The following is a 144179-nucleotide window of genomic DNA, read 5'->3' as shown; positions in this document are numbered from 1 at the left end:
AGTGTGCAGCAGGCCTTTGGCGGCAAGCCCTCCTCTGGGATCTGGAGGAGTGAGCAAGCTGCGCACGAGGTTGAGACACGGTTTCCTGTGTGTATTTCCTGTGTGTTTAATGTGCAGCTCAGGGCCAGGGCCTGTTTCCTGTGTGTGATGGGTGCCAGGCCCAGGAGCCCTGACACAAAGACAACACAAACCCCAAGAGCCCACCAATGTCAGTAACAGGCCAAGCAGACGGTACACACATCAGGACAGTTTCACAGACTTCTATATACAGACTCACAAGGCTTCAATGTTTACTCTCAGGAGGAAGACTTCTCTCTGTCTGTCTCTGTCTGTCATGCAATCTAAAGAATAATGCTGGTGTTATTCTTGTCAACAAATCCGATGAAAAGAAAAAATCCCTCAATACCTTCTGACTTCCTAATCTCCAAGCCCATTTGTTTCTAATGGAGGCATAAAATATAATAATAAATATTCACTCTTCCTTTAGTTCTGTATTTGATGTCCACTAATTCCTGATTGAAATATTTGACTCTTTAGCTGCTATATACTTACAATATTTACCGTCTTGTTGTTTAATGTATTTACCTGCCATTTTTGTGATTGACAAGTTTTTAGGGCTTATTTGCTGGAAAAGGTTGCACTGATGTGGCCAAAATCAATGCTGATAAGAGAGGTGACAGAGAACTTAAACAGTCGAGTTGAAACTGTAGAGTTGGGTTATAATTAACAAGCAACCCCTTTCAAATACAAGTAGTCATATGTGATCCATTGTTAATATGGCAATATTGATTATAGCTAATTAAAAGTTGTTGCGACAAATCTTGTGCTCGAGTTTGTTTGAGGTGTGTGTTTGGACATGTGCTTGTGTGTGTGTGTGAGGGTCAGGCCAGGAGCTCGGACAAAGTGACAAATCCTCACTCATGAAAACAAAAAGCATGTTTGCCCAGTAAACAGAGCTTAACACACACAGCCAACACAAACAAAGACCCTGAGCAGATGGAGGACAGGCAGAGGGTAAAAGAGAGGAAAAGAAAATAGAGAGAGAAAAATAGAGAGAGAGAAAGGTGGGATTGACTGAACATGACTGAAGCTGTTAATTCACCTCAGACAAGCACAGACACAACAACTGAAACTGTGACGCACTAAATGACTCTGCCTGGAATTCTCAACTATGTGTGTAAATGCATGGTGAGGACAATCTGCGCATGTATGGCCGGGATTGTGACATGTCATTGCTGTGACTGTATAATTACTGGCCTTGCTTACACATTTATTGATTGCTCAACAACAAAACTTCAGGGCAAATACATAAAGCTCACCACAGACGTGTGTGAATACTACTGACAGGATATAGAAATACATGTGGGTTGGGTGTTCAACCAAAATCCAGACTTATATTAGTCAGTAACACAAACACAGATACTGTAGGCCTCCAGTGCCTCCAGAGGGGAAGCCTCTGGAAAGAAAGAGGTTGCCAGTCCTCTGTCATCACATGGCAGTGCATCAGCATAGACTCTCTGTACTGCAAAAACAAAAGTAAGAAGCAGTACTTCAAATATGAAGGAAGAGTCAAGGAGGATAAAGTAATCAGTGAATGAACAACAGGGCTGGATACGAGCTCTGGAAATCATCAGGTGATCATCCTGTTTTCTATGGTGTCATTGCAAACTCATTTTTTTTTTTAAAAATCATTATATTGTACAGTAAATGATTATATTGTGAGATGAAAAACCTCAGCCATGGATAGTGTTACATTTTAAGATGCCTGAAATCAGTGATTTTCCAACCACTGATATTTGAGGAAAAAAACAAAAAGCAAAAAATGATAAACTACAGTAACAACAAGCATACTGCCTCCAACCAGCCTCAGCTAGTTGCAACATTTTGATACCACATGCTGCGATTGAGTGTCTAAATACCTGGCAAGCAATCAATAAATGGTTGAAACATCCAGATGCTGACAGTCACAAGTGGTTGAAGCACAAATAAAAACTTTCCAAACAACAAGCCAAACTTTCTGAAAAAAGAACAGCCATAAAAAACACTAAACAAAGATGTGTTTAATAAAGTTTGAAGTCCAATTTAAAATCAGTTCTTATGGATACATTTGGCACATGAGTGTTTATGTCAATAAATGCTTGAACTCAACTGTGTGTTTGCATCTAAAAACGGTGAGAAAATGTTCCTTCTAAAATGACTATTAGTGACATGCAACGTTTTAACCAATGTAAGGCCCATGAAAGATGTAAATATACTTAATTAATGATGTGAGAAGTTATAGAAATCAGCTCAAAAATAGTTCAGTGTGCATCACTTGTAACAAGATACTGCCATAAATTCACATCCATAAATCGTCAACCTGAGCATCCATCAGAGCATAGATATAATATATTTATTTATATAAAGATATACATCTCATCACAGACCTCTCCCCCAAGCTGTTTAAGTCCCCTCTTTTTCCACTCAATGTACATTTGTATATTCTAGAGAACTGATTCTCTAGAGGGAGGAAGCGTCCATTCACTGAAATGTCTATTGCACCAGTGTGTGTGTGTGTGTGTGTGTGTGTGTGTGTGTACTGCGCACTCGTATGTGTGGGTCCAACAGGACTGAAAGGATTGCAGGGGGTCTATGTGATTATGTACAAAAAGACCAGGCTGGAGTCTATTCAAAAGACCCTTGAAGACAGAAAAGACCTCTCGCCCATTACGAGGAATCCCCAAAGCCCTTTTTTTGTTTCTTCCTCATGCATCGTTGTGTGCTATTTACTACAGAACCCATTTAGCAGAGAACTGAAAGAAACACAACTCGATGGGTGTGTGCATTTGTCTGTGCAAGAAAAACTGGATATGTATTCATCTGCTCTCACGACGCTTTCTGACTGATAAAAGCGCAGCAGTGGCTTAGTTACCAGCTGTGTGAACTCAGTGTGTCTGAGTACTGTAAACATGCAGCATAATGATGCATCAGTAATTCATTAACACTCAGACTGAATTTCCCAAAAACATTAGTGGATGGGTAGTGACAGGGGTTCACTAATCCACGCCTTGCCCTTTATTGCTCCACTTTCTGTAGTGTCATGAATTGACAGGTCTGAACATGAAGGTGGCAGTTTGTGGCAGAAACCAGAAGAGTGCAAAAGGAACGACATTAGAAAGCTATGGGTGTATGTTTCAGTAAAGGGAAACTGCTCTACCACATATATTTCCTGAAGTATATAACTGAAATTATTATTATAACTGCATAATTTTAATTTTTAAATTTTAATTTTCCGCTGTGAGTTCTGTGTCATGATTTGGTGGCCTAATGCTGTCAACACAACAAATTCATCATCACCTGACAAGACAGTTGAGTTTTTCTTTTGGTTTTAAAAGGTCATGAGACTTTCCTCATTGTAGAACAAAAACGTGTCATACTACATTTAAGTATTTAAATCCTCACTGAGTAAACTGAACTCTGACATTTACTGCATGACTTTTCAACTGGTTGTTTAGCATGTCCCCATTGTTGTTTTTTCATGTTATGTACAGTATGAGACCTTTCTTAATTAGCAGATCCAAATTGTTCATATGAACACAAGGCTATTTGAACAAAATAATAAGTCTATCTCACTGGATGGAGTGATGATCTCTACTGCCCTCTAGGGGCAGTGCAAGTTTATGACACATTCTTTAAATGAGAACATGTTGCAGTTTTAGCCCCTCCAAGCAGAAGTCAACATTTTCTTCACAGTTTCATATCAAGATCTCTGCGTCGTTCACTCACACGCACTATCTATATAGAATAAGACTTTGAGGTTTTGATTCTCCTCTAACTGTCCAGTTAGATTAGACAATTACCTGTGGTCCATTTCAGTTATGATGGCACAATTAACGATGGTGATATTTTTATTATGTCACCATTGCTGTGAAATGTAAAAAAAAATGTAAAAAAGAAAGAAAGAAAAAAGAAAGAAAGAAAGAAAGAAAGAAAGAAAGAAAAAGGAAAAGTAAGACAAAGAGAAAAGAAATACGATAGGCCCCTAAAGAGAATTTCCTGACATACTATGACTAGAAAATGAATAAGCTGCCTTTGCCCTGTGGCTCCCTCTGCTGGTGGTGTGGTATATTTCACAACAGGCACCCACACAAACAGTCACAAATGTTAAATATTATTTAACTAGGAGCATTTAAAGCAATAGACATCATAGATAACAGCTGCTACTGGGTTTTTACTTGATTTTTTTTATTTAAATTGATCAAATTGATATATTGAATAAAATTGAAAGTCTATATCCATTTTTTAAACTTTGGTATTATGTATCTTGTTGTAACACTGTGTCATTTCCAACTTTGAAAATAGCCTGTCTGTGTGAACTGATGATGGTAATAATGATGATATAAAAATAATATAGATCCGTTATATATTTGTATTTATTTGCTCTGTTGCATCACTGTCTACAGATAAAGGGCAGTATAGGATCAACAGAGCAAACAAAACACAAACAAGAGGCTGACAGATCATGTTGGATACTGCAAATGTAACCTGCACTTTTAAAGGCCATGCAACTTCTAATTTTACTCAAACTCACTGCCTCGTTGATCAAACACTTCCTAAATACTCTGAAATACTCTGCCATGTAACATTTAGTGCTATCAATAACAAAGAAAAAACTAATGCAGCCCACCATCAGACTAAATGGACACAGAAGAGGTCAATTTATGGTAACCAACACTACATGCATTCTTGAAATAATCCAAATGTGTACCTCTGTCCTGAAACACTAGAGGACCTCAGAGAGTTGTTTTGTTTACCTATTGACTCAAGCCCAGTTACATTAAATGAGATGTGGTTGTAAAATGTCACACTGCAAGGATTTTTTTGGTCATCTCTTTGAAAATTAAAGAATGGATTAGCCAGACACTCACTCCACACAACCCTTGAGATAAACCTCAACATTTCCTGCCTGTGACTATCAACATCCTTTTCCATTTCATAGGACAAACTCTTTTCAGTCCACATTCACCATATTGATTTCCAAAATTCATTCATATATCTAATGCATTTATAGTTAAGTTTGATAGTCTTCTCAACATGATGACAATGTACACTGCAAGAGATTTTGATTACTTTTACATTTGATTACATGCATAAGTTCTGTAATGAAACTGCCTTACAGTGCAATTAAAAATAAATGGGTCCCTCAGACTGATTATATACCATATATTATATTTTTAAAGACATTTAGCTTCTATTAGGTTGTGTGACAGTGGTGTGGAGAGCTCTAATACTGTAACTTAAAGTTGATTAAACTGTGGGGCAAGACAGTAAACTGTAAATGAACAGTTCATCTTTAAACTAAAAGACACAAAACTCTACAAGAAAGGCTGATATGTATCTACAAAAACTCACATACATAACCCTTTTAAGGAAAGTAACGTATTTGTGAGTCAGCTCTCACTTTAAAGCCTCTATGCCCTGTTGTTATACAGTATTATTAAAAAACGCTAAAACACCAGTAAGAGCAGGACTACAACTGAAATGTGTAATTCCTAAAGAATATAATAAAATCATTCATTTTTTCTCTGTGTGATATATAACATTTGCAAGTAATAAGGCAAATGTTTTTATTAAAAAGTACACTAGGGGCTCTGAGACACAGAGTAAAGTGGTGCCAGACCTTCTGTGTTATTCTTTTTCTTTTATTAAGAATGCAAAGAAGACTCTCACATTTGTTTCATCCTGAGGTTTTGTTTAAAAACAGATGTCGGATCTTCCGACCAAAAATAACAATGCCCACCAGTGCTGTTACTGAGGAAGTGGATATCCGATCCTAACTGGTGAGTCATCAAAGACAGTGCCATTGTCTACATTAATTTATTCAGACATATTACCACTCTGTTATTAGAAACATGGTATTAACATCAGCTGGAGCATTCTGTCTACCTCTCATGGTGTCTCCACTGCTGGTCTGCAGGAATCACAGAAACAACAGTCTGCTAAGGGAAGCTCTGCCAGGTCTTATCGAATTTTCAAGCTGATGCCGATATTCCATTTTAAATATTGATATAGATGACATGCCAATTTGATTGTGCATCCCTAGTTAGCACAGTCATCTGTTGTCTGGAAGGTGCTGTCTTGCCCACATTGGTCTCCGAAGTGTAATGGTTTAGTTATTAGTGCATCATCAGAAGCCTGTGTGCCCAGAGCTGTGAGGGAGCTAGCAGGCTAAAGTGTGGTGAAGTCCTGAAGGAGGAGGTAGTGCAAAGACCACGGATGACTACATATGTTGGCCCTTGTCCAACACATTGATCCTTTGGCTGACTGGTTAGAACAGTTGTCTGTTGTCTGGAAGAATGTAGTTAAGGCAACTTGGGTCTCAAACCCTGGTCTCCAAGATCACCATGGACAACTGCGCTAACAAGTCAGCAAAAAATCAGTTAGTTGGCCAAGGGTTAGCACGTTGAATCAGCTTGGAGTATCATGTTCACAGAACTGAGGGGAATTTTCGTGCAATGTCAAAAATGAACTTGATCCACATATGATATCATTCATCATCAAGTTCCCATAGGTTGTTGATATTTTTGGGAGAAAAAAGATATTACAGTACATGAAAACAAGTTCTGTGAATCAGCACTCAATTCCTCCCCCCCAAAGACTGGATGTGTGTTTCATTTGACAATTTCAAATATAAAATGTGATTCAAATTCAGTTGCTAGTGACACATTTTTCTTCCCACATGCTAGTTTGTCTGACAGCATGCCTTCTGAAGTTTGTTTCCCTACAACAACTGCATGTAATAGAGTTACAAAGATCCAGGAAGCACAATCAAAGTTTTCAAAATTTGGAACAAATTATGTTTCGAAACACAGAAGTGTTTTTGATTATCAATTCACATTTCTGGTTTAAAATAAGCAACCTTATGCAATGTCTGCATGTTATTTTTAACTAGTACACACATGGTCTTCATTTTGGTCTGTTGGAGGTTATGATGTTTCGGACAGCAGTGTGACTTATGTGTATAACATGCCAAAATTCAATTGGCATTTTATTGTTAAAAACTGTATACATCTATAATTGTTCTCTAGATGGCATGTCAAGACTGTATACCGGTGTGCATGTGACCATGATGTTTGACATGGAGGAACCATTTAATAACATGATTTGATTTGAAGCACTGAATACATGGGCCCTATGCCAGTAGTGTAACCTTTTAAGCAGATCCAGGTATGAAGTCCTTCCCTTTCCCTCTCCAAAAGAAGATGCATAAGTTGTCATAATAATATACTCTAGGTAATCTAGTTTTATTTAAAATTAGAAGCATGGATATATTTTGAAGTATACTGTTATCTTTTCTTTCTTCCTCTTTCTCTAAATGTTTGAAAATATTTATTTTAGGGTTTTCTAATCAACTTAAAGCAGAACATTTACACAAAGTTTCTTAACCTCAGTTATATTGTGAACAGTTTGCTCCTAGATAAAATGCCCAGTGAACTGATTAACTAAGTTGCATCAATTAAAACTCTTTTGAATAGAGTTCAAAAAATATGTTGGCCCCCAGTATCAGAAAGTTGACTTGTCATTTAATATAAGATGTGACTTTCTCTTACAGCTGTACTTTTTGATAGCGAGTTGACGTTTTAGCTGGCATGTGCATTTAAGTGTAATGCTGAATTCAGACCAAATGTATTATAACACTACATGTTTTTCAATCACAATTCTTCCTCTTTAAAGAGAGGTAAAGAGATAAAGAGAGAGAATCCCCCCACCCCCTTTCTCTCTCTGTGTCTTTGATTATCAAATTAAAATTTAAAAGGACTTCATTGGCATGACAGTAGTTTTTGTATTATCAAAGCACTGAAGGACAAAATATATACACATATACCAATATTTCCAATTAAATTCATTTAAACCAGAATTTGATATAAATAGAGAGAGGGGAAGAGAGTGAGAGAGAAAACATAGAAATAAAGTGAGGGGAATAGAGGAGGGCTTCACTACGCACATGCAGTTTGAGCCCAGAATAATGCAGGCCTTTAACTTAACTACTAACAGGATATTTTGTCAGTTGGTAAGGCCATTAAAACACTCATGTGATTTGCTTTTATTTCTTCCTTGTTGTGAGTAGTTGGGATGTCTTGGTATTACGGCTGTCAATCGATTAATGGCATGATTGTTATGAGTTAACTCGCAATTAATCGCAAATTAAATGCACATTTATAAAAATAATTCTAAATGTACTGTAAAAGGCATATTTTTCAGGTTTTTAATATACTTATTAACATGGTAGTGGATATATATGCTTTCTTTATGCAAATGTTTGTTTATTATTATTGAAACAATACAGAACAATGAATTACTGCATGCTCCAAAAATCTGCTGTCAGTTATGATATCAGTTAGGAACTGTAGACTGAACTAGTTACATTCTCACAGCCGAACAGTAGAGCAGTTAGGGCCGGTCAAAATGTCATCGGGTGGGAAACCCTCCTGATGACATGTTTCTATGGGGGGAATCCCGGACCCCACGTCTGTGTCTGTGTTTGTTATTTTCTTAAATTCTATATTTTGGCACCACTGGGTAATTTGACTGTCTAGTCAGAGTATGTTTTATTTCAACAGGTAAGATTAGTACATCCAGGAAGGTTTTTATTTTGTTAATTTCAGTTGTTTTTTCACCTGTATCAGTGGGGATCTGTTGCATTAGGTTCATGATTTGGCGTCACCTGCAGCCTTTCTCTTTGATAGATATGTTAAACTACTTTTCCCCACGGACAGGATTTTTTAAAGATTTGGCAGGTATTGTTCTAGCCTTAGTGCTATGACTTTAGCTATGAGTTTAGTATCTGAGTTCAAGAGTGATATGGCTCGGTAGGAGTCACATTTAAATGGCGGTCTACCAGGTTTCAGGATGTTCGTAATAAGGGCTCTGGAAAGAGAAGGTGGCAAGGAGTTGGTTCTGAATGCCTCTTCAAACATATTTAAAAGAGGAGGCAGCAGCTTATCTTTAGAGGTTTTGTAAAAAGAATGACTGTTTTAGTTTTGTTGGCATATTGAGACCGAATATCTTCTCCTACTGCTTTATTAAACGAACACGGGGAAAAAGAAACTAATGTCACTACAGAAGATAAGTGGATAGTCCCACTGCTGATAAATGGGACTCTAGTCACTATGAGATTGGACACTGGTGCTAAAGCAAATCTCATGAGCATGTCTGATATAAAGGAAATGAAAGATAAGCCACAAATAAAGAGGAAAGCTTCTGGACTGAAAGACTACAATGGTCAGCCAATTGATTGCTTAGGCACATGCAAGCTGAGTGTCACAGTGAAAGGAAGAGTGCATCACCTATCCTTCTGTGTTGTTAATGAAGAACGTGAATCACTTCTGGGTGATAGATCCTGCGAAGAACTGGGTCTTGTGAAAAGAGTGTATCGCATCATCATAAACTCTCCAGGGGGTTGAGCGCCCGCCCCATGTGTTGCGGCTATAGTCCTCGTTGCAGGTGATCCCGGTTCAAATCCCGAGCCGAGCGGTCTTATCCTGCGTGTCATTCCCCCTCTCTCTGCCTCCTGTTTCCTGTCTATCTCCACTGTCCTGTACATTAAAGGCAAAAAAAGCCCAAAAAATATACTTAAACATAAACTCTCTAAATGACTCTGTTGACACAATAGTCCAGATGTTTTCAAGGGTTTTGGTGTTCTGCCCTTCACATATAAAATACAGCTCAAAGAAGGTGCTCAGCCAGTTGTGCATGCTGCACGCAGAGTTCCAATCCATCTTTCACAGTAGAGACTGATCATCAACCACTGGTCGCAATCATCAAAAAGAATCTAAATGAGATGTCTCCACGGATTCAACGGTTGATGATGAAGTTGCAAAGGTATGATTTTAAACTGATATACACTCCAGGTAAGCACTTAGTCCTTGCTGATGCCCTATCTAGAGCACCTACAGGCAATTCTGTGAGTACATCAGATGAAGAAATACAGTGCCATGTGGACATGGTGTCTGCTGCACTGCCTGTATCAGATACGAAGTCAAAACAAATTGCTGAGGCTACAGCAAAGGACATGGAGCTGCAATGTGTCATTCAGAACATGGATGAGGGATGGCCAGTAGGTTCATGTTCACGGTACCATGTCAGATGTAAGCTTAGCATAGTGGATGGAATGTTGCTGAAAAAGGGCAGGATTGTCATTTCACAAGCTTTGAGAATGACATGTTACTCAGGATTCATGAAGGCCATTTCGGTATTGAAAAGTTCAACAGGAGGGCGAGAGTCAGTTTTCTGGCCTGGGATTAATAAAGACATTGAGACACTAAAAAGCAAATGTGACACATGCCAGAAACACAGAAACAAGCAGAGCAAAGAGCCCATTGTGGTAGCTGATGTGCCAGCAGCACCATGGCATAAATTAGGACTGGACTTGTTGACTGGACTCAGACGTAAAGACTATTTAGTGGTAATTGACTACTACTCAAACTTCCCTGAGATGGCCTCATTAGCAAACACATCATCAAACTGTGTCATAACACATGTTAAATCCATTATCATGACTCCCACCGTGTTCTGAGCTCTTCAGGGAGTGACTCATCCCAGCCAACTTTGTCTTGACACATCTGTTGTAAAATCTGTTTTCCTTGGAGGATGAATGGTGCAACAGACCCTAACGGGTCGTAGATGGAGGCTACAGTGGATAACACTTCTTTTCTGGTTAGTGGGTGTTCCTTCACAGTAACTCTGAATTGAAAGTCATCAGAAAACACACACCACTGAACCCCAAGTGCTCGTTCCATCAGCGGCTCACCCAAAGCCATATCCAGGTCTTCCACATTTTCTGCACACTCCTCCTTTGGTATTGATGTCAATACGTTGTTGCTGTTGGATATGAACTTGTGTAGTCTCAACTTGCCTGCACTCTGGCTTCCTTGATAAGCTGGATTGCCTCAGCATCAGATGTTACACCAACAAGTCCATCATTAACATAAAAATTCCCTTGTACAAATTTCACAGTGTCTTGGCTAACTTGGTCTTGGCCCTCAACTGCTATATGTTTATATAAGACCATTTGTTCATTGCATTGCACTCTGACACCATGTCTTGTTTTGTACAATATGTACTTAAGTTAAGATAACACAACGACGTGTGGCTGCTTAACCTTTATTAACTTCTTTGCAGGTGAACATGCATCTCAGTATAACCCAAGCAAAATGGATGCATACAGCTGTCACATGGACCAATCACAATCGTGTGTACTTCAGAGACCCGTACGACAACATATTCTCTAAGAATATTACATAGTTCAAGACTCTGCCTGCAGTGCCTACGTTTGGGTCCACCTGCTCTGCAAACCGTGACAGAAGACTCCGACTAATTATGGACCCAGCTGACAAAAATCCATTCTGGGGAACCCGTCTGGCTCTGGGAGGACCTCGGAACTTTATTAGGGGGACCAGAGCCAGGCCCCAGCTGCCTCACTGCCAGGTCAAGCCTCAGTCAGAGTCTCAGTCCCAGACGCCTCCCTACTGGGTCAAGCCCCAACCAGAGCCTCAGCTTCAGACGCCTCGCTGCCTGGTCGGGCAACCAGTGCCACAGGCCCAGCCACCTCTTTTCCCGACAGACGTGCAACCATCTCCAGTTCCTATTGGTGTGCGGCAACCCCCAAAATATTTGTTCACTTAACTTTGAATAAAATGTTAGAACAACAATTTTGAAGTTGGGCTTTTTAGAGTGTACAACTCAGTCTTTTTAAGACTGAGCTCTTGATGATTCCAGACAGTCCTTCTGTTCATCACAACATTAGAATCCAGGTCAGCTTTCCCTAATGAAGTCATCTCTCACCTTAACTACTCTAAGACCCTTCTGGCAGGGCTATTGTCATGCACAGTAAAATCTCTACAAATGGCCCAAATGCAGCACTTTAACCCACCAAAAACAGTTAATGTGACTCCACTTTTCATTACTCCTCATTGGCTCGCTGTTGCTGCTTGCTTCATGTTCAAGTCACTAATGGTTGCCTATAGGTGGGTATCATGCTAGTGATATCCACCACCTACCTGAATGTTGGTAAACAGAATACCTTTCTGTCTTCAAAAATGACTTGAAGACCTACCTCTCCTGAGAGTACTTACTCACCTAACGTGCCCTTTCTCTATATATTTGTACCCCTCTCCAGTTCTCAAAAAAAACAAAAACAACTTCAGGCACCTGAATGCCTTTTCGCACTTCCACAGAGTGTTGCAGTTCTTACTTGCGAAGGTTTCTCCTTGAAATGCCATTGCCAAATGAATGCGTAATGCATATACAGCTATGAGTAGGGAATCAGGTGACTTTTGAGTAGCACATTATTGTTGTTTTATAAACTATACTTTATATCCAACCTAAATAAAGTGTGGCTGGACTGACATGAAACTTCCTGTGCACATTCATGTTCAAAGTATAAGAAATCAATCAGTTTTGGTCACTGCATAATTTTTCCTTCAGCTCCACCATCAAGCCAAGATTTGCTGTCTACATTCTACACTCCCTAAAACGGGGAATGATTGTATATACCTCATAACCTTCCCTCCTGCAGTGAAATTTTTAATTTGCATGGTTTACCATTTCCATAACAACAGAGCTGTAATTATATTTTATTTGTCAAGCATATTTTATGTTCTATTTCAGGTTCCTTTTGTCCCTCCTTTCTCCTATCGTAATCACCAGCCTCTGTAATGGAGGTATGAAAGCAGGTCATTGTGCTATTTGTCACCTGGACAGGTGGTATTTGCAGAGAAAGCTGCAGGCGTTTGAGGATCAAAATGAGAGAGCCGGCTGCTTATCCACCCTTCTCCTCTCCAATTCTGAGAGCATGCGGTGAAAGCCCATGAATTCCAGCCTTATGTTGAGGTAAACCTTCACGTCGCTGTGGCAGAATTAGGATCAAATTGTCTGTATGTATAACACTAAGCAAACACTAACTTTGAGCTGTGGCTCTTTCTCAGACAACATACACTTAAGTGGATTTGTCTCATGTCACTGGTCTGCACTCACATATATCGAAAACGAGATGATGCATCTCAAGGGGTTTATCCAAATAAATAAATTTCAATATTTACACAGTCACAGAAAACAGACAAAATCCACTCAGACAATAGTATGTTTAGAAAGGTAAAAGGGGAAATGACTCCACACAGGAAAAAAACACTACTTCTACTTTCAGTCAAATGTACATGCCAAACATGTGTAGCAACTTGTGATGAAAAAAAAGAGAATATGGAGATCAGTGTCAGTTACAAAAGAAAGTAAAAAGGGTGCATTCCTGTCCATATGGAAAACAGAACTCAACATGGAAAAGTAGAAATATATAGAATCACTGAACACTTTATTATGAACACCCATGTATTCTAATGCAATCCAACACAACAGCTCTGCCATAAATTCTACTTTTAAGAAGCTTCTACATTTTCAGTTCTGTTGACATTGTCAGTCACTTTATGTTTATTATTGAGGTTGTGCATTCAATTCAAAAGTGTATGTATAGATATATTCTAATTCTATTTATACATATGTTGGAGGGGGGTTAAAGAAAGGAAGGCAGTTCATTTAGTTCATTTGGAGAATGAAAGAAGGTTAAAAAAAGATAACATTTGCCAAACAGCAAAGACATTCTACAGATAATCTTCGTGACAGGGGATTATAATGAGGCTAACAAAGAATCCCAACTGAGTCAAAAACCATGTCTGACCTTTTAGGAAATATCAGCCCGTTCCCTCAAAACATGTTCACAGCTGTTGATTGACAGCAGCTTGCAAGTAGAAGTTGATTTTCTATAGCAAGCTACAGTGCACCTACTTCACTCATGGTTTGTTAGGTCTTACTGCCTTCCTCTTCAGACTGATTTGTTTTTGTTTTTGTTTTTTTAAACGAAACTGAGAGGTGATAGTGCTGGCAGACAAAAATGTTTACTACTGGCCACATAACAAGGTGGAGATATTATTATCTTTATTATCTATCTTTTTACTGACTTCACTGGTTTTCTCCTGGTTGCATAGGTATGGAATGTTGTTGTGAAACTGTGATATGATTCTCTATTATTTTTCTTTTGCTTGATGCCCACCTGGCATAAAGCAAAAGAAAAATAATAGAGAACAATAATAGAGAATATATTCATATTACCAAATCATTGTAGTAGTAATAGTTCAAACACAGTTTTTATCCTACAGCCATTACTGCACTCAATACTGCTAATTAATACTATTTACAACTGACTGCAATAGGGCTATGCAATGACAGGATGTAACCGTATGTGGGTAAACTTATTTATTTATTTTTATTATTCATTTATTTATTTATTTTATTTATGAATGATGCAATGGCTGGTACAATTTCATTGTACAATGACAATAAAGGATCTATCTATCTATCTATCTATCTATCTATCTATCTATCTATCTAACTATCTAACTATCTATCTAACTATCTAACTATCTAACTAACTAACTAACTAACTAACTAACTAACTAACTAACTAACTAACTATCTATCTAACTATCTATCTATCTAATAAACGCATCCCAGTGAGACAATCATTATAAGCACAGTCCACTGTCAGTGACTACTGCTCTATGTTACAAGCAAAAGGTTCCCATCAGGCCTGTGAATTCAAGCAAAATGCCCACTAGTCACAGATGTGTCCTCCTTTAGACTATTATTACTATTATTGCAGCCATGTTTATGATTATGATAGGTTGTCCCATAACACTACAAACTGACTGATTTTAAGTTGAAAATTTTGTTCAAAATACAGATTGAAGCAGTTTAACCCACAAGTCATTTTGTCTCTATTGTCTAACCAACACAGGCTTTAGCAGTGTCAGGAGAACATACATTCTAGTGCTGGAATGTGTTTTTATTAGTGCAGCATGGTTATGGTTTCAGATCCAAACCTCCACAAAACATCTGCGTTGCACAGATTTCTTCATGCCTCTGTCTGCCTGCCTGCCTGTTTACACCAGCCTCTGCCTCGCTCTCTCTAAAAATACAAATGAGACCAACCTTTTAATTAATTGGCAAAGAGGTGATGGACGCACAGAAATACACCATCCCTCTGAACAGTAAGTGTATTTTCATGGCATATGTCACCACTGACTTTTGGCACAATTTCAGCACCACAATACATAAAGCAATATGAACACTCACTCACATGGAGTACATGAAGAAATAGCGGTGTGTGTAAGAGTTTACATAGTATTCCCATAGTTTCACTTAGGAGAGTCATGTACCAACATGAATGTATTCATGATCAAGTTAAATGCTGCCGTAATTTAATCTCTGACGCCAGAGGGGCCTAAAAACAGCCTAGTAAGATAATAGGAGCCACAATGATAATAAGAATGATAAAAGAACGGTCAGAATTGCTAAAATACTTATGCCAATATTGTGAGCAGAGCAGGATTGTGCATGTATTGTCTATACTGGCAATACATAACACACCAATCAGAGGTAACAAGTGGAGGCTGCTCTGTAGAGAGTGGTGGGAATTTAATTTGTGTTGATGTAAATTATAGAGTTTGAGGCTCCGAGAGGCTGGTGAGGTGGCAGCTTTTGGCTAGAGGATAATAGAATTGAAGAGTGTCTGCTGTGTCTGTTCTAGTATTTTTTCAACAATGAATGTTACATTTTTACATATACCATACATTTCCATAATCAGAAAACACTTGTTTGATTTGACTCACAGACTTCTCATGATTAAACCTAATCTAAAATTAACATACTGTAAAACAATGCACAAACTAGGGGCTGAATAACAATACATTTTGCATTGAAAAGCTCAAATATTCAAATAGTGCAGTACATGTATATTTAATTGCTTAACTGCTTGGTCGTTTTCGCATGATATGTTATTTATGTGCTGAGTTTAATGCTTTTCTGTGATGTGTTATTTAATGTTCTGTACAGTATGCTTTCTGGAGAGTGAAATCCAGAGCGGCTTGGAGACGAGGATGTTATGATACTTGCAGTAAATTCTGATATTATTCTGTGATGGTACTGATTTTTATGGTTTCTATCAGAATGTAAGCAGAGAATATGTGAAAAAATATATGTTTTATAAACAAAATCTTCTTTACAGCCCTCCTCCACTCAAAAATGTGTTTCACATATTGTAACTTCACTTGGATGTTTTAGTGTCATTGTGCAACATTATATATGTGCAGAGTTTAATGTCAGATGGCTGTTTCAGCATTCATCTGTTAAAGGGGGAAAGTTTCTTGGGACACACCTTAAATCTGAGTTTAAGGCGTGTACCTGCAAGCATTATTTGTGACCACACAACTGGTTAAAAAAAATTTGGCTTTAATACGCAATTTAGACAAGTGAAATGTGGAAACTTGAAACCTCCACTGCACATGCACTTGGAATAGACTTTCTCAGTGAACTTAGAAAGAGAATATGTCATTTTAAGGATTTTAATTAGGGTAATTCAACTTTTTTGAGAAATACCCATATTGGACACAAATTATTATTCAAAGCAGATTATGTTTTAGCAGATAGCAAGGCCACAACTGTCCATTTGGTAAGTACTTTTCTTGTTTTAAAATATGTAAAATATCCTCTTTAGTCCCACTGTCAAAGTGGGTCCTGTCAAGTTTTAGATTCAAGATGTTTTTTTATTAAAGTTTCATGTTATCTGTTTTATATTAATTTAATTTGTATTCAAATAAATTACCATACAGCTAACCTGGTTAGTATTCCAACAGATAAACTGTGCAAAGTGCACAGAAATTGATAGGGGCTGGTAAGATCCCAGCAACTAATTTATGCCCTGTGCAATTTTTCCTGATATGTGAGCAAATCAGTGGTAAGGAAAGTCAGATGTTTCCACTGTTATACTGTAGATTATCCCACTTCATTGATTCCACATGTGGAGGTCACTTTTAACACTTCACAGTTTAAAATAAAGTCATTACATAAATAGTACAGGTGTAGCTGTAATTTTGGGGGGTGGGCTTTGTAAAGCGCTAAAAATAGTGTGGTACTATTTTTATTGTCTTTTTCTAATTTCCTGTTTCAAATTGATGCAGGATGTGTTAAGCCGAGTGGTCTGACAGCATAGTCAAAGGCATTTTTCTTGAATGTACCGGACCCTGAATGTGCTGCCTCACCTGAAAAAGTAACGGGATTATATATGCTACATGTTTCCACTCCGCATGGTTACATTGAGTGCTTGCAGGCAGTGGCAGGGAGGGACAAGAGGCAAGGAGGGAAAAAAAGAGCAGAAAGGGAGAGTTTAGGACTCCCCTTCAGGCATCCGAACAAGTCTGGACTGTTCCGCGGCTGCTTGTTGAGCCTACACTACTCTCAAGGCACCCTCGGGAATCAGAAATAGCAATTACAGTTTTGACCTGCAGGGATGCAGCGACAGGACTTCAGTTATTGAACTACAGTGGATGACCGTGAAGTTGCCTCGTGCTTGTTTGTCGCTGTGAGGCAGGACATCAGTGACTGTGAATACCGCTGTGTGGTCAGACACTGAACGGGGAGCGAGGGCAGGATATGCCACAGGTGGAAAGGTGGGGAGCAGACGTGCACGGAGCAGAGAGGTAAGGTGAGGCAGAGGCGGACAGGTGAGGTTCTGAGCTGGACTCTGTGGTAGCATTGGTGTCTGATGTGCATTGCTTTAATGAAGATGCATGTATGGGAATGCAAGTGAACTGGAGTTCTGCAGAATGTGCATTAAAGGCACCTTGATCAGGACATAACGGGATGTTAAATGCAATATCACATTTTTGCTCTGCATGCACATGCTAGTAAGCGATGAACAATATATACTGATATATGTATATATATATATATATCAGCTAGAGCGCTTGTCTCAACTGTAGTCAGCGGCACACCACTCTCAGCCTATGCTTTCCCTCAAGCAGAAGACTTGACTTTGAACAAGACCGAGCAGAACATTCATCGACTCATTTCCACCCTTCCTGGAATTAAATTGTAATAAAATTACCAGCTTTGCAGCAGCTCAGGTGTTCTCAGTCTAACACATAATTCCTGTTGACAATGTGGCATTTTAACGAAAGAACTGAGATCTAGGCAGAGTCTGTAATTATACTAAATTTGCTCTTGCAAACACTATGCCTTCATTAGTCCTCATTTAAGTAGCAAAGGGCAAGGGGGGGGGGGGGGGGGGGTGTACGACCATGTTGACCTCAGCTGAACTCATTTAGTGATGGGGCATTATTACCCCTGCTATACACCCCTGATGTTAGGAAGGAAGGAAGGAATCTCACTCCTCCACTTCCTCCTCTGATTTTTTTTTTTTTTTTTTTGCCTTGATTGGTTTCAGTTGTCTGTTCCACTTCTGAGGGCATCCAAGTCTTTGCTGTGGTTTGGCTCACGCAACTGTTGAAATCCCCTTCGGACATACTGTATCGGGATCTTTTAACAATGTCTCAAAAACCTTTACCAGGACTGATTATTACACTCTTCCTCCCTCCCTTTGTCATCTTTTCATTCATTGCATTGTTCCAGGCATGCTTGGTTAAGTTTTTGGCGTGCCACCCTGGCAGGGGATGGATCTGGACTGCTCCCAAGTGTGTCATCTGTGGAGTACTGTTCCTAGTTACTGAGTGTTTGATGTGTTGTTGTCTGTATGTTAGAGAATATATTCTATTGTCCTCCCTTCAACTCAAACTACTTTTTAAGGGGCGACACAAATATTTGCTTAATTTGAACTGATTTTTAATAAGTTTATCAATAGTGGGCATTTTTGGTGGAAAAAGGAAGAGACTTATTATTTTGAGCGGATGTGAGTGCATTTATATTGTTACTGGTACTGAAATGTTTCCTTATCTGTGTTTGTGTTGGATTAAACTGTGAGCCACTATGTCTCTACTCATTCATGGTTTTGAATGAGGGGGATAACCCATTTATATGTGCAGTTATTTCACTGATTTAGTACATCTGGCTCTTGTTAATAATAATACTAAGCTTGTGCAATACTATAATAGGGAAGATAAGATCAGAGCTTTTTTTTGAAACTTTTCCAACAAGAGGTCACGGTAGATTTTTAAAAGCTGCTGTTTTTAGATTGTTTTTGTTTTTCTAGTTTGGATTAAGAAATGGACTGATAATTCATTATAGGTGAATATGTGAGCTGTCTTATGTAGACTAGAGGTCAAAGGTAACAGGATCACTCTCACTGGTTTTTGACTTGTAGACTAGGCTCTTCTTCTCTTGCTGCCACCTGCTTTTCAAGGACCAGAATCCTGGTGTGTGAGCATTTTGGTGGGAAGCTTGGGTAATTTACTGTGACACCTCGCACTCCTTGGTCCCCACTCTTTGCCTTCATCCCTATGTCCACATGTGTCACTTTCTGTCCCTGATGATAATGGTAAAGAAGCCTGGGTCTTACACAATTCTGCACTCTGTCACATTGCAGTGGCCTGTGGTCCGTGTCCCCCCTGGAAGAATGGCATTTCTGCCAAACCACAACTCTGTGATCCTGCCTTGTGTGCTTTCAGAAATTACAGCACAGCACCTCTCTCCAGAAGCTCTGGGATGAGTCCTGATTTCTTTTTCCTCCAGTCACTGAAAAGTCCCTTTTTTTCCTCTGTCAACACAGGTTGCTGTTTTCCTGTGTGGCTCCTTTTTAGGATGGTTGTAAACAGTGCAGTACTGCTGTGTCATTGACCTTTAAACCCACATGTTTCATTTAATTCCCAGGTGGTCTGTGAAGGGTGTGGCCATACCCATAAGCTAGTTACTTCATCCTTTTAAAATTCCAGGTGTTGAGGCTATAGGAATGTGCTAAATTAAGACTTGCTGAATATCTTTACATTTGCTGCAATAAAAAAGTTTATACCAGTCAGAACAGAGTTACTTCCACAACTGGTGTGTGATTTAGACAGGGATTTATTGCTATAATTATTAGAATACATTTACACCAGGAAGACTGTAAGAACAAACAGTATAGGATATGACCTCAAAATATAGTACAGTATAAGTGGATGTGGCAGGAAGAGGAAGAAGGGGGGAGAAAGCTGGGTTTTTTTTAGTGGCTGTTAAATCATTAATGCCTTTCAATTATAATCTGTTAAATTAGCAAAAATGTAACTATGTACAGTACTCTGAAATAGACTGTGGGGTGTATGCTATAGTCTGAACACCTGGCTAACATGATGAAACCAGACTCAGTTTCATTAGATCCCATACGGGAAAATGATAATGTGATGTGGTTTGTCAGGATTTAATTGTAGATGATTTCATTTTATAGGTGTTTAAAATAAATACTTGAAAAGAGAAAAGGACTTTAGATCAGGACCATATGTATTACTGTATGCGTCTGTTGCGTGTGTGAGATCAAAACACAGCAACTGTTTGGTTTGTGGGCTCTTCATTTTACCAAGGCAACAAACATTTATGGGTAATTATGAGCTTTTGGTTTGAGGCAGTGTCTGAAGTTTTAATTTTTTAACAAATTAAAAAAGGATGAGACCAAGGAACTTTTTTTGATGATACAAGTTTTTTAAATATTTTCTAAAACATTAAAATGTACTCTACGGAAGTACTCAAACATTGTTATAAAAAGATCTGGGTCCTCCTGAATCTTTATATATTTGTTAAAGGAATAGATTGATATTATGGAATATACATGTATTAGCTGTGTTGCAGAGAGTTTGACAATATTGATACCACTCTCATGTCTGTATAGATACAGCCAGGAAGTGGCTACCTTAGCTTACAATAAAGACTGAAGACAACCTGGCTCTGTCCAAAATCCACCTCCCAGCACCTCACTATTTAACATGATTAAAGAGTGGTATCAACCTTCTCATCCAACTCTCAACAAGAAAGCTTAATAGCATAGTTCACATATTGTCTGCATTTTCCTTGAAAGGACATCAGATACTGTTTATGTTCAGTATGGTCATGGGGAGGCTGTAATAGCCATAGTGGCTGTAATAGCTTTGGTATACAAAGTACAACAATGGTAAAGACATTTAGTGTTGTTTTCTGTCTGATGTGAATGCTATCAAGCCTGTCAGCATGTATGGACTTCCACTGTCTTTCATGTGGGCAGGTTCTGACATTTGCGCTCCTACAGTCAGTCTGGTTTGGGTCAATGTTCCAACAAATGCCAAGCAATGAAAGCAGCCAAATTCCAGATGGGGTTGATGTTCTTTGCATTCCTACAGGTTTAGAAAACCACTATCTGCTGTCCTGCTGCTTTCTTTCATATATTTCGTTTCATCAACGTTAAGGGGTTTCTCATAGTTTTGCTCGTCCCAGTGTTTATTGTAGTCACCATAGCTCTACAGAGTAGATCACAGGTTGTGTTGTTTAGCTTAACATCTGTCAGCTATTTGCAGTAGCCTGCTCCGTCATGCATCACCTCTGTAAGATGAACGTGAATAGAGGTTGTCATGACAATACACAGTAATACATATTCCTAACCAGATTAAAGCTGTCACTGAAATTAGATGACAGTCATAGTTCGTAACTTGTGAGCTGAGGTTAATGACATTGTGTAAGTCCTGCAGTCTTCCTGTCTCAAACAACAGCAAAGTTCTGCTTCAAAATGATACACATTGTCCATAAAGGTCTGCCATGTGCATTCCAGACATGAGCAAAGACAGACAGACAGAGAGGAAACTGATGGTGATGGTTTAATGATGATCCTCATCACTCCTGAATATTACAGTAGGTCACCTTAAATAGTTTTTGTTCAAAATCAAAGCAAGAACTGTGACAATTTCAGACAGTAATGAGAACAAATTCTGTCATTTTGATGTAGATACTGACATTTTAGTGTTTTTAAATGGTAAATTAAAAAATATGTATGAGCCCTGTATGCTTAAAATATATCAGTAAAAAATATTTTAATACAGGGGTTAGTCATTTATCTTCAGCCAACATTCATACAACTGCTGATATTTTAAACTTTTAGCATCTTGAAATGAGTTTTGTTGCAAGTCACAGAGAGCCTCTCTAGCTGACTTGCAGTTATGCAACGGAGAATGGCTTCCATCTGTGAGTCTTCCACTCATGGAACGATGGCCTGAAGAGGGTTAGGGTTAGTTCAATGGAAGGCTGCTGATCATCTTTTTAATTTTCACAATTTTAAAAACACAATAGTTTTGTGTTGACAGACATTTCCTCTGTAATTCATCTTAATTAGTCAAATGAATGTTCTGATGGGACAAAAAAACAAACAAATATTTAATGAGTTGTTACAAATTTAGGATTCTTTTTTAATTCAATTCAGATGATGCATGGCACACAATAGAGCACAGAACAATTGAGCCCTAACACAATTAAGACACATGGCACATAAAATAATAGAGGAAAGTACGTTTGAGAACATCACATTACAAAAACTGTAGAAAGCAACAAAATTAATGTGGTAAATAAGTATATAGCAGTGTGCAGGAAAACGTAAACTAATAAAAATAAATAATAAATAAATGTAATTCAATGAAATGTATGAATTTAATGTGTTTAATGTGCGATATACATTACCAAATCTTGCTAAGATGTATAGTATGGGGTCAGGAGAAGAAAGGAATCCACTCCAATTGCAGAAAAGGGGACCAGGTGTCTTATAGCTTTGATGTTCCTCTGTGTTTACTGTAGTTCACATCTTAAACCATTTACTGGTAGATGTTATCATGCACGTTTCTCTCTCCAGTTGAGTAATCTAATCTAAGCTGTGGTGTAAAATGAAGCAAGGAGAGGTCACGGAGAAGGAAGATGGGGACCGCTGAGGATGCCAAACATCTTGAATTGGCGTGTTGTTGACCAAAGATATTTCATTTACTATCACAGAAGAAGAAAAATAGTAAATATGCACATTTTAGAAGACAGAACAGCTATAATATTTGATGTTTTTGTTTGAAAAAAAAAACATTATTAGAAGCAGCAATAACTTGAATTGGTGAAAGCTGAGATAATAGTTGGTGCATTTTCAAATTGAAATGCTGTGGCCTGTAAAAGTAGTCAGCAGCTACTATACCAGATTTCTGTGGCAGTAGATCTATCATTTAGTAGACTACTCTATTATGAGAATGTGCGTGCAGATGTTTAGGTAGTATTTAAGACACTTACATCGTGAACTCCATATTTGGTCATTGTTAAGCTTAAAGATGACTTTCAGTGATACTACAATCACTACTGATACTCAGCCCTGAAACTCTAAAATGTGCAAATTAAACATGGACTTTAAAGCAGACTTACCAGATAGCAGGACAGTGGTATTATAAAGGAGGTTCCAGTCTGTATACAATTAAACATGTTCAAAGGGATGAGGCTGGCAGGCAGGATATCAAAGATGCAAGGTAGGTAAAAACAGGTAGAGACAGGAACAATGGCCGCAACATTAAGGTGATCTGATGAACAGCAGCGTTGAACTAGCTTCAACATTTGCTGGGGAATAAATAACAAACGGGATGCAGCTGAACAGGAATGTGATGAGATCAGATGACCAAAAGAAACCAGAATTGAAATCAGGGCATGCACTGACAACAGTAGCACTGGGATGTCAGTATTTCGTATAACAGAAGATTGATCCAATACTGAAACTAACATAACCTGGGGATACAAGGAGGGGAGTAGTAAGGAGCAACAGTAACAATGCCTCTCAAAGCCTGCAAGCACATATATTGTACAAGTTAATATTTTAACATATACATTGTGTTTTTAGGACCCATGTTTTCTATTTATTCATTTGTTTTGTACAAAATAAAAAAGATCCTGTCCTGTGTGTTCTCAGGTTGTAAAGATGTGGAGCTGGGTTTTCATTGTGACAGTCCTGCTGTCCTCCATGCGACAGGCTGAAGCTCAGGGTAAAATGCCAGTTTTTTTAATAAACTATCCTCCTATTCATGTTTTTGTGTGTCTCTACCTGTATATTTATCTTTTATGTGTTCACATATATATATATATTCTCCATCACTTTTCAGGCAGGTGTAATAATGTGCAAGCAGCAGATATTGTTTTCTTGGTTGATGGGTCTTCCAGTATTGGCAGAGCCAACTTCCTGCAGGTGAAGGGCTTTATGGCTGGAATTGTCAAGCCATTTGCCAACTCTGTTGGCGAGTCAGGGATACGGTTTGGGGCCATACAATACAGTGACACTTCCAGGTGAATGACATTCATTCAACGTTTTCCTGTGCATGCAATGACAGAGCAGAATAATGTATTAATGCACGTTTTGCTCCCTCCAGGGTTGAATTCACCTTTTCTACGTACCTGAATGGCACTGAGTTGGTCAACGCTGTACAGAATCTGAACTATAAGGGTGGAAATACACGCACTGGTGCTGGACTCAAGTTTGTTGCTGATAACTTCTTCAACCCTACGTCCAGTAGGAATGTCCCAAAGGTCGAAGGAACAGCCATTCATTAACATGTGATAATTGCAGTATACTACCTATGATTTTTCTAAATTTTTCTATGGGTCATCTCTCTTAACTCTCAGATCACCATCCTGATCACAGATGGGAAGTCACAGGACAGTGTGCAGGAACCAGCACAGAAGCTGCGCAGTCAGGGAGTGCATGTTTTTGCAGTTGGTGGGTATTCTTCTCTTACTCTGAGCATTTTGACACTCTTTTAGACCTGCTTATGAACCAATTTTGATTTTCTGTTAGGTATAAAGAGTGCAGACAGAAATGAATTGGCTCAGATCTCCTCCCAGCCCAGCAGTGATTTTACTTCCTTTGTCGGGGACTTCAAATTGCTGAACACCCTTCTTCCTCTTGTGAGCCCACGAGTGTGTTCTAAAGCAGGAGGAGTCTATGCCAGCGATGGTACGTGTGCTAACATACATACCACAACATAACATTGGTATACTACTACAGTTACATATACATTACCAGTCAAATGTGTAGACACACCTTTTCATTCATTTCAATGAGAAAGTGTGTCCAAACATTTGACTAGTACATATAGTATGTTATCTCAGAATGTAAACCTGCCTATTGTTTTATCCATGTCTCATCCTGGTTACCTCTCCTCTCCTCTTAGAAGCATTTTCTGGTCCGTCCAACATTCAGTTCACAGCCCAGACGTCTGACTCACTCAGATTCCGCTGGAGTTCTGCAGGGGGGCCTGTGAGTGGCTATGTAGTCCAGTACGTGCCACTCTCAGGCTTGGGTCAACCTATCACAGCAGAACTGCAACAGGTGAGCCAAAGTGTTGAAGGATACTGTTTTGATTCTTGGAGAAGGGCCGCTGCGTATTAATATGACTTAGACTGAAGTAGCTAATTGCAGTTTTTGGAGCCAATGTCAATACTGCTTTGTGAAAGAATCTTGTCTAATTGGTTGATCTTTTCATGTATATGTTGTAGAGACTAAAGTTTGGCAATGAACTGAACAAATTCCCTGCAGGGTACTTACAAAAACATGTTTTACAAAGATGAAATTAATTTGCCTCTCTCTGCAGGAAACTGTCTCTGCCAGTCAGAAGACCTTTACTGCTCGAGAGTTAAGGTCAGGAACCGACTATCTGGTGACTATCATTGCTCAATACCCCAACAGTGTGGGAGAATCTGCCTCTGCCAAGCAACGAACCAGTAAGTAAAAAGTGAAGAACTCAAATGCCAGCAGAGGGACATTTGCCAGATCCCAACAAAACCCTTCACACATAAAACAGAACCATAAATGTCTTTTTCTCTCCTCATATAGGGTCCTTGCCAGGGGTCTCCAGTCTACGTCTGGTGCAGGCAGGCTTTTTCTCTCTCTCTGTTGGCTGGGAGCAGGCATCATCTCCTGTCCAGGGATACAGACTTACCTATGGACCACGAGGTCAGACACACACCTGTTTCTTTCACTCTTTCTTATATCTTAATGGATTCCCGAATCACTCTTTATCTGTCTTTCTCTCTCTCATCTAACTTGTTCATTTATGTTTTTATTACATTCTTAGGACATTAGCAACATCTCTCCTTAAGAACTCAGAAAACCACAAAACTGTTTTCATCTGTTAAGTTTGTCTAGGCAGAATGGAGGATGACAGTGAAAATGGGAGAAAAAATGCTACAGTTTTCAATAACAGTTAACCTGCTGGTGGCAAGTTGGAAACATGCCGAGAATGTTAAGCAGTCAAGACTGAGTAAGGGGCACACAAGCTTCTCTAACACTTTACCTGCCTCAGGCATTGGCTGTCAGTAAGGATTTTTTATTGCCCGATCATTATCTAAAATATCAAATACATTTTCTTATCACTGTGCTTTAAAATTAAACAGGCAGAGAAAACCTTTACTTGGTTTTTACTATAGATTGTGAGTATTTTTGTCCTTACTCTTTAAAGACAGGGTGTGGCATAGATTATAACAGTGTCAGGATGTCTGGATGCTTATGCCATGATTCAGGATAGAAAAGTGGCCCCTGAGGGCTGATATAAAAACAACGAACAGACAGGAGTGCCAGTCTCACATGGAGCTCCTCTTCTAACTAGTTAGGCTGGCATGTGCAGCAGAGTATTAAAATCAGGTCAGTGTGTATTCTGTAATGAGATTTGTGTTGTTTGTACCTGTTCCTGTGTCTGCTGGTTCTAGCAAGCATGCACCTTTGACACTGATAACTCAAACAAACAAGACAGATACTGACAGTAACAGACACCAAAGCACATACAGGACATACACATGCATGCAACTAGAGCTGCAACTAATCATTATCGTCATGATCGATGATTCATCTGCTGATTATTTTCTCAATTAGTGGTTTCATCCATTAAATGCCACAAAATTGTGAAAGAAGCAACCTGAAATGTCTTGTTTTGTCCCAACCCTACAGTCCACAAACCAAAGATATTCAGCATGCTATCATAGAGGACTGAATAAACCAGGAACATTCACATTAAAGAATCTTGAATCAGAGTATTTTAGCATTAAAAAAACATTTTTTTCTGTCAATGGACTTATCAATTCATTGACTCATTGTTGCAGCTCTACATGCAAAACAAACACAGATGCAAAGCATCTTTCCATGCCAGTATCATGCGAAAGTGTGTAATACTGTACACCTCCCTGTCTTACATAAAGCTCAGGACATATTGAACTCATTGCAGTTGCAGAGTACTTTATAAAGCTATGAACAATGTTATGAACAGTTGGCCGGCTGTCATACTTGGAGATTATGCTCTGAGGTGAGGGTGAGGTAAACCTAATGTATTAAGGACAGATGCCATTTTTAACAGCTTGTTGTCAGCTAATTTGACAACATACAGGTGGTGTACAGTATGATTTTTAATTGCTTTTAGCTCACTAACTAATCTTCTGCATGTTTATTTGCTCTGTCTGTTTTTTGACTGGAAGAGTAGGTCAGCCAGCAGCTCAACTGTTGGAGCAGTCTCTGTCTGCAGACTCCACATCTGTCACCCTGGAGTCACTGCAGCCGGACACAGAGTATGTCATCAGCCTCTACCCCCTGTTCCCCCGAAACTCTGCGTCACCGTCCACCCTCAATGCCCGCACATGTGAGCTCAACTTTTGGTCCTCTGTTAAAACCTTTGTGCTGTTTTCTGATGATAATGGAAGCTTGTAATTTCAGTCATAATCAGTAATACAGCTGTACATTTTGTAATAAATGTACAAGTGATAGATGCAATATTTGTACTTGACAGAGCACATAGTATATAGTGATACTGTCTCCTTCTGGAGGGAATGACTTTCAGTGGTATTATTCACAATGTCTGCGTGTCATGTTTTTGCATGTGTCAGTGCGCCTTGAGGCAGTGCAGCAGTTATCAGTGGAGACAGCGTCAGAGGGCAGCGTCCATGTGCGGTGGAGAGCAGTCACTGGCACGCGGGCCTACCGTCTTGTCTGGGGACCATTCACTGGTCAGACCACACATCAAATACATCAACATCCTTCCCTCTGCGATTTCCTGCAAATTTGTTTACACATGTTTGTCTTTCTGTCTACAAAGGCCGAAATGTTGAGACTGTTGAGGTTGCTGGTGACAGTCAGTTTCACACTTTGTCCGGACTTCAGCCAGACACTGAGTACATCCTCACTATCATCCCGCTGTATGAGGGCAACACAGAGGGCCCTGTAGCAACGGCAAGATTCAAGATAGGTAGGTCTAATTCCAGTAATTTACCGCAACATCAAAAGTGAATCTCTGCTGTTTGCAATTCTTTTTATTGTTGTGTACTTTTATGTTTCTAAAGTTATTTATAGTAATGTAGTGTATTGTATCCTGTACAGCATTTATAAGACTGCCATTTGAAAAGATGTTTGTGTCCAGTGAATAGACAGGAAACAGAAAACAGAGATGGAAAAGCTGGCCAACAGTTTTGCCTGCTGTTTGTCCCTTTTCTGCAAAACCTACACATGTTACTCTTTAGCTCTGTTTAAGGAACATTTCTAAGACACCTACACACTCATTATACACACACACCATCTGTCTCTCGTGAGTAATACCAATATGGCTTCACTTCAGTCAGACCAGTGTTATTTGAATGAAGCCTGAGTCACTGCAAGGCCACTGTACTGAGCAGAAAGCTTGCAGACATGGAGAACTGAAAGGTCATCTTTTCCAGAGTTCTATTATCAAAGCAGTGAGATGTATACAATTTTCTACATACACTACACCACACTAATTTAAACTTAGCTGAGCTTGTTTGTCTGATGTTTGTTCCTGTGTAAACCAGTAGATCTACAGCTCTTTGTTGTGTCTGTGGTTTGTGATGAGATGTCTGTTTATGCTTATTAGGGAAAAAAATGAACTTTTTTTTCCCTTTAGTAAAGACCACATGAATGATTCATTAATATATTCATCAGCACTATCAACGTGAACAAAACATGATCTGGGGTTATATTTTAATTACCTATTACATTTTGCAATATGAATTCCCTAACAATATATAAAATACTGCATTAAAGATAGAAAGTTAAGTCAAATAAGTAAAGAAACTTAGTTCAAAATGTGTTTGTATCATTTGTGGCATTTAATCAGGGCTCAAAGTTAGCACCAGCCACCAGCCAAATACTGGTAAAATATGCAAGTGGCTGATAGAGTTGCTTCACTCACCAGCTAAAAAATCAATGTTAATCTATGAAATGGTTGTTAAAATTTGAACATTCATTAGCCATTTGGCCAGCAATGTACATGAAGTAAAATACTGACTTTTTACAGTTTGACTCTCACTGGCCTTAAAATGGCATTAGTGGGTGCTTATTACTGTCATGGGCTTGAAGAGTTTGTTTTTTGACCTGTGTGCTCCTCCTTCATTTACAAAAAAAGAGAGAAAATGCTCGCCTGCTCGTCTGTGTGATGATGTTGCACGCTTTTCTTTGAACCATGTCCACTACACCTGAGGCCAGAGGTGTGGTATTGTGTTTGAAATGAAATATGCAGTCTCCATGAGTTGTCAGTGCTAGAATAGCACCTCCTTAACATAATAGTCTATGTATAATTTTGCAACACATTTCTCTAAAGATAAGAAAACCTACCTCACTGTTCTGACATGAATGTACCGTGCTTGGTTATTGTACAACTGATTTTTTGGGTTGGAAGGGTTTCAAAATAGCATCCATATCCATATCCATATCCTTATAACTTACATGGTTTACCTCTCTTTTGTTTTGCACAAACTAAAGTTATTTTAAGCCTCTGTAAACACTATTTATTGTTAACAGTGGATCACATGACTACAATATAATGTATAATGTGTAATGTAAAAGGAGGCACTTAGTAGTGGCAAACCCACCACACTCCTGTATTTCAGTGTTTTTTTTAAAACTAATGTTGGTTTTACAGCCCACAACCTTACTATTTGATTTACTGTCACTGCTCCTGTCAGTGAAAAAGCTGTGATAAACCCACTGTACACCATTTGTGATGTTCACCACACATCATACCTATATCATCTGTGCTGCAGAGAATATGTATGCTATGATATAAGACACTGTCTGCTGCACTGAGTACAATGATGTTCTCACGAGTCCTGTAATTGTTTGCCTTCAGCATAAGATATAATGATGTACAACTATGTTAGTGTGTCAGGGTGTGACATGTTTGCAGAATTTGTGGCTACAACCCTGCAGCTAGGATGTGTTTGTTCAGAATGCGTTTCTACGAATTTCATGACACCAATAATGCAGTTCTATATGTAATATTTTTCACTGATGGTTTGATCAGAGCTTTACTATATTACATGTTACATAGTTACGTACATGTTATATAACACATGCTTTCCTCAGAGCGTCAGGAGCAGCAGGTCCTCAGAGCAACTATCACCGGACCCACCTCTATCCGCCTCACCTGGAGAATCATTCAGTCCTCTCGGGGGTACCGGCTAGAGTGGAAGGCGGGTGAAGGTCAGATTCAGATACACACACACGCTCAAAAACTCTTGTACTTACAGCACTTTTAAGTAGGGCTGGGCAACCTGGATGTTGTTATTATGAGTATTATGATCATAGTGATTTTGATGTCTAGTGATATCTGCAGCAAATGAAAACCAAAAAAGTAATTGAACTCTATGGTAATGAAATTGTTCTGGATCCTCTGGTTGCATTACATGTGCCCTGGTGACTGATGACTAACCATTATTTCTTCACTATCTTATTTGACTGAAATATAGCCTATTGTTATGTATACCGGCTCCACTTTCAAGTTACAGATAGCGGGACATACATACATCCACCACACTACCACCTACCACTCATTGCTGCTCTATCTGCAGGAGGCCGTGCCCAGACTGTGTCGATACCTAGAAGCACCAGCAGCTATGAGCTAACAGGCCTTCAGCCCAACACAGAATATGTCATCACCCTGTACACCCTGTTTGAAGGTCGTGAAGAGGCCACACCTGTGTCCACCACATCCAGAGGTCAGTGACTCAGCCAGGGGGCACTCTAAACTCTAAGTTCAATTTGGATTGATTTATGGGTCATAAATGTGCTGAATTGCAGATCCGAATGATTTTTTGTACTATAGATTTTTCATGATTGTCCTAACTCTCTGGTGTTACAGAGGAACAGCCAGTCGGGAGGGTGTCCAACCTGAGAGTGGTGGAGTCTCTGGGCAGCACTGTGAGACTCGGCTGGACTGGTGTTACTGGGGCTACACAATACCGGATCATTATCCTAAACACTGAGGGTAAATTGACTGATTTTATTGATATTATGTTTCATTTAGATTTGTTTGTGCCCAATTATGAATGAAAACATGCATGTGAATACAGTGTCACTGTGTGCTTCATATTATGCCAGCGGGGACAGAAAAAATTCAGCTTATTCCTGGGAACCAGACAACCCTTGACCTCAGAGACCTGACAGTGGGGGTGTCTTATGGTGTGAGTGTCACAGCACTGGTGGGAGAAAATCAAGGAGAACCAGTGACAGTCTACATCAAACCAGGTGAGCTGAACAGAGATATTATGGGTGTGACGAGCAGATCCCTGCAATCATTTCAGGATTGCAGGGAGGATTAACAATGTAACTGGCAGGTAACTAATAATGTTTGGCCTAATGCATTATTTGTCACTGTTGTCAAATTAAATCGCAATAAAAACAATAAGAAATCATACCGCAGCCAGCCTAACTTATGCAATAGTGATGTGAATCTTCACTGTCCTCACGATTCGATTACAATTGACCTGTTAATGATTCTATCAATGCATCTCAATATATCACATCCTCATTTTTCTATATTACTGCATCAACTCTTTTTATTTAGAAAGTGCTTTAAAAAAATCAGAATGTCAACTTTCAACATACATGTTAAACATAAATGTCTTCACATTAAAATACGTTGTAAAACAAAATAAATAAATAGTATAGACCTAGTAAGTGTGGGAATCTCACCTGCTTGTATGAGAATAATTGAAGGTGGAGTACACTGCTTTGTTTGTTATTAACATCATGTCTCCAGCAGTGAATAGTAGTGATGAGAATTCTGTCTCTTTTGAGTGAGCCAGATCATTTGTATTGGCTCAGTTCAGCAAGAAGAGCTGGCTCTTCCAGCTCCCAAGTGGCTCTTCTTTAACTACTACTGCTGGCTTTTATAATTCAGCCAAATGTAACATTGTTTAACCTACGATTGGTATGCGTACACTATATCACTGAAGTTATTTCAGTGTATAAAAATAATGTAAAACACCAGACACTATTACAAATACATTCAACAATTTATTTATATGAAATGTTGTAAATTACATTTGAAAAAGTATCCAAAACGATAATAAAGTGTGTTGTAAATTAGATTTGAGTAAATATATTAAACAAATACCATTGCAGTTTGAGTCTATTGGCTCAGATCCGCCGTGTAGCCCACTTTAAATTTTGCATGTGTACCTTTATCCTGAAATTTTAAGCAAGGTGAACTGTTACAATTTATAAAAAAAACAACATACAGCTCTCGGACTGGAGTTGGCTCCTATCGCGACCAACACATTACTACCAGAGAGCAGCCTCTCCCCTGTATCGTTAGCTCCGGGAAAGACATTGTTGTACAACAAGCTCAGGATCCAGGCATTCAGGGAGGGGTGTTGCAGACCAGAAACACAGAGAGAAACAGCTCTCTTCCATAAGAGGACAGGGTAAAGTCAGTGTAACTCCTCTCCTCCTGTTAGCAGTATTCAGGTTCCATGGGCTTTTAGGAGAGACAAGCTTTAATATGTCACTGGAGCAATTAGCTGCAGGCTCTACAGCTCTGGGAGGTGTGTGAGTAAGGCCCCCAATAGACTCAGACTGCAAGGCCCCCCCTTACTCACACTCCCCTGTCCTCCTTTATGCCCTGTACTTTTAAGTAAATCACACTCTGCAAGCCATCTTTAAGGTGGTATGACTCCCTCCTCCTCTACCTCTTCTTTCCATCCCTTTTCTGTCTGCAGTTTCCTCTTTCGTCTGCTGAAGCAGGACAATAATCATAGTTTCACCTTTTTTTCTCTGGGTTTCCAAATGAGAGAGTCTGAATTTATGATGAACAGAACTCAATGGTCAACCTGATGAACTTTAACTTCCTGGGAGTAAAAGTGTCAATCTAGTTCAGGTGTTAAGATTGATTCTTCAAAAAGTTTGATTGATTCCGTATTAATTGTAAAATTGATCAAAGTTGCTCTCATTGGTTCCTCTGCCCACTATGCGTGTGTTTGTGTATTGGTGTGTGGTGTGTATATGTGTGTGCATGCATGTGTGTGTTTGTGTGTGTATGTTCATACTGCAACAGCCTATTTTCTGTGCTGCCTGCTGATCATTGAGACGACCCAGCAGAAGGCCAGCATCAACACCTTGTGTATCAAATGCTGTTCAACATGCACTGTGTATTGATTAGTGCTACATATATCTTTGAAAGTCCATAATATTGCATGGAATTCTTGATGTGCAGCAATTTACTCACCTCAGTAGTTACTCTCGAGGGGAAATGCGCAAGCTTGCTTAAAGAGAAATTGCAGTTGTCATAAGAGGCCTTGTATGTCCTTAATTTCAGAGCAAGGTGCTGGCAGAGTTAGTAACCTCAGAGTTACAAACGCAAACAGCCGGAGAATTCGCATTGCCTGGACAGGTGTTACTGGGGCAACAGGGTACAGGATTACCTGGAGACAAGGCAACAGTAAGTGTTACGTGCTGAAAGGAATTTGTGATGAAACTATTCTATCATACTCTATTTGACATCACATGATGAAACCTGTTGAACAAGCTGACTTTGAAGCTTCATATCTTCTTTGGCACATTTTATATTCCTTCTTGCTCGGCGTTGCAGATGCGGAACAGTCTCGTCCTGTGGGTGCGGATATCTTGGCCTATACCATAGATGGCCTACAACCAGATCAGGTGCTGGTGATTGGTGTTGCAGCAGTGGTTGATCAACGTGTTGGAGAAGTGGTCACAATTTCTTCCCGGACTAATCCCCACACTGGATCAGTGTCTGGCCTTCGCATCATTGATGTCACATCTCGGGCGATACGCATTTCATGGTCACCGGCCTCCAGAGCGACTGGTTACAAGATCACTTGGCGCCGTGATGATGGTATACAACGATGAGTAAATTCTCATACAAGATAAATCAGTAGATGACCAGCATAATGAATAGTACAGTAAGAGTTTAGATTTGTGTGTTAATCTGGCTGTCAGCCTCTTGTTGGAGGATTTCCATCTTTCTTTCTTGTTGCTTGGTGCAGGAGTTGAAACAACTCGGAACGTGGCTGCTGATGCCTCCACCTTTACCATTGATGGACTACAAGCAGATTCTGCCTACAGTGTTTCAGTTTCTGCGTTGATTGGCTCTCGAGAAGGAAGTCCTGCTACCCTGACTATCAGAACAGGTTTTTCAAATTGAATTTGTCAAATGCATGTTTTTGCTCTTGTCTTGAGTGTGTTCAGGAAAAGCTTGCACATTGTACAAAATACAATAATTGGGAGTATATACATAAACAATGCTTGAAACATGTTCTCTGTCCGGACCGGCAGAATCAGATCAGTCTGTGGTCGGGACTGTGACATCTCTGCAAGTCCAGGAAACCCGGGGAGAGGTTGTCCGAGTCACTTGGGTCGGTGTTCAGGGAGCAACGGCCTATCGTGTGTCTTGGAGGAAAACAGATGGTAGGTCTGTTGTTGGTCTGTCTTTGTTTAGTGATAAAATCTCATAAAGTTTTATAGATCTCACAGCTCACTTGTAAAGTTCACAAAGTTTCCATGAATGCCATGTCTGAGTCTGATCTAAATGAGAAATAAATGATGTTTGTGATGGATATTCAATGGCTCACTGCTTTGGCTGTATCCTGCTGTAGGTGGTGAGGAGAGGAGTCAGCTGGTGGGGGGAGATGTGACAGCAGTGGATTTAGACCGTCTGGACCCTGGAGCTCAGTATGAGGTGCAGGTCAAGGCTTTAGTTCAGAACCGAGAGGGAACTCCTGTGTCTGTCAGAGTCACCACACGTGAGTCTTGTCTTTCTTGTCTTTTTTCAACAGTATTCCAGTGTTCCCACAAGCTTTAAGAATTATTTAAAGTTTGTGGGTTGGAAAAGTTTTCAAAATGAATGATCAGATAGCTGGTTCACCAGTTTTTGAAATATAGGAAACAGATGCTGCATACATTATATAGTAAAATATTACATACTTTCTATTGTAATGTCTTGACTGATATTTCTTAAACTTTAAACATGCCAGTATTAAGTCATTGAGAGAAACAAAAAATACATTAGATACATTAAATGAAGGGTTAAGTTGAATATGTCTATATTGACATCATTATTATAATTATTTGATCCATACAGCTGGTGCTACACTAGGTACCACAACCTTACAAGTGGCAGAGATTACCCAGAGTTCTGTGCGGCTGGGCTGGGCTCCACTACGAGGTGCCACGGGTTATGTTTTACGCTGGAGAGAAGAGAGAGGTAAAACATTATTAAACATCATTATTTTTATTGCAGACTTTAATATGCTATCTTTACAGTCTTGTGATTTTAACTCTACATTTCTCAGACACTGGCCGAGGCCTGTCTGTCACACTCCCTGCCTCATCCACCTCTTACCAGGTGACTGGGCTTCGTTTGGGCCGTCGATACAGCTTTACTATACAGCCCACCTATGCAAGTGGACTAGGAACAGAAAACTCTGTTAATGAACGCACTGGTAACACACCAACATTTGCCTTGTCATATACTCAACATAGTTTTAAACATTTGTTTATACTTCATTCACTCATATACTTCTCTGTCCACAGTGTGTGTGGGCGGGCGTCTGGACGTGGTGTTCCTGGTGCCGGCATCTACGGATCGGATTAACCTCGCAAGTCCTTTGCGTGCACTTCTAACAAGTGCAGCTGGGTCGCTCAACACTATTGGAGCCCGCGACTCACAGGTATGAATAAGTCTCAAAACTAAGCACAGAGAGATAGAAGATAGGTACAGTTCACATAATCTACTGGCACGGTCTACTGTGAATTGCTTACATTTGATGTTGTTTCTGTTTGTTTCAGATGGGAGTTGTTGTGTATGGTTACAGACCCAAAATATGGTTCCTGCTTAATCGTCATAGCAGGTCTGACACACTGCTTCAAGAGATCCTGTCTACACCCTTTGATGAAAGCCCGGGCAATAACATTGGTTTGTTTTTCTTTCTCCCTCTTTTCTGATAAATATCCTTATTGGTGTTGTCCCTCACTGAACTTAGTTGTGATATTATCTGTCTCCCTCTGCAGGCCAGGCGGTGACTCTCACCCAACAGTATGTTCTTACCCCCTCAGCTGGACGAAGACCGAGGGTCCCTGGTGTTGTTGTCATCATTGCTGACAAAAAATCTGCAGACAATCTCACTCTTGCTGCCAGCAATCTCAGAGCTGCAGGTGTGCTAGAGCAGAGTAGCAAACAGTCATACTCTAATCATCTTTAGAATGAAACTTTGGATTTAGCCTCACTGAAAGTAACTTCCTGTCCCTATATGCATGGTTGGCTATATGATAGAAGACTTTGTTAAGTTTCAAGTTATCATTCACTAAACTGGTTCAGATGTCCAGAAAATGAAAAATAAACGAATTATTGATTAGTGTGTAAAATTATCTTTGAAAATACTTCACATAGATTGTCTTAAAGCTGTAGTGCAGGAATTTAATTTCCCCTTTCTGGCAGTGAGAGTAATTACAAAAACACTGTCGATGTGTGCTTACATCATAGGCTCCACCCTAGCCTTCTCCGTCAATTCTGTTACAGCTGTAAAATTGTGGACTGATTGTTTCAGTCATCACACAAACCCTGCAAAATGATTCATTTTACTTTCAGAATTTGATCCTGGCCAGGGCAGGAATGTCAAACCAAACAGCAGATATTTGGAGGTTATAGGCTTGAGCGAACTTGTTTGGCAAGGGCTTGAATGTAACGGACATTCATCACAGATCTTGCATCTAAAAATTCAAAAAGGAAAAAGGGATATATTTTTAGATGATTTTCTTTTTTCAAATACACAGAAACCTCAGATATACAATACATGTGTATATATATTTTGTGTGTGTGTGCATGTGTTTGTGTGTGTGTGTGTGTGTGTGTGTGTGTGTGTGTGTGTGTGTGTGTAACAAAATTCCTAAATCTTTGTCTGTTCAGTGAGACAGATCTGCTGGTGTTTTTGTTAGGTGTGAGAGTGTTAGCAGTGGGTGTAGACCAGGCGGACACTGAGGAGCTGCGTAGAGTGTTGACGGATGGCAACACCCAGAACATCTTGTATACACGTGATGTAGCACAGTTGAACACACTACATACCGGTCTGGCAGACCTTCTCTGTGGTATTGCCAGAACACCAGAGGTGAGAATAAATCGGGGAAAAAAGCATTTATTTTGTTCATAACCTGGATTTTTACATTAGAGTCAACTCCCACTATTGTAATATTGCTATACCTAATACACACTTCTCAGCATTATTTCTTCACCACACAAAATGTAAAAGTTGAATACAGATTCTGATTTGTGGTATTTTGTGGCTTTTTTAATTAAGAAAAAAATGTGAGTTTAATAAAGTAGCACACAAGTACAAAAGGCTTACTCATCTCACCCTAATGTTTCTGTGTTTTTGTCTGTTTAGACACCTACAGGTCCAGACCAGTGTAACGTTCAGTGCCCTCGGGTGAGTCATTCAGTAACTGCACTTCCATACTGTATTATAGCCTCTGTCAGACTCATCTAGCTCTGATGAACATAGTGTCAGCTTAATCTCTCAATCTTTCATGCATGCTCCTTCTTATCATTTATAAATAAGTTTATTTTTTCTCAATTTTTTAGGGTGAAAAAGGAAGTAGTGGAGAGAAGGTACAGTATAGAAAATAGCTCCCTTTTTAACCACTGTTCTTGTAATGTGTATTTTCACCTGTTCATGTGTCTTTTTTTATTGGACTCCTCAGGGTGATAGTGGCAGAGATGGTGCAGCGGGACGCAAAGGAGAGCCTGTGAGTCCTCAGCATTGACTCTGATGAGTCTATGTGGTGTTAAATATTATGTATTGTACATGCTAATAGTGTATCCTTGTGATTTAGGGGCGTGATGGTTTGCCCGGGAGGGATGGCCCCAGAGGACCTGAAGGGCGCGCAGGTCCACCAGGCCCAGCTGGACCTTTTGACCCCTCAGGGAGGGTCAAAGGTGAAAAAGGGGAGCGAGTGAGTACAGCTAAGACATACCAATATTACACAAACTTGACCAATAAGGACTGAAGTAACAAGTTTGTTGTCTTTCTAGGGTTTTCCTGGTATTGATGGGAGTCCGGGGTTGCCAGGACGACCAGGTTCTCCCGGTAATGTAGGAGTCCCGGTAAGTAGAGCCAAAACCAAAAATGAATTCATGTTGTTTTATTAAAATGACCAATTGTGTTGTTTTTGTATCCTACAGGGTTCACAGGGGCTACCTGGTATCAGAGGAGACCCAGTGAGTAAATCTCTATTACCCTGACCTACAGAGCTGTTGAGGTGGATATCTAAATATCAAGTGCAGTGCTTCCTAAGTCTTTTTCTATTGCTCTAGGGTGAAACAGGTGTATCAGGGTCATCAGGGTCAAAGGGCGATAAAGGCGAAAGGGTGAGCTGTGTGATCATTTCTAACCTTTTCAGAAGTGTGTGCGTGTTAATTTGTGTGGAAGAGACTGAGAGCAAATATAATATATGTGTGTCTGTTCATGGTACTTTCTGCTGATGTTTTAGGGTGAGCCAGGTTCAGCCATATCTGGAGGGGGCCTTCCAGGGAGGAAAGGAGAGTCAGGCATCCCAGGAATACCGGTAAGAGGCTAACTGAAAAACACACTGAAATCCTAAATTTCTTTCGAATGGTCCCATTTAGCCGAAATCCCACAGTGAGCTTTACTCACACAACCTCCCACACACTCATCTCTAGAAAAACGTTCAACTGCAGCACAGAGTTTAGGATGTGTTGGAAAATTTAATTTCTTTATACTAACCAGTCTTTGTATTGTCTGTCAAGGGTACCCCCGGTCGGCCAGGCAGTGACGGGACTAAAGGAGTTTCTGGAGCTCCAGGATTGCCAGGTCAGGATGGTCGCCCAGGAATACCAGGAACACCAGGACTCTCTATCAAGGTTAGCCTCCTTCCCTGCTTATATCTATTTCACTTAATTTAGAAAGTAATGTTTTAGATTTTTGTATACTGGTGTCATCTCTTAGAGGAAGTGTAAAAAATATTTTTTGAGAACAATAAAAAAATTGTAAAAAATCCCAAATAGAAGAAAATCGGAAAAGTGGAGAATTATAACCTACAGGCAAAATACAAGCTGTTCAGTTAGATAAAGCCAGTGTTGGATCTATTGCATCCTTTTAGTATCTTACAGTGTAGAGACATATGGCGCTAATGGGTTGGTTAGTATAGATTGAAATTCAATCCCTGTTGGGTGGTGGAAACATCAGCTTTAACTACTCATGCTGTTTTGTTGAGCTGCTTGGAGACATTACAATGTTTGTACAAGAAACCATTTTACAGTATGGCATACATATAAAAGACTGTTGATTCTTTTAGACTAAACCCATAAATAAAAAATAATGCTGTCATCTTTAATTTGTTACGCTTTTAAATTGAATAGGCATTAGCTACACTATGTTCAGATTGTTGTAAAAACATACTTTAAAAATGTATGCTCTGTTGATGCATTCATTCATTTAGATTTCTACATACTGCAAAATAAATGTGTCTGAAACGTATTTATCTGGGGGCATTTTAAAGACCGTAATAAATTCTTAATGGAGTATTTTGACATAAACCATACTGCTCCAAGATGCAGCTGTTATATTAGGACTTTCCACATGGTGGCAGCATAGAGCCATTAACTTCTTTAATGGAAGCTTAAGCATTTACTGCACATGCTCACAAATCTGATATTTCAGTTTGAAAGATACTGGTGGTGCATATTTAGTACATATCTGTGAGGACAGTTCTCAGGAAACTCACATGAATCATACACTTTATACATTTTCAAAATACATGATTACATATCATGTCACTTTATCCTGTATTTTTGTGTGGCAGTCACTATTTTTGTGTAGCAGTCAGTCCTAATGTTGAGATACAATATGGAGCAGCAGAGAGGTCAAGTGTTTGTGTATGAATCATGTGTGCATACACATGAAGCACATTTATCTCTCTAGTAAGGTTATCATAGAGAAACTTTATATTTCTTTTATCCTAACAACAATGTTTTGCGTCTTCTCTCTCTCTCTTTTTCTGCAGGGAGACAAGGGCAGTACAGGAGAGAGGGTGAGTCACACCATCACCAGCTTGTCCTCTCACTGCAGAGATATCCTGAGGAATATGCCAGTAAAATGGTTCTGAGCTCTTATCTCTCTTTGCTGACAGGGACCTCCAGGAGTAGGCAGTGGGGTGGCTGTGAAGGGCGAGAGGGGCTCCCCAGTAAGCGCTGTCACTCACTGACAATGTGCTGACATGTTTAGTTTGCAGATGAACTCTGTGTGCATGCAAGGGTGTATTTTGCATTCACTAATTGCATTTTTATTATCAGGGCATTCCAGGACCTCCCGGGGATCAGGGTCTTAGAGGGCTAGCAGGACCACAGGGCTCCAAAGGAGACAAGGTAGCCGCAGATTGATTCAGTGTATGAGTGGATGAACATGTGGGGTGTTTATCTCAGAGACATGGCTTGTGGTTGTTTTTCAGGGTGACAGTGGTAATGGGCCACCCGGACCTGCAGGCAGGCAAGGAGAACCTGGGGACAGGGTAGGTCAGACACACAGTGGTTTTATGTTGACGGCTGAAGTCGTGATGATGTATCTATTTTTTGCAGAATATTGACACAACAAATACTAGAAAGCACCAACAGCAGTTCTGACGAGATTGTGCACTCCTCTAAATCTCCTCTAAATATGTTTAAACTACATTTGGATCCACATTTGTAGATCTTTGGAATGTTTTTGTTGCTATTGTACCACCTTTTGACAAAATGCCCTCAAATGCCCTCAAATTCAAGTGATTAAAAAAAGTCAAGTAATTGTTTAATGAAATTTTTAGTAAGAGTGGTTTGCAAAAAATTAACAATGGCAGATATATATTAGTCCAAAGAAAAATAAGATTGCTGCTATATCTCACAGTTCAGCAATGTTGAATGTGAAGTTCTACTTACACCAAAGCTTATGTTTATATGTGGCTCATGGCCTGATGCTGCACTACATTTAATCACAATCTCTACTTGGTGGAGGTATTATATGTACGTTATAAGAGTCATGGTGATGTTTTTCAGGGTCCTCGTGGGTCTCCGGGAGAAATTGGCAGCAAGGTAAGATAAAGGTGAGAAAAATGACTTTTGTTGTAAGGCTTGAACAGATGAATGACCTCTCTCACTGATCCTGATAGGGTGACCGAGGACAGCCAGGTGAGCCTGGATCACAGGGAGACAGGGTGAGTCACAAGAAGTGAATCAGTCAAGTTTGGACAACTTATTAACACTTCCTACTCCAAATCACTGTGCCATGTTTACAGAAAGATCTTTCTGTAAGATGCAGGTAGTGATGGGAAGATTCCAGTTACAAAAGGGGGTTAACAGTACAAAATTAGTATCTTTCATTGAACATGCAATTGAAATGTACAATTTATGATAAAGGGGACTAAATGTCTCCTACAAGACAATCAATGAATCATGTGTCTCTTCGTAGGGGGAGAGAGGACTGACTGGTGAAACTGGAGAGAGAGTGAGTACAGCAGTGTTGCTTTAGTTTATAATTTACATGGCCTACTGTTCATATATTTAGTTTCAGAGGAGTTTTGTACTTTTTATCTGAATGATGTTGTCTTGTAAGGGGGACGCAGGGAAACCAGGCCTCGCAGGAACACCAGGGTTGAGAGTAAGTGACAGACTATCCTGTAGTTTTGGCTAAAGACATCAGTGCACCCTTTTTGTTTCATGTTTGCTGCTTCATCTGACTGCTATACATGCACAAGGAGTCTCATGAATGACTCTTTCCATTTGTCATCAGGGTTTACCAGGGCTCAGCGGAGTTGAAGGAGAAAAGGTGAGACTGATTCAATTAAGTGTAATCGTATGGGAAGCGGCAAGTCAATAGAAACGTGATTCCATCGCAAAACGTTTCATAATCTGATGTGATGAATTTCCAAGCAAAGATGAAAGAGTAAGTGAACCTGTCTGTTCCCAGGGAAACAAAGGTGAACGAGGGGAGCCCGCCAGAAGTGTGAGTTATCAGATAAGAAAGAATCATGAGAAATAATTCATCTGTTCTTTCATTTTGAATATGCCTTTAATGTCCAATGTAACAGTCTTTTTCTGTGGTGGCAAGTCTTAACTGTATTATTCAAATCATCAGGTTCCAGGTTCGGCAGGACAGAAAGGGGAGCGGGTAAGCTATTGTGTTCTCCTCTGATACAACCCCTCAGTTAAACAGAGCTCACTGTACACTGACACACCCATCCTTCACTTCTGATAGGTTTCCTTTCTCTTCTCTCACAGGGGGAACGGGGCCTGTCTGGTCTTGAGGGGCAGAGGGGAGAAAAGGGAGAGCAAGGACAGAGAGGCGAGAAAGTGAGCAACCGTGCAATGATAATTCTGCAGGAAATATTGATTTGTTTGCATGTGTATTTATGTATGATTGTGAGAATGTACACATAGAAACTGGCCAAATCACATCTAATGTTCTGTCATTCTGAAAGGGGTCTTCAGGGTCAGGAGGGTCAGGCGTGCTTGGACCAAAAGGAGATCCAGGAGAGCGAGTGAGTTCAGACTGAAGTCATCATAACACTGTACTTTATCAGAAGAGTAAATGGTGCTATCACAATATTTATAACTGCTGTTATGTATTCCTGATAATAGCATTCATTACTCATGAACATCCCCCTGCACAAAGTGTAATGCATAATCCAAACCCACTCAAAACCATAAAAATACATAAAACATGTGCTCTTCCCTCAGGGACTTGCTGGTATCAATGGAAAGCCGGGTGCCAAGGTGAGAAACCTGCTTTGTTTTCTCAAGCCTTCCTGTTTATTCATTTTTGTTCGATGGCTGAAGTGGTCTTGAAACTGTTCTTTAGGGCGACCCAGGTGAGCCAGGGGACAGAGGGGAGAATGGACGACCAGGAATCCCAGGAAAGCCCGGTCTTCCAGGAAAAGAGGTCAGAGCAGTTGTGTGTCTGATCCAGCTAAAACTCCCAACTTGTGACTGTGAAAAGTAACATGATTCACTCTTCAACCCAGCACCCTCTCTCATGTTTTCAGTACTTTTAGGAGCTTGTTGTCAAAATTCTCTACTTACGGTTGTAAGCAGGGCTGGGTGATTATTACATTTATCAAAACAGAAAATAAATAGAATAGAATTCATCTTCTGTTAATTGATTATCGATCAGTCACCACATTTCAAGCAAATATTCTCTGGGTGCAGCTTTTCCATTGTGAGGACTTTGCTGCTTTTCTTGGTTTTAGATCACTGTGGAATGAATATCTGGTTTTGGACTGTCTGTCAGACAAAAATTGTTATTGATAATTTTGGGACATTTTATAGATCAAATGATGAATCCAGAAAATAAACTGCATGTTTATTGTTATGTGAAGTCCTAATGATCTGATCATGTTATCATTCTGCACAATTCTGTTGTCCAAATGAATGATTTGTGATGTACAGTATACTCCTCATTAATATCCTGAGAATGATCTCAACTATATTGCCCGGCAGTTGTAGTAAACTACATTATAGCATCTACTGTCGTACCTGTCCTTACTCAGTGAATTTGTGATGGGAATAAGTTCTCTTTATACTATTGTAAACACAAAGTTTCTGTTGCTGCATGTTGCTCTCCGTGCTGTAATCAAAGATCAGAAAGCCTGTTTTTTGTTCCTTCCAACATGCATCTCTTTCCAAAGATGCCATTTAAGAGGTAAAAAAAGCAAATATGCTCTCTACAAATGTGTGTCAATTTTCTTCCATTTTCCTGTTGTATATATTCTCTGTTGTGACCTTCTACTCAGATGTTGATGAGATTTTGATAAAAATCTGACTTATTTATTTTTATGTTTTACAGGGAGGGACAGGAGAGAAGGGTGACGAAGGCACTCCTGTGAGTTTGATCTCTTTTTTATATTTTCTCTGTCTTTTTTTGAAATACTCATTTCACTTCTTGCTATAATAATTGTTATGGTATTTGTATTGATAAGATCAACATTCGTTGTTTTAAGTGAAATTTCTCAACGACTATTATATGGATTGCTGTTAAATTTGAAGATGAATTGGAATCACTTTGATGAAGTCCAAATTTTAATATATCCTGGTCTTTGGTTTATGACCAAATACTCACCAAACAAATTACATTCAAATTATCCTCAGCTGTAGTTTGTGTTACGTGCTAATTAGTAAATGTTGGCATGCTAAAAGACTAAACTAGGATTTGTTACCATTAAGTTCAAAGCAGTTAGTGATTACGCATGGCCTCAGAGGTGCTAGCATGACAATCGACTCTTAGTCTTGTTTGTAATAACTTTGTTTTTTATTAGGGGGAGTCTGGACTTCCAGGGAAGCCAGGAGAAAGAGGACTGAGGGTAGGACAAATGCTGTTGACACACTTTTATTGTCAAGCATACAGAAACTTTAAAACTACAAAGTTGTGGATCAGTGTAAAGATGAGTAAGGGAACATTTTTATTGATTCCCTTCAGGGACTTGCCGGTCAGCCAGGACGACCAGGAGAGAAAGGAGACATGGGAGATCCAGGAGAGCATGGACGAAATGTGAGACACACGTTTATATATTGTCATACAGACAGCTTTTCATTATGCTCTTGTACTATTCCACCAAGGCCTTGAGAGAATAAACAGTGAGGAAGATGAGCTGATCAGCATCATTATCTATCTTGTATTTGATCATAGGGCAGCCCTGGACCTGCGGGAGCAAGAGGAGATAAAGGAGAACAGGTTTTTTTTCTACTTTATTTTTTACAAAGTGATTACCAAACTTGATATACCGTTTTGGATTCACTCACATTACTGTATTCTTCAAGGGACCTCAAGGGCCTGCAGGACCACCAGGAAAAATTGTGAGTATTTTAATTAACTAGCTCCAGCATATTTTTGCCATTTACTAAACTGAAGCAGAACTGCATATAATCTTGTGTGTTTGTTCTCCTCAACAGTCTGACATCTCAGCCCAGATGAAAGGAGAGAGAGGAGAGAAGGTATGTATTGTACCAGTAAACAGCTATTTATGGTGACACAATGGAACAATTAATAGATAAAAAATATCTTGAAAACATGCAGTACCAGTCAAAAGTTTTGACACTACTTCCTATTCCCATGAATGAGAAAGTGTGTCCAAACTTTTGACTGGTACTGTATGTAGCAAAAGGAAAACACAGCGCCACAACTAAAACAACTTACAGTAGTGTCACTGACTTTGTGATTCCCAGGGAGATGCGGGCGACCCAGGAGAGCATGGCGGCAAAGGTCAGAAAGGTGAAGCAGGGACTCCCGGAACCGCAGGCATACGAGTGAGTTTGTCTCATTTTTGCAATTTATAAATATTTCCATGAGCATCTGATAGGTCATTGTGTACTATAGCATCAGTATGTACACTGACCCCTTTCCCTGTTGATTTGATGTGTATGAATGATGATCCTTTGTGGCTTGTTGTTCTTTCCCTGTTCTTTATAAAGGGTCCAGAGGGACAACGGGGGCCTGCAGGCACACGAGTGAGTTTGTTGTTCTTTCACTGCTTCTCTGTAAATATCTGAATCATCTTCTTGTTGCCTCTGACATGTGTTCTCATCACTTTCATTTCTAATATCTCCAGGGTGACACAGGAGAAAGAGGAGTGCCTGGAGAGAAGGTCTGAAATCAATCAGTGTTCCCCACAATCCCACCTACTGACCCATGTAATTTTATCAGTATATAAAAAGTAAAGAACAAAGGATTTTCAGCTTTCTGGTGAGTGGCAGGTCTCGCTGTCCTTCATTCCACCGGATTCTGTTTCCCATGCAGTAGATTCCCAGTGGGATGAAGTGCAGAGGGGCTGGCAGAAAGCTTCATGGCCAAAAGTTGAATTGTGCCATTTAAACTGTTTTCTTACTGTTTCAGGCTTTAATGAAAATATAATCTTTTAACCCTTTACCTCTGTGTGGTCAGGGAGAAAGGGGAGCATCCGGGCTAGATGGACGTCCTGGTCTGGATGGTAAACTAGGTGCTTCTGGACCACCTGGTCAGAGGGTACTTAAGTTACTGCTATTTTTCATCAAACCACATAAACATACTTTATATAGAACATCACTGGTTGGTTAATGTATACACAACTGACACACACTCTATTTTTCTTTTTTTTTGCATTATGTAATAGGGTGACCCTGGGAAACAGGGAGATCCTGGGAGAGATGTGAGTATGCGTTTGTAAACGATACAACAGGAACTGATTTGTATTAGTTATAATCATTTGAAAATAAATGCTGATGTTAATATTCACCTTAGCTGTCAGATTTGTATTTATTTACTGATCTGGTTAAATAGGTTATTGTGTTTTCTGATTTGAACCGTATTATTCAAATATTTGGTATTGAATACATATTTATCAAACACATGACTGCCACCTTATTGTGCTAATTGCTGTACACAATTTATGTGTACATGCTACAGAGGGCACTGTGGAGATGTTATTTTCTAGTGTTCATTCCTGTGGCTGGTTACATAAGTTAACCAAAGTGAAAGACATCTCCAGACCAGTTAGGAGACTATCATGTTATAATGGCCATAATATTGATTCTGAAAGTCCAAAACCTATACTTACATTTTAAACTCTCAAGTTTTAAATGAGCCTTTCCACAATGTAGCGCAAATCTGACAAAAATAAAATAAGTCTAGACTAGATTATTCACTTCAGTGTGTTCTGCTTTGTTTTAGGGTTTACCAGGACTTAGAGGGGGGCAGGGACCCCCAGGGCCTGTTGGGCCTCCAGGCACTGCAGGAACACCTGTGAGTACATACACAATTACACAATTATGTAATTATCTCTTTATTGGTTTAAACTATTTATCCATTGATGCATATCTCAGTTTTTACCACATTTACTCAGTTGTGTCTCTTGTTATATTACAGGGGAAAGCAGGTGAAGATGGTAAAATTGGGCCTCCTGGTAAAATGGTAACTCTTTTTGAAGATTTTTCCTAAGTAGTATACTGTAACATTCACTCTCCCTAACATACTGTAATATGAGACTATGCACATTGAACTAATGATTAGACTGGCATATTATGATGTAGATTCTTCTCAGTTCAGTAGTCAAGATTACGAACATTTTTCAGTAGTGCTCTTTTTTTCTATCTGTCATTCTCTAATTGGTAATGGCCTTGGCATACTCTTTCCTGTGAATGGTGCGTGCTGATCAAAATCAGCGCAGACATTTATTTCAGGATCTGATGCATAATGAATGTCTCAAGTGAGGCTCTAAAGCAATGGTACTGGATTATCTGAGTGCTTCTACATCACTGGCATTATGCACTTTATTCCTTTAGAGTCAGTAATGCATTTTGTTTTGATTCACAGGGTGAGGATGGTGTGCCAGGTGAAGATGGGAGAAAGGTTTGTGACTGTTCATATGGTTTATTAAATTGTCTGGCAATAAAAGAATGAGTCAGTGAGTGTTCTGTTATTTTTAATCTGCAAAATAAAAATCTTATCAGTGTTGTCATGCAGCATGAGCTGTTAAAATGTAGCATCTTTGACAAAACTCTTGCTATTTGTGGATACTGTTTTGAAACATTTGTAGTGCATTTAATTCTACACAACATACTGTACCTCAAGGAAAAACATCTTAACAAAATTGACTAAAGCCATTTTAGGTTAATATGATTTCAGAAAACAGTCAATTACTGTAGCTAGGTGCGACTAATCCTTCTTTATTGCAGTAAATTAATAGAATATTATTTTAAGATTGTGCTTATTTTTTCTGTATTTCCTCACACTGCTGTCTTTAATCCACAGGGTGACAAAGGAGAAACTGGAGCAGCTGGAAGAGATGTCAGTTTTGTCAAATCTCCTTTACATCATTATTCTTCTAATGTGTTGTAGTCACTTTGTTTCCACACACTGTCCTCTGTGTCTCAACCTGCCCTTTTTCACCTTCTCCTTCCTTTATTGATCCTCCCTTCCTTGACTTTATTGTATCAGCTTCCCTCCTGTCCTTTCTCCTCCACACTTTCCCCCTCAAGTGAGTATTTATCAACTATAGTTTGCTCCGACATTGACATTACCATCATACGCTCACTCACTGCTGAATCAATAGGCTTCTTAGAGGCAGCTATATATTTCTCTAGCCTCTAATGATTGAGCTTAGCCTTTAAGGGGGAGCCACTTCTGAGAGTAATCCAGAGGGGTGCCAGAGTGCTGTTTTCATGTGCAAATTCATATTAATTATCTCTTGAACATCAGTGGAGGGGTGGCAGCGGCCACCTGCTTTGATTTTATAGTTCAGCCTCTACTATAGCGCAGGAGGAAGTAGCCCTGTGTAGAGAGTCTTAGTTGTGTAATCACATGTTTTTTCAGGGCCGTGACGGGCTGAAAGGAGATCGGGGCCCTGTTGGGCCTGCTGGCCCCTCTGGCCCTTCAGGACTTCGTGGAGCACCTGGCAGCATTGGACCTCCTGGAGAGGTGCGACTGACGTAGAAACACATTTTTTTTTAAATATAATAGGGATGGTAAAGATAAATTGGCATTGCTTATCTATACACTGTCTCTCTCTCAGGTTCTGTACGTAAAAGGAGTTGAAGCGACACCAATCCCAGGTCCACAGGGGCCTCCAGGAACCCCTGTGAGTTTGCGTGACTTTGCAGTATTTTGACATTGTCATTAATTACATTCTTAAAATGCATATTACAGTTTAGTACACACATCACTGCTTCTGCTGCAGTGTGGTGTGCAAGGAATGAGACAGACCTCTAATGGCTACTGTGCATTGATGGAAGACAAAATCATTACATACATAAAACCATTCTTCTGTATGTAATTATATGTTCACATAACTGTGTTTCTTTATGCACACTATTATCAAAAATATTATATTACAGAAACATCAAAAAAGATGCAGAATAAATATTTCTTTGATATTTTTTTGCCATGCATTCAGCTCCTGTGTGGTCATGTTATACCCAGCAGCATCACCTTCCTACATGTAGCAGCAATGATGTGCGTTTCATCTGTCATCCATCTGTCTCTCTATGCAACTGCATCCCTCCCTCATCTGTTGATGTTTTTATCTTTGTCCTTGCTCTGTCTTTCAGGGTATACCTGGGTTCCCGGGAGCTGTGGGTGGCAGAGTAAGTCGTAGTTGTCCTTGGTGATTTGCTTTTAAATCAGTAAGCACTTTACCTCAGTCTGTTGTTTGACTTTGTAACTTTGTTTGTCTCCAGGGGGAGAGAGGTCTACCTGGTCTTAAAGGTGACGCTGTAAGTAAGCTTCTATCTCAGTTATAGTGAAACTGCAACATGATTGAGGTTTCATGTATTTTGTGTTGATATCTTTTTATTGGCAGGGGGACCCAGGAGAGGACGGGGCACCAGGCAAACCTGGAACAGCAGTGGTAAGTCATTATGTCACCTGTCATGCCCCAACTGTGACTTGTCGAATACTTAATTGTCAAAATTCTCCATGTCTGGTGAATTACATCTCTGTATTTCTCTCATTAGGACGTACAGAGGGCTCTGGCCAGTCTTGGTGTCCAGGTGTGTGAACAAAATTATGAATAACATTTTTGCTTCTTGTTCCGTTGTAAGATGATGATGTCAGTTGGTGATGAGCAATTCCTAAAAGATGCAAATGGTCCTGCTATTAGTCATATATTAAATGGTAGGCGCCAACCAGTTTTAATCCTAATTTTTACTCTTGTATAAATAAATAATTTTAACATGATGGTCTTGTTAATGGACAATTTCCTGTGACTTTTGCAAAATGTCATATTGGTCCATTTTGCTCTTGCAAATGTCATCACACCATTTACAGCTTTGTGATATATGCATAACTAATATTCAGCTGTTGTTTCTTGTGTCAAACAGCTCAGTCATTGTGAGAAAAAAAATGTGTTCAGTCCTGTAAAAGTGGATTAACAGAGTTGTCATGGTCAGTGTGGGATTGGCTCTTGGTTTATTGGTGTTGTAAAATTTGCCCCCGCAAGAAGTTTAAAACCATAGCAACAGATGATGAAGACTAATGACTGATGTAGGTCTGTGACTGAAAAGTTGCTTCTTTGATCAAACATAGCGCTGACAGTGTGCTCATTTTATATAGTTTTACAGATGAAAAAGCTATCTCAATCTCTCACTGTAAAAGTATATATTTCAGAAATTATATCTCAATTTCAACATATGCATCAAACGTTACATTCTTTTTAACTCAGCAGGTGAAAGTGACGCAAAGGAAACTGTTACAAGCTGTTTTCCAGAGATGCAATCTAAAAGCATTTCACAGACCAGCGTCTGTGGCTGAAAGTTAATCTTGTGTCAACCATTTCCCTCTTCTGTCCTCCACACAGGTGTCTGATCTGAAGGTGGTTATAGACAAGAAGGATGTACCAGTGGCTCCTGTGCAGAAAGCAGAGAGAGGTGAAAAAGGAGACAGGGGTGAATCCGGACCAAGAGGACCACCTGGTGTAGATGTAAGTGTGACTAAAGACATCTTGGAGGCTTAATGTGAAAAAAACCCCAAAAATAAGAAATTGTTCAGTTGAAGCATTTAATTCTGAAGTCTACCAACATAATTAAAATTTTAAGATATTTGATGATTAGTTCCTGGTTCCTGTTGTGCACTAGGGTGTTCGTGGTGTTCCAGGAGAGAGAGGAACAAAAGGGGAACATGGGGAGCGAGGACCCATGGGGGCGACTGGGCCTATAGGACGAGCCATTGGAGAGCGAGGACCAGAGGGTCCTTCAGGACCAGCTGGAGAGTCTGGCAAGCCAGGTATACCAGGTGTTCCTGGGCGTGCTGGGGAACTCGGGGAGGCTGGAAGACCAGGAGATAAGGTAAAGAGGAAAGAAGGATCTAAACAAAATATTTTCTTACGGACTAAACGTGACCCTATTAACATTGTATGTCTGTGTTTCAGGGCGACAGGGGAGAGAAGGGTGACAAAGGAGAAGCTGTGAGTGCTCAAGTTAGTTTGATGTAGTTGAATTTGGTCCTACATATCATAGCAGTGTTGTAATTAGGTGAGAATTTCTTGTGTTTATCAGGGTAGAATCGGACTAACAGGACCAGCCGGCCCACAAGGTCAAAAGGTGATGGCCTCCTCATTCTTGATGTAGTAAAACATTGAGATTCACCATTGACTAAATACAAACGAAAGACTGGGGTTCAAAGGCATTTGTCTGTCTATTTCCTGTAGGGAGCATCTGCTGAATCAGTACTGGTTGGTACACCTGGTGTCAGAGGCCCTCCTGGACTTACAGGACAGAAGGGAGAGCCCGGTGTTGCAGGACCACAGGGACCTAAAGGAGACCGAGTAAGATTTTCAGATAATACAAATAACACAAAATCATATTATATGTTTCTAAATGCTATTTTGATGTGTTGTACAGGGTTTTGCAGGGTCTCGTGGCGATAAAGGAGACAGGGGGGAGTCTGGAGATAAAGGACGGGATGGCTCACAGGTGAGCTGGTTTTCAGGTGTACTCTAGTTAGAGTAATTACTAACTTGTTAGATAAGAAATGTAGTTTTTTGTCTTCTCATTCTCGATTGTATTGCCTGCTCAGACTCTAAAGATGTGATGAAAAGTCATGACATTTTTGTGGTTTGTCTTTCAGGGAATACCAGGAGAACCAGGTAAACCTGGTCAGGATGGGAAACCGGTAAGTGGATATTGTGAGCTAAGTTATTTTTAAATTTTATTATGAATTTTTCACAACATATTAACAATGTTTTCGGTCAGAGACTATGAATACCTAATTAATATTTCTTTCCACGACCTTGGTGGGGTTTTTTTGTCTTATGAAAGCAACCCTAAAGAGCTAAGCATATATGTTAATATAGTTGTAATATGTTAACCTACTATTTTGTATCCTGTTATTATTGTGCTTTTTTAAAAATGTGAGTGTTAATGTACAAGGTAGACATATTGCACCTGATTTCCCCGTTGAAAATGAAACCAGCAGGATTCCAGGCTCCATCAGTGGACATATGAAGGTTTTATCTTTTCACTTATTGAACCATTCATGGTGATCAATAAAAGCCCAAACACACTGCTGGTCAAATTATGTTAATCAGCCATGGCTGCTTGTGTGGCTGTGAGAGTAAATATAAGGAGAGAAGAGATATTTAAAGAACTTCCTCACAATTTTTGTTTTCCTTCCCTCCATGTCGGAGCAGGGTCTGATAGGACTTGCTGGTCCTCGAGGCCAACCAGTGAGTAACCAGTAACCAAGGGGCCTTTTCTCAGGCTTGATCTGCAAAGTTTAGTGACTTGGTTGGCTGCAAGCACTAAGCTCCAGGCTTCAGATATCTTTTGCAGCTGTGCAGCTAACACCTCACTCCCTAACTTAATCTCTCACCTTGTATGTATCTAATCTCTTTTCACATCCTTTTCTGTGTCGTTTGTTACCCCTCTTCCAACACTGTTCTATTACCCCCCCCCCCCCCCCCCTCCTCCTGCTCCTCCTATCACCTACCTTCCTCTGTCTTTCATCCTTTCCAGGGCTTGCCTGGGTTCCCAGGAGTTCTAGGCAGACCGGTAGGTTTTATGCTGCTGGCTGGCATACTTGAGCTCTGGGAGAGGGAGGGTTGGGGGAGCCTGTCACTGAGCTATCAGGATAGCATTGGGAAAAGGAGGGGGTGGACAAAAGCTGATGAAAAGCCAGTGGGCTTCAACTTACTGTAGACAATAAATAGCTGGATCTGCATTTAACAACAAGAGACTAAAAACAACCTACCATCTTAACCAAATTCTATTGGAAACATCCTTCTGGGAGCTGGGAGTCAGACCTTGATAGATTCCTCATGAAATATTAATCAAGACCACCTGTCTCCAAAGCACCTGTGTCAAACTCAAGAGTTGAATTTTGAAGTTGAATTTTTAAATGTGTAAAACACCACAGATTTGTTGGTGGAGATGAAAATAAGTCAGCTGACATCCCAAGCTGGAGTTCATGCCAGGATCCATTGTACAGTAGTGGGGGGAATACTAAATTGGGTGCACTCCAAAAAGTACTGTGTTGTTGCTTGAGTCTGCTTATCGTGCATGCAGCTGTGCCTGCTGTCTGTTGTGTGCTCATCCCTCTCACAGCACTGTCTTTTAGAGCTTACCATGTGTGTACCACTGTTGACATTGTTCATCCTTTATGTTTGCATTGTCCTACCTGTTAGTCAATCAGATTTTTATGTTTTTCATTATTGAGAACATAAATGTAAATGAAAACGTCCATAATCATTTGAAGTGCTCAATTTGTATAAACATATTTATGGATAAATATGGTTCTTAAAAGAATAGTTTGGCATTTGGGAAACATATTTATTTGCTTTCTTGCAAAAAGTTAGATGAGAAACTGATACAACTCTCATGTGTGTCTGTAAGGCTGCAACCAACAATTATCAGTATCCATAGATAGTTATTTTCTTTAGTGTTTCTTTCTGTTCAGTGTATTAAATGTCAAAAAGTACTGAAATGCATCATTATCATTATTCCCTGGAGCCTAAATGAACATTTTCACATTACTTATTTTGTCTGATGAACAATCAAAAATACAAGATGTTACATTTACTATAATATAAAACTGGGAAAAGTCAGTCCCGTGAATTTATAGCATTTTTGTTTTTAAAATATTGTGTCAGTAATCAAAAATGTTGCCAAATTAATTTCCTTTGACTAATCAAATAATCAGCTCTAGAGTACTACCATGTATAGTGGGTGTCCATAGTGGCCACACTGGAGGTACATCAAGCCATGAAGAGCATCCAAATACATTAGCATAAACGCTGATAACAGGGGCTGGTCAGTAGCTTAGGTAGAAATCACAGTGTGGATGGGACTCCGGCGGGCCTAACCCATCCAAAACCAATCATAGTCAAATGTTTCTGAAACAAAATGTTTACTGATAGGCCATTACAACTGTACTTACCTGACTGCACCACATTTTAATCATACAAGACTTATACATCATGAGAGGTAATGTTACAGGCACCAAGTCGCTTAACCTTAAAAAAGTAGCTAGCTAGTAGAAAGTCAGCTTCTTTTCCTTTGGACTGAGTGAAAGAGGAGGAGCTGCTCGCAACTTGGCATTTGCAAAATGCGCTGCCAAAATGGACACAAAAATCTGACCTATCAACATTATCATATGGTAAACAAGAAGTTAGAACAGAAGCCCTCTTATTGGGTGTGCATGAGTGCCAAGTGGGTGAGCCCAGGCCCACCTAGGCTGATCCCCAGTGTCATGCCTGAGCCTGGCTCTGCCCAAAGGTAACAAATTGGCCTACCAGCACCTATTGAGCTCACTAAAAGTTGAAGTGTAAAAGCAAGTCTCAGACTTTTTGGACTTTTCTTGTGACCACAAGTTTGCAAATCAATTAGCGGAGATGCCAGTAGATCATACAGTACAAATACAAGAGTGATATTGATCTTCTCAATTAACTTATCAAGAAAGCAACTAAGCTTTTCCAAAATGCTGACCCTCTCTTTTAAAAGTGGACTGTGTGCTATGTGTAGTTGTTGAGTATTTTATGATATGCATGTACTGCATTATATGACCTGTAATTTGCTTCTAGGGGAATCCAGGAGAACCCGGCGTAAGAGGGCCAACTGTAAGTATCATGTACCTTATGCCTTCACATTCACTGACTCTTAAGAACAGCAACAGTTAATATGTTGATGTATTTGTTTCAATTAGGGCCCCATGGGTCCCAATGGGCTTCCAGGTCCATCAGGTGTGAAGGTGAGTTTGCTTATTTTTAATATGTGGCTGTTAATGTATGAGCACTGAAATTCATTTTTCGTTCATTACTTGCTGACCAAACTCATGAAAAATTGTTTTTCACAGGGTAATCAAGGAGAGCCTGGTGTTGGCGTCCAGGTAAATACAATGATATGTAACATATTTTTAGACAAAACAACATCTTGATATGTCATTGTCTAGATTGCAGTGTGTGAGTTTGTTTCTCCTCTCTGCAGGGTCCTCCTGGTGCCCAAGGGAGCACAGGTCTACCAGGACCATCAGGTCCTCCAGGAGCTGTTGTAAGTGTTCCCATAAATCACAGCTTCTCCACAGGGGGAGAAATTCATGAAATTCATTCAAGAAGTTGTGCATTATATTGTGTAGCTTCAGACCAATGTATTTATTTCTCCCTGCAGGGTCCACAGGGCCCTCCGGGACTGTCAGGGCAAGTGGTGAGTATGAGGTCCTGATCTAGCTGCTACTGTTGCTGCACTGTGGCATACAGTGAGGAAATATAAAATGGAAGTTTTGTTTTTGTTTGTTTTTAGCCTGAGGCCTTTCATTTGTAAGTGAGAGGTAATTAAATAAAAATGCTAAAAACAGAAGAAAAAGAAAAAGCTGTACCGAGCGCTACTTGATAAATGGCTGCTTCAGCTGTGTTTTGTGTTCATAATTTGAAAAAATAGTTTACATTTCCTTCAGCTGCAAAACAAGCAACTCCCTCAGCATGTCATATTTGCTTTATTGGTTTAAAAAAATCAAGACTGACAACTACAATCAACTTTTCAACCACTGCTTTTTAGTTTTCATTCGTAGCATTCTTTCTTTTCAGCTGTTTGTGTAATAGGATCTTGCTCTTTTATGATAAAGATATTATATTAAGAAACTAAACCCTGATTGTGAAGAGGAGGTTTTATAAGCAAAAACAGGATATCAAATATATATCAACTATAAAATTATTTCTTTAAGATTGGTTTCTTGATCTCTTTTCTCTAAGACACTAAGAAATATTTTCCTGTTTTAGTCATTGTGTAAAATTTGCTGTTCATTATTTTCCCAAGCAAACCAAAAGTGATAACAATAACTGGTAACTGACCAAATGTTGGTGGTCGTTTCTAGAGGTCTAGGTAGATAGATGCCTGGGTTTATCTACAAAACTTACTGCTCTGTGTGCTACTCCTCAGGGTGAATCAGGTAAACCTGGGGTCCCTGGAAGAGATGGGGTGCCTGGCAAAGAAGGAGTACATGGATTACCAGGGAAGCAGGTGTGTGTCTCAGTATGTGCCAGTGTTTGTGTTTGTGCCATGTTGTTGAACGCGTATCTGTGTTGTGCACTATGCTGTTTTTATCAAGTCCTCCTCAGTGTCATCATTTTGTAATTTGCTCCTCAGGGCATTGCTGGACCTCCAGGGCTGCCAGGCTTAAAAGGGGAGCAGGGAGACAGCGGTCCTCCAGGGAAGGTGAGTACATGCTGTATCTACCAGTCAGCCCCTGGCTAAAAGGACGGTCAATGAAATTGGTTTTGTGGTTGCTTTTATTGGATGTGATCTCAGCTACAGAATGATTTTCCGCCTGAAGTAATAAAAAAACATTTCTGTAGTGCTATTATTAGCCTGCTTCCACTGCATCATCTGATGCACAGCACTTGGTGATGGGTGCCCAGGCGGCTGTTCTTTCTCCACCTGGGGCTTGGGCTGCCTGTGCCCCAAATTGTGCTTCAGATACATCCCCTTGCAATTTGTACACTTTTTCAGGTTGGCCAGAAGCACCACTGTTTGTGGTTTACATGCTAGTGTTGTCACTGGCCTGGGTATACCCATGCTCTCATTCCAGCGAGATTCTACTTCACTCAGAAAGTTAGCATGGCCACCAAGACAACATTTTCGCCTGAGATAGGGAACCAATCACAGAACGGGGAGGCGGGCTCAAGACGATGACGACTGTAGAGCAATTCTGTTTACATCCAGCATGGCGGCCACGGAGGTGCAGCAACTGTTTGAAGCAGCAGTAGATTGTGTGCTAAATAAATTGGAAGGCAAGTTCACTTTGAAAATAGAAAAAAAACCTGCGCTACATGATTTTACCTTCATAAAATGGATGTGTTCGCGCTGCTCCCTACAGGCTCTGAATACGTCATTGTGTATCATTGATGTGATTGGCTATAAGTTTGTCCAGTAGCGTACAGAAGCTTTTGATCGACATTCGTTGATCCCGCTCAAATACGAGGAAATGAACGGCTCCTCACCAGACCCTACCTCAATCTCACATGAGATTGACTGGTGTTAGCCAGGCTAAACTGTCACTATAACGTTTGATAGTTTAACTCTCATATCTTTGAGTGGTTCTTGGAGTGAAATTGTCATTGCACTTGGAAATTGTATTTCATATAGCATAAGCAAACACAATCACATACAGTTACACTAAGCTGGAGGTACAGCAGATAACCATTGACATGGTTGCATGTCTGTGTGAATGACATATTTCCCCCCCTGGTTATGTAAACAATGTGGCTGGCTATGTACTTATCTGAATATCTGCAAAAATATGGGGTAAAACAGCTTCCTCTTCTATTGAGGCTTTTGAAAATGAGGCAGTATGTAATGCAAGAATCTTCCTCTGTGATTGTCTCAGTGAGATTTCTCTGTTACTCGACTGTGATTGATTGACATTCAAAGAGCAAATTCTCTGACCCAGTAAAAGGTGTTTTCACATGTGTGAAACTAAAATATTTTATCACTCGATTTTCAGAGGTCTGTTATCTGGTGTAGTTCAGCCCTTGAGTTTTTTTTGTGGAATAATGGAGGGGGAAAGCCCAGTGGAGGCATATAGTACCTCCTTCTCTAAAAATAACGAGCCAACTATTAATGTGAGTCCTTGCATAAATTTAGGGATAATTGCCTTGTGTTTTCTACTTCTACTAGACTGTAAGTCTGAAAGTGGTAGAAGCTGTTCTGGATAATTGTATGCCCTGCAATTTATATATATTTTATAGTGGATAAGATGGAACATCTCTAGTTGGTCAGAACCTCATTATGCACTCTACCCTGCTATGTTAAAAAAGAGAGGACAGATATATTGTGTAATATGGGTTCAAGATATTGTCTGGTGTAGTTTGTAATACCGGCACAGGTTCCCCTGTGTGTAACAGTGCAAAACAATTTGATCTATAAGGTTAGGTCCAAAATATGCTTTGGCAGGGCTCCAGACTGCGACCAAATGGTTGCATTTTCAACCTTTTTTTGAGACATTGTGAGTATTTTTTACAACTACTCACACGTGTGCGACCTGCAAATTTGAAAACGAGTCCGCCAATGTTGTCTCTTCCGTCACATGATGACGTCTGTTTCTGATTACGGTGGCAGCTGATCACAGCTGGATCAGCTGTCAGTCGGCCTTAATGGCTATAGCGGCTTTTGACACTGTTTGTGTCTGCACACGTGCTGATACTAATAATGGTGTGCAGTCATCACTGACCAGCAGTGTTTTTCTCTCTGCAGTCTGTTATATTATATATTATATTCTAGTTGTTTGACAGACACTTGCACATGGACCTGCATTCCTGCTGTTGTAGTCCACTATGTCCTGTGCAGAGATTCCTGCTGGCAGAATGCGTTTGTTATTTATTCATTATTTGTCTGTATTTATTGATATTCTGATTATGAATGGATTATTTAATAACCCAGAATCTGATCATGGTGTTTTTTTTAACATTGAAAATAGTTTATCAGGCTAAATGTTTGGGCAAAAATGTGAATAATTGCATTGCAGGTCGATTTAAGGTGTGCCCCTAAATGTTCTGCCTGTTCTCCTAACATTTTCAGTAAGGGTCTACAGTGCTCATAGTAAAAGTTAGTCTGGAGCCCTGTTTGGTAGACTGTTTACCTGCTTGAGCATTAAGCATCACCTCCACTCAACTGTGCTTCTCAGTGCTGCTCGGCCTTCAAATTGACACCACTTTGCCTTTGACTCCTGAACATTATTTCCTGCCTCCTGTGGTGGAAAGCAATTAAGTACATATCCTCAAAGTACAACTATGAGATATTTCCATTTTTATTGACTTTTACATTGCTGTATTGGTGCTTTTTCTGAAGTACCTGAGTACTTCTTCCACCACTGCCTGCATACAGATGTCTGTATTTGAATGACTGCAGACATCTGTTATGAGAGATTGGCTCGGCTTGACAAAGCTTGAGCCAATTCCGTCAATGAGGATCTCAATTAAGCCTAATCTCAGCTCAGTTAGAGTAACAATGACAGAGAAGGCCGAAACCTTAATCACTTTGTCATTGCAGGGCACATTATGTTTATATTGAATCATGTATATATATATTTACATTATCACAACACTGAGTATGCACTGATATATCCAACTCTTTTTTTTTATCATATAAAGGTATTAAAGTGTCATCAATCCATTCATGTCCAACTTGTTGGCACATTAATGCATTCATCTCCTTTATTATCTCTATTTCTGGTGCAACAGATTTCTCTACAGTATGTGTGAGCCATTGTGCGAGCCATGTTTTTGCAATGCTAAATTTAAGGTTTGCTGCTAGACTTCATAATGTCATGTATTAGCATATAATGGCTGTTTACTCACAACTGTGTTTTCTGAGCCTTTAAATTTTAAGTCAGTGAATTAAGTTTGTCTGTACAGAAAATGAAGATGAACAGAAGTTGGTGAAAAAGGAGATGAACAGATATTTTAGTGATAAAATATTTGGCTGCATGTAGAAAGACTCAAGTTGTTCAGTTTCACATTCAAAGTACATGTTCTTCAATCATGGAAAGATGTCAATCACAACAAGAAAACATTAAACAATTTTCCCTGTTATCAGATTTGCTTTGTTGCTCCAACCCAATTTTTTACTTTTCACTTGTTGTTTGTGAAACTGTCACAACACCATGCTCAATTAAATCTCAACTCGAATGTGAATTCATAACGCACATTAAAAATAACAGTTGTGCAAAGTGCTGTATAATCCAAATAACAGAAGTCATCAACAGACAAAAAGATAACTCAATGCAACTCTTACTGAGTTTAAAGGAATAATAATAATTTAAAAACAGGCAGTGTAGGGGACAGCCTAACAGACTTCTAGAGTTCAAGAGTTTGGGGACAATAATTGCAAAGGTACGATCTCCCTGTGCTTCAACACTGATATAAAGACAACAAAAGGCAATTGGTCAGCATACCTAAGTCACCTTCATGGGACATATGGGTGTAAAGGCTCAGAGAGATAGGTTGGAGCAAACCCATTTAATATTTTGTATGCAAACAATAAAATCTTAAAATCAATCCTAAAACCTACAGGGAGCCAGTGGAGGAAGGCCAGTACAAGGGAAATGTGCTCCCGCCTGCATTTTACTGCTGCAGTATTCTGGACCAATTGTGAGGGAGGACTGGAAAACACCAATGTAAAGGACATTACAGTAGTCAAGTTTATAGAAGATAAAAGCATGCATAACCCTCTCAGAGTCATTAAATGATAAGAATGACTTGACAACTGAGTTTATCTTTTTGTCAGAATTACTGTCCATTATCACACCTAGATTTTTACAGTGGGTTTTAAATATGACCCCAAGGAACACAGGCAGATAAATTTGAGTGTCAGCTGCAAAACACCTGAAGCTTTTCTTTATGGCAAGTTCAACAAAATTTTTCTTTACAACTATTTGCATAAGGTTTTTTATAGTTATTATCTGATTGTAACTTCTATCTTTTCTAATATCTAATTCAGTGTTTTTGGCTTGTATTTGACAAATACTGATACTGGTCACCACCAAAATAGTGAACAGAGTATATTGTCATGAATTTTCTCATCATATCCTGGATGTGTTTTTAAACTCATCCTTGCATGGAGCTTCTAGTTTTTTTATTTCCGGTGTGTGGCAAAAAATACACAAAGTTGGAGATTTCTTCTCAGGCACTCTGTACTCCTGCTCTTTGTAACACGAAGCATGACGGGTCTCTCAAATAGCGACAGCTAGGATCAGCACCTTGGACAGAGCCACAGTGACTCTGTCACTGAGTTCACTAGTTTGATAAATAACCAGGCAACACTTGTCCATCTGTTTAACAGCTCCACCATTTGTTCTCACACAGGCACACACACACACACACACACACACACACACACACACACACAGAGGCACAAACAAACAGACACACACCAAACATAGCATATACACATTCAGTAGAAATAGAAAACAAGGGAAAAAAGTGCCATTGCATTTTCCAGCACCACAGTTGCAACATACTTTCAAAACAAACAACATTTAAAGCTTTGTAATATACAGCTGCAGGCCTTTTTGGTGTCAAGAGTAATCATTGATTCCTTTTGACCCAGAAAACTTTTTTGGAAGGTGTCATTCTATCACCAAAAAAAGAGCTGGCATCGGATCACAAAATAACTCCTTACTGACAATATCAAGAGCAGAGCAGATTGTTCCTTGAATCACAGCCCAAGATGTCTTTCAAATATTGTCAAGTACAATTGAATAGATATATGAGTAACACTATACTTGCATCTTTTAAATAAGTAGTTAAAAAAAGACAGCGGAAGTCGTGGATTTTTTGGATGTCCTTGCTGAAGACATTAAAGCTCTCAATCTCTGAGGGCAGGAAAAGCTAATAAATGGCCTGATGTGATATTTGATGAATACCAAGGCTTTTATGTTGTTTCTAGAAAAAGGACTCATACAATGCTGCAAAGGTAATAACTATTATTTTCTGCATTTATCTGCACTCTCACAGGCTGTGGCTGGACCTCCTGGACCTAAAGGAGAGAGGGTGAGTCACTGTTTAATGTCAGTAACGTGGAAGGAACTACATCCTTTTTTAAGAACTGAATTTAGACACATAGTATATTCATTTAATGCAGTATAATCCAAAAATTAAATACTTATAAATTTGTACAGGCTGAAGCAGAACACATCAGCTAAATGTTACAGCAGAGATGACAGTATTTTCCTGGTTATGATTGATTCAGGGTCTTTCCGGTCAAACACTGCCAGGTATAACAGGCGAGAGAGGTCTATCTGGTGAAAAGGTGAGTTCAACTAAGCCTGCTCTCAGTCAGAGATACAGTGACACATGTTTATTGCTTTTTCAAGAAACCTTTTGGTCACTGCTGTCATTCAGGGTGTAAGAGGAGACAAAGGTGGTGCTGGCAGCAAAGGAGAAAGAGTGAGTATGATCATCCTGCAGAGCTACAGGTATGTTTACATTACAAGATGTTCACCTGTCTAACAGCAGTCATCTGTACATCTGTTGTCATAGGGTGTGGATGGTGAACCAGGAGAGCCCGGAGAAGATGTGAGTAACCAGCTTCCTCTTTCTGTCTGTGGTGTAGATTTAGACTGTGATGTTTGCTTTTAAACAAACTCTCACTCTGGATGTGGTTTTGTTGTGTATGTCTCCACACTGTCACAGAATAGGAAATATTTGTAATAATGGTATATTGTTTAATGGTTCATTTGAACAAACATGATTTTATTTGCTTGCCTTCACACACATGTGGAAATTATTATTAGTGTCACATGTGTTTTTCCATTTACAGGGAGTACCTGTTTTTTCTGAATCAAACCAAATGTGTTCCAATCAACAGTTTGCATGTATGATCCTTAATAAATGTTATTTTGTGTATTCAGTATGCACTTATGGGAAGAAAATAATAATAATAATTATAATGCATTGCACACTGTGTGATGAAAGTCTCTCCACCTTCTTTTTAAAAGCATCAATTGTATTTGAGTCTGATCTCCTCTGATACTCGAAGTTCTGATTATTTGTCGTCCTTGAGGTTAATGAGGCGTGTTAACTGTAATGACAGCCAAGCCGCTGACAGTGCACTCCAATACTGATGAAACGTGTCCTCACCTGCATGATAAAAAATGCCAAGCTTATATTTTCAGGGCAGAGAAAAAATTGTAGCAACAACTTTTCTTTTTTAATTGTAAAATTAATTTTTTCCAACATATCCTCATTTGTTTGTCACTCAGGGGGCACAGGGACCTTCTGGGCCAAAAGGAGATAAGGTGAGCTTGTTTGTCATATCTGTTCTAAAAAACTTTCTGCAGCTCAAAATCTAACAAAATACATGTGACAGCAACGTTTTCATTACAGGGAGAAAAGGGCATAGGACTGGTGGGTCCTCCTGGTCGGGTTGGGCCTCCGGGTTTGAAGGTGAGTAATTGGATCTGTGTTTTTAGTGCACTGATCAGTTAGTGTGGTTTATCAGACATACCACAGATCAAAATTTAACTTACTTTCAGGGAGATCTAGGCCATCCCGGGCCAGCCGGTCCTCCTGGGCCACAGGGGAAGTCAGGTGATAATGGACAGCCCGGTGTGAGAGGAGAAACTGGACAAATAGGACCTCCTGGACCACAGGGGGAGAGGGTCAGTGGAGCTTCTGGTTGCAAAAGACTTCAATGTTTTAGTCTGAATCATTGTGGTATGATGTTCAACTGATGAAGTCTCATTTTCAGGGTCTCCCAGGCTTTGCAGGTCGGCCAGGAAATGTGGGAGCGCCTGGTTCTCCTGGACCTCTTGGAGAGGCAGTGAGTTTAGATCCTGTTTTTATTACTGTGTGATTGGTTCAGTGAAGAGCCACAATATTTAGGCTGGACCTAGTGGTTGATGTGTTATGTGTGTTATTTGTGATGTGTATCCAGAAAGACAGAGATGATCTGTGGATGTTAACAGACAATGTTTGTGATTAACATGAACTTGTTTTCTAGGGCTCTCCTGGTACCAACGGGGGCAAAGGAGACAAGGTCACTATCCACACCGACATGTATTTCTGTCTATCTGCTTACATGCTAATAGCTTTTATAAGAGCATGCATATGATGTTTTTGGGCAGGGGGAGGTTGGAGTGGGAGTTACAGGACCCAGGGGAGAGAGAGGAGATCCAGGATCCAGGGTAAGATCTCATCTACACATCCACCTTTAAAGAAATCTTCCACTGGATGATGGTAGCAAACTAATACAGGTGTGTGTCTCTCATGTCTTAGGGCGAAGAGGGTCGCGCTGGCTTGGATGGGGAGAGAGGACCATCTGTAAGTGTATCAAGTGTTTGCTTTTTTTGGGGCTTTTGCAGAGCCACGTCACCAGAGCTTTTAGGATCTCTTAATGGGTTTTTTTTTCTCTAAGATCTATGGAAGCATGAAGAGGAAAACAGTTGAATAAATCTTTATTCTTTATGCATTACAAAGCATGTCTAGTTTATAACAGCTGTTCTTCACAGAATATGTTTTATCAACCTGTTCGCAGTGATTAATCAAACTGTGAATCTCAGGTGTCAGATCATTATTGTGATTTCACTTCTGTTGAGCAAGAAAAACTTGAGGCCCAGGGTTAGAAATATGTTGGGTTTTTTTTCATTGTAACGGTAAAGGTGCAATGTGCGTGTGTGTGTGTGTGTGTGTGTCCATCAGGGTCCTCCAGGGATTCGTGGTATTCGGGGAGAGAAGGTGAATACTATCAGTCCTTTTCCCATTTTTATATATCATCATGCTGGCTGTGTCCCCTAAGTATTCTGCTCATGTAAAGCAGTGAATTAAATTGACATGCCTGAATGATCTCTCTCTTCCTCCCCTTTTTTTTGTCAGGGAGACATCGGGCTGCAAGGTGACAAAGGAGAGAAGGTTTGTTGTGCATTTTAACATATACTAAGCTCCACTACTACTATGTTTGACAATGACACAAAAAGATTTTTAGAAAATGGAAGAAGAGGAAAATATTTTATTCTGTTCAGAGCAGGGGAAATTCATGAATACACATAACTACTAGTGACAGCTTCAGGATAAGTACAGTATGATGTCTTGGTGTTTTGGCTTTGGGTTAAATCCAGATGTTTAAAGCTGTACTGTCGCTCACAGGGGGACACTGTGCTGGTGGGAGGACCTGCTGGAGAAAAGGGCAACAAAGGAGAACAAGTCAGTGAATGCCTCTGTTCATCAAAGTTAAATATTCACAACTGTTCTAACAATTCAAGGTATTTGAGTTTGCTTGTTGTAGATGTTGCTGTCATTCTGTTGTAGGGGGACCGAGGGCCCAAAGGTGTGCAGGGAGAAAAAGGGGTGAAGGGTCAAGAGGGTCCTGCAGGGGAGCAGGTAAATGTGTTGCAACTAACAAATATTGATTAATCTGATTAATATTTTTTTGATTAACTGGTAAATCAGTTGCTCAATGAAATATTGGGAAATAGTGAAAAATGCCATCAATTTAAGGTTATATCCAACATTTGTGGCATTTGCTGCCCTAAAACTAGCAAGTGTTATGATAATGATGATAAACAATGATTGACTTTAATTAATGAACACTGTGACATTGCAATAACTAAATCTTAGATGAAATGTCACTGTATTGATGTCATAAATGATCAATATCCATCATATCTCCTGTCATCAGGGTCTGAGAGGAGAGCCAGGAGAAAGAGGATCCACAGGCTTCCCTGGTGCCCGTGGCCCAGGTGGACAAAAGGCAAGTGATGCTGTGCATGGGTGATCATTGTGATTAAATCAGTATCATATTAATAGCAAAGCCAGTCAGTAGTTAGTGCAGGTTATAATCTACTGCTGTAATTGCTGAAATTGTGTCTTCTCTCTGCAGGGAGAAGCAGGCCAACCTGGAGTACCTGGTGAAATGGTCTGTCTTCCATCCCTATACAGATCCTTCATTCTCCTCTCTCTTTAGTGGACAGAATGAGGGCTGATGTCATGTTTCTTTTTCTCTAGGGTTTACCAGGAAAAGATGGCATGCACGGGCTTCAGGGGACCAAGGGAGAGACTGGTATTATAGGAATGAGAGGAATCAAGGTATTTTCAGTGTGTGTGCCCGCACATGCGTGTGTGTGTCTGTGTGTGTGTGTGTCTGTGTGTGTGTGCATGACACATTGCGTTTGTGTGGTTTCAACCTTGAAGTATCTTTCAGGGGTGGGTGATTATGGTCACAACTTGATAATTGTATGAAATTGATATGATTGCAGAAGATTAACACAAACTATGTAAAAATGATCTGTTTTCATCATTATGATGACAAATACATGAAACAAAAGATTGCGCTCTGCCCACTAATCAGAGTGAATTTACATTTTGTTTCACTTCATTCATCTGAATTCTTTTTGAATCACTGAACAAATCAAAGAAAACGGGTTAGGTTTTTATTAGTTAATCATTATTCTGCCTGCAGAATTTTGTTATTTGACTGTGCTTTTTTATTACTTGAGCCGAGCAGACAGAAGACATACAACACATTTAACCAGCCATACAAGCTTCAAATATAATTGCAAGCATTTCTAAAAAGGTCAAAATTTGAAAGTTTAAAATAACTCAGTGGGATGAGATGTTCATGTTTTAAAACAGATTTTACTGCATTTATCTGGTGCAAAGTACTGAGTTCAGTACAAGTTCAGTATTTGCTCATGGGGTATCAAGAGTTATTCAGTCTTGGGAGCTGGTCTGATGAACGGGAGTTTTAAATTTGAGTAGAGATGTAATATACTGAGGCAGCTTTAGTAGGAGAGATGTATAAACAAAAAGATTGTGTGTAGCCATCTTGTTCATACTGTACACAATTATGAGAAATATATTCATCTCCTATAATGAAATGCAGGGCACAGTGCATGCATCAAGATGATTGAAGGTGCAATGAGCAGCACAAGAGTACCTCCATAGTCAAGCAAAAACATGATGCGTGATAGAGTGATGTTTCTCTCAAGTTCAAGTTCAAGTTTCTGTTCTCAAAGTAAAAGTTTATTCCAATATAAACAATATATATATACACTACCTTTAGTCTGTGTCAGCTTTCACTAGTACATTGTAGGGCTGCAACTTATGATTATTTTCATTGCTGTCATTGACACCAACGAAAAAATGAAGAAAGTTATTGGACTGTCAAAATAGTTGCCAATTCATTTTGGGTCAATCAACTAATTGATTAATCGACTAATCAGAGTCTTACTGTAAATCTGTAAAAAAATAAATAAATAAAAAAAAATAAAAAAGTTTTAGTAGTTACCAGAAAAAAAATAAAATAAAAAGAAAAGGTACTTTTTGAGATAATAGTGTGCTTTCAGAAAATGTGCATGTTGATTTAGAATGGCTCGGCCACTCAGGGTCCTCTGCAGCTGTATTGGCACTTATCTTGCTTTTACTTGTAATTATTGTCTGGACACCTATTATCAGCAAAGTAATGGCATCCAGTTTTGCGTCATATTTGTCGTTTGGAATTGTGCTCTAAGTGCTGCATCTTGTTCACTGTGTGCGTAAATGCTTCAGCCTGAGTGGCAGGCAATGTCCGTCTGTGGTCACTCTGTCAGGCCGGTTTGATGCGTTTTGTCCCACTGTGACTCACAAGACTCTTCATGTGTCTCTGCCAATGATTCACCTGTGTGTTTCCAGGGTGACCGAGGACTCAAGGGCGCTTGTGGAGACAGTGGACCCAAAGGAGAGAAGGTGAGATAGCGAGACAGACAGAGAAATGGGCTTGGAACGGTGGAAGGGGAGAAGAAATAAGACTTTGTTGTCATGAATATGTCAAACTTAAATGAAATGAAATGAACCAAATTAATCATATATGAGTCAGTATGGTAAGCAACTGAAAATGAAACGAATGTGTGTTTGTGATCAGGGGGATGCTGGGATTCATGGGCGATCAGGCCTACCGGGAAGAAAAGGTGAACAGGTATGACTAATATATCTGGCACAATCACAGGTATACAGTATGTCACCATTTATCTCTGTATGAGTCAGTGTCACCAGGCATGCTGTCTGTGTTTCCCAGGGTGATGTTGGACCTCTTGGGGCTCCTGGGTCCTCAGGAAAAGAGGGACTAGTGGGTCCCAAGGTATGTACCGTGTTGGGATTAAACAAACGTTGCTTTGTACAGAAAATGTTTCCAAATGTAAGATCAAACTGATTTTTTTTTGTGTATGTAGGGTGACCGTGGTTTTGACGGGGTGGCAGGACCCAAAGGAGCTCAGGGAGAGAAAGGTGAAAGGGTGAGTGTCTACTCTTACTCTTACTTCTCTTATAGTCCTAAACCTTGATAAGCAATATCTACATATTTTGCATGCACTCTCAAATACACAGATTCACACATCCTCACAACTATAAGAATCTTTCAAACACACAATTAACTGTCTTCATGCTTCATGTAGGGTCCACCTGGTGCACCCGGCCCTACGGGTCCTAGAGGTGTGGATGGAGCCTCTGGCCTGACTGGCACTCAGGGACCGGCTGGTGCTAGAGGTCCTGAGGGGCTCCAAGGACAAAAGGTAGCAATTCATACAAATTCTACACCCTGATCCCATGTTATATTTAAAAAGGCAGAAGTCTGTTGAAACGAAGATAAAATAAGATCAAATGAAACTTCATTGATGAATGACGATGATGATGAATCGGGTGTGATCTAGCAAATAAAAATACTGTATAATGGAAGTAAAAATAGACAAAAGGATAATTTACATGACTAAGTAAGTGCACAAAATAGCAGCAGTCAGAGGTGTATCTGAGCAGTGTAGCAGACTGGCAACAAAGCAAAAACTTTTGTTCCTGACAGTTGTGAAAAGTGTGATGAAAGACTTTTTTTTTCTGTTCTTGTACACGTACGCCTCGTCCTCCTTGTTCACCTGACTGTTAGTTTTCTTTGATTGCTTCATGATGATCGACAGTTTGATGAGTCTTGCGTTTGACTGGCTCGTCTGCTCCATCATCAAATAAATGAAGAAAGCTAGCTACAGTAGTGACAGCAGAGCAGAGCCATTTCAAGTCTCTCTTGTCAATGCAGATTTTTAAACCAAGACACTTTATTGATTCAACCTAGTTGCATAATTTTCTGAAAGCAGCTTTTTTTTAGTGCAGCTTCAAAATATATTTTACAACACATACAATATATTAGAGCAATACTATGTAAGAGTGCTAAAGCAAATGTGAAATGACTGCATACTGCATGTACAGTACAATTGTATCCCAAATAACCAGTTTATTTGTTGAGAGCCTTATTATATCAGGTGCAATACTACAATTTAAATACTATGATTCCAAAACTGTAGTATACATGATAGTATGAAAGGTATATTCTCTGTGCTCGCATCACAATGAAATCACTTTTACAGTGGAAGGAAGCATCGTACATAGATAATAAAGAAGAAGATACTGATGGCATTTTTACTGGTAATGTAAGTACACCTGTCTACTGTATATATATTGCATGCTGTAATGTTTTTTCTGTGTGTCAGGGAGAACGAGGGCCGATTGGTCCCGCCATGATTGGTCCACGCGGTATCCCAGGGATCCCGGGAGAGCGGGGGCAGCCGGTTAGTGTCACACTTGTCTCCTTCTGTCTCTTGATTGTTTTCTTGGCAACCGTCCTTGATAGGAAACTACTTGCTGAGATCATCGAAAAATTCCTACCATCATACAGAACTCAATTACTTGTTGGTGCCAAATGCATAAAATGTTTCAAAGCGGCATAACTCTCCTGTGAGCTCCTCAGCTTTGACAGTTAAATTTGTATGGAGCAAAAACTGGTTATTTGAAATGACAACCAGATATTATTTCAGCAAAGCTTGTCTATTTCAAATGATTGCATATTATTCAAAGTCACTTTTGTTGATTTAATCTCTCACTTTGACTTTGCATTTAGTTTATGCACAGCACCTGGTCTCAGTCTAATGAATTAATGTGCTGCAAGCCTCTCTGCGGGTTGTGTGTGTCCTAATACCTGTCCATGTTGCAGGGAGAGATGGGCCCAGATGGAGGCAAGGGTGACAGAGGAGAGCCAGGCATGACGGTCAGTGCTTGATCCTTACCGCAGGGCTCAATCTAAAGAAGTTGACACCAAACACCAAAGCACTGATACACACATACTATACACAGTTAGAGTTGAAACTGTCTTGTTTGTAAGTGCGTTTTGCTCTGTTCCCCTCTTTCATTATGAATTCAGGAGGATGAGGTCAGAGATTACGTTCGCTCAGAGATGAGTCAGCACTGTGGTGAGTCTTTTCATGCAGCTTGCATCACTAATTTAGAACTATAGTGTCCCCAAGTTGAACTTCAAATGGTAATTACAGCATATGAGTGACAGCTTTAGCCAAATTCTATTAAAGTAAAGTGCAAAAGGATTTGTTGTGAACTACATAACTATAACTTTTTTAACTGACCTTTGTTATTCCCTCTCTTTCTGCTTCCTTCCTGTCCATCTGCCTGATCCTCAGCGTGTGGAGGTGAGTGAGCCATTTGACTGCAGCAGAGGAAAGGGTGGACAGACGGGCTGTGATTTTGCATGAGTCACAGCGGTGTGCTATACCGCATATGTCGTTGTAGAGTCTGTAGTAAGAGCAGGATATCTCTATTGTTAAAGAACTGGAGTGCATTTGCCCTCCTGCATATGTGTGCAGCTTAAATGAATGAAATGCATGATCATTTAAAACTCATGCACAGAAACAAAATTTAGTGCCGGAATTTGTTTTGAGCAGGTTGCTTATGAAATGGATCTTAAATAATCTTTATATAATTTATATTGACTTTATTGAGATTTTAATATATTTAGATTAATACATGTTTAGATGCCTAGGTGCAATGCTCTGACAAAAAGAGAAAATGTTTTACTGTATTGTATGTGACATAGAAATACTGGATTTACCATCATCATTTATCCAGTCATTACATAAAATCAAAATGTATTCAAAATGAAGTGAAATTATGTGAAATATATTAGTTATTTATGGGTACAAGATAAATGAAAACCCTTAAAATGATCCACTTTTCCAAAGCTTTAACAAGTGTGTTGCTGTTGAAGCTGCTAATCAATGCAAGATTTCATCAGTGTTGTGACACAGTTGCAGCAGCATGAGATAAGCTTTTATGCTGCATACTTTTTGAAATCAAGTTTAATGCTTTAAGATCTCGAGTGAGAAAATGTAATACCCTTTCCACAGCAAGACAAAGCACGTTAGGGCCGATATTTATGTTAATACTGTCAACTTGATAGCATTAATAGGGATATTTTTCTATCTCCATATAACAATCTTATGTAAAATCTCAAATGCAATGAACTGTGTCCTACTGTTACGCTTTAAATAAATCTTTCGCACTCACAGAGTAGGCTACCATTAATTCTCCACTTTAAGATACATTCACGCAACAGTATATCTACCTTTCATCCGCTTTAACAGTCCGTTAAATCTTTAAACACCAGCTAAGCAGTCATGAAATAAGAAGGTTGCTCCTCTCCTTCATGTTGCAGCTCTGCACTAAAAACATAATTATCCAGATTCTAGCAACTACCAGAAATAAAAGAAGACCTTGTATCTTCTCTAAAACTGGCCAACTGTCTGTGACAGAGCATCATCTGTTCTGTTTTCTGTAATTATTTAATCATGTTACCTTCGTGACAGCAGGTGTATGGAGCCAAGACACTGCCAAGACATGCCATGAAAGAAAAAACTTTGAAAGTTTGAAACTCCGTGTTTGAAAGCGTACAAAAGATTTGAAACTTTGGACCTAAGTTTGAAGGTGTATATAGTGTTTTGATAGGCTGAAAAAAAATCAAATCTCTGAAAACATTATTTGTATTTGAATTTTCATTTCAAATCTCTGCAACTTTTCTTTGTTTTTTTTTCACAACTAGTATGAAAGCATCAGGCCTTTTAGCATTTTAGTTCAATAGCTTCTAGACTATGTGGCCTAATCAACTTCGGATCACATTGGCATGTCTGTTTTTACTGCCTTGGAATAATATTTTGAAAACCCGGAAGTTTGCTAGCTGTGTATCAGTGGACTACGTGCATTTGCCATACAGTATATCCTGTAATACGGGCGCACTTGAAATGTTGCTGGTTTGACCCAGGTTTGCCCACGACAAGAAGAACGACAGCTCACTTGACCGCAGGCATGGTAGCATGCTAATCTTCTCATCCGACTTGTGGTTGTTCTTGTCTCCTTCTTCTGTCGCTTTACTGGCATGCTGTCCTACTCTTGCTTTGTCACAGTGTTGGTGGAACAGTCTGTCAATCTCGTGTGGTCCGACATGTCATTGGACTATAAGCTTACTTCAGCAACCAATAGGCTGAAAAGGTTGAAAAATCCCGCCTCCACTTTTCACGTTATAAAATGAAAAGTTTCACGTTATAACATGATACTGATCTGTTTTTTTTCCTTTTTCAGAGTTTCAAATCTTTTTTCAGAGTTTCAGATCTGTTTTTTCACTTTCAGACATTTTTTTTCAGAGTTTCAGATCTGTTTCTAATCTTTTTTTCAGAGTTTTTTTCAGATCACCATTTACAAGGTTTCAAAACTAGATAACAAAATTATACTGTGGGAGAACAGTGCCAAATTTGAAACTCTGAAAATGTGTGATTGAAACACTGTAAAAACAGTACTGTAGTTGTGAAGAAAGAAAAGGAAAAATTCTCACGAAAAGGCCTGATGCTTTCATACTAGTTGTGAAAAAAAAAACAAAGAAAAGTTGCAAAGATTTGACATGAAAATTCAAAAACAAAATAATGTTTTCAGAGATTAGAATTTTTTTTCAGCCTATCAAAACACTATATACACCTTCAACACTTGGTTCCAAAGTTTCAAATCTTTGGTACGCTGTCAAACACAGAGTTTCAAACTTTCAAAGTTGTTTCTTTCAGTTTCGTGTCATGGTAGTGTCTTGGCTCCGTACAGGCAGCCTGTATAAAACTAATCGAGAGGGAAAAAAAGAGCTAGACTGTCACGACCAAAGACCTAACCATATTTAAATAAGTGAATCCTGCTGGGAGATATTTTTCATACAGCTATTTAAGACCCACCCTAATTGAAAATAAGACTTTTCATGACATTTTATGACCTTTAATTCTGAAAATCTAATTTAATACTTTTTAAGGATCCATGGGAATTCTGTAATAAATATACAGTGTTGGTGAGAGTGAGGTCAAACATTTTACTCATGTTTAATTTATTTATTGTGACATAAATAGTGTTGATGTGGTTAATAATGTATAAGACAGCAATGGTTTGAGACTCCGGTCTCCAGTCATATCTGCTCTGATTTGACTTGGACTCAAGTCAGATTATGCTGAGTGGAGTGCGACACAAGTCCCTGTAGCGCCGACTTGAGTCCTTAAAGGATTACAACCAGTTTTTGGAAGATTGCCTCATTGGTCAACTGACACTAACCCTCAGGGACACATTTTGGTGTCTGTTAAAATGTGGACCAGTCTTACAAAACCTTGGTAAATTCTTTTAGTTGGTGTGTATGTTGGAGCGGTGGAATGATTATTTGTGGTCCTTTGGGGTTGTTTCATGTGTCTAAATGTTTTACTACCAGAATGTTCTGTCCTTCTTTTTTGTCATTATTTTGCCTTTGTGGTCCCTTTTCTCCTTCCCATTTAACACTTACCTGGTCCCTCTCACCTCCTGAATCCTGTCTCTGTTCCTTCGGTGCCCCTGTTTGCTCCTCCCTGTTCTATCTGGCTCTCTCAGGTTTAGGCCCAGTCGTTCGGTCCAGGCCAACGGTCAGGGCTCGGCCTACACCAGAGCATCAGCTGGTCGTGAAGGGTGAGGAGGGTGAGTGTGTTGCTATGCTTGTTGGCCTCGGTATGTTTTGTCTGTCTGCTTGTCCGTCCCAAACAAACAGGTTGAACTTGCTGGTGCAATACCTGGAGACCTCTGAGCACTGGGTGGTTTTCTCATTTAGAAAACAGGACTCTATTTGTGTTAAATGTGTCCCACTGATGCACAATATGTTTAATATCTCTGTTTATATCCAGACAAATACAAATATGAAAGTACAGGATTCATGCAGCTAACTTTACCTGTTTTCTTGTGTTGAGTTAAAATGTTCCTTCCACCTGAAGCTTGGAGTTTGGCAGCTTGAACTGAAATGGGAGAGACCTCTTAACATGCATGGTGCCACTATTCTTTCAGGCCGTGAGGTGCGTGTGGTGGTGAACACAAACGACCCTGACTACGAGCACATCTACTCCATTGAGGCCTACGATGACCCCAATGAGGAGCTGCTCTACTTCAGACCTTCTGCCAACCAGAGTGATGGTAGTGTTTTATTATGTTTCCAACTCACTTCTGAAAAATAACATGGCACACTATCACACACTGAGCACCATCTTAGCCGAACTGGTCTCATGAATGTTTGTGAAATGAACACATTGTCTGTATGTGTTTTTGGCTTGAAAATGAACATTAACTGTTCCCCACCAAAACAGACCGAACCCAAACATGTGTTGAATGCCTTTCAATTTTTGGAAGAATTTGAAGACTGCATTCAAACACACATTTGTTTGCCAGCAGTCACTTTTTGCGGTTTAAGGCACATTGCTTAGTTTTTAAACCTGTTAAAGCCTCCAACTGTTGATCAATGGGATAGCATAAAACCGTCAACAGGACTGTGGACTTGTCTTGTCCATGTACATGCCAGTGCATTCTTGTGCACATACAAACTAATACACGATACGATAGAAACAAAACTGGATCAAATCTCAGCTCAAGCAACCTTTATCAATTTTCAAGTTTATGCATTTTGCATTTATTTAAGAACTAACAGCATAGGGAGACAGAGAGAGAGTGTGTGTGTGTGAGAGAGAGAGAGAGAGAAAGAGAGAGAGATATATAGATCAAAAGTGAGAATGGACAAAAATACAGAAATATGACCTAGTAATGACCCTGACATCAACTACATGTAACATGTATTTACATGCTACAAACGTATCTATTCCATGTGATGAACAGAAGACAGCATGTCAAATTTGCACTCATGTCCCATAATTCAGTTTATTCAATCAGCACATAATCCAATTTGTGCTGGAGAAGCGTGTCTCATATTGCTGTATTCTGAATTTCACTTTGTGCTCATTTTCATGACATTGTGAGACTACTGGCCCGGCATATTTCTGACACAGCCTGCAACAAGCACACACCATCCTGTGACCTTTCATGTTGATAGATTTAGATTGCTGATCTTTACCCTGTTATCACATTAACATATTTTTTCCCCTTGTTTTCTATTTCTACTGAATGTTTATGCTATTTGTGGTGTGTGTCTGTTTGTGTGTGTGTGTGTGTGTGTGTATTGACAGGTGAGGCTGTCAGAGATGAATCAAAGAAAACAGTCAAAGTTGAACCAAAAAAATCAGCCAGTGCTGGCGTTCTAAAAGCAGCATCAGTTGTTGGTCAGAAAGCAGCCAAAGTTACAACTCTGAAGTCAGTCAAGTCCAGAGCAGTCAGGTCCAAGAGGAGAGTCACAGGGGAAGGTAAACCAGCTCATGTACTTGGGATTCATTAAGGGTTCATTCTGCCCTCCTGCCTGGTGTCTGGACCTCTCTGCATGTCTCAGGCTGTATTGGCTGTTTTGCTGTTGATTTAAAGGCACGCTGTACATACATCCAGTAAGACATCTAAAAAATGTAAAATTATGGAAATATATGGGTTGGTTTGAAGTATATCTCAGAGGGCTTGTTTTTATTTAATTGCTGCTCAGCTTCATTTTGCTTGATTTGACTCTTTCTCATCATGTGTCCTTTGTCTGTATGCAATCATTTAACATGTGTGTATGTTTATGTGTGTTCTGCAGCTCCAGCAGACCTCTGTCTGCTGCCAATGGAGGAGGGGAACTGTGGACGATACACTCTGCGATGGTACTTTAACAGTCAGGCTCAGGCCTGCAGGCCTTTTATCTACAGCGGCTGTGAAGGAAACAGCAACCGTTTCCTCCACCTGGAAGAGTGTGAGGAGGCCTGCCTTGGGGAGGCCAAAGGTAGACAGTCACATACACAACTATTTTTCAATATGTATTGAAAGTAAGCAAACTAATGGCTGATTTGTTATTCAGGTACTTTCTTCTTGAAGACAGCACGGTGATTGTGGCCATCTCCTCCTCATCCACAGGAATGTTTGCCTTTATTTAGCTTTTATAGATCATTATTTTGTCTGATGTCAATGGTCAAGATTTGTTATTGTTTATTTATTGTTTCTTTAAACCCAACCAAACTTCACCCCAGGTTGAGAGGGGATAGCATAGTGCACCCTTGCTTTATTATCTGCAAACCATGCAAAAGAAATAAAGTTATATTTTTTCTTTTTTCATGATTTGCACCCTGAAGTGTAGTGTAATGCTTTTTTCAGACTTCACCCTGCCTCAGTTTCACTTTTTTATTGTGGTATTTTTGTCCCTTTATCTGTTTCACGTTGCACACAGGTAAACACTAACCTAACATCTTAAAGTTTAACGGCAAAAGTTGGCAAAGTGAACGATGACAATGATGATCGTTACCCTTGCAGTTTGTAGTACTGTTCAGTTGCTACAGTATGTGTGTTTACTGTACATGGAGCCTGTTAACCCACTAATTACCACTATAAGAGTTCAGTCATAATAAAATGTTATGTAAACAACTCATTAAAACGGCCTCATTGGGGAAAAAAGATTGTTTGTCTTTGGAAGAGGTGTTAAATCTTTTACAATAGCAGATTTAATATCAGAACATCCATACCCTTTACTACCACTTGATTTAAGCCAAAGATGTTCCCCTAACTAACCACTACTGTGTAGCACTTTGGACCACTTCTTTAAGTGCTGTAAGGAGTATTTTAGTCAAAAATCTTCATTATTAAAGGTTCATTATAAAAAACAGAGGTGAACAACATTTTTGAACGTGAGATGGCGTTGAATTAATTACATGCAAAAGAAATAAACGAACCCTACTGCATGCAGTGTTGGTGACGGTGTGCATGTGACCACTGTTCATTTGATCATTAAGTTGCACCATAATCAAAGCCTGTTTTTACATCTGTGCTTCTTTATGTTGGCTTAAGAAAGATTGATTAATAACTATAGTTATTCTCAGACTTCTATGAAAGTTGACACATACCGCTAATTGGTATTCTAACTTACTGTGAGTACAGCTGCCTTTGAAATCGCTATTTGCAATAGTTGTTGCTCTAATTGCAATGCGCTAAGGAGAAGTCTAAGTAATCATAATGCCATCTAAACACATGAAAGATGAACACAAGTAGACCTTCAACAACACTGAATGAGATAACACATAGCGGCACATATTGTTAACAGACAGAAAAAAACTTTACAGACTGAGTATTTACTGCATTATTTTATTTCTCATTATTTTGTCAAGTCCCTGTAAACAATTTAAATGTCTGTACTATTTTATAAAGTAGCAAAGTAGGTGGAGTTTAGGGTCTGGAAGTATTTCTCAGTTGTACATTTACATTTGAAAGTAGCTCAATCAACTGTGACTATTTCAACATTTAACAGACTCATTAGTCTAATAGTTTACACGTGATTCTCAGCAGCCGTGACTGTGGAGAAGATGCCAACCACAGGCGCAAGTAAATTGATTTAAACTGGTGAATAAATTGCAGACTTCTACATATCATTTACAAATTAATTGAAAGGGCATAACACAAGTGACATCACAAAAAACAAGTACATACAATTTAAAATCTTGAAGTAAAAGCAGATTTTGTTTGAATTTAATTAGCTTTAGCCTGTAACACATAACAGTTAACACATTAAGTTTTACACTTTATCAAGCAGATTTTAGTGTGGGTTAACCTTTGTGTCGTCCTCCCGGGTCAAATTGACCCCGTCTGTTTTGACTGTTCCTTCCTTCTGTACTTCTTTTCATTCCTTCTTCCTTTCCTTCTGTCCTTCTTTCCTTCCCTCCTTCCTTCCTCCCCCTTCCTTCCTTTCCTCGCTCCCTCCTTCTCTTTCTTTCCTCCCTTCCTTCCTTCCCTCCCTCCTGTCTTCCTTCCTCCCTTCCCTCCTTCCTTCCTCCCTCCATCCCTCCTTTCCTTCCTTCTTCCTCCCTTCTTCCTCCTTTCCTTCCTTCCATCCTTCCTTCCTTCTTTCTCCCTTCCTTCCTTGACTCGAGGACAACAGCAGGGTTAATCTAATTAATTAAACAGAGATTTACATGCCCATCTTGGTCTTGAAAATATTCTAACTGCAAGTCATCAAATGCTGCCTATGCAGAAAATAAAGTAAGTAAAGAGTATTTTTACTTCCAGAACTGATAAAGACTAAAATAACTCCTCACACTTCTCTACACAAGAATAACTATGCAAGTACAAATATATTGGGTAATTATTATGGATATTTTTTTCTCTCATTTGTATTAAATATGAAGAATCAAGCACAATATTCTGCCAATATTTTGTAAATAATGATTTTATTATTTTTGGGAGAATTCATGTTTCTGATCATGATTGCATGTTTACCTGCCAGAGAAAAGGTGCTGTTTTTAAAGGTATTTTTATACAGTGTATTAAAGATTTCTAATAAATCTTAAAATAAAATGTTAAAGTAAAAAACTCTTTTGGTGTATTCTTTCTCTGTCATCATTAATCAATTATTGCAGTGTGAAAGCAGGTTAGCATACACTCTCATGCTTGAGACTTTAACCTGTGACCCCTCATTAGGGTGTTCAACTCAACTCTAATGATAACGTCTCTGCTTGATTTAGTTAATGTATACATTTTTTCTTCATATAAAAGGATCTATGTACCCACAATAAGCAAACATTTCCACTCATGGAATTTCACCAGATAATTTTCCAATAGAGGGGTTAATGGAGAAGATAAAGAGATAAGAAATCCTTGTGTGTGTGTGTGTGTGTGTGTGTGTGTGTGTGTGTGTGTGTGTGTGTGTGTGTGTGTGTGTGTGTGTGTGTGTGTGTGACTAATCTAGATGTTCCAATTTCATCAGCATATTTTATTAATGAGAAGATTTTCTGCTTGTTGGCCACAACTCCTCCTCCCTTGGTTTTCCATGCTCTCTGCCCTCAGCTGATTTCCCCTGGTGGGGGATATACTGACTCCATAGCCACTTCATCACTCGAGCAGGCCTCATACAGTGTTGTTGCCACCTCGCCCTTTTCTTTCACCTGACTTAATTTCAAAAGCTAATTTTGCACAACGTGGCAATGACAAGGTTGTGCCAGGCTGACAGTGATTGCGGATATGAAGATAAATTGATGGAAAAGCATTCAATTGCTCAGGTGATAGATGAAGACAGATGACTGTCACAGTGCTGTAGTGTTGCACTAAACTACCATCATTTAGAAAGTATACAAACAGGGAGAGAGCTGTATCAACTGAACTTCACTGAATTTTGAATTTTTTAAAATTTTCTGTGATAGACAGATGTGAATGTTGCATGACTGTTGAGTTTGTGTGAGAAAGAAAGCACAAAAACAAATATCCACACACAAACTGCAACACAGCATGGATAAAAGTATGTGAATTCCTCAATCACTTACATGTGACTGCAACATTTAATTCCTAAATCCTGGGTATCAAAATGCTGCTACGAAAGCCTACACTTTTCTGTGAAGACTTTCCACAAGATTTTGGAATCCAGCTGCAGGGATTTGTTCACTTTCAGCCACAAGAGCATTAGTGAGGTTAGCCATTGATGTTGGGTGATAAGGCTTGGCTCGCAGTTAGCTCTCCAGTTTATCCCCAAGGCGTTGGAGGGGGTTTACATCGGTCACGTCTTCCCCACTAAACATCATTTCTTTATGGATCTATTTTCGGCAAGGGCCTTTCCTGTTTCAACTTGAGCACACTATTGACTAAAATATTATTATATGCAGTTGTGTTAATATGTTTTATTATTTATTTTATTGTTTTTACTCTGGTCCTTTCTTGTGCAGTACGTCACATGATCTTGTGATTTTGTGTTGTTCTGTATGTTTTGTTTTTCTGTCCTTATCATATATTGTTGTTTCTTTGCAGCTTCACCTGGCACTTTTAGCCCAAGTCAAATTTCCTTCGGGATAATAAAGCTCATCTAATGTCCCCTCAATTGGAACAAAGTGGTCTGAACCATCAAAAACAGTTAGTGCTTGTCCCTCTGCTTCAGCTAGTTGATTCATACATGGTAAAATCTAATATCTCACTTTGTGCATTGTTATGTTCAGAAAGGAAAAAGCCATTTCCAAACTGTAGAACATATTGTCTTAAATGTTAATTGTGAATGTCAAAGCATCAGCCTACGGTAATGCAGCATGAGGGTGCCTTCTCTCAGTAACCCATGCTTGGCCTGAAGCTCTGAAGCTCTATCATCCAGGCCAACTTACATAATGAGCTGTTTTTACGACTGAATCAACTCACATGCTTGCTATCACAGCTCTGACCCATTCTGCTTTGCCACGGGATGAGGGCGGAGAAATGTTTTTTTTGGAGATTTGTTGTTTTACTCAAACCCTGAAAAGCAGACACAGCATGCGCCATACTCATATTTGTTCATATATGTTTGCCTTTCCCTCAATCTGCTCGACTCCTCTCATCTGTTATGACTGTATATGTTCATCTGTGTGTGGGTGTGTGTGAATTTCAACTGGTGCACACACAAACGCGCATATATTTCATCATGATTTGTGTGTTTGAGATACATTTTTACATGTCCTAAAAATAGCAGCCGTCACTAATTTAAACAGCCATAACCAGGCATTACACAAGGCACCAAAGCCTTAAGAGCACACTCTCAAGTCTTTCAAAGGACATGCGAGGATATAGTCGGCAGTAGTGGCAGTGGGGTGAGGATGGGAGGTATGTATGTAAGTGACGGACTGCAAACTTATGTTTCTATGAAACGGGGGGAGCTGTAATACCCTTAACTAATTTGATATTCACTGTGCTACCTCTAGAGCTTCTGAGGGCTCTCTCTCTCTCTCTCTGTCTCTCTAAACACACACACACTGATTTTAAGATTCAAGGTTGTCCTTCGCAGACCTATGCTAATGTTTGTGTGGCTGTTTGACAGAACTGAATTGTAATTTAATATGAGCTAAGTGGCCGCCTGACTGCATTTATGCACCGATCTATATTAATGCTATTGTAATTTTCATCATAACAGTGGTACTGCTGGCATAAAACTTTAACTCAGACTGGAAAATACTTCAGATTAGGAGCCATTGCATACAAAACAGGGATCTGATTAAGAGCTTTATCTGCATTTTTCAAATATGGAAAAATTGATATAAAATGTTATTGTTTCTCATAATAAAATTCCAATGTCTGCAAGATGCTGTCCAAATTATGTACAATAAGGAACAAATCCTTTTCTTGTTGATCTGTGACCCTTCAAGGGTATTTCTGAGCCACCATGATCCTTCTGTTATGTATGTATGTATCCATGTAGTGGGTCTTGTGGAGGACAATCATCTACATGACTGTGAGTACAATGGTAGCTCCCTCTGTCTGTGTGAGTCAGAACTGCTCCTTATTGCCTCTCTCAGTATGCAGGAACATGTTTAAGAGTTGTTCATTTTTCCTCTTCATTGACCTTGACTATTTAAAGCCACGGGGTCTTTGGTTGGCAGAGAGCTGGATTGGTAGAACCTCACCAAGAGACAGAGTTAGGGTTAGTAAGTAAGCCAAATTCTCTCTCTCTCTCTCTCTCTCTCTCTCTCTCTCTCTCTCTCTCTCTATCTGTCACTCCTCTCACTTTTACTCTTGCTCTTTTTTTCCTGCCACCCACTTCCCTCTGCAAGTACAAAGGCTGTTGCTATAGCAATGAAACATGCTAGAAAATGTGTTCAATCTCACTTTTACCCTCTCAGCTATATTAGCATATGATCCGTATTACTTCTATCTTTATTTCTGTCCATCTTGCTCGCATTTATTGCTCATCAAGGAAAAGACATTTTTTTTCTGTGAGTCCCATTCACTTCCTCATCTATAAACATGTGTTTGTGTGTGAGGAGACATAGGGGGAAAAAGTCAAACAAACAAACAAAAAAGCACTACAGGATTAATGTGAAGCTTGTCTGTGCTGTTCACAGCAGATTCCCCGAGTTTGACCCCCATGTTTTCTCTATTTAATCTCTTGGAGTTTTTTAGTGTAGACGGGTCATCAAACTTTCTCTCTGTCCTGTAAGTCTTTCCCTTCAGCACTCAGAGTTGTGCTGGTCTAAGCATTTATTCAGTCTATTGGTCTGAGTGTTTAAGTTAACCTCTCTGTGCTCCTGGCTGTACTGCGCACTTTCACACAAAGCAGTTTCAATTAGAAATGGGTATTACACAGTGTCTTATCTCTACTCACTTCATACTTGGGTTTAAGGTTTTTAAGCATGGCAGATTTCTGTTTAATCATGTGTTCAACATTTTTCAGCACCTATAGGGACCTTTAAATGCAAAATGAAGGTCACAGAGGCATCAGCTGTACGTTAACTGTGTCTAAGTTATGAGATTTGCATGGACCAACTCATTGCTAATGCTGCACCTCTCCCCCTCCAACCTACCACTGTCTCTCCACCTTCTCACTTTGTCTCCTCTCCTGTCCATCTCTGCTGTAAGCTAACAGAGCAAAGGTGTTGTTTACTTTGTTTAATTTTTCCTCCAGCAGATGAGTCAGCTATTAGCATATTCTCTTCATTATGGCAGTGATGAGCACAGGCCACCCGAGTGTCACAATGCCTCAGCATTATTAAAAAGCTCTCATGGGATAACACAGGCGCATAAACCCAAATTAGCATATGTCATTTCTCATCTCTCCCTGCTGTCATTCAGCAGCCCATGCTCTATTTCAATGTATGCTCAAACAACACTGAGATTTTTAAAGTTTTTCAGCTTCCCCTATCCACTACTGTCTCCTGTCCATCTTTTGCCTTTTTGCTTCAATCTCTCTCCCTTTCACTTATCCACTTCCCTCTCTTGACTGTAAGCAAATCTGTAATCTGTAATTTTGCAGCTGACTAGGAATCAGAAAGTGGTGAAAATTATTAGCTATTGGAAAAGAGGGGAGATGGCAGTAAGATAGGTTCCTGTAACATCTTGCGTTTTGGAACTGGTGCAACACCTCGATATAGCTACTCCTGATAGATGGAAAATGGATCCAGGTGTCCACAGTTTGGCTAGATAATTTTTGGCCTCAAAATTTTCATGTCATTTAAGACAGAAGCACTTATGACATAAATGTAAACATTTATAGTAAATGGTTCTTCAGTTTGGGCTGAAAAGAGTCCTTTTCAGCCAGCTCTCAGAGAATCTCACTAACAAATACGTATTTGAACATTAAATTTTGTGAATCTAATCTGCGGTCTGTCTAGGGTCAGTCTACAGAAATACATATACATGTACTGGTGCTTTGGGTGGTGTCTGGAGCTGCAGCAGCAGACAGCACATGAATGAATAAGCAGAACAATAGTGAGAAGTGTATGGCTATAATGACCATGCTGTACACCTGTATAAATATTGCATGTTACTGGTCAACTGAAGCCTGTCAAGTTTTGCAACTTTTGTTCTCTGCCTTAAAAAAAGCATGACATGATTTACAAAATGCATAACAATATGGCAATGTTAGTCTGTTGGTTGGGTCTCTCTCTAACCCTTGGATGACCTGCACCTTGTGTTTAGTGCTAATTAATGTTAGCATGCTAACAAATTAAACTACCATAGTAAACAATATACCCTAAACACCCTGCATGTTAGCATTGTCATTGTGAGCATGTTAGCATGCTGAATCACATTTACAATTATCTTGATTCCACGAACCTTAACTCAGTTTCTTTTTGTTACCAGCAATGTCACCTTCCTCAGAAATGGTGTGCAGCAAAATCTGTTGACCTCTGGCCCCACTTAGTCTGTGATGACAGATAATCCTGTCAGTGAGATCCTGCCATAGGTTCCAGCTTTCTGTTCAGTTTTGATTTTGGATAGGTTATGTTTTCCACAGCTCTTAATTCTGTTTCACTTTTATCTCCATTTCATCTAATGGCTTTGAAACACTGTATTCTTCAATGTAACTAATAATTACAATAAAAGTCCTATATGTAAGAATTGTAAAGTAGTTTAGATGCATTCATCGGTTTTTGTTTTGTTTTTGTTTTTGTTTTATCACCAATGAGTTAACTGGTTGTAACATAACTTTAAAAAATGCCTCTAACAGCCTGTGGACTGATTTCTATGTGAATGACCAGGGACGGTTTTTCCCCGAAAATCAAAGGATGTGATGTTTTTGTGTGCTAACTGCCTCCGTCAACCACTACACATTTCACAATAAAACACCCCCACAATGACAAGTTGCCCACTCCTGAGCACACACACAAAACAACATTATTTCTTCAACATAGGAGCAGAAACAAGCTCTAGAGTGATAGTTGAACATAGCGTACTCCTATTGGTTTGTTTGCTGGTTGGCCAAAGGTGATAATAAGCACACATTTCACAACAAGTACGCAGCGTGTTTCTCCCCGGTCATGACATGTTACTCCCCAACCACAGCACGTTCCCTGTTCACAGTTCGCTGAGCCTTCCGGACAGTTTGACGGTTTGCTGGTCCAGTCAGCTTCAGGTGGTTGAATAACACATATATTTGTGGGTTAGGTGGTGTGGCTTGACTATAGCCACAACCACATTACAGATATTTTATGTTATCATGAGAAGTGTGAGCAAGTAAAAAGACAGTACCTGCAGTGGTCTCGTGCAACATGATGCTGACTGCGGCTCACCACGGTGTCATTAATGAGAAGGAATATCTGATTCCTGCATACAGAACCTTTAATAACTCAAATTGTGCTATTGCTTGGGACCCATTGGATCATTACCTGAATGATTTTTCCAGTCTCTGCTCCCTAACCAACTACATGTGACCACTACAGTTTCCATAAATAATCAACTATTGATTTAAAGTTCGTCTTGAGTGAGGCTTTCTTTGGCTGAAACAACTCAGCTTTACAACATAGAAAGAAATGGATGACACTGACACAGAGAAACAGTCCAAAGTCATTTAGCGGAGATAAAAGAAGACTGGCAAGGTGAGACAGAGGATTATTTCCTCTTTGCCTCTGCAGATGGTTGTATGGAAGCTGTCTGTGAGGATGTATCAGTTTGGATTATTGGGCTCCAGGGCTCCGTCTCTCTTATTCAGCATATTATCTCTGGCAGGCTTCAAGTAATATCTTCACTCTGAATCAAATGGTACCCTGAGGTTCTGGTTTAAAAAAAAAAGAAGACAACACTTATACCAGTTTGGAGTAGAAGCGGCTCGTTTCAAATGTTTCAGGATGATGACCGTAAGCCATTATCAAGTTCATGCATGCTGTTGGGGTAAAAGAGGAGAAGTGGAGAAGTGAAGTGTATTTGAGAGGGAATGGGAGGGAAATGACAGACTGTATGAGGAACAAGATTGTGGTTGTCAAAGGCTGCCCAGAGACAGCAGACCACACAGGCAGGGGTCAGGAAGGAAAGGGCCAGGATTGGAAGCAGGGGGGTTGGGGAGGTGAAGTGACAGGTCAGTGCATGTCTCATCTTCAATCCATCACAGAGTCCCTTTGTGGTTCAATCAAACCAGAAATGTCTTGACTGGATTTGACTGCAAGCATACACAGGTGAATGCGTAGTCATGCAGACACCTGTGCGTGCTAGTGCGAAGTGGACAAAAATATCCTCCAATCAAATGAAAATGCATGTTTCTCTTATACAAGTGGGTGAAATATATTTGGAAAATGCATATTTCAAAGACAGTCTTCAGGGACACACAGTCATTCCAAAATTGTTCTGTAGCCATATTGAGAGGAGAGATAAAACTCATTTCACAGCCCATTACACATATTTGAAAAGCAGCAGCCAGTAGACTCACAGTGGGCATACAGCATAAAGAAAATTATAGTTTACAGTCACCGAACACCAGCTAAAGGTGATTGGCCAGCTACGGAGGGTCACACAGTCATAGTGACCTAGTCAATATAGGACCTACTGTGCAGATCCTTCCTGGCTACTTCCTGTGTACACTAATGAGAGGGTAAATCAAGCTGTCAGTCCACCCCCCTCCATGCACTTATACAAATGCACTTCAGAGGTGGCATTTAGCAAACTTCCTTTCCATGCCCTGCTTGCCCTTCTTTATGCTGGCAAAAGGTAAATTTGTTTTTCCTCATTTATGATGCAGGATTGTAATTGGTTGGACTCTGATTAAGCAGCTACTGAAGATTCTTGTCTTTTGTCTTTGTCCTCTCTCCTCTCTTTCTTTTCCTTACTCTCTTCATCTATTTTATCCCACTCCACCGCCCACCCCCTTCTCTCTTTCTCTCTCCAGCTCTCTTTATTGGCTGTTGGCTGTCTTTCTCACTCAACCTCACCCATAATCCTCTCTGCCTGCCCCGTGCCCCTGGCTCAGCATTTGCCTCCCTCAAATCAGCTCAAGGTCATTTTGTAAGGCCACAATGGCTTAAAATGTGTCTTTCCTTTTATCAGCTTCCTCTTCTCCTACATAGAGTTATCAGGTCACACTGTTTGATGGTTATTTTTTTCTTCTCTTGTATCAGTGTTGTGTCAACTCCTCGACTCATCTTCTTTTTCTGGCATCAAAGAACTTCAGCCTGCTCTGCTGTATCAGTTGGAATCCTGGTGGATTCACATTGGCGATCCCTCGTCTGTCTCACTGCCTCCTCTTCTCTCAGGTCTATCTGATCAAACTCGCCCTCTCATGTTCGAGTGCCTTTCATTTGAGCAGGAAGTGCAGCTGAGTCAGTGGGTGACATGGTGCACCATCGTGACATTTTAATTTGCACTGTCTCAGTTTTATGGGACACTCCAGCTGGCCATCTTCTTGTCTATGACAGTAATAAGGTCAGCTATAAGGATGTGTCTACAGCATGTATCTGTCACATTCAAGGGCGCACCTAACCGCTTCTGAATATAAATCAGTGCCTAAATATATCCCAATTATATTCATATTCTCAGTATATTCAAATACCTGTTGCAAGTGCTTAAAATTCAGTTTTCAGATATAAAGATAAAGGTGGCTGTTATCCTTAGTGTCAGCTCCCAATACAGGTACTTTGTGTTTGGATGGCACTAAAGGTTAACATTAAGGAAACAAGTAATAAAATTAGCCAAATTTAAGGTCATTAAAATAACATAATTAAGAACACATTCAGTTTGTCTCTTTTCACATTAAATATGCAAGTTAAACTGTTTTTTCACATGCCATAAATATGTTGGATTTGACTGATGTGCTTGCTCAATGTTTTCATTTTGTTCTTAACATTTTGCCAACCTCAGTCTTCATAGTATCAATACTGTAATGTGAAGCAGCAATTAATACTTTTATTAGTTACACCTGTGTTTGACAAGTCAAAATATCTACTGTGAACACTTTATACGCCTCAATCCAGATGTTCTCCCTGGCCAGGCTGGGTCTATGCATGAGAGAAAGTTTGTGTGTGGTGGTCATTTTCTCTGTTGACCGGTCAGTGAGGCTGAAGCCAGGCTGGGCCCCAGGTCTTGACTTGTGTGTTTACCAGAGGTTGTGCTAGGGTCTTTGATGCAGCGCCAGACAGATGGAGACACAGAGGCGCTTGCTGCCAAGCCTGCTGCTGTCAGACAGGACACACAGACATTACTCAACAACCCATACAGTAGCACAGAAACACACAAAGCACGATAACGTATATTATCACTCCAATATATGTGTCATTCCTTCATTGATTTGTAAATGTGACACAGATATTGTTTACAATCACTACTTTGGGGGAAAAAAGGCCACAGGGAGAAAACAGAACCGATGCTTTATTGATGCATGTAGGGAAAATCAAAGGAAGATTAACAAGCATGTTATCATTATTATGATAAATGATTATTTATGTGTTTTTCATATTCCTGTGAATAATTTAAAATATTTTTCCCTTCCAGCTACATTAAAGCCTGACAGAAAACCTTTCAAAACATCTAAGAAAAATGTCAGTTTGATATCACCCCTTAAAATCAAAGAGCAAGGGTTTCTTTTTTAAGCCTCAGCATTTAGTACTGACATTTAACCACCGTATGGGGAGAAATCTTTTGTGGAGGAAAGCAAGATATTATTCTCCACAGACCATAATAGACTGGAGTGAAGCAGCAATACATGTTGCATTTTAAGTTTTTTGGCTGGAAAACCTCAAGCTCTATGGTTGCTGTTGCAAGTTCATGCTCCATGTCTTGTTCTTCTTAAATAGATTAAATGAATGGAATGCACAAGATAGATAGAAGGAAACATGCATTGAACTAAACTGGAAAAATATGGTCAGATTTTTGCTGGAGGGTGCTGAAAATCACGATGGATGAGATATGACTATTTGCAGTATTCAAGGGAAGAATTTTCTTGCTGTGATTGGCGCTCTTTCAGTGAACTGGGGCCCTGCTGTTTTCTCTCTAAAAGCATCTTGCTGTGATGACTACAGTATGTCTCAGCACATAAATGTTTACTTTACATTTACATTTTATGTGTTTGAGTGTTTGTGTGTTCACTTGACATGTGTCCCTTTCTGAGGCTTTCCCTCAACGTTATGCCTGTTTTTAGTTGCTTTCTTGCATTGTGTGCTCATATTTAAATGTTTTTCTGTCATTCTCTTTGGCTGAGTGACACAGGCATATGGCATGTGGGTGTTTGGCAGATGCTCCTAATCACTGTCTGACTTTGCATTTGTATGTGAGAGAGATTCAGATTGGTTACAAAAAAAAAGAGAGATAGCTGCAGGCTGGCAGGCGGCCTCTGTATCCAACAAATGTGTGGCGCACTGAGAGGGAAAAGGTGGGCTACAGAGAAAATACGGTGACACAGGAAGTAGGGGTTTAAGTCGGGTAGGGAGGTGGCAAATGTGCAGAGGAACAGTGCTAACATCTTTCATCTGAGACCACTAGCTGTTAGTACATCCTGGGTTGAAACTAAAGGATAGATTTAAGTCTGTCATAAAACAATATTCAGGTGTCCATATCAATGCTGAAACAAGTTTTGCTCACTGTTATCAGTCCTACTGGTCACACTAACCACTAGAAGATCCCCTTCAAAATAATTCTCTTGTATCTTGATAGCAGCATTGATTTGACAATATAGGATACTGTATTCATTTGGTGGATTTTGTCCCCTATCATGTACATTGAAAGTGCATTACAATGGTATCTATAAATGGCCATTGTGTGACATTGTGACTTTTGTCTTAGGACACACTTGAAAATGTGTGAACCTATCTTTTAACACTCTGCTCTCCTGCCCTTGTTGTCCACACTTCTTTGTTTCACACACACATAAAGCTTTAGATCAATGCCTGAATGTTACAGCCTGCATCATATTCCAGACAAGTATCAACATAGCTATAATATTCAGTTTTAAACATATAACACATTCCCTCAACATTATGTCTGTTTTTTAAATAACGGAGGGATATAAGAAAATATTGGTTTACAATCACAGTGATGATTATTACAATGGAAAATGAATACTTTTAAGGGATAAAATTAGAGGCATGAAATGTTTGTTGTTCAGGGTTATATGAGCAGCAATCATACCACCATCTGTTTATCACCATACAATGGTCAAACATAAAATTTCAGGTGCAGGTGTAACAGGTTTTATGAATCATTTACGCATTCAAAATGAATCTAATAGCAAGCACAGCTGACACCTCAGAGAGTCCGATTTTCTCATCCATTTGGGAAAAACAACTTATGCCTGAAAAAAGGTTTTTCAGCACACATTTCACCATGGAAGATTATAAACACTAAACAGCTGACATCAGCTGCCCCAGCTCTCCTCAGAGACTCCAGGTGTTCACACCTTTTATCTAGCTAAATCTTCCTCTGCACAATTTATCTCACATATTCACTTGCACAGTAATTTACACCACTTGCTAAAACTGTCTGCGAGGCAGCGTGCAAACTGCTTTGACAGGAACCTACTATTTCTTGCGTGCCCACGGTCAGAATTTTAACAGTCAGTGACCTTGATCCCTGCACACACCTCATAGTCAGCAGATGGAAGTGATGCACCTTACAATGGTGATGACAATGCCAGGTGAAATATGGCTTCTAGCATCATGAATCTACCCGTTAACCAGCTTGATGAAGTCGCCACAGTGGAATTTAGATTCTGACATGAGCACGGCACACACTCTCTGTGCAGCCCCCAGTGTGTTGCAAAGCATAGACAGAAGCCTCCAAAAGCCTCTTCCACAGTGGGAGGGGGGGGCGCTTGATATTATCAAGTCTAGCCTGTATCGAGTCATCTTCCTCTGAGGGAGATCAGGTGAAGTGTGTGCAATATGTTTTGAGAGAGGCAGAGGAGGGAGGGGGGTACAAGTAATTGGGAAATCTCGTTGAATTACTACAGAGAAGCGTTCACCCTTGAGGAATCTCAGGTCGTCCTTGTGAGATCTCTCTCTCTCTCTCTCTCTCTCTCTCTCTCTCTCTCTCTCTCTCACACACACACACACACACACACACACACACACACACACACCCCTGCTACCAACCCCTACACAAGCATCCCTGTCTCCACCCCCTTCCAACAACAAAAAAAAAAAAACGCTTTCCATCCACCCTTCGTCCCCCTCCCATCCTTCCCACCCCCCTCCGTTTACAGCTCATCGTATTGGTCACTGGGATGGAGCGACTGCACTCCAGCAAGCGGTTAGCGCATTTGGCCGGACTGTGTGCGGGATGCCGTGCAAGTCCGATGCATAAAAGTGGACAGCTGTTGCGGAGCCGTGTTGAGTGGGGGAATTAAATGAGAAACGCCAAGACACTGTGGCATTACCCGTGAGCGTGCAACAGCCACTGCTGCGCTTTACATCTGCAGCCGCGGAGGGTCCCCCGCCACCACCACTACCACCAACACCACCACTACCCCACAACCACCCCTCCCGCTGTAATATTTATGACAAAACGAAGGCAAATTATTCTGGTCACGTTTTTTGGCTGACAGCCGGCTGTCCTGGAGAGCGCTGGAGTGAATCAGGGTCCAGTGCGGGAGATAGCGCAGCGTACCGACACCTGCAGTAGGATGTAAAGGGAATTCCCACTCACCAAGCTGGTAAGTTTAACACAGCACTTCTTCCAATACATTTATTTAAAATTCAGGTCAATATCAGTTTTGATCATGTCTACACAAATACAGTAATATTAAGTAAAATGGAGACTTCTTGTAAAGGCTTTCAAATACTGTAGACTAGATCTTCTGCAAAATGAAACAGATGGTTTGGTGTCTAGTAGGGGGACTAGACAGTGTAAAAGCGTTTTGATTCCGGACTGGAGGCGACAAAAACATCACCTCATTGTCAGACCAGCACTTAAGAAGGCCCTGAAAACAGCCCCTGGACTTGTCACCAGCTTGTTTTAATCGCTTGTTTGCATTTTCATATATTAAGTGACTGATCTGTGGGACAAACATCCTTCAGCAGCTCAGCAGGCTTCCACGTCCCGTGTAGAAACAGACAAGCAGACTTGTAACAGAGAGCAAAAGAAAGTGAAAATGGAGGTTGGTTTTAGTAGTAGAATATTTGCTTTTTCTATAGTAATTTTGATGCTCCTCCAAGTCTTCCATTTTCCAGGGACCCACAGTGGTTGTTGATGTGTTTCAGTCACATGGATGCGCCACGCTTAACATGAAGGTGGACCGTTTGATCATTTCTAAGAGGCTTAGTTCACCAGACATTTTTTTTATTCTTTAATCAGATCAAATTCTTACACAATGTACATGATTACTTGGTCTTGAACTGCCATAACAACATGAAGCAATGATGTTTGATAAGGATTGTTGATCAGGCCTCCTTTGCATTCATTAAAAAAAGGGCTACATGCATCTTTTTTAGATCTTGATGGAAAATTTGCATTTTCTCTGCCCGACTTTTGCTGTAAATTTGAATTGATTTGAATTTCAAATATGATTGTCGTCACAGTGCACCACGGTATTCAACAAGCTCTCAATTTACTTTACGGTTTACCCCACTTTAACTGCAGTGAAGGTTTACAAATGCCACTGCTTATCTTGCAGTGGAGCCCTGTCTTACCATGTGTTTGAAAGTGGAGCAGTGACTGTTTTGAACACTGTTCTCTTGTTGGTGAGATATGAAATGGGAGTATGTGTTGTTGGGTAATAGAAAAGTGACTTTTTGTGACAGATTTGTCCCTGCTAACACTGGTGCAAAGCAATTCATTGTCTCTTTAAGATTATAGTATTGCTTATGGTCTCAATTAGTTTTAATGCTGCCTGTTTGCATTAGTTGATCAGTTTTAAGATCAAAGGTTTCTGTTACCAAATTCTTGAGATATCACGAGGCAATTTTGCTTCCAGGCATTATGATTTGGCCAAATGTTATCTCTTCATCAAAATCAACACACCTTTAATATCACCTTTTATGTGTGCTAACATTATTTTTGTGGTCCCTCATATTTTTCACCATGTTCCTCTGCAACACTTGTTTCGTTGACTGGCCTTATGGATTCCCACTTGATATACTTTTTCTGAGTTCTCTATTTCATTATGTTATCGGTCAGCTTATGGATCATACTTTACTATCTCTTACTTTTAACTTGCCCATAAATACTGATACAGTGTTATTGCTTTGTATAAGTGTACTTATGCAACTGTCAGACTGGCATAAGGTACGATTAATCTAGTTTAATCTAATTTAGCTAGTTGATTTTTATTTGTGGCTATAGTTAAACCTAAATTAAATATTTAGGATGTAGCTGGAAATAAGGATAATTAACCCTTGTTGTCAATCCAGTCCTACCAAGAACAATGATGCTATAGGTCGTAATGAGAGTCGCCAAAAAGACATACAGTTATTTTTCTAGTGACGCCATCTAGTGGCTGTAGTAATTATGACCCAGAAAAATGGTGTGGTTCAGATGAGGTATATAAAAGGTGATACATTTCCATACTTAAGGTGACGGTTTGGGTGGCCAACTGTGAGTTGGCTATGATTGTCGTGTTGTTTACTGTTGTCATGATGACGAAGATAGCCTAACTTTAAGGAAATAGTAACTTTAAATCACACCATGTTTCGAATGATCATTTTAACCCAAACCATGATCTTTCCCGAACTCTAACCAAGTGGGTTTTGTGCCTTAACCTAATCTGACTTCAACCACAGCATTCTCACATCATAACACATCATAATTTTTTAACAATGGTGCATAGCAAATTCCGAAAGTGAAGACAAATGATGTTGTCCTGAAGATTACGGCCAACAGAGGCGCCAGATTAGAAAATGTATGGTCATATGACCTAAAGTATGTGGACATTTAATTTGAAGGACTTGTGTCCATTTTTTTCTCCATTATATTGCTGACAGTCTCCTCAATGTTACACTGCAGTTAGTTAACTACTCTTTAATGTGTTTTGCCATTTAAAAGTCCTTCCCACCTTATTTTGATTTTAAGTAGCCCACAATAGGACTGTTCATCTCAAAATGAACTTTTTTAGTGGAACTGAAAATAATGATTTAAAAACAGTGAGTTAACCCCGCCTCTCCTGTGATGTTTACTGCCTGTTTGTGTACACATCTGTACATCTGAGAGTGTTTCCACCTCTTTTCTACATAGAATCCCTGCTGGGAATCCTAATGGGTAAATTGTTATAATATATTCCAGTGTTCCTGTTTTCCATTCACTCTCATGGTGGCAGCCTGCGTATTTGCTTTGCATGTGGGTCATTGTGTGTTTGCGTCTGTGCATGTATTTATAGAGAAGCTTTGATGCTGCTGGTGGGAAAATATTCCACCACACGTGTCACTCTTCAGCTAGATGTCGCAGTATAGTTGCTGTCATATTTTGTTTCAGCGCAATGAGCAAAGAAATACTGTACCTCTGATCTGACGTACTGATTGAGTAGTCTTATTTACATTTCATATATGACAGTGCTGGTTAGAGCCTTGTTTGGACTGATTAAAGGACAACAACAGTGTGATAAAAGCAAGACTTATGTAAGATTTATCTAAGAGCAGCCAAGTTTTGAGGGTGTGTGTTTTCATACCAAACATTCATTTTCCACTGACAATTTAAATCCTCCAAATTGTTATGTTCATACATTTTTTATTGTATCTTTAATTCAACTTGTAAACAGACGGCTACACTGTTGGCAAGCTTGGCAGATGCTCAATATATGCAAAAATCTCACTGCAGTAACCAGAAACTGTCACATTCACTGCTGTAAAAACGTCCAACAACATCCTTTAACAGCAGCTCTCAACTGTATTTAAGGAATTTAAACTGTGTATTTGTGTTTCCCTAATTTATAGTAACATTTTATTGGTCAAACTGCAGTGCATACTTCCTTAAAAATAAGAATCTGCCCAAGGAATTTATAGTAACATTTTATTGGTCAACCTGCAGTGCATACTTCCTTAAAAATAGGAACTGTCTTTGAGTGTGATAACAGAAAAAGGTCAAAACTGCCTTGCACATAGATGTATTGATTATTGAAGTCTGAGATTGCTCGTCCTTCCAGGCGACATGCTCACACTCACAATGTTAAATTAAAAGTATACTGCACTTCATCCCCTATAGCCTCATATAGTAAACAGCAAGGTTCCTTGAAGTGTTTGAGTACATGGAAACATGCGGATAAAGCAGATCTCAGCTCGAGATAAGACAAAAGATAAAAGCAGGCAGGTATTAGTGAAAAAGTAAGACATGTGAAGCGCAAGTAGAGAAAAGAGATGGAACAATAAATCATTAGAGGAGCACAAATTTAGTTACATTTAGCTACATTTAGATATAATTACATGCACTGTATATGTCCATGCTGTTAACACATCAGCTACACTAAATGGAAGCTGGCAAGCATATACTGGAAGGTGTGAGAGTAAACGAGGCTTGATTGACAGAGTAAGTTTTTAGTATGTGCCTCAGTTACTTTGCCCTCCTAGTGATTTTCTTATGAAACTCTCCATGAGAAAAGAAAATCAATGTGTGTATGTGTTGGTCTTCACAAACCTCAGGTTAGACCTCTGTCGTTCATCATTGTGTGATAGCACAGATGTCTGCAGTGATGTTCTCCGCTCTTGGCCAAGCATGTGTTGTCTACAGGAGATAAATAACATTAATTGAGCTCTTATTGTTTTCTGGAGTGAAATAGCTTTATCATTTTAACTTGGCACTAACAAATTCAGTCTTTGCTTTTCCAGGAACTCATCAGTTCCACTTTTCCTTTTGCTCTCATGCCATTGCCTTCAAATCAGTTTTGCTTTTGTTTGTTTGTTTGTTTGTTTTTGCTTGTTTTGTTTTCTGACATCTGCTTTTCACTACTCTAAAGCCTTATTTTCCCCAAACACTGAACCTGAGCCTGTTTTAGACATGACATTTTGTCTCTCTGTCTGTAAGAACTAATCTGCCAAAGCAAGGTTTGATTAAATTCCAGCTGAAGGGATTGGAAATGTAAATTTAGTGCAGTCTCAATGTAGTGATTTGTTAATGATAACCTGGGAAGTTTTAGACCACTATCAGTGCAATGGAGCAATGTTTTATGAGTGGGAACACAATACACATTCCTGACAATGGTTTCACACTATTTCACTGATGTACAGATGGTGGTAATGTGCCAAGAAACACAGAAATGCACAAGCAAAGGCAAGAAGAGGAAGACTGCTAGTAAGTGAATGCAGATGTGGATGAAATTTTAATGAATGGATTTGCAAATATTTTATGTCAAAGAAAATGCACCCATTGTGTTTATTATGCTTCAGTAAAAAACAGTCCTACCAGTCATTCAAGGTTTTTTTCAATTTCTACAATAAAGAGTTTAAATAGAATAGGAATCGTAATGAATACATGTGTATGAGCCGGTGTATGAGCCGGTTTGACATTCAGTTGGGTAAGTTTAAAGGAAGTAAGTGTGGGAATATATGCTATTTTTTGCATTCAGCAGCTTTTAGAGTTTGTAGTGTGCAGTAACTTAAGTGCAGTAAAATAAAAGACCAAGTCGAGACCCTGTTTAATGGATTCATTAACTGAAAGCAAACATAGTTTGAGTTAATCTAAAAGATTTAGCAAATAAATTAAATCAAAGTTTGTGTCAACGTCTCCTGTTTTGTGTGAGGTGAGTGCGTGTATGAATATGTTCAGTACAATATGATGTGCACATTAGCATGGATCAAAATGACCAAAGTTCTCGCACTGTAACATCGATATTATTCTCAACACTCCAACACAACACAGGTCAACACAGGTCAATTCAGTGCATTGGCTACTTTGATTTGATGACTATTTCCTGATGACAAGTGCTATTGAAATGCAGAGATGGAGGGAACCAATCACTTCATGGCACATACGGGATGTTAGAAAAATATGTATAATAGACATATAATGAATGCTGTTATATCCCTCCATTTTATTGTGTTTTATTGTCATTATTACTAATCATTGCTATTGTGTTCAATGGACCAGTGAACAAGTTTAGAGAAGGACCCATTTACAGTCTCCACTTGCTCTGCATGCTCAGTTATACTTTAATTCCTCTGGCTTTAATACTTGAATTTGATTTCTTCTTGTTTTAAAGAACTGTGATTGCGTGGCAGCCTTGATTAGTGCTTATTGGTGGGTGGCGTGTGTAATAGCAAAATTACAGGCTTGGGACATCATTGCTGGATATGGAATACTGAGGAGTGTCTTTAATGAATGGTGGGGCCAAATGAAATCCATCGAACACGCTGTCAGGTGCTAATAATGGCTCACACCCTGTGGACCAGAGCTGTCTTGAGACCAAGGTCTTCTCTATATACAGAGTTGGTTATATAGATTACAGGCTGTGATAATTAACAGGCCTTCTATAGCTTCTTTATTGATGCCCTGGTAGCAGCCTGTCAAGAATTGTGGGATATAAAGTGACTGGACGTGTGAGTCTTTATTTTACCTACAAGGTCTCTGATTGAGTGAAAAAACAACAAATGGCACTATTACATTATGAGGCGCTAGTTTAAGATTCAAAATTACAGAATGGTCTATGTGGCAGATCAGGCGGGATTACACAAAGATGTTGTAGTATAACAGCAAAGAGCCATGTGTGTGCTGGTGTAAGATGGATGGAGAAGAGGGGAGGCAAGGAGGCGCATCTGGGACTATTCAAAAGAGAGATGGATAGAGGTAGTGAGCAGGGAACAAACATTCCCCTCCAGCGAGCACACGACTCAGCATCCATCTGCACACCCCTCTGCCTCCCTCCCATCCATCACTCCCTCACTGCACCTACCTCCCATTTTTATCTTACCTTCCATTGCCTCCATCTCTTTCTCACTAACTTCTCAGGCATAAGTGCGGCTGGGATTCAGCAGTTTCTTAAGCACATAAGATGTCATTCACCTCAGATAGTGATCCATCTTCCGCTGTATCTGCAGAGAGCATACGGGCAGGGAGCGTGTGCAGAGACGTAGGCTGGCCGTGGGTGGCTGTTCGCAATACATTGTGGACTGCATCGTGTGCCTGTGTGTCTTTGGCAAGCTCAGCAGGAGTTATGTTAACCCATTTTTTCATTTTACAGTGTTAAGTGTTGTTTGGTGTCATATAACAGTTACAGGTTCATCTAACACCTGTAATAAACATGCAAGTGTTACGTAAATAGACATAAATTGTGTGCATTTCTCCTAAGGTTGGTGAGGCTGTCCTGATCAGGAGCACATTAAACAAGGTATGATGTTGTTGCTCCCACTGAGTTGGTTGTGTTGTTGGCCTGTCCAGGCTGGTTTGTTGGGAGCCTGCCAGGGATGCTGCTGCCCAGCTGGTGGTTGCTTGCTGTTAGCGCTGCTGGATGAATTGAGTGGGAAAATTAAGCCTTTGATCAATTGTCTCACTGCGGACATTAGGAATACCTAAGACAGCAATGAGTCAGCGTGCTGCATGCACCATCATCCTGTTTGCTTTCTCCATCTATCCCCCCTTTTTCCTGTCTCGCTCCTCGGTTTTCCTTTCTTCCCTAAATGTCAGCTTTTGGTGCTAATCCCATACAATCAAAAAGCAAAAGCTTCTTTGTAGTCTCACCATTTTGTAGTGACATTTTACAGTTTTATCCATAAGAGAAGAAACAGATAGTAGCCAGATAGTAAACCCTACAGTGCAACTGCAGCTTCCATCTTTGTGCATCTGTAGTCAGTTACGACACCCTCATGTCTTTTTCAGTTATTTGAACAAACCGGCAATGCTTACCACCACAGCCTTTTTCTATTTCCAGTCTCATTTCTGGAAAACATCTACTTGGGTTATTGTTGTCCTTATGAAAACAACACTGACAATCTCCATCAACAGGCACTGGATATTCTCCAATAGTTTAATATAAACAACAGCAGCAGGAACACAGATTAACAGTAAGAACACCCGCCAAAGGAAAAACTCATTTAAAGCTATTCTGTAGCTTACACAATCAAAAATAGAGAGGTATGCTTTAGTGTACAAGACTTTCAGCATCAAGCATCATCATCTTGTCTAACATCATCTTGTCTCACATCTACCAACCACATTGTCATATCTAGATTGCCACAGACTGAGGTGCAAATGGGAGATTGTTCTCAGGAGCAGTGCAGGATCAGCACTTTCAACAGCAACAAGTTGAGATCCCACCATGCAGCAGCACGATGGACAGCAGTCATGGCCAAATTTAATAAACTGTTTCTGCCTCATTTCAGACCTGGAAACATGTATTGTGTGACAGACAGGTGCACTGACCTGAAAGTTAATTTTCTCCTGTTGTTGGAGGTGCATCTATCTGTGTAATCAGTGAAGTGTGTGTCTATCCGTTGAGGGAGGATCACACAATGCGATACATGATATGATAAGTGCGGCTGATTGCACACACTGGTATATATGCAAGATTTCTGAGGATACATTTTGCACAGGTGAAATAATGAAGGAAGCTTAATGAAAACCAAGAACAGCTGCTTTGTAGAATGAAAAAGACAACAGTGAAAATGAATACAATGTCTGACCAACTACTGGGGACAGAATTGTGGATATGTTTAACTAACTTGAACTAAGATTTGATCTTGACATCAACTGAGTAGCTGGTGCACTTATAATGTTTTGCAACTTTTAAATGCATTGTGCTATAGTTGCTCTGAGAGACTAGGCAGACATCAGCTGTATCAGTTCCATCTACATCTTTTATTGTAAGCATTTGTTTCTTTTTATGTTGTTCTTTCTCTTCTTCATTTCCTTAGAGGACAAGTGCATGCTCATACCATTGATGGACTACACTTTTAGTCTGACTCTTGCTCGAGCCCTTAAGTGTACATTGTTGGATCCTCTTTATCTGACATAACCTCTCAGTGTACTCATTTTGTGTTATTTGACCCAAGACACGTGCCAAGAAAGTGAAATGCCTTACCTTCCTGGGTTGAATGCATGCTTTTGTAGAAGCAATTAAGCCTCTGGCAGGAAATGAGTTGTCAGGAGTAAACACAAATATACAGATAACTTGTGTGCCTGTGTGTGGTTGATAGCAATGGAACAGAAAAAGTTAGAATAACAATTAAAAAACTGAGCTTTCATACACACAAAAAAAGCTGTAGCATTTGCCCTCTGATATTGTGAGAAGGGGCCTGACAGGCTGTCATCTACAACCCAACACCTATAATAACCCTGACAGCAGGGTCCAGGACATTGTGCAGTTGGGGACATGGTCATTGTGTTGTTGTTTTGGAACAAAGCACAGATTCTGCAGTATCTGAGATGCCAGATTTAATGAAAACGTCTGCGAACACAGAGCAAAATCTCTCGATGATAGTTACTCATTTGGTTCTGCACTGAACCAACCAGCTGCATTATTTACTTATCTATACATGATCATAAATTATGCTTTTGATTGATGACTGAGGAGAGAAGCCATGGGTTTACTAAAACCAATTTAAGACTCTCTGTGATTGAAATTAAATTATGCCCTAAGAATGATGATCATTCAACAGAATCACAAGTGATGCTTAAAAAAGTCAAGCGTCAGATTTGTTTGGGCCATGTCTTAATATAACATGTTTTGTAGTACATGCCCTAATCTCCCTCTGTCTCTTCCCCTCTGTCTGACTTGTCAATCACAGAGCCGATGTAATTTATGGTGCCAAAGTTTCACCTTGTTTCCAGCTATTTTCTGTCCAGCAATTTTCTACTTAAAAGTTCAACAATGTTCTTATATATATACACACACACACATACACACACATACTCATTGGTTGCAACAGGGATGCCACAGCACAGTGTTTATAATTCCCAATGAAAGACAGCAACCACTGATGGTTAGAAAATCTGCCCAAAGTTCAACATCCTGTCTACACATAATGTTCTTCCTTCCTCTCTCCTAGTAAAAAATAGAATATTGTGACTTTTCCTGCCCACAGGTCAGAGTCACAGCTGCTCACATACGTTTTCCAGGCTTTTATCTGTGGCCCTTTTTTTTAAATCTCTTTCCAGATCATCACACAGTACTAAGTATCTGTTATCACAGAATTGATTGTGGCTCATTGTTTCACTTAGTCATAGAATAGAGCAAATTACTCTTGTTGAACGTTATTCAGCTTGCTCATTAATCAGGACACAATTATGGCTTGTAATAATTTGCAGGACTGTTAGGGAAACAGATGATGGCCTTATGTTTGATTAAACTGATCAAATCAGTGACTCCTTAATTCCATGTATAATTTTACTCTTGTAAGGAAAAGCAGGGGCTTAACATGTGGGTTTTGGTTTCATGTGATATGTGTATAAAAAAATTAGGTCACAGGTGATTGTTGTGGTGTACTGTTCAATTTTCAGCAAATCTTGGTGGGCTTACATATACAGAGTTACTGAGTTTTAATTAGATTCAATCAGACACTTCAGTTTTTCTGCCTGACATTTATCTACTGTAGTGCTTCAAACATCCTACATATGAGCTTTAAGACACTGGTTGATCAATGGAGTATTGACATGTATGTTGCCTCTGTGATTAATCAATATCTGTGAGTAATCAATATTGAATAAAGACTGTAAACACAATTGATGCTGATGACATTATAAAGTCACAGCCTACATAGTATTCTCAGGTAAGAAGCTCATTGTTGATTGTCTCAAACACATGGTGGATCTCAATGATCATTTCTGTGAAACAAGATGATGTTGTCGTAATGTTGCAACCCAGATGACAAATTTTCATCCATTTTCAGCCATTTTTACACTGCTTTTAGTATGGCAAAATAATCTTTCTAATATCAGGTGATTTATGATATTGTGATCTGTATCATAGCAAATCAACACGATTTCTTTGCTGGTGTTAAAAGTGAGAATTAAAACAAATGCACTCAACTATTTTATGCAGTACTCAAAATGAGACCACAGGTACCTGTGAGAGGATGAGACAGGGAGTGTGTCTGTGTGCTCCCTTGCCTCGGGCTTGTTAAATTGGCAGATCGATGATGCTTTAAATCAATGTTCCAGCAACTCCACAAACCCCATGGAACCCATTAGTGGATTAAGATAGACCACTGTTCCACACTGAGTCCTGTTCTGCCTGCAGGTCCTTTCCACATGACAAATGGGAGGAAAAACTGTGAAATGAAACAAAGAGAAAAGGGCAAACAAGAGGGTGAGAACAAAAAGTGTGGCAGAGAAAAGGTTGACAGCAAGGGCTTGGGTCAACACTGCCCCTAAGGACATACTTGTAACTCTTCATTCATAGACACGGGGAATAGTAATCTTTCTTACTGTATATGAAGAAGGGGTCTGTCTAATAAACCGGCACTTTGATTCCTTCTCAAGCAGAGTGTCTAGTGAGAATGAATAACACAGCTACATGCAAAGTACTCTGTCTCAGCCACAAAACTGAAAAGGCAACAGAGTGGGAAGGGATGTGAGGGATGTAGGAAAGGGGAGGTGTGCAGAGAGGATGCCAGGGGAGCTGGTCTTTCTCTGATAGCATTGTTTATGTGCCACTGTCCGTGGATCATTGATCCATTCGTCTTCATTGCCTCTCGCTGTGTGAACTATTAACTGCTGCCACCCTCAGTTGGGTGACATGCAGCGCACAGTCTCTCTACCAGCCCACCAATGTCCCTGCTGCCTCTCCTCTTGGTGGTAGAAACTGACAGTTTTATACAGCTTGTAGAATAAACAAGACCGATGATTTAACAGGGTTTTTTTATATTGGCATTTATATTGGGTTTGTAAAGGCATTAATTGTCTTCAAAAGGTGGGTCGACCATGAAGGAAGTAAGTAAACAACATGCAGACCATCTCAACAGTACTGGTGTGTTGGTTTGTTCTTATACATTTCCACATGCTATTTCCTACAAGCTTTGTTTCTGACCCATATAATGTATGTTGCATAAGAATGAATATAGCATTCACCAACTCATGCTCATGAGAACCATGGTTATGTCTTTTCAGCACAGTAAACATAGTCAGGAAATAAATTCCCCATGGTTTGTTAAAATCTGTAGACTGAGCAGATTCTCTGGTAAGTCTCTACTTAATGCACTCATACTTACAAATGTCCCCCAAGAGATATACTGTTGAAAATTCCTCTGTTCTGTTATCATTGTCTATGCGAAGCATGTTGTCAAACTGCCTGAGCCCAGTGAGACATCATGGGTCATCAGCAACAGCTTGAACTGCACCCCATGGCTCCAGTCTACTGCCAAGATAACTTTTCACCTCGTTGTGTTAACTCATAGCTTCTTTTCACTTGTGAAATCTGACAAGTTTGACTTGTACTTGTTGTACCGTGTTATTTGTGAGTAAATATGAAACAAGATGACTGCTAAACTACTTAATCTTTCTCTGTCCTCTGTCTGTCTTTTCTTACGTTTCTCCTTCCTGTTTTTCTTCTCTATTTTTTTCACAGAAAAACAATCTGGCCATCATCTTCATTGGTTTCTTGCTTGAGCCAGGGGAGAAGAAGAGACAGAGCATGGTCTGGCGTGGCGGCCTCTGTTGCTATGTGTGAAGGAGTACTGTGGCGTCCATGGAGACCGAAGGTTATCGTGACCTCCTTGAGACCAGCGATGGTCAGGGGCTAGGCCACCTGGATGGAGGAGGTGAGGTGGGGGTGGAGGAGGGCTGGAGCACGGCCTACCCTCTGGGCTACCAGGTGTCTTTGACGGCTGTGCTGATGCTGGAGCTGGTTTTGGGCTTCAGCAGCAACCTGACCGTACTTGTGCTCTACTGTGCTCAGTCCAACCTGGTGGATTCAGTCAGCAACTTGGTCACAGTCAACCTCCACGTCCTGGACATACTGGTCTGTGTGCTGTGTCTGCCGCTGACTGTAGCTGTGATCCTGCTACCAGCTAATGGAAGTGGAGTTGGTAGCCTTGCCACGCTGTGCTGCTTTCATGAGGCCTGTGTCACATTTACTAGCGTAGCCACAGCAGTGAATGTGCTGGTGATCAGCTTGGACCGATATGACATCTCAGTGCGTCCAGCCAGTCGTCTGTTGACCCCCAGGCGTGCTGCTCTGCTCCTGGCAGCAGTGTGGGTTGTGTCTCTGGCTGTCTTCTTCCTGCCCTTCCTTGAGGGGGACTTCTTCTTTTTGAGAGCTGAGGATGGTGAGGATGAGAAGCCAGAGGCAGAGAACAATGACTCTGAACTCACCACTGGAGTGACACCCATTTTTTCTTCCCTTTCTCCTTCCTCTTTACCCACCACTCACCCCTCCTCCCCTTCACACATCTTGTCTTCAGCGTGGCAGAACAGGACACTGCTGTGCATAGGGGGCCAGGGGTATTACACAGGCATGGCTATGTATTACCACCTGTTACTCCAAGTGCCCTGCTTCTTCATAGCTGTGGCCGTCATGTTGTTCACATACTCCAGAATCCTACAGGCCCTCAACATACGCATTGGTTCCCACATGATGAGGGGCACACGTGCAAAGGACTCCACCTGCAGGATACGATGCAGAAGGAAGAGGAGGATGGACCTCAGCTTGTCCACAGAGGTAGTGTCCTCCAACCAGAACCAGAACCTCACCCATCCTCCCCTTATACCCTCTCCCACCCCAACACCAACATCACCCCCACCACTATCCTCAATGCCCCAGGGGATGTCTGACAGTGGAGCAACTGTCACCACTGTTAGTACAGCTGCCACCACCCCCATCGCCACCACACCGGCAACTCCTGCCTCTCCGACCCCAGCTTCAGCCTCAACCCAGACCCATGCCACATCACCATTGCCTGCCTCATCCATGGGTGTCCAGGCCTCAGTTTCCGCCATCATTGCTTTGAGGCGGGCTGTACGTAGACACAGGGACCGTCGAGAGCGCCAACGTCGTGTGTTAAAAATGTCCCTAATCATTATATCCACCTTCATGGGCTGCTGGGCCCCTCTGTCTGCAGTCAATGTTCTCATCCTGTGTCTGGGTCCCAGCGACAGCCTTGTGCGGATCCGCCTTTGTTTCTTGGCAATGGCCTATGGAACCACTATCTTTCATCCTCTGCTTTATGCTTTCACAAGGCAAAAGCTGCGCCGTGCCCTCAAAACACGTGTCAAGAAAAGGGTAGTGTCCCTTCTGCAGGTGGACCCAGCGCCCAGTGGGGGAACAGTCATTCATAACTCCTGGGTTGAGGGGGGAGGCAAGAGGAAGAGTCGCAAGCCTCGGGCAGAGGCCAGCGATGGCACTGATGCTTTACAGAGGCAGTGAGGGAATGAGGCTGGTCTTCAGTGTGTTTGCATGTGTGATTGTGCGTGTGAATTTGAATAATCGTGTGTATCTTACCAGTTTGCTTGAGATGGATCGTATGTATGTCCTTGCATGGATGTTAGAAAAATGAGAACCACTTAGTTTACTAAGGTCAGGACAAATCCCATGACCTCTGTTTCAATGCAGATGTGGAGACAGGTGAGTCTTGAGCTCTAATTAGAGCCAGCTCTCTGGTCTCTTTACGCAGGCCCTCATTAGTTCACTCCTTGACTGATAAGGTGGCCACAGTGTCTCCATGGCAACACTGGCCAAGCATTATGACAACACTATACCTATGGCTACTGAAAATACTAGTGTGCACTCCACATGTGGGGTAAGGGTTAGATAACAGCAAACACATACATTAATGCTCCTGCGTGCACTTCTAACTTGCATGTGCATGTACATATGCACAGATAGACGCACACACATAATGCACACTAATCTGCATTTTGTCATTATCTGTGAAAGCACACCAATATCTACCTGCACAGATATTCTCAGTGAGAAAATTAATAATTGAAGTCTATATTTATTTATTTTTTTCCTATTTTTTCATGCCTTAATTGAGTTTATTAATGTATTCTCATGGTGCTGAATGTTCTGCTGTATGTTTACAAACAATATATACAAGTGAAAAGTTTTGCACATGGTATAGCAAAATTAATCGCGGGTAAATGCAAGCATTCAGATTCAAAGTTTACAGGCTCAAGTGAAACTACCAGAAAAATGCAAAAAAAAAAACAACAAAAGAAAAACCAACTGATTCAGATTTCATTTCAAACAGGCACCATATTTTATAAGATTGTGTGCTATGCTAAAGTTAAGCTGAAAGGCATGACTTTCTTTTGGAAAATAAACTTTTGGAGTGACTGATTAAAAAGGCGAGGATGTATGTTTGCGCCTGTGTGTGTGTGTGTGTGTGTGTGTGTGTGTGTGTGTGTGTGTGTGTGTGTGTGTGTGTGTGTGTGTGTGTGTGTATTGGCAACAAAAGTGCAGTTGTATGAATGAACAAATGTATGTGTGTGTCCAAGATTATGTGCAATAAGTCATGAGCAAAGCAATGACCCCTAGGATGTGAACAAAGAGAATGTGAATATAGAATTATTGGTTTTCTATTTGTGGTTTAGATTACAGAAAGAAGAGAGAAGGAAGGGGACACATTTTCTGGTTAACAGCAGGAGGCCATCGGGCATAAAAATAAATTATGTGGAGCAGTTGTAACTATGTGTCTATGACAGTCCACTGTAATGCTACTGAAATTCTATCACTTCAGTTAGTGATAATCAAAGGGCAATATTTTGTGAAAACTCCATTGAAACTGTGTCTGCAGTCACTGCAGGAAAAATAGTATCTCAAACCAGAGAAATGCTGATGTGGAAAAACAAACACTGACATGGGACACCTTCTCACGTTAGCTGTTTGTTGCTCTGGAGGACAGAGTCACTGCTTTTGGACAGCACTTTGAATGACTGTGGAGGCAGACGGGCCTCTGTCAGCTTCTGAACTGAGTCCTGGACTTATTACACTATATGTGTCTCTCTTTCTCCTCAGGGCTTCATATCTCATTTCAAAATGTGCTGGACATTAAACAATAAACCAGTCCTCAATCAGCTGTTGTATTATGAGTGTTACAGTAGGTTAAGACTTATGTCAGTAAGTAGATAGAGAAAACTTTATATGGACTCAAGTCTTGGAGAACTCCTTGAGCTTTGGGCTATTTTCCCCGTCATCATCACCCCTTTTACACTATTTCTGAGTCAGACAGAAGACAATAATTCTTGTGTATTTGTGTACATTTTTCAGGGATGTAAATATTGAAGTGTCTGTTTTGGGTTTTTGTCAAACAAACAAAACAAAAACAAGACTTTTTCTTTTTTTGGTGGGGTGGGGTCACAATCATCTGCCGGACAGAAAACAGCCATTGTGATCAACTCTGAGTGATTTGGACAGTTACTGTAAAGAGATGATACATGTAATTGTATTTGTGTTAATACTGTATGTGTGTACACTGTATTGTACATTTATGACAATGTGTATAGAGAAATATTAGTATTGTATAAGATTTATATTACGTGTTATTGTATAGAACAGAACAGAATCTGTATTAAAAAGGAGATGTATCTAAGAATTGATCTATCTCAGTTCACTGTGTCACTTTATTGGTTCTTGTTAATTATCAAATATTATCAGCAAGGACATATTTAATTGTACAGGAAAATCTATTACACTGTGTTTACATGTCTGTCTGGGTCCATTTCTTTGCTATAATACTGTATTTGAAATAAGAAAAAAAGGTAAATACAAAAATTAAAACATTTTTTTTGTTTTTTCAAGCAATACAGGAGCAAAGGATATATAGATTTAGAAGAAACACCACATCCTTCTCAATTTTTTAAAAAGTCAAAGGATTTTCACATCATGTAATAAGTACGGACCATATAAATAGGTCAACCAGCAGTATGTAGTGATGTTTCTGAAATAATTCAATTATTTTATTTATTTTTTCACAATTTTATTATGAGGAACTGCTTTTCACTGGGCTTTCCATCACAAATGCTGCTTTATTTCTACAGGGAGCTATTCGGATTTATCCTACTTGGGGTGACTTGGGAATTCCTCCATTCCTCTTCCTCTGGACTTTACTGTCTGTCTCTCTTATTCCCATCTGTCTCTCCCTTTCTACAGCTCCTGTTTCCACTCCCTGCTCATCTGATCCCTAAATTTAGAAACTCCATTCCAGACACTTGAGGTATTTAGTGCTGACTGTAGTGAACCCTCGCTGTGATGTGACAACTGTGCTAATCACCAGTACTAATGAAGATGAAACTTGTTAGTCAGGTAAACATCTGTCAAGGCCGCTCAATCTTTTCATGTTGACACTTCATTTTCTCTTTTACCAGAGCATATCTGTTGGTGTGTTTGTAAGATTTGTGCAGCGAATCAACAATGTATTCCTCCATCATGCTTGATAATCTAATCAGTCCCCTCCTCTTTCACACCCCCATTTCCTCCCTTGGTTCCCCTTCTCTTTATTCCACTGGTCTGCATCTCTCTCTCATCTCTTATCCACACTCAGGCTTTCCAGAACAAAGCGAGGACAGCTGCAGTGTCTGTGAAGGAAAGAAAGTCACCTTGGGGGATGACAGAGGAACAAAAACATGAGAGAGAGATGGAGAGAGACAGAATATGAGAGGCAGTATGGAGGGGAGATTAGGGGGGAGGGGGGTGGGCATAGAAGCTGGCATCAGAACATGACTAATAAAGGGACAGCACTGCATCACTGCAGAAGCTTGTTAGAAAAAAGAGAAAAACAAACACCAAGAAAAGATCAAATTAGCTAGCTACACCGTTTTCTGCCACTATTGGCCCATTACAGTTTTACAATATTGTGCTTGTCTATCATACAATATCTTTACATTTGGATGTCATCCAAAAGACACATACATCACAAAATAGCCAACAATAAGTATTTTAAGTCCCTTCAGCTGTGATTTATGGCCAAGCATCCACCCATCAATGACTTTGACAAATGTTTTGGCCACTGTCTTACTTTGAGCTCTGTAATGAATGAGAATAAAGCACAATTTGACCCTCTGATTTGACCAATATTTAATCCATTTTAATGATCACTGTGACATTTTATGACTCCACGTATGTAGAACTGAAGAGACTAATGATGATTTTCACACAAGTAACAGAAAAGTAATTTAATATTTATGTGTACTGGAAGTATACACTGCATACTGAAATACACTGAACTTAACATCATACAACCTATGATGACTCCTCTACATGTGTGTTACAATAGAAATAGTGGTATACATGTTTTAATTAAAATATATATATATATATATGTATGTATGTATGTATGTATATATTTCACAATACGAATAAAGTGTTATGTTTTTATATTTATTCAAACCTCTTTCCATCTAAGCATGCAAGTAAGTAGGCTACATTAGTATTGACGGGGACAGAGACTTTTTGATTTATAGTGCAGCATGGTGGGATCAGTAAACTACACTGAGAGAAATGATTATCCCTGTAGCATTGTGTTGTTCATTATTTTCAGAGGACGGTATATGGTTGGCAACGGCGCCATCTTGTGTTCAAATGTTAGAACAACCCTTTGTAGCTGAACACAGCTAAATGTAGCGAGATATACGTGTTTCTCCCATAGACTGTACACAAGTTCTCCGTTGTTCTCTTGCACCGGCGTTGCTGCCTTACTTAGCTAACTTGCTGGTAACGTTGTATTGCCTTAAATCGTATCGCCTTTTATTCGTAAATCGAGGTCCCGCTGGCTTCAGAAACTTTTACCAGCCTCCCCACACTGCTGTAGAGTAGCTGTAGCGTTTTAAAAGAAAGAGCTAAGTTTAGCTAGCCGTTGTGAGGAAACATAAAGCGCATCCACGGTTACACTAATAACACAGATAATTATACCAAGCATCCATAGAGGTGTTTATATAAAACATAGTGAGGTTAGTATGTTTACAGGCGCGCCGAAATAGCTCAGTTGGGAGAGCGTTAGACTGAAGATCTAAAGGTCCCTGGTTCGATCCCGGGTTTCGGCAGCGAAAAGACTCATTTTGCTCGTTTTGTGAGAACACGTTTAATGACTCGTCTGGATACATCAGTGCAACCTTAAAAATCTGAGACAGTGTTTGTAAAACTGTGGTTGGTAGGTAGCCACAAGCAGGGGAGACTAGGGTCAGTTGCAACAAGTCTTATTTCGCCAATCAGAAGCATGGTAGAGTGATGATACTCACACTGCACATGCTCAGTTAGACCCTCTGGATGTGCAAGTCCTGGGCACATAAAGATTGTACACTTGGGGTTGATGTTTACACATGTCACAACTGTGACTCTGAATGATCTCCATTATTGTTGATTCTTTCTGGAAGGGAGCAGAATTGTTCTGGAGTCCGCAGAATTTTTATTTTTATATTTTTTTATTTATATATTTTTGTATTTTGTAATTATTTGTGTGTCTTATTTTTGTGCCTTTCACAAAACTTAAACAACGTTCTTATTTACTGGAGTTTTCAAACAATTTTAATTTTGTTCACTATATACATGTTCAATAAATGTTTTTCGTATTGCAAATTATTCCATTCTTCTTGTCTCACACTGAAATATTGAGTTTTAATAGCTTCAGTAACATCTGCAACTGTCCCGCAGGTTTGGGGTCAGTTGCAACATCTGAGATTTAAGAAGTTTAGAATAGGTGCACCAGTGCCTCCCTATGTTTTTTGGGTGGACAGATTTGACCAAATTGACAAAGACTAAAACTAAAGACATTAAAAACCAAAGTACAAGCATTACATTCAAAGGTCAAAGTATCAAAAAATGATTTTTAAAATTGTGGTTACAGTTTTTTAAAATTGCATTACAGAGGTAATGCAGAGGTACAGTATGGAGCAGTTCATATTTACAACCTTGTATGTTAAGCATGTAAAATGTATGTAGGCCTACACAGAATAAAGTAAATGTACCTCAAATATGCACTTCAAAATGTGTGTCACTTGTTACTTAATGTGTTACTTTTCTCCTCCATTAAATGTTTGTGTTTTAGCAGATCCATGTTTCTTACACTCAGTGAATAACAACTGGCCTGATACAGCATTTATAGAACATTAACATTATGCATATCAAGCATACACATAAGTAAGTCAAAAGGAATTTCACTAGGGGGCGATCCTGTCCAATACATCATTGGACAGTTGGGCCTCCTTAAATATTAATAACAATTAAGCCTGTAGTTCATCTCAGGGCTGTTAACTATGTTAGTATAGAAAATTCAAATATACATTGAACATTAAAACAAAACTGTTGGTGGTGTTGCTTTAAGCTAAGTAATACTTTACAGCACAAACAAACACACCCACACCCAGTAAATGTAAACATTTGAGTCTGTTAATGTTAACAATCTTTTTTTATTATCATTCCTGGATATGCATATTCACAATACATAAATACATATACAATACATGTACAAGTGAGCAGCAAATCAAGATTTTGGACACCAACTAATTTTGTGTCATTGCCCTCAGCTGTAGATTCATGTGATGGTTGTTTTCATATCCTTAAGCTTTGCATTGTAGGATTGTTTGCAGAAAGTAGTGTATATGCAATAAAACACTACATTTTTCCTCTCACTGTGGAATATTTGAGGGCACTATATAGTGGAGATATTTACACACAGCTTTCAGACATTGAAATGAAATGGCAAAGAGTAAATGTAGTGCACTGTATCAAAGAAATTTCGGACACAGCCTGTATTCTAGAGATAGTAGCACAGAGGGTAGAAATTCAAGGCTGAATGCTCTAAAGAAACATAGTTTCAGAGGTAATTCCTACATTTAGTTCCCAGAGCTCCTCCTATTACTCGAAAAAGACAATTGCAGGGTTTAGCTTGTATGGAAAACTGTGGGTATTTCAAATTCAAGAGAAGACTGTCATATCACGTATCTGTTACATACAAGGCAAGTTCATGTAGCACCTTTCAACAACATGGCAATTCATAGTGCTTTATGTAAGATATAAAAAGGTATTAAAACTGTATATGAAAGAAAATATACTACATTTTTTGTTTCACAGACTTGCTGGCTTGTTCCTTTTCAACCTGAGCAAGAGGTGTCACAACAGGTGGAAAAGCCTTCTGAAAACATTGTGGTTTCTCTTCCAGTTGATCAATGCACTGGGAGAATGGGAGGTGTTATCAGAGGTGTCCAGCAAAACATGAAGGGTAAAGAAACAAAAGAGTTGGTTGTGGCTAATTTGCTTCTGCACAGTGCAACGTCATCCAGGAAATGTAGTGAAATAAATACTCAGTAAAGTAGGTACAGTGGAACGTGTACGCATGCACACACCAGCACACACCACTATTCTGCTGTGAGAAAGGCATGAATACTATAAATCTCTGTGACTGCATGACTGCCAAGTGACTTTAGTGACTCCTTTACAATTTCATGGAAGTAATACTCGGCAGAGGGTCATTCCTAGAAATGTAACACCTCTCACTACTACTGTAGAAGCCTCTTGGATGTATGCCAACACATGTTTTCAATCTTTAAATATAAGTCTGCTAAACTTTTGTTAATTGTTTGGGCAGTCTCTAGTTCTTGCTTTTTCAATATGGATTTACATGTGAAAAGTTCTAGTCCTCTCTGTATGTGTTAAACTGTATACCGAGCTCACGTGATGGCTAAAGCAGTACTAAACAGCAACACAAAAACAGACAAAAAGCATGCCATTAAATACCCTCAATTCATACATATTTCAAAAGCTGCATTCCTTGTCAGCAGCAACTTGAAACTCCTACACGCACCTCTTTCTCCATTTACTCCCTTACTCTCTCTAGTACTCTCAATACTTCCTTAGCACAAAAGCTAATTTTACATCCTGACTTTGCTGTGATTTTAAAAGTTTTGAATCATTGAACACTAAGGAATTTCACCTTCTGTCTTGCAAATTCACAAAAGAAACAAACAATGACTCCTTGCAACACATTTTTAATCACAAAGTAAACATAAGTTTAATCAGAAATGCTCTCTCTGGACCTCCTCACTCTCTTAGTACTTTATTTCACTACTTCCTAAACATGTTTCTTTGCCTGCAACTATCCAACAGCGAAGTCCCCACTCCTTAGTTTATTTATACATACCTTTCCCAGAGAAGACTGAACCCAGTGCACTCTAAATATGACACGTGAGGAGTTGATTTGGTGTGTGTGTGGGTGTGTGTGTGTGTGTTTAGAGGGTGTGTAACAGAACGTGTCCTTGATCTGCGGAAACCTGTTTACATCTTTTACATTAAAGACTATTTTAAAGATATAATTGGTTTCTTCGTGTCTATTTTTTGTTGAAAAATACTTAATACATAACCAACATTAAACAAACATTATGTTCTTTTTTAAATGACTTTTGATCAGCTTATTGTGTTCAGTGTTAATCATTTGTTGCAATGCAGATGCTGAGCAGAAAACTGAGAGCATGACATACAGTAAATGATACAGAGAAAGTATCACCTGTAAAACATTTTTAACTATTAGTCAAAGTGTAACTACAGTGTTATTATGTAACAGACTGTGGCCATGGAACGTGGCAGCAGTTGCGAAAGTCTGTCAGTTTTCACAAACAACGATCAAAAAAATGCATAGCTTACACTTTATGTCACTACCAGAGTGTATGTGCAGGAGGTCAGTTAGACTCATTCTGGCAACATCTTGTATAAAGACACCTATAATTATTTCACTGTTGCACTGACAATTGAGGATACGTTCATGTGTTACTGCGTCACCTGGATTCTGTCTCAGAGTTATACAAACCCTTTGTGAGTTAATTGTACAGTGGTGGGATGGGGACAGATGATTCAGGTACAACTCACCTGTTTCACATCATTTTGATACTTTGTGGTCAGGTAGAGATTTTGAGGAGACTCAGTACAATTGTGTGTGTTAATGTGTGTGTGACTGTGTAAAATAATTAAACAATGAATAGTGATTCAGTATAATTTGTGTGACTATTTTTGGTTTTACTAACAGCATTGACTTTGTCACAAATAATCTCCCATATGTCGGTTTTTCTGGAAATATTAGTTTTTTTTAATAACTCAATATATTTGTTAACTTCTTCCACTAGAACCTGATCACATTTCATTTTGCGCTTGCAACTTTCTGCTCATCCAAACTCTCCATTCAGACTCGCAAAACCCTCATTTATATACTGCTGTCTTCACCCTGTTGCACCTGTTTTCATTTACGCAGTTATTCTTAGTAGATCACCCGCAAAACGCACGCAAACGAAATGCGCAATCTATTGCACTGTGCACGCAATTTAGTACCCTTAGTAAATCAGGCCCTGAATGTTTCCCAAAAACTGAGTCATAAAAAGAATTACCTCATATTGCTAATCATCTATTTAATACTGAATGTTGTAGCATGCACAACATAAGTGTAACTAATCACATTAATGATGGCCCAGTTCCATTTAGGGTCAATGAGTTGTGTCAGAGAGCCAAAATGCAAAATAATAAGACAGTGTCAGCTTCTGTTTGTCCAGTGGTGTGGTTAAGACGTGAGAAGACTCAGATGTGTTGGATTCAGCAGTTTGTATCTCAACACTGAGGAGCGGATGAACACTTTGTTCTGCAGTACAGAAACTCAGAATAGTCCCACTTCCTGTATTTACCCAAGCCCACTCCCGAGTGCACTTCCTTTTTTCAAACCTGACATTGCCCTCGAGTAGCCTTTATTGTACTGGTCTAAAGAAGCCACACAGTCATTGAACTTGGGTAGGAAACAGGATGACTGGCGCCCCGGAGTTGATACATTAACTGAAGTTAGAGAAAGTGAGAAACACCCACACAAAGAAGAGCCGGAGAGAGGTATTGTTGCTTTCAGGTGTGCTGTCATCAAGCGCAGACTGTGGTCTTTCTGTTAGTTACAGGCCTAGTGACAAACCTAGAGACAAATACACAAAGATCAGTCTAAAACCCTGATGGCGTGATAGAATAAGACCTCTTTACCTATTCTCATCTCCCCTATACCAGACAGCTAAAAGTCAGCACAACAGAAAGTAACTCAATAAGGCTGGATTGGAGCATATTTGTTCATAATTTTCTAACTTGATTATACTCCAAAATACAAACCATTCTAGGTCACTGTTTGGATTTATTTTTGGAAATGACCCAGTTGTGTTGTTGTATGATATTAAAGAGAGTTCACTGATTGTTATACTCCCTTCATCAAGAAAGATCACATAACTTGTGGCTAACCAGACTAGACAGGTTATATCAGAACAACTAGTTTTGCTTGTGCTCTTTGATCCGCAAAAACAAAATAGCTAAATCTTGTTGGGATTTTTTTTCTCATGTCAGTGTAAGGTTTGGGTAAGAGCAGCCACAGCAACAGGTGTGCAATAGGCAAAGGGGCACATAGAAATCTGTATCAAGGAAGTCACTGTCATTGTTTAACCAACTTTTATTTTCTTACAGATTTGACTCTGGCATTTCCCTATGCAATGTAAGTCTGTGCAGTATACATAGTGTTATGTAACCATTCAATCTGACCATAAACATACCTGACATGATGATGAAAAATCAGGTTGGACAATTGTTTAGCTAATCAAAAGCACTTCCTGTAATATAATAGGCCACTTCAGGACTGTTACAGTTAGTGGATTTGGTCCATTGTTTTTAAAAGGATTGTTTGTCTTTATCATGTATGTAGTAGATAAGAAGGCAGGGGATCTTGTTTGTGACCTTGTACCTCTTCCATCACTGTTGCTCCCATCATTGCAGTCAGACAGCAAAAACTCATCTGGTATACCAGGGCAAAACAATCTAAATCAATTTTCCCTTCTTTAATTTTCCAGTAACTAACTAGTTTCACTCTGGCTGGGTCTGTTATCTCTACTTGCGGTTTCGTAAACATGCCATAAAAGTCTTATTATTGATGCGAAGGTCAGTGTGTTTAGGCTGCAATTATGGATTAGCTCAAATGTTTCCTGTCAGCAACAAATGAAGTGAAAAGTACAGTTGACCTCCATTTGCCTTGTTGCAGCAGCTTCTATTATTCTATTGGCATGTCAGTATAACACAGAAGGAATGAATATCAGATCAAATGTTCCTAACTGGAAAGTGCATTTGTTTTTTCAGTGGAAGATGTGGTTATCTGGTTATTTACAATGTATTTATAGTACCTTGCAGCTGAACATGAGGTTAATATACTTAATCAGCAGACTTGTCAGATGGAATTTGGTGCTTTTGTCTTTTGTAATGTTTTTAGATAAAGATTATGTGTAAAACTACAAAGTGTTTTTCTGTCATCTTTTCATTTTTTGGTCTAGAAAAGGATTTTGTTTAAGAATTATAAATACTCTTTGAGGAATATAATGTACAAACCACACCCTGCAGAAAGCGTAGCACTGAGCTGTAACTCATTCATGGCAAACTGAGAAGAAGCCAGGACATTTGGTTTAAACCTTCTTCTGTATGTTAGCAAGGACATCAAGGAACTGATCTTCTGTCAGTGTCTGTTGCATAATCGAAAATGTTTGAAAATGTGACTGGGCAATATGATAGATGTCCTGTGATAGAAAGCATTTAACAAAGTATCTCTTAACTTGATCTCTGGTCATGTCTTCTCTCCTCTCCTCTATCTCCTTAGTTACGTATAGATAGCAGTGTAATGCGATCCAGTGAAGCGCATGCCTCTGTGACTCTTTACTGAGGAAGACTTGCAGCACTAGGGGTTCTATGTCTAAGTAAGAATTCCCATTGACCAGTGCATTGGAAAGTCCTTATTTATAGCATGGGAATTAACCTGTGCTGCTATGAGGTGACTGTGGTAATGTGTCTGGGGTTGTTGTCGTCGCTGTGACCCATCTTGTAGCTGGGCCCTATTCAGATCAGCTCAGATCAGGAGGACACACTATAAAGGGTGTTGGTAGGGTGCATGTAAACATCTACTGAATGTGAGCCAGTCAGAGAAAGACTTACTCAGCACTGACTCCAGCAAAAAGAAAATTATTGTCAAAGGCCTGACAGCACTGCATATCATTTGACAGATGAATAGACAGATAAAGACAGATAAACGCTTCATGATTCTGGTAAGTCTGCTGATGATAGGGAAGCCTGTTCAGTCAAAGCCCAATGATAGCTCAATGCTGATGTTTCAGGGATTCACAGAGGCAGGGGTGTCATCTGTTAAACACCTGTGGTCAGCAGGGAGTCACTTGCAGCATTTGGCTTTGCCTTTGCTAGATGACCTTAAGTATGGTAAGACTGTCAGCTCAGCAGATATGAGGTTTTATAAACACTAGGTGTAGCAACCATATCTTTGCAAGCCTACCAATCATCCTCCTCCTTCTGTTTGTTTATGTAGACCTAGTGTCATGTATTCACCATCCCTGCTCACTGTTTACACAGATCAGACGACTTCTTGAGCTGGAAAAAGAAGAGTGGGTTGAGAGCTGATTGTGTTTGGCAGAAAGGACTTGACTACACTGCTCCAGTACACAACAATGCAGTAATGAAACACATCAGCAGACAACAGACTTACAAGTTTGCAATAATCTGTCACGTTAATGTTAAGTCTGCTAATATTTCAGCCCCACAATCAAATTCCTGCTCCATTTGATTTGATGATCTCTTTAGATCTTTATCCATCCACTTTGAAATGAATATCCTCAGTCAAGGTCACTAATTGACAGCAGGATAATTGTCTCATCCTTGAGGTCCTCTCATCTTTCGCACGTGTTGGTACATTGTTGAGGTCACTGCGAGAAGATCATTTTACTCTATTCTTACCGTTTCTCTTGGGAACCTCAAAAACAGGGCATTGTAATTATCACTATGAACTCATTCTGTCTTTGCTCTCATTGACAGAAACCTACGCACATTGTGGTATACTGGTATATTGATCACGTGCGGTGTTATGTGGCCTGCTGGATCCACAGAGCCATCACTCAGAGGTATCATGGTGTTACATTACCACATCCCTGCATCTGAGAACACAAGGTGAAAGGGTTATGATGCGTAGGTGACATGCTCAGAGCCTGAGGAGCGCTAACACACGCACAAAGAGAATATCTTGTGACACGAGCGGCATTATTCATACCAGTCCATAAAGCCTGTGTACTGTATGTATCCAGTTCGATGTAAATTTTAGATACCTCAGTCAGGAACACTCTCGTCATAGATTAAACCATTTATTGCAACAAATGGTAATACAGCTTTACTTGGCGTTGAAGGTTCCACTCTAAAATGCTCCCTGGATTAGCCAGCAGCATACTGAGCTAAAAACAGCGAGTGCAATGCAAGACCCCCTTGGAGTGGGCTGAAAGAAAGATATGAATTGTAGATTGACCCTAGAGCCATGATGGGACCCTGAACCAGAAGGTGGAGGCTGGGGTGGTGGAGGCAAGCTTTGCCAGCAGCAGTGTGAGCAATGGTTAAGCTAGAACAGTGTAGATGGGAGTAATATTTAAAGGCACCGCCTTGTGATGAGAATGGCTGTGATTGGTGTGTGACTGATAAGGTGTGTTGATTCAATCAATGGCTGTCAGCTGATTACAGCTGGGGTGTATGACTTCCGTGTCCTGCATGCGTTGCTTCATTTATGTTATATAGATAAGTAGAAACATCATATTTATATTTTTAGGTACATTACCTCTGAAATTTAATTAATTGACATGATGGAGAGAATATATTATATATATATATATATGTCACATATATCCAGACCTGCAAAATAGCCATTATCTACTTCAATTATGTGGAGTTCACAGTGAGACAATGCGGAAGGTCACTGGTGTATAAAGCCTCTGTTCCTCCCAAAGACTTTGCGTTCTACTGAAGTGCAGTAGGATTACTGGACATCTTTTAAGTCTAGCCAGTTCATAATGATTATCTTCAGGCATTTCGACATCAACCAGCTTACATATCTTCAGATATTCTATTCAAAGAAATCTCTCTTCCTACATTGTAGAAAAAATAAATATTACTCAACCACTGCAAGAACTTTGTCTCCATTCTTCCCTCTTGAGCCAAATCAGTCATCTCCCTCTAGGAGTTTGTCTGGAGTTGTGCAGTTGTAACATGCAGATGATCCCTGAATCTTACGCAATAGGTCTCTTGCAGGACATGTCAAAAGTGTCACTGACCCTTCCACTTGTGCTTGCATTTGCTCCTTGTGGTGATGCTTGCTTGGGTTCCAGGTCAGCTAAGCTTGCTGACACACTGGCTTGCCACAGAAGATAAATGACTGATAAAGAGCTGTTCACACGCAAATGCATCAAAGCATCATAAACACACTCACATGCACATGTTTTCACATATGTACACAAATCCTCAGATAACTTTTTTTAAATATACTTTGTATGCATTTACTTAGTATGTTGTGTTTTCATATTTTGCTGTAAGTCAAGCAAGCAGAAGTTGGGTGTTGACTTTGGCTGGTGACAGGATCTCTGACAGCTCACTTTTCACCTCCGACTTATGCAAGAGAGAGTTGGGGGAGTTCTCTGTGGGTCTCTGTGGGTTTGAGTATGCTCTTTGGAAGGAAGGTGTGATATGGAGAGAATGGAGGAGGAAGGGATTTAGACGTAACTGATGAAAGAGGAGATGGAGCTAAAGTGGACTATGCAGTTAAAATGATCTGACTGTTGCTGACATCTATAACGTTTGCCACTATAATACCACTTTTATAGCCTGGGTATATGCTCTCATTCGAGCGACATTCCACTTCGCTCAGAAAGTTAGCATGGCCAGCAAGAGATAGGGAACCAATCACAGAACCGGGAGGCGGGCTCAAGACGATGACAACCGTTTACGTCCAGCATGGCGGCCATGGAGGTGCAACAACCGTTCAAAGCAGCAGTAGATTGTGTGCAAAATAAATTGGAAGGCAAGTTCATTTTGAAAATAGAACAAAAACTTGCACTACATTATTTTGCCTTCATAAAAAGGATGTCTTCGCGCTGTTCCCTACAGGCTGTAAGTTTGTCCAGTAGCATACAGAAGCATTTGATCGACATTCATTGATCCTGCCTCAAATTCATTTATACTTGTACTACAAATCTATAACTTGTTTCAGACTTTTACCTAAAAGTGTTTTTTATGATCCCTGAGCAGAGTGTTTCTATATGTATGTCCAGTGACACAGGATATATATGTATCTTAGTTGCAGGTAGAGGTGGAAAATGTGCCAAGAGATGTATGGAGAAAAGTGATTGCAAACTGTTAAGGTTTCTGCTCCTCCTTCCTCTCTGGCTATATTTAAGCTGTTCTCATTAAGAGCAAATGTGTCCCCCTTATCCTCTGGCACAGGCAGTAATTTGCATCTCTTTCTCTCCTACTAAGTGGCTAGACTGTTTTTAGCACTGTCTCTGTAAGTTATTTCAATCCCACATAAATGACCCAAGAGGTATTCTGGGTTGCTCCTTTCCACTTGTTCAGCGTCTAACTTTTCTCAGATAGTTTACCTTAAGCCTGGGGAGGTCTGTCCCAATTCCCAGCTCTTTCTTGGCAGGACATTGTTTTTTTTTTAAAAGGGATAATAGGTGGGAAATACAAATTAGGTTGGAAAATCTCCTGACTTCTCATCTGCCTCATTTCATTATGTCATACCAGTGCAGTTCCTGTTGGCAAAATTAACTCTCCACTTAATTTATTTGCTTAAAAGCCCTGCTACCTTCATGCTCCTGACAGCACAAGGCAAATGGAGACAGCTTTCATTGGGAGTTTGTGTTGACATTTGTTTTCACAGAGTAAGCCACCCTCTTTGCTGGCAGTACCCTCAGTCTGCTGCCACAGTGTTCTCACCCAGTCTGTGTTCTCAGAGGAGAGGGCCAAATGCCCTTTGCTGCCTGCCAGTCCGGTAGCTTTACATTCACGGCCCCTTCTATTTTATCCTGTCTCCTCATTGTTCATTCTGTCCTCCTTTTGTCTGATCCTTTTTCTTGATCTCTGGGATTTACTGCGGGTGGGCTTGGGGGTCAGGGTTATGCAACCCCAGGATTATTCCATGGGACAAAATGAGTCAGACAGGCTGAAACTACAGAACATAGGCCAGAAGTTCAGAGACATTCCTATAAAGCAGGTTAGAGGAAAGAATACACTTTTGTATAATAGGCTGATGGATAGGTGGAAGGCGTAAAGTATTCACTTCATAACTGTGTTTTGAGCTGGTTACCTAACTAACCTCTCATGACCTTCCAACAAATGATAGGGGGGGGGTTTAGGGAGGAATGGCTGCTGATTGGCACTTGCTACCCTAGATACTATATATTTCATGTGTCCAACCACCTTAACTATTTTTATTAACCTGCTGCCAATGCTTCACTCATCACCAGTGTTGGCTAACACACCATTCTCACAATTTGGATTGGATGCTAAGGAATTTCCCTAACATTTATGGCCCTATTTCAATTTTTAAATTTAGTTCTTGATACTACTTGGTATTCACTGAACCACTTACTCCAATTTATGTTGCATAATTTACAGAGTGACATGAATCTATTTTAACAAGCCTAATATTGAGTTCTAAAACACTGTTTTCCTGAAATAAGTGCCTAAAATCTGCCAGTAAAGTAAGATTATTTTCCTGTTTCCAAAACAAATCAGCATGTTTAAGAAGTGTCTCTCTCTGCAGATTACAGTAATCCAATTAGGTATATGTGATTCATTCAACACAAAGCTGTAGGGTAGTGCATTATGCAATGTATGTTACGTATTGTGCGTGACTGTTAATGGAGGTTACTGGAGATGAAGGAACTTGGTTGATGACAGTGGCAGGTTAAACACTGTCATGCCCTACCCATCACTGGTGACGCAGGACAGAGATCTACAGTGTAGTAATGCACACCTTCACCCTCCCTTCCTCACCGTCATCTACAAAATCATTCTCACGCTATCCTAATAGACTGCAGCAAAAAACCTGCCCCAGCCATTTACCCATTGAAATGACCTCAACTGCAACCGTTTCCACATTACCACAGAGACCCGTTGCTGCACAGTCGTCACATTCAAAACTGTCATTGACACATTTCCTGCCACCTCCTCCACTTTCGCACTGATGATGCTGCAGTATCTGACTGTGGCATCACTGTTTTCCTGTAAGGACATAAGCAAATCAACTACTGGGAGCAATGCTTCCTTATTAACCAATCTATGTACTATTGAGAAGTAACACACAACCTCCAGTAACACTTTATTATTTGTTACTGTGTTTTGTTTTTGAGTTTGGAAAAATGTCAGCACAGTTTTTTAGAATTTAGGAAATGACAGTGAGTCAGGAATGACTAAACAAGAACGACAAAATGTCTATTTCTCATTTCATGTAAGCTTAGAGTAACATGGAGGAGCAATATGGTTTCTATTGCTAAATGGGGAGATGGGAATTTAGCAAGAAGCAGTTTAAATTGTGTCCAAAAAATTAAGTTGGTCCTTATTGCAATCTCTGTTAATGTGTGATATGTAGGCTCTTCATTCATTCAATAGCATAGTAATGTCAATAAATGTTATCTTATGTTAATCGTCATGTTGATAGAGGTATTTGGTTCTAATTAATATTGTTTATTAATGAATTAGTCAATTAACATAATATTCAGTAATGTTTAGTGTTATCCACTTTAAAAGAACTCCCTCCTCCTCTGTTTTACTGAAGGCCTTCAATATCTATGTACTGAATGTCTGTCTGGTATATATCACATTGGCTCAGGTTTTCTGTTGTTCTGTGTTAAATAGCGTTCACCCTTCATCCTGCCTCCTTCCTTTTTGTCTTCCTATTACTCCGTCACTTCGAGCACTGCAGCGCTGTGCTTGGAAAATTCCACACTGCAGCAAAGAGAGGGGTGGCAGCAGAGAGAGAGAAAGAGAGAGAGAGGCGCAGGTGGGATGGGGGAGGAAAGAGATGAGAATACACTTGTGAGAGGTAATCGATCATGTGAGTTTCGTCAATATGTTGTGGGAGGAACCAGTTAACACTTTGAATGATGCAAATACTGCATGTGAGATATGAGATAAGAGAGAGAAAGGGCGTGTTTGCATTTGCAGTTACGTACAAGTGCATATGGAAATGATAAGAAAAACTGAGAGAAACTAATGCATTTAAGGGTTAACTTGAATATTTTTAAGATTTACCCTAACCAACACATTATCAAGCATAAATACAATTACAAGGGCAACGTGAGGACAGTGATGCAAGTGTTCGGAGGGAACATGTTATGTGTAAGAAGAGGAGGGTGAGCTGTACTGTGTTTTAAATTATAACAGAGAGATGGAGAGAAATCTAGAACAAGTGAGTGATAGAAGGATGGGGAGGTGCAGCTCTTTGTAATAGTAACCTCTGCAGAAATGTGCATCCATCATCACGTGCACTGAGGATAAGCTAGAAAGCACTGCAGTACCCCAATACTACTGCTTGGAGCCAGCACCCACAAACACTTAACACAGAGCTGCAACCTGATCCACTCCCATAGCAGTGACTACTTGGATACAAATCATGTTAACACTGTTTACTCATACAGATTTATGGAAATGTGCACCTTTTATGTTCTGATTTCTGTTTCAATACAATTTTTTTATTTATTAATTTAACCCTGACCTAGAAACAGATTAATTGTGTAGTCAAAGCCCAAACCAGAAGGGACTTGATACCAATGTGACATTGAAACACACTCAGTATCAAGTGCCAGAAAATAGACGTCACAATGTTGCAGTCAATCAACTTGCCTCAGGGATCTGTTCCACACAGATTCAAAACAACTAATGCGTTATTGATTGCAACATGGAGTTTGCATATGGACTAACCAGTGGTAGGAAAGTTAGGGAAGGTGGTGAAACGTGAATGAAAGATTTGTGTGCTAGTAATTCTCATTACAGTGTTTGTTATATTCAGTCTACATTTTTCTACACTCTAGTTTATTCCAGTTTATAGCAGTGCTGTTTTAGGCCTGCTTTAATGTGTGAAGACTGACTGTTGTGCTGTAGTGAAGTTCAGCTCTACTTTTTGAGTCAGCACTTCCCGTTTAGGGAAAGGAACAAACTTTTAGTGACGCTGGTGCAGGACCAGAGCATCTATGAGTCAGATGTACACAAAATGTGAAATAGGATGTCTGCAGGTTTTTAACATAAGCTATTAATGCTTCATGCTACCAGGTTTATTATCTTAGGCATTCGTGTTCAGTTTATTTTGAGCTTGTGTCAGCTTGTTAAGGTGCATGTGTAAACCACTTGCAGGTAAACCACTGTGCACTTTCAGGTACAACAAAACAACTCTAAAATATTCAGGAACTAAAATTCAAAGACAGAAACTGAAAAAACTAAAATGAGATATGTTTATCAAAATGACGGTCTGAAAGTTTTGTTGAGCAGATTTTAAAGAGATTCTTTAGACTCTGAACTCATGTTATCAAGCTGAAACCAGGTACAAGACGGAACAAGTTGTTGGAAACTAATCATATTCCCATGCATGTATTTGTGTACTTGTTTGCATAATGGAAATGCTGCTCAAACTCTAGTTTACAGCTGTGAATTACTCAAACTTCAATTGTGCTCTGAAACTTAAAATGTTGAATATTGAAATTGAATATTGTCTGCAGACCAGGCTGTGCAACACTTAAAGTCTCTCACATTCCCTCCAATTATAGATATAAAGAAGAGTAAGCAGACTTAAGAGACCCTGATGTGGAATTGCTATGCAGCTCTGGATTCTATGAATTGTAATACCAGGAACTCTACTTTAATTTTTGGATAAGAAATAAAAGTTTGGGGAAAGCATGATGACTCTCAAAGCACTCCACTATAACTCTTTGCTGTCAGCAGGCCTGGGAAAAAATGAAGCAAGACCTCCTAACTGCTAACTCATGCCAGAAACTCACAACTGCGATGGCATTTTTGAATATATGCTGTTGTGACTCATTTTGCCAGTGAGTCACACAGAGTCAACAAAACCATCTGGACAGTGTATTAAGCGACTCATTAAGGAATCAGCTAAGCAACAGTGACCGCACATGGCAACAGCTTTGTATGCTGCGAAATGGGAACACTCTGGACCCAGAAAGACTTAGATTGAGTCTGTTGTGCTGTGGACACCATGTTTGCAGAGTTGACCTGACCTGGCTCGCTGCTGCTGCTGATGATGATAGAAGAGTGGACAGAAAGTGTACGCAGCAGAATCAATAGCAGCACTCTCTAAAGTGCTTCTGACTGCATGCGATATTGATGGTTTCTCACCATGATAGCACGAATCAGTGGTATTGAAGCTGTAATTAAAAACAAAAGGCACTGGTGTGGAATCAGTTGATATCATAGACAGCTGTGATCTACATTTAGGGATCCAAAAAAGATACATGAGAGCCTTAACCACTTAACGCACGCTGTTCCGTCTACGGAACGGGACGGATGTTAGGAGGTAGCCACAAGTTCTTCTGGATGTTTTAAACACCAACCCTTAAACATATATACTCATGCCGTACATCGTTGGAAAGCTTAGATTGTCCTGATTCACTCAAGACCACTCACGACTTATATGGTTGCTCACAGCCGTAATAGTATTAGCGATTAGCTCGGCTAGCCCCTGAGCTAAGTAAGAAAAGCTATAATGCCTACATACCTTCAAAGTCTTCCCTTTATCCACAACGATCATCTTATGACTCAGGACTTTCTGTACAGCTCGCCAAATATCCATTCTTGTGAAATATGAAATCCGTTTCCATAAAACCGAAATACTTTCCTCAATATGTCAACATGTATTCAGTCCAACACGTAACGTAATAACACAAATAACAAACCATATACGGTCCGTTTACGTCATTTCCTGACCTGCGCGTCCATCTCAGAGTACACGTGACTAGATGTTTACGACCGTGAGCCTCTTCCGCTTCTGACGACACCACACACAAGCCAATCGGTGTTTAGGATTAGGCACTACATGTCTCCAAAGCCAATGAGGACATGTGACCGACAACAATGACGACATGGCTTTGATTGACAGCTGTTCCAGCCTATGGAAATATTCGGTGAAATGAAGTTGATAACCTTTTAGCCAATAGTCAGAGGTTTCCAACGGTGTATGACACTAAGCTATTAAGTTTGGCTGTCCATAAACAAACAAAGCGTAACCGGCGTGCGCCCTGTGCGTAAAAGAGTTGAACCATATATCATTACGCACACGGCATTTTGGTACACGGTTGGTTCTTCTTCGACTTAACATATGACTTATACCAAAATAAACAGATAGATAGATAGATAGATAGATAGATAGATAGATAGATAGATAGATAGATATGGCCAAACAAAAAAATATGGTTATATGTAATAATAATAATAATAATAATAATAATATTAATATTAATAATAATAATAATATGGCATCAGCTTTCATTAGAGATCAAGATTTTGATTGAGGGGATGTGAAGTTATAGGTGTTTGATTGCGGTTATACAGCTTTGGTAACCAAGTGTCCATTTGGAGTCTCCAAAAAGGACCTGAGGAAAACGCATGGACATACCTGTTGAAAAATAATTCTGAAAAATTCATCTTTTGGTCTTTTGACTTTGGACTGCATGAAGCCAAGACATGTGGCTGTGGCCTCATTGTGTCTATATCCTGCTGAGAGGTCCCTGAATGTCTGTACACATATCATTGTAAAGGCAAACCTATGGGCGAGTAAACAACCCCATCATTGTAACCTCTGCCACTCTTTGTCAGTAAGTCACAGAATCACACAGGCACTTTTACAAGAATCCTGAGAGTGTCCTTTCCAATGATACCAGACACATCTCTGAGTCTCAAACTATGTGGGATCTGTGCTGCTCACAACTTGGGCATGTCGTTTAGGCTAACAGCATAAAAAACAGGGGCGTGTGTTAAGTGGTTAAGATGTACTGTAAACCGGGACTACTCAACACCTCTCTGTGCACAAACCAATTGTGTGTGTGTGTGCGAGAAACTGAAATCACGAACCTCACATTTTGTCCAATACCAGAAATGTCCTATATGGTTGCATAGAGTAGTCAGTATAGCAGAAGTGTTGTTAATGTTACTCTGAATTTGTTCAGACCCAACAAAGATTAAATGCTTTAATTACCATTGTCACTCACAAGCTGTTAGCTAACCTCAAAACTTTAAGTGTTTCAGTTGTCACTTGCTTATGAGCTTTTTAGCAACACTAAATTTTACACTTAAGCACCAGTATTGTCTAGTTTAGCAGGTCTGCCCATGCTAAATTGATAAAAAATAAGATTTGTGAAAATATTTTATACATGCACATGCACCAAATACAGTGGCTATTGCATTGATGGCAAAAAACATATTAACACTTGTCCATTGGGCACAGCATTGGATTTGACATAACAAGTACTGTACATGTTTTGAGACGATTTACTATACATTTTTTTGAGTTTTGATGTAGTTTTCTGCCTTCCAGGAAGCTGGTTTACATACACTGTAGTAAGATATGAACAAAGTTGGATTAGCAACCAGGAAAAGCAAGTAACTAGTCCAATCTTACTGCATGTTAACTGATTTGTGCTAATTTAATTGAGATTTTGTTTGGGAATGGCTTCACTAAGGCGCAGTATTAGCTGTCATAATATGAGCTTTAAGTTTGATTTATTACTTGGTCCTTACCTTACCATTTTAATACCTTCCATCTTTCAACTGTGTGGCAACCTGTTTCATATTATATATATTGAATGTGCTAAATTAAATTTCCACACAGCACATCTGGAGCCAGGTAAGAGACAAATCATAGAAAAACTAAACATTGTGTGTATTTGAGTTTGTTTTTCTTGGACTGTTACCCTTGAACAGACTGTACTCTGTGTAAATATAATGTCATGGGGTTTAGATATAGTCAGATTGGATTCACTGGACTGTTACATAACACAGGGGGAACACAGAGGACCTATATTCACTCCTAAATACACTCATGCACACACACACAGACTTACATTCATTTCCCGAAGACTCACCCTAACCCTAACAACTACTTCCTAACTCTAACACTTCCCCTAACCATAACCTAACCCTAACCATAACCACATACCCAAAAAACAGCTTCTTAAACCCAATTGCACAAGCCGCCCCCAGTTATCTCATCTTTCATCTGAAATGTGTCCCTGAAAGTAGCCTATGACAGACCTATGCACACACACAGGCTTGCATATACACGCCCAGTCCACACAAACACACATGCTCACACACTGATATTCGAGGGAACTCCAAAAGCTCTTACATCTGCAGACTGAAAACAAAAACATGCTCCCTGTGTACAGCCAAGTGGGGAGGAGTCTCGGTTCTGACTTTCAACAGATGATGTTTACTCCATTTTTCCTGGAAAAAGAAGACCACCAAAGCACACTTGACAGTGAGGCCGCTACACTAAGCGGTGACAACATTCATGTTCATGCCCTTTGCGCCTAAAAAAAGATCTTAGTTGCACTTTTTACCAGCCACCAGGAAATTCTGTGTCAGAGCAAAAAGACAAACAAAGTCAGCATTTTATCTCCCACTCATTAATCTGATTTGCAGGGACAAGCAAATGTACACTTTGTCCCAGATACAAGACTTAACCTCTGACTCAACTATTTATACACTTTCCACCCATTTAATTATATAGATTGTCTTAAGGATTTGCAAAAACATTTAAAGAACATTAACCTCCTGAAGCTGAACTGCAGTGCAAAATGGAGAATAGGTCAGTGAACAAGCTCACAATTTAAAAGGCTGTTTTAAAATGTGCACACAAGTTTTAACCATGAGTGTTTCCATGTGACCCGATGAACTTCAGTTCATGGAAGTCATTAAATGGTAAATGTTTCCCTGTTTTGTTCATTTAGGGGCTGAATCTTCAGTGTCCCGCTCGGACAGAATAGATATATTGTTCCTGTGTGTGTGTGTGTGTGTGTGTGTGTGTGTGTGTGTGTGTGTGTGTGTGTGTGTGTGTGTGTGTGTGTGAAAATCAAAATATTATGGTTTTAGTTTTTGGCAGCCCCCAGCTCCACGTGACGTCCTGTGTAACACGTGGGGAACAGACGGAGTGGTTTTGTTTATATAAATCAGGCTCTTTTGGCCAGTCTCTGCCTGTTCATGTCATATGGAAGTCATTAATGTACAGTGAGCTGCAGGACGAAACGCAGACCTGCAAAACGTGCAAGACTCTGAAAGTTTAAACTCTTCAGATCAAATCAAAATTAATTATTTAAACCATTGCAAATCTCACTCCCAATAGATTGCATCCATGAGACTACGTAGATTTGCTTTTGTTTATATTTACAGGTGATATTTACACCTCTCCCATGCTATATATTACCTCCATATGTCTGCAGGGAACATACCAGAGATGAAGCTACTCACGTTTCTCCCTGATGAAAAAAAATTGATGTAGGTCATAAAGTTTGTTTTCATTCTCTCAACAGTCTCCTCCCACCAGTCTTTCCAGACATGCAACAACACTCTACTGTATGCTCTCAGTCAATGTTGGAGTGGATCAAAATTTAGTTTGTACTTTTTAATTCTAAGCAACATGAATTCTTGGTACTTTTTTAATGAGATGAATAAGTGCTTACTTCACTACCACAAGATCAAATTCATTTTGTACCGGGTTGCTTGTTAGTTGCTCTATACTAAGTTTAGTTTTGCAGTGTTGACTGGGTTGAGAAGCATAGCAAATGCTTGGCTTTGAACTTGTGACCACAGCACTGAATGTGAAGATGGTTGATCTGCATATCAATTAGGATGAAAGATGTTTATTCCTTTTTGGTGAAGTTTAATGTTTCATTGTAGTGATCCATGCGTACACAAGATGGGACTTTTGAGTTTACATCTTGGTTTGATTTATCCCTGTGTGTATGCATGCATATCAGTTGCTCACAGCAAACCACATGGGCACTGCAGCCTACTCCTAAATAGTGAAGGTGTTGACAGCTCGTTGGCCTGAAGATACAGTGAGACTTCTCACAGGATTACTGTGGTGAGAAGAAACTTTCTTTGGTGAAAAGAGGAAAAATCTTTAATCTTACACCTCTGAGTACATCAACTCTAATACAGACAGACTTACAATATACTGCAAAAATATCAATAAAATACCATTTTCATTGAGTTTAGTAATGGGTATTGGTTGGTGTTTGAGTCTTCATCTATGGAGACAAAAAGTAAGAGAATGTGCATCCAGGTAAAGAAAACTACACTTTTTTCAGCAGAAAATCAAATATAATTGTCTTTTGTGTTTCAAAATGTTGCAGCAAATTCCTGGGACAAGTATACAAGAAAAACAAGATGAGAATTTCTCAGAATAAAAATGTAGTTACTTAATATATTTTAAGGCTAGATAACCTGTAAAGACAGGCATTATAATTTAGATAATGGTGAAGGGTTTACACAGTGGCTTTGAGGATGTGTTAAGTGTGTGCAATGTAAGGTTGCACTCGCTACAGACACGCTCATTAATTTCCTGCCAACAACTATTCATTTTGGTCCAGTTGTCCGAGAGTGACACCCACTATAACCTTTGACTTTGACGGGATGTGGATATGATGAAGGAGCCAGACAGGATATGGGAGGGGCTGCGGGGAACTGTCTGAGGCTGATCGCAGCCCAATCACATGAAACAGGCTTGGTGCAGACTTGGTTAGACAGTTCCTAAACGTCACATGCAGTCAGAACCTGGCCACCCAGACCCTGAGTCTGTGACATGGAATCTGACCCAATTTTGCCTCCAGGTCTGGAGGAAATCAGAGCCTGTCGCCAATATTATTGCGACATGTATTGGCAAGCCCACCTTGTGTCTTGCTCATGAAAAAAGACAAGGCAATGTAAAAAGCACCAAACCCCTATTCCTTTTTGGAATAAAGGTTTGTGTGTGTGTGCATGTATGTATGTATGTATGTATGTATGTATGTATACTGTCCACACAATGTATTGTGTTTTTGTTTTTGTGTGTTTTTAAATAAAAAGATTTAAAAAAAAAAGCACCAAACCAATTTTCTATCACTATGGAAAGGAAAATTAGGAACATAAAGAAATCACAAATACAATATAAAGTTCAAATATGTATTTCGACAAAATGTTCTAGCACATTATTTAAAGGTGAGAGGACCTTTCCTTGACCCAGGGCCTGGGACAACTGACGCAGCTATTACCCGGTGTTGGTGACTCTGGTAGAAGTCGGGGGGGGGGGGGTGTCTGGCTAATTTGGCACTGTGTATGTGATTAAAAATGGGTCAGCAGAGCTATAACAGATCACCAGACAGGAGCCACAACTAAATATAACCTGAAGCAGACATGCATGTTTACACGAAGGATCAAATAAAGGACAAGATAAAGTCAAAATGTTTGCGATTTCTTTCTTTATGGAAAGAAAATTGTTAACCCTACTTTCCCGGTCTGCATCTTATCCTAACTCTCTGCAACCGAATAAAACCTTGAATATCTCTTCCCACACTTCTCTGTCCTCTCGAGACTGTTCCCATGGTAATGTGCTAGTGCATAACTAGCATTTCTCTACAGGGTGTAGAAAATGGGCCATAAAAACTGAGGCAGTCAAACATTACTTTCAACATAAGCACACGTGTACAATGGATACATAAACTGTGACACTCAGTATGATTGCTCACACACTCAGTCAATCATTCTCTTGATGAAGTTTCAGTGCCTTACTATACAGTATGATGTGTATGTTTACAAACAAACATCAGAAGGGCCCCCACCTTGAACCAGCCCCACCCCATGCTGATTTAAGACAAGCTGCTTCCTTCAAAGTGGGTCAGGGTCTAGCTGTCTGTTTACTGACAGGCTGAAAGTGTCAGGCTGATAGCATGCTATTATCTCCAACGCCACAATCATCTAGTATCACAGCATCTGGTGACTGCATGTATTTATCTGTACTGCTTGTAATGGGGCCTTCCTGCTACCACAAAATAGACCAAGTATAGCTGATGCTGGCAGTATGCCATTGCGCGTTTTCCACTTTCACTCATATGCACATGACATGCCGCACTTGCATTTAATAGATTCCATTGCTTGTTTCTGCAGTACCATGTTTTCAAATGACCTCAGTGATATATTGAGCTGCGTGACGTTTAGCTAAGGTTATGTAAATGCAACTGTTGCACTGCCTGGACCTTGGAGGAAGTCCTGGATTTATAGAGATCAGCCAGGCCAGGAGCTTTTCCCCTCTGACCATAGACCATTGTAGCACATACCTTAACACAGGCGTGCGCTACAGTTTAAAGGACTCTGTACAGCTTCAGGAAGGCACTTCAGGAATGTGTCAATGGACTTGAAGAATGTGATCTAAACGTGTGAGGTTGCTCAGGTGTACTCCACAGCCAGGGTTTGAGAAACTACAGGCAGGCTATTTCCAATGGCACGTGTACTGTGGGCCTGCTGCACTTACAAAATTCAAGTTAACTTTTCTCTGTGAGGATTCTATTTTTGTTTTTTCATGTGATCATGTCCTGACGATTAAAATGAGAGGACTTACCTTGAGGACCTTTGCCATCAAATAGATACTGTTTATATGAACCTGCTTCCCCCAGTATTATCACTCTATGCAAAAGGTAGATGTATTTTTGGCCTATTTGCCTATTTGCTTATTTTGCCTCTGCTTTTGATAACCCCTCCTTGTATAAACACCACATGTTTATCTCACATACTGTTAGCTGGAAGAGATTTTATCGCCATGCCTCACGTTTTGATTCCCAGTATGAAATGAGGAACTCCTTTACCCTACAATTGATTATTTACTTGTGTATATTGCCTTGACTCACGGTTTATGATTGTGTTTACTGTTTCATCAAACATCGTCATTGATATCCAGGAAATCAGAGCCATATATGTTTGTCTCTGACACACACACACACACACACACACACACACACAGTTAAGTGTTTATACAGGTGCAGTGAACTATCATCAGTGAACTATCATCAATTTTAGTTTCATCATTAACCAGTCAGTCTTCTGTTCTGATGAGACTTTTCTTCCATTGTAGACAAAGTAAAAGTGAGAGGGAATGATGCAAGGAGCATGGGTGGTGGTGTTGGAATGCAGGAGTAAACAAGGTTGTCCTTGATGTGGCATTAGGTGTCATAGTACCAGCAACAGTCATCAGGGTCAGGATTTGCCTCTACACCATCAACACATTTGTATTAACTAGAGCGGCCCATGGCCTAAATGTTGGAGCATATGGGCTCATCCCCTTGCTGCTGCAAGCTCCCATACTCACCCATGTTTCACTTCCTCACGTGTCTGGGAATGAGGGGGCGGGCCAAATGGATCCACTAGAAAATGGGATGTCAAGTTTGCAGAATAAGGCCGTGGGGAGATCCCTCACATTGGAATTTCAAGGCACTCCTGGCCTCACAGCAAAACTTTGAATCTACACTGTGTCGTCCAGAAGTGTAAGAAGCTTTTAAATATTTCATTAAGTTCCTTAACTAAAGAAAAGTCTATTAAAAGACCATGGTTAGGGTTTAGCCATCCAGTGACCTCACATTACATATCATAGTAAATAACATCCATTTGTGTGAGACCTTGTATTGTAATAATCAAAAGAATTCATTAGATAAACTGAGCCAAACTGCAGACAGATGAGTGATAGATTGAATGATCGTTAAGCTAATGAGAGGAAAAAAGGGTGAGCAAGATAAGATGGGTCACTTTTTCTGTCTCATTCATTCCCTGTGGTCATGGAAATTTATACAAAAGCAGGTTCACCAAATACACTCAGTGAGGTCTTGATTTAACTATAGTACAGCTAATCATAGGTTACTCTCTGTGATTGTTACACCTCAAATTTCTAGTGTTGTATGATCTGCGTCATAAACGTTTATCATACTGTTCAGAGTTTTGTCAGTAGTACAGTATTTGAAACAGGTCAGGTGAGGCATGATTTTTTTTATCAATACCGATTTTAATACCTCGCTTTAGTGTATCTACCGAAACTGAGTACAAATCCAATATCATTACTGTCTTTTCCCAATGTTAAAATCTCTACACGTCACTGCATAGACATTTTTGGAATCATTTTATGTAAGGCATCATGAGGCCTGTGAATTCAAACCCGTTAATGTAGATCAGTGAGCAATAAGGTCAGTCTCTCAGCCAATACCAATCAGGCATATCAGATTGGCAAATCCCTTTTACGCACCATGTCTGGTGTACTGGATTATTAATGTGCCATTGAAAAGCATGTTACCATTTCATTTCTATAAGTTCTGCTGTGTTTGTACAAGGCTGGGTTTCTTGTAGCTGCTGCATCTGGTTTGCAGTGACTGCCATGCTTTAAGAAGGCTACACATTATATAATGTGCATGGAGGAGCTTATTCAACATTGCATCACTGCTCTGTGTCATTGCTGGACTGAGCGCCCTGTGGCACAGCCTGGGCCTATTGTCCTGGGGCATGGACCCATGACATGTGAACGGAGGCTGCACTAAGTTGACAAAATCACTGACACACCAGTGAGGCCTGGGTGACTAGGCTAAAATGATAACTATGAACACACACTCACTGGCATCTTTCAGATACAAAATGATATGATTATAACATCAGTTTATCTTAAGCTAAAATGTTGAAAAGTTGAATGTTTACTCCCTGTTTCCACATTAGATGCACTTTGACAGAGTGTAGGCTACATACACATAACCCAAACCTAACCCTTTCTGTCTGATAACCAACCGTAGGTCATGGAATTTCAATTTATATGATGTCCAATAAAAATGTATAACAGTTAAGGATTTTTGGACTTATGTCACCATAGGTCAACAAATGTTAAAAAGTTTATAACACACCCACAGAAACACACACATGCTCCTGCTTGACCACACTGTCAAGGCCCACTCTACACCTTTGCAATCTCACAAGTAAATCTTTCACATGGTAATGTGACACTGCTGCGGTTCTCTTTCCCGAAAGATGGACTCGCGTGATTAAGTCAGTATTGTTCTGTTGATCCTTGGATCAGGAGGTCTGGGAAACCCAAAGTGAACCCCCTTACACACACACACATTGCTATACACACACACTCTCTTTCTCTTCTCTTCATTTGTTCTGATTTACATTTCACACCAGGCCACCAAGAAGTCCTTACCTGCAGGAACTAAAAGAAAGAGCAGAGTGAGTGCCCTGTTTGAATGCTGATCATTTAATCCCCTCCCTGCCCTGGTCTGGGATCCTTTCTTCCCATTTGTAATCCCAGTGCAGGACTGGAACATCAGAGATTAGTGTGTTAGTGTGATTAGACTGTAGCCGTCCAGTGACCGGAGCTTTGCCTACAGTACCTTGGCTTGGTTTGGCCTGGCACACAAGTCAGACTCATTAGGTCGACTGACACTCACAAAGAGACTTAGAGTCCTTGGTTGGTTGGACATGATCCTTTACTTAACACTGTGCCATAGTAAAATTCATGCACTACAATATGGAGCTCTACCCTTCCTGCTATTGGTGCAATATTTTTGCAATTATTACTCACAGTTGACACAAAAGACGCTTGTCTCCTCACAAAAAAATACTTTAATAACAGATCCTGAAATATTGTTATCTGTGGTCTATTTATAGTGGGGAGTACTTCAATTATCTACTGGAATGCATGTTATGTTGCAAAAAGGATGTTGTTCTCTGAGATATTAATGATACACTGTGAAGATAGGAAGATTGTTTAGATAGTGTTTAATTTGCGTAAACAAACATATAGTTAATTTTGACAAACAACACATTGATGTGTTAAGGGGATATACAAAGCATTTTAAACGTAATACATTTGACCCTGTTCTGGCTTTAGGCAGCGTTCAGATCATCACTGTGTTCAAACTACATCAAACAAAGTAGCTTTCCCACATATTTCATTGAGATTGAGCTAGATACAATAGTCAGCCTTGTTGCTCTGATATGACATTAAGACCGTATGTTCTGTTCATTGGATTTACTGTAATGACCCAGTTTTTGATTTGTAGATAAAGTACCTCAAAGCTCCAATATATCCGACTTGGCCGTTTATAATGCAAAAGTTACTGAAAACCAAACAACCTGAAGGCCTCGCTTGGAACCTCAGCAGAGCAGGTACTAAAAAAGTACCAGGTATCAGGTACTATCCCCAGTCAAAACGCAAAAAAAATGAGTCGAGTTGAGACGAGTCGTGCTGGAACTGTGCAGTGGAAAAGCATCATTATATCGTGAAAGAGATGTCTGTAAATCAACTAGTGTCATAATAACCCCAAGAAATGACCAATTTAACCATCAGAAGTTGATCCATTCAGTCTGATCCCATTTCTAAAGTACAAAAGAGCCACCTGATTTAGTCATGTACAGTATCCCCATTCAGGTTAGCCTGAGGGCTAAACCACAAATGAGCAGTCTTGATACAAAACAAAAAACGAGAAATGATGTATAACACCTTAATTATTACTGCCAAACAATTTATCCATAGATGCAGATTCATGAAGTGTCACCCACTGTTCTTAATTTATATGAATAAAATAACAAACTTTAAAAAAACACTGAAATGTCTAAAAACCGAACAAGCCTAGACTGTTTATGACAATCTGAATGTACTGACTTCTGATTAGACCTCTGACCTTTTATTTTAGTTATGTATTTTATTTTATTTTGTGATATATGTACCGTTCTATACATAATGTGTTGTAAATGCTCAGTCTGGAAAATAGTATTTTTCTATGGAATCTTTTAAATGTAATGCCAGATTTTGATTAATAAAGTTAGGAAGAAAAAAATAAATAAATAATAATAAAAAAAAGCAGTCTTGGCCAGCGGAAGTCTCTACTGAGCATGCTCCATGGACACAGTGAGCCCAAAGAATGTGCACAGTATGTTTACATCATATGGTCTATGGTTTACATCTATACAGTCTATGGTTTACATACAGGTATTCTTTACAGCAGGAAGTCATGCACCACTGAGCAACTTTGATAAGAATGAACGGGGTCACGGGTAGATTATACACTAATTAAAACATAGTTATTAGTATTATATTCCATTTCTGCTAAGTGCTACACACTGCAACTTTAAAATGCCACCTTTAAATTCAAATTTTAACATTTGACAAATTCTACAAGTGTGTCAAAGCCAAACCTGTAACGTGAGAGAGTAATTGTTTGTATAAATAATTTGCTTTCACTTCCAATTCTTTGCTTAGTTTTCCTTTCAAGGTTATTTACACTGCAAAGGATAACTGCAAGATGAAACGTGATTTGCAAGCTGCAGCCTGTTTCCAAAGTAACAAGAATAACGAAACTTTAGCTTCTACGTACATTGTTGTTTTTAAATGCCTTCAGTGTTGTGTTTTTGTCTAGTATTTTTCCTGTTCTCCCCTCCCCCCTGTTTTCTCTCTCCTTCCTCTTTGTTGGCTTGATCTTGATCCTCTCCGAGGTGCCTTGTCTCCTCCCAGCGACAGTAGCGGTTCTGTGATTGGCTGCTTGTGGGAGGGGGCCGGACCTGACGACTGCCTATGCTGTGTTTTCTGCCTGTTAGAGCAGCTCACGCGTCAGTTTCGGTCACAGCAAGACAACGAGGACGACGCAAACACACGTTGCTTTTAAATCCCTTTTCCAGTAGGCTTTACAGCTACATACGTGGTATTTTATCACACGTACAAACACGGTGAAAACCCAGCCGAACGAAGGAGTTTTATAATTTGTTCTAAGGCAACGAGAGGAAAGGGTAATTCAAGGATTTTCTCGCCCGTGTCCTTCCTGTTCTGCCCTTTTGTTTTTTCCCTCGAGCAGCAGCGCCCCCTGCGAGCTAGCAGAGAAGAGAGACGAGCGGCCCTAGCCTCTTGCCTCCCCTACACCGTGGGTCCACCCAGCTTAGCAGTCCGATGCGGAGTGAGGATGAGTCCCGCTCTGGAAGCCCTTATGCAGGCAGACGGGACTCCTTATCCCGGAAAAGGGGTAATGCTTGAACCCTTCGTGCACCAGGTGGGGGGTCACTCCTGTGTACTAAGATTTGGGGAGCAAACAATCTGCAAACCCCTCATCCCCCGAGAGCATCAGTTCTACAAGAGCCTCCCCCCAGAGATGAGAAAGTTCACCCCCCAGTATAAAGGTAAGGTGCTCACCCTAAACCTGGAGTGACTATCAACCTGTGTTATAGAACAGAGCATGCGTGATGTTGTTTTGGTTGCCAGCATTAATCATTTCCTCCGTTTTTCCTCATCTTTGTGCTGACAGCTTGCAATATGTGGCTTCATTCTGTATTACAAAGGACCAATAAATGCATCTATTTAGACAATCATTAACTATTTTTGCTTTAAGATAAAATATGCTTTATGCTTTATTTTCGAATAATGCAAATTATCCTTGGGCTGCAAGTTACTGCATCACATGTAGCTCCCTACCATACTTGCATACACACAAACCTTACATCCAATGACATCAATTTAAAAAAAAAAAAAACACTACAGTTTATGAAACGAGGAAAATAGTATCTCACCAGTATTGCAAGTTCACCACATGACAAATAACCTAAGTGTTGCACATACTGTTGTAAACCATCTGTAAAATGGTCTGGGATTATATATCATTTCACCAACACAACATTTCATTTCAGCTGTTTAATGGATAATGCATTTTGTTACTCCGAAGGTAAAGGCTCGTATTCATGAAGGACGGTGGTCATGGTTTGTTGCAAGAGTTCAAAGAACATAGCGTACACAGCAGCACACTAGAACATGTATTTTGGTATTTATAGATGGGTGCATTCCTGATTTAAATGGCCAGTTATTGTGGCTTGAGTACAGGGTTGCTCAGGATGGAGCCAATGGCAGACATTGGCAGACAGTTTTTTCTTCGTCATCCTCATGTTCGATGGAGTTTTAAGTAGCTGCTAAGCATGAGTGCCTGACTACCTGCCAGGAGGATGAGCAGCCAGGGGTCCTTAAAGTGTTGTGGCTTACTTTTAAGTTGACTATGGTTTCAAGACGGGATAAAATTCCACAGGGATCGAAAATAAATGGGACACATCACCAGGGGAGTAAAACACAAGTCAGCTTGGGAGATTTTCGGGTCTGGTTTCAGGTTCATCGTAGAAACACATACATAAAAACACAATTCCATACGTGTGTGTATGAAATGGAAAGCCATGTTCCATAGTTGCATCCAGGTCCACAGTTTCATGCTGATGCAGACGTCTTGAGGCACTGTATGACGGAGGTCAGACACATGGGTGATATCTGACTCTTCAGTAATGCAGCATGGGGCTATAAAAAGCCCCAGGTGACGATGGTGGGATTTGTAGAGCAGATAGTAGAGGAGTCCTGGGACCAGTGATTCTCTGATGTCTCTAAAAACTATATAGTACAAGAGAGAGGGGTTTCAATCTTCATTTTTAAAGAGGTATTTCTGATGTTGTTATGAATCGTGCTTGGCAAGATGGAAACTTCAGTCATATCCAGTTACCTTTTTCATACTTCAGTGTATGTTTGAAGACATGGAGACAAGATGAAGAAGTCAGTGTCGGTAAGATGTTTGCAATATTTTCTGTAATGGGTGTATTTCATAATGGCTCAGAGGATTTAAAATTCAAAATGCAGGCCTGAAAGGATCTGAAAGCTTCAACCTATGAACTTGATTAAATAAAAGTCACCAAAAATGATTTACAGCACTGTCTTATAGTCTACTATTTAGTATGATTGATTTATGAGCACTTCTCATGAAATTTAATCAGTGACTCACAAGTTCCCACACTCACTGACGCGGTATGATGACAGTGCAGCTCTTGATTGCCCAGCACAGTCCATTAGGACCACGCTTAAGCAGGCAGGTCTTCATGCAGGATGGTGATGTCAGCACGTATGACATCAGGCAGGCCTCAGGCTGCGGAAGAAATTTGGTCACTGGGTCCTCAGGCCCGCTGTGTAACGTGCAGAGTTTCACAATGCATTTAAAAAAAAAATATGGGCTTTATTGAGTCAGATTTTTCACAAGTAAATGGTTATGTATTCTTCGTTATTCAGTTGCTGTTTTTTAATATGACCACTATTATATGATGTTGAATGTATCGTGTTGTGGAAGGGATGCTACTGTTTTCATATCTCTTCTACTAATCTCTTGGTTTGTTTCGACCACATCCCTCCTTCCTGTGTGTAGTTTATCTGTATCAGCCACTGCAGCTGTGATGTTTATTCTCAGTGACACCTCCCCCACACAGAGACATGCTGTTCTAGGCCCTTGTAGGGACTTTTACTCTCAGCAAAGGGGGGCCTACTGGGGGGCCTGTTTGTGGATCCTGACATAAATTAGCATTGACATTAAGGTACACAGTGCTCCCTTTATCATTAAGGTGAATCTAGAAACATCTGTTAGCTGGTTTGCTTTTGAGTTTGTAAAATTGTGTTAATAACCACTTCTAAACAAATTGTATAAAATGTCTTTCAGTCAATGAAAAATTATCTTAAAATGTTTGTTCAAACATGTCACAGCTCTTGTTTCATTTGAGGCCTGAATCATGGACTGATGGTGTGGAAAGACTGTTTGTCACAGAGTCATGGCTTATGAGTGAATCTGTACTGTGGTTATGTAACATTTCACAATGCTGTTCTATGTATGCTTTTGGAATGGAAAGAGTGAACTGTACTGAACTTTCATTGTCACTACTGACAGCTTGAAACTCTGTATATGAGTCTTTGTGTCTGTTTCATGAGGATGTTTGGCAGTTGCTTAATAAACGTCCTGCTCAGCCTGACACATTTTAGCCTTGTGTGGTATTTTCTGTCTCTTGTTTCTTCCTGATTACAATATAGAAACACTGTTCATGCTCTGAAATTTGCTATTAATGATATAAAATGCTCCGACCGGCTTTGCTCTTCCATCTCTTTCTGTCTTATTCATATCTTCATCTGCCATATAATATGTCCGTTTTCTGTTTATTCATATTGTCACATGAACATGTCAGTCGCTGTCTGAAAATGTCTTTAAATGTGAATAAAGACACAGCTGGTAAGGGCTGTGTCAGGGTTATTTGACAAAATTATCATCAAATAAAAATGACTTTTGAGTTGACTGTTATCCTCCTTGTCACCCTCTCTCAGGTGTAGTGTCTGTCAGTTTTGAAGAAGATGAGGAAGGGAACCTGTGTCTCATTGCTTACCCCCTCCACACCGAATCAGGTGACCTGGAAAACAAAGATCCCTCAGCAGATTGCGAGCCCAAGAGCAAGATGCTCAAGTGGAGCAAAAACAAGCAGTCCCCTTTGCTATTAGACAACGACAACTACAGCAAAGACAGAGCTCGACAGAGCCGTAAAGAAGACAAGATCATGAGGTGAGGATGCTTGCTTAAGCTCCTTAATACAAGTATAGACAGCCTTCATGAATAAGTTCTTTATTGTCAATGCTGACATTTCTCTGTGTTGTCACCTTTTGCAGCTATAATCGTGATGAGGTGCAGCAGCAGCCGCAGCAGGCAGAGGTTCTCTACTTCAGCCTGGATAAAGGCAATGTGGTGCCACAGATCAAACACAATCCCTGGAGTCTCAAATGTCACCAGCAGCACTTACAGAGGATGAAGGAGAATGCAAAACACCGAAACCAATACAGTATCCTTTTTATCAAACCAGTCATACAGGGAATTGTTAAAATAAGTATGTATATACTTTGTATTAGTGTACAAGTCTTTTGTTGTTGTACGATCCTTGACCCCCTTATACAGAGTTTATCCTTTTGGAGAACCTGACATGGCGCTACACAGTACCATGTGTTTTAGACTTGAAGATGGGAACTCGGCAACATGGGGATGATGCAACAGAGGAGAAGAAAGCCAATCAAATTCGCAAGTGTCAACAGAGCACATCTGCCTCTATTGGAGTGCGACTCTGTGGCATGCAGGTACAGTATTAAAACCACACAATTCCCCTGAGTTTAAGTTATTCTATTCTGTTTATATATCTGGAGCTGTTATACTGATGTTCCTGTATGACCCCCACAGGTGTACCAGTCAGACTCTGAACAGCTGATGTTCATGAATAAGTACCATGGGCGTAAGCTGACCCTGGCAGGCTTCAAAGAGGCCCTCTACCAGTTCTTCCACAATGGGCGTCGCCTGCGTCGTGAGCTGCTGTCCCCCGTGCTGCGCAAACTCCGGGAAATGCAAGCTTCCCTGGAGGCCTTCGAGTCCTACCGTTTCTACTCTAGTTCCCTGCTCATCATCTATGACGGAGACCACCCCATAACTCCCTCTAGACCCAGACACCGTGGCGGGGAAGAGGGCGATGAGGATGAGCCATCAGATGAAGATGAAGAAGAAGAGGAGGAGGAGGAGGAGGAAGAAGAGGAAGGGGCCTTCGGTTTCCCTTGTTCCTCCTCAGCAGGTGGCAGCACTAGTGTGGCCGGAGGGAGCAGTAACAGTGGTAGCAGCCGCTCTTCTAACAGCACAGGAGAGGCCAGCAGCCCCACAGTGGACGTGCGCATGATCGACTTTGCTCACACAACCTGTCGGCACTATGGTGAAGACAGTGTTGTGCATGAAGGCCAGGACAGCGGTTTCATCTTCGGCCTCCAGAACTTGATCACCATCATCTCCCAGCTTGAGGATCACAGCACTGACTGAGACTGCACTGGAGCCCAACATGGTCTGAATTTCAAAGCTGGGAAGAGCTCACTGAGCTAAAACCCTGCTACTCCAAGGTGCATCGTCCTCACACCTACATGGGGGTCTGACCCTCCTCTGCTTGGAGGGAACCTCAGACACTTCAGGGTCAGGGGAGAGCCTGTGTGGTCGTTCCTGTGCTCTCCCTCATCTGCCAGAGGTCAGGGCTGCCTGTGCCCTTACTTGCACTTTTCTCTCTGAGACTGCTCCTTTTCTTTGTTATAAATGATAGGAGAACTGTTGTGTGAGACAGAGGTCTCTCAACAAACACAGGGACTCCTGTAGCATCCTAGGACTCTCCTCCACCTCTCCTCCTCTGGTACACACATTTCTTTATTGTAAGTTCTCTCTGAGAGAGAAAGAGTGAGGAGGAGATAATTGAACCTCAAGTGTGTAGTTCTAGGAGCCTGATGTGGTGCTTTACCTGTGACATGAGGTTGTCGTTTTGTTTTTTTAATGAAGTTTGGACTGCCGGTCCCTAACAGCACAGCACATTGTTAGAGGGAAAGGTGACTGTACAAGCTGACCTTGGCTGGCTAGGTCAGCAGCCTTGTAGCAATTGACAACTTAAGCTTCTGATAAGGACAATTTGTTTATATTGGTGTTTCTTAAGACCCTTGTAATAAACATGGTTTGTGTGTCCAATGGGGCACCCAGATTTTCACTTTGTGGTGGAAGAACAACATTATTTAGGTATAGAAGAAGGGATTTGCATTTTTCCAACAGTTGTTCTCCCCTGTTCTTTGTTGCCTACAAACGAAAGACATTTTTCAAGGGGATAATAACCCTGTTTTGTCACTGTCTTTGTTTTTGTCTGATTTTCTCCTCTTCATTCCTGAAACTTTGACTAAACAAAGAGAATATATTGATTTAAAAAAAAAACACTAGCTACAAAGACTATAGAGGCTATTTATTTGAAAGGATTGTTTGAAATGGATACGACTACATTCCATATAACCACTCTAAATGTTCTGTTCTGATACCGACTTTGATTTATTTTGTTATTGCAAGAGCTGTTATCTCTTGTATGTGTGTTAACAGTGTCTTGGAAAATAAAGGCATTCATTTGTGGTAAAAAAAAAAGAGGCTGTTGTCTATCTTGTGTTCATTTATACTGTGTTTGTAAATAATATGCATTCACTTAGCAGGAAGTGGGGAAAGGGAAATGAAACTTAAGCAGGATGCTGACGCCATCAATGAATACAGCTGTACTAAAATGTTGCAGTGCTGTCAAAAAATTACTCATTGTTTTTGTTCAATTCTAAAGCAATTGACATCTTACCATGTCATCGTTCACCTTGGACAAAACTTTCAAATGTAAGTCTAATTGATATACAGTGATGCATTGCAGACCTTTACACTACACTGGAAGAGTACGTCAGGAGTTCAGAAGAAAGAAGTCTGTGCTTAAATAATCAAGGTGTGTTTTGAAGCAAAATCATCTTCCAGTCAGCCAAAACATTAAAACCACTGACAGGCAAAGTGAATAACATTGATTATTTCATTAAAATGGCACCTGTCAAGGGTTGGATTATATTAGGCTGCAAGTGAACAGTTCTTGAAGTTCATGTGATGGGCAAGTGTAAGGATCTGAGCTTTGCCAAGAGCCAAATTGTGATGGTTAGATGAATCTCCAAAACAACAGGTTTTACTGGGTCTGGGAAGGACAGCCAATGAACCTTGAGACAAGATCACAGGTGCCCAAGACTCACTGATGATCATTGGAAGTGAAGGCTAGCTCATCTGGTCCAGTACCTCAGAAGAGCTACTGTAGCACCCATTGCTGTAAAAGGTCATGCTGGCTATGATAGACAGGTGTCAGAACACAGTGCATTGCGGCTTGCTGCATAGCTGCGTAGTGATCAGAGTGCCCATGCTGACCACTGTCCAGCACTGAAAGAACCTACAATGGACACATGAGCATCAGAACTGAACCATGGAGCAATGGAAGAAGGTGACCTGATCTGATGAATCATGTTTTCTTTTTGATCATGTGGACGGTCAGGTGCATGTGTGTTGTTTACCTGAGGAAGAGGGCAAGCTGGCAGAGGCAGCGTGATGCTCTGAGCAATGTTCTGCTTGGAAACCGTGGGTTCTGGCATTCATGTGGATGTTACTTTGACACGTACCACCTACCTAAAACATTCTTGCAGACCAACTGCACTCTTTCATGTTGACAGAATTCCCTGATAGCAGTGGCTGCATTCAGCAGGATAATGCACCCTGCCACACTGAAACAATTGTTCAGGAATAGTTTGAGGAACATGATGCAGAGTTCAAGGTGTAACCTTTGCCTCCAAATTCCCAAAACTATCATGAAGGCATGGCTGAGAAATGTCAGAATGTGAGCAAAATCTGATAAAGCATTGGTTGATTGTTTCTTCGAAAATGAAATACAAAACCACTTATTTCAACACTTTAACAGTGAGTTTCTATACAGTAAAAAGGAGTTGTAATGTGATTATGAGTGAACACTTCATGATGTGGCACTGTACACTTTTTCACATAATCCATCCACAGGAAAGCCTTTGCCAAGGGAACAGGCTTTCCTCATTTGGGTGTTTTCCTTTGTTTTCACAAATATGCTTGTGACAGAGTAAACAAAAGACTGCAAATCTCACTTTACATGCGTCAGAGTTCATTATTAAGCAGTTTAGTTAAATTTTTTGGCCCAGTTGCCTTTAAGCAGCGACATCGGTGACTAATCTGTGCTTGGCCAGCATCAGCATCAGCCTCAGATTATACACTTCAAACATGAAAAAACTTTAATAAGAGCTGAATGGCACTAAGCAGGAAGCATTATAAAGTGTTAGTCGGTATTCACATACAACACCAGCATCATAGT

The 144179-nt window shown here is 39.9% G+C and overlaps 3 protein-coding genes and 1 non-coding gene across 4 annotated transcripts; all 4 read left to right on the top strand.

The window, feature by feature from the left end:
- The first annotated feature begins 23743 nt into the window (after positions 1 to 23743).
- col7a1 (collagen, type VII, alpha 1) lies at positions 23744 to 75791 on the top strand. Its single transcript, XM_053315507.1, has 117 exons — positions 23744 to 23807; positions 23925 to 24105; positions 24189 to 24345; positions 24442 to 24535; positions 24614 to 24772; positions 24990 to 25147; positions 25410 to 25539; positions 25652 to 25771; positions 27288 to 27443; positions 27688 to 27807; positions 27897 to 28046; positions 30176 to 30292; positions 30661 to 30807; positions 30951 to 31076; positions 31190 to 31336; positions 33408 to 33530; positions 33681 to 33947; positions 34099 to 34242; positions 34388 to 34519; positions 34708 to 34854; positions 35193 to 35315; positions 35404 to 35553; positions 35645 to 35781; positions 35900 to 36026; positions 36122 to 36265; positions 37046 to 37215; positions 37492 to 37533; positions 37689 to 37715; positions 37808 to 37852; positions 37940 to 38059; positions 38139 to 38210; positions 38289 to 38324; positions 38421 to 38474; positions 38597 to 38671; positions 38874 to 38987; positions 40130 to 40156; positions 40256 to 40309; positions 40419 to 40490; positions 40574 to 40633; positions 41154 to 41189; positions 41267 to 41311; positions 41566 to 41601; positions 41710 to 41754; positions 41887 to 41922; positions 42064 to 42099; positions 42232 to 42264; positions 42375 to 42446; positions 42575 to 42634; positions 42834 to 42869; positions 42955 to 43035; positions 43939 to 43974; positions 44408 to 44452; positions 44569 to 44640; positions 44779 to 44823; positions 44910 to 44945; positions 45042 to 45083; positions 45315 to 45395; positions 45561 to 45596; positions 45698 to 45733; positions 46030 to 46110; positions 46238 to 46273; positions 46795 to 46866; positions 46990 to 47034; positions 47437 to 47472; positions 47875 to 47910; positions 48436 to 48540; positions 48635 to 48700; positions 49170 to 49205; positions 49299 to 49334; positions 49421 to 49468; positions 49575 to 49610; positions 50417 to 50539; positions 50694 to 50903; positions 50987 to 51022; positions 51114 to 51158; positions 51266 to 51382; positions 51459 to 51530; positions 51685 to 51729; positions 52247 to 52282; positions 54635 to 54670; positions 54757 to 54801; positions 54907 to 54939; positions 55038 to 55100; positions 55218 to 55253; positions 55986 to 56066; positions 56193 to 56261; positions 61559 to 61594; positions 61794 to 61853; positions 61946 to 61990; positions 62084 to 62119; positions 62806 to 62841; positions 62930 to 62989; positions 63079 to 63204; positions 63294 to 63365; positions 63546 to 63581; positions 63670 to 63729; positions 63821 to 63865; positions 64244 to 64279; positions 64418 to 64453; positions 64688 to 64744; positions 64850 to 64921; positions 65220 to 65291; positions 65421 to 65456; positions 65546 to 65626; positions 67211 to 67264; positions 67440 to 67493; positions 67593 to 67655; positions 67747 to 67809; positions 67969 to 68085; positions 69049 to 69126; positions 69549 to 69602; positions 69756 to 69804; positions 70027 to 70035; positions 73283 to 73366; positions 73727 to 73852; positions 75387 to 75569; positions 75645 to 75791. The coding sequence occupies exons 1-117, from the start codon at positions 23744 to 23746 to the stop codon at positions 75671 to 75673; spliced, it is 9078 nt and encodes a 3025-aa protein (XP_053171482.1). The 3' UTR covers positions 75674 to 75791.
- Positions 75792 to 102506: 26715 nt separating this feature from the next.
- On the top strand, positions 102507 to 104183 carry LOC128355883 (G-protein coupled receptor 22-like). The gene has a single exon (XM_053316263.1). The coding sequence runs from the start codon at positions 102507 to 102509 to the stop codon at positions 104181 to 104183; it is 1677 nt and encodes a 558-aa protein (XP_053172238.1).
- A 4543-nt stretch (positions 104184 to 108726) lies between these two features.
- trnaf-gaa (transfer RNA phenylalanine (anticodon GAA)) lies at positions 108727 to 108799 on the top strand. The gene has a single exon. It is a non-coding gene; the product is annotated as a tRNA-Phe (tRNA).
- Positions 108800 to 136309: 27510 nt separating this feature from the next.
- Positions 136310 to 142416, top strand: LOC128355516 (inositol hexakisphosphate kinase 2-like). The gene is made up of 5 exons (XM_053315790.1): positions 136310 to 136796; positions 139780 to 140011; positions 140116 to 140285; positions 140399 to 140574; positions 140675 to 142416. The coding sequence occupies exons 1-5, from the start codon at positions 136583 to 136585 to the stop codon at positions 141293 to 141295; spliced, it is 1413 nt and encodes a 470-aa protein (XP_053171765.1). The 5' UTR covers positions 136310 to 136582; the 3' UTR covers positions 141296 to 142416.
- Positions 142417 to 144179: the final 1763 nt, after the last annotated feature.

This window comes from Scomber japonicus, chromosome 3, assembly GCF_027409825.1.
Source record: "Scomber japonicus isolate fScoJap1 chromosome 3, fScoJap1.pri, whole genome shotgun sequence".
Lineage (NCBI taxonomy): Eukaryota > Metazoa > Chordata > Actinopteri > Scombriformes > Scombridae > Scomber > Scomber japonicus.
This window is presented reverse-complemented; position numbering and strand designations above follow the sequence as displayed.

What these genes read in the sequence shown, in the direction of transcription:
- col7a1 (XM_053315507.1), top strand. Translation starts at nt 23,744, where the DNA reads ATGTGGAGCTGGGTTTTCATTGTGACAGTCCTGCTGTCCTCCATGCGA. An exon ending in CAGGTCCATCAGGTGTGAAG is followed by an intron (nt 54,802 to 54,906) that starts GTGAGTTTGCTT and finishes TGTTTTTCACAG; the next exon opens with GGTAATCAAGGAGAGCCTGG. An exon ending in CTGGCAGCAAAGGAGAAAGA is followed by an intron (nt 61,991 to 62,083) that starts GTGAGTATGATC and finishes CTGTTGTCATAG; the next exon opens with GGTGTGGATGGTGAACCAGG.
- LOC128355516 (XM_053315790.1), top strand. Translation starts at nt 136,583, where the DNA reads ATGAGTCCCGCTCTGGAAGCCCTTATGCAGGCAGACGGGACTCCTTAT. An exon ending in GTTCACCCCCCAGTATAAAG is followed by an intron (nt 136,797 to 139,779) that starts GTAAGGTGCTCA and finishes ACCCTCTCTCAG; the next exon opens with GTGTAGTGTCTGTCAGTTTT. An exon ending in TGCGACTCTGTGGCATGCAG is followed by an intron (nt 140,575 to 140,674) that starts GTACAGTATTAA and finishes TGACCCCCACAG; the next exon opens with GTGTACCAGTCAGACTCTGA.
- LOC128355883 (XM_053316263.1), top strand. Translation starts at nt 102,507, where the DNA reads ATGGAGACCGAAGGTTATCGTGACCTCCTTGAGACCAGCGATGGTCAG.